This window comes from Hibiscus syriacus, unplaced genomic scaffold, assembly GCF_006381635.1.
Source record: "Hibiscus syriacus cultivar Baekdansim isolate YM2019G1 unplaced genomic scaffold, ASM638163v2 tig00110204_pilon, whole genome shotgun sequence".
Classification (NCBI taxonomy): domain Eukaryota; kingdom Viridiplantae; phylum Streptophyta; class Magnoliopsida; order Malvales; family Malvaceae; genus Hibiscus; species Hibiscus syriacus.
Genome location: NW_024062626.1, coordinates 180663 through 324841, shown reverse-complemented (window position 1 = coordinate 324841; position 144179 = coordinate 180663). Strand labels below are relative to the sequence as shown.

The window sequence follows — 144179 nt, the reverse complement described above, 5'->3', positions numbered from 1 at the left end:
TAGGCCTTTCAACTAATGTCCATACTTACTTCTCTCAAATTGATTTAATTCTTCTTGCATAGCCATAATTCAATGTTCATCTTTTAATGCTTCTTTGATGTTCTTAGGCTCTATGCATGAAATAAATGCAACATAATTACAAATATTTCTAATAGAAGATCGAGTAGTTACCCCTTTGAATGGATCACCTATAATTTCACCATCATTGACATAGTTGTACTCTCTTGGATAAGATACTTCCATTTCTTCAATGGTTGGATTCTCAAGAGGATCATGAGTTTCCTCATTTTCGTTCTTCTTCTGATGATGGTTCTCCAACATCATGTCTAACGTAATTTGTATTTATAACACCTACATCATCATTCACACAAGAATCCTTCCTCGGAAGGGGATTATCATCGAAACCAACATGTATAGACTCTTCTACAACTAAAGTTCTTTTCTTAAATACACGATAAGCTTTAGAATTTAAGGAATAACCTAGAAAAATTCCTTCATCACTTTTAGCATCAAATTTGCCAAGGTTTTCTTTACCGTTGTTTAAAACAAAACATTTACATCCAAAAGGATGAAAATAACTAATGTTAGGCTTTTTATTTTGAAAATTTCATATGGAGTTTTCTTAAAATTGGCCTAATCATTACTCGATTTACAACATAACAAGCGGTATTTGTGGCTTCCGCCTAAAAATATTTTGGCAAATTATTTTCACAAAGCATGGTTCTAGCCATTTCTTCTAAAGTTCAATTTTTCCTCTCAACAACTCAATTTTGTTGAGGGGTTCTAGGTGCTGAAAAATTATGGCTAATACCGTTAGAGTTACAAAATTCAGTAAATCCAAGATTTTCAAATTCAGTTCCATGATCACTCCTAACACTAGTTATAGAGTAATCTTTTCATTTTGGATAATTTTTGAAAATGTGATGAAATGTTCTAATGCTTCATCTTTTGTACTTAAGAATAGAACCCAAGCATATCTAGAATAGTCATCTACAAAGACAGATGCATATTATTTTCCACCCAAGCTAGTAGTTCTAGTTGGCCCAAAAAGATATAAATGGATCAATTGTAAAACTCTACTAGTTGATACATCATTAATGGATTTAAAAGAAACTCGCTTTTGTTTTCCTTTAGAACAAGCATCACAGATTTTATCATTATCAAATTTTAGTTTAGGCAACCCTCGAACCAATTCTCCTTGAACTAACCGTTGTAAAACACTCATACTAGCATGTCCTAGTCTCCTATGCCATAACCAACTATCATGCTCATCCTTAGCAACTAGGCATAAATTAGTCATATCAAAAGAATCTATATACACCATGTATATGTTTCCTATTCTATGACCAACAAGCATAATCCGATTAGATGCAATGTTAATGACTTTACAACCATTAATTTCAAATAAGACATTGAATCCTTTATCGCATATTTGAGTAATACTCAATAGATTATGCTTTAATCCATTCACATATAAAACATTTTTAATTTGTATGGAAGAGGTATTACCTATTGTATCAATACCTTCAATGTGACCTTTTGAATTGTCTCCAAAAGTCACTTCTCCTCCATTTTTTGCGTTAAGCTCAATGAACCGACTTTTGTCTCCGGTCATGTGTCTTGAGCATCCACTATCAAGGTACCATGAATTTGAATTTGTTTCCCGTGCCTTGTAGCAATGCTCCTTTCCTACAAACATAGATTAATTTTTGATTTTGGTACCCAATTCTTTGGGTCCATATTCATTAGTTTCCAAATCCTAGTCCCTTAGGTATCAATTTGTGTAGGATATTTTTATCTTTAGTAGTAATGAGTTCTTTAGGAACCACATACTTCTAACGATTTTTCCATTAGAGTTTCTTTGGGGACCTCTATGATTGTAGTTTCTAAATTTTTTTCTAACAAAGTTGGATTTTGAATTTCCACATATTTCAAAAGGTTTTGTTCCAACTTTATCAAAAGAAGTTTTAAGATCATCAATTTCTTTTGATGATCATCATTGATCTTTGAAAGTAAATTTTGCAAATCTAAAATTTCTTTTCAAACTTCTAGTTCGATTTGCAAATCTTTGATTTTACTTTCAAGATCATTGTTGGTTTTGGATATGAGTTTGTTTTCATTTTTCAATTTTGAAACATCATTTTTATATTTAAAAATATTTCTCTTAATCCGAAGCCAACCCATTATATTCCTAATAACTCATCATAGGATAAATCATCAAAATCGGATGAGTTAGAGGTTACCTTAGAATCTTCCCCGAATATCATCAAGCACAAGTTAGCTACTTCTGTTCCTCTTTATCGGAACTTTCTTCATCGCTCATGTAGCCACATGAGCCATGCTTATTCTTGTTGACCATTTTTCTTCAATTGTGGCAATCATATTTGACATGCCCTGGCTTTTTGCATTCATAGCAAATGATTGGGTCCTTCTCTTTCGGTTCATTTTGAGGCCTTCATTTCGTTTGAATTTCTCCCTCAAGGTCTCATTATTTTTCTGTACCGTTTGGCAAACAATGCCATTTCTCGTCATCATCATTGTCATTCGAATCACTCTCATCTTTTGTGGATTTGAGAGCAACTCCAATGTTTTTCTTCTTCTCCCTCCTTTGGTGTCTCGTCAATCTTGTCGAAGTCCACTCATCTCGAGCATCATTTCATGAGTGAGGAGTGACCCAATTAGCTCTTCAAGAGTTAAGGACGTTAAGTCCTTAGACTCGATGATTGCTGTCTTCTTTGATTACCACGATTTTGGGAGGGAGTAGACTAACTTCCTCACAAGCTTTTCATTTGAAATGATCTCTCCATATGATTGAGACCATTGACAATCGTTGAAAATCTATCCGTCATAGCTTTGATATCTTCATTTAGTTTCATCCTGAAATTTTCATAGCTATGCGTTAGAATAATAATTTTAGATTTCTTTACCTCATGGTACCTTCATGAGTGACTTGAAGTTTGTCCCATATTCTTTGGCGGTTGTACACGATTGAAAACTTTCCCTATTCACTGGTCCAAGAGCACAAAAAAAGATATGGATGGCTTGGAGTTGAGCTGGAACATTCTTGTCTCTCCTTCACTCCACAACCTTGGATGAGTAAGAGGTTTAATGTATCCTTCTCTACGGCATTCCATGCTCCATGTCACTTGCTTGAATGAAGTACATCATTAATTTCCAATAGGCATAGTTAGCTCCATTGAAGAAATGAGGCTTGTTGACGGGCATCGAATCGAGACCGGAGTCGAAGTTTGAAGCGGAGGCCATTGATGACTTTGATTATCGATAACTCTCCTGAATCGACTCAAGAGGCGATTAAACCTTCAAATGAGTTAGGCTCTGATGCCAATTGTTGAGTTAATCGATTGACTGAATCGGCAAGAGTCTACGTCCACTACCTTAGCTATCCACATAAGGATTTTCCAACAAATTCACTAATTTGTTCTTTCTTTTGAGGCCAAAGAGATAACCTTACAACTCCCTAAAGAATACCCCAATTCTTGAACACTCTTTTTTCCAAAGAGAAATACAAATTTGCAAACTTACAAGAAAAACCTCACAGGAAAATATGTTTGCACAATTCTAGAACAAAGAAAGAACACTCAGAATAAATCAATTGAGCACAAGTAGTGTTCTTGAAAGCAAAATGAATATTGAATGAAAAATAGGCTTGAAATGCTCAACTTGAGGTTGATTCTTTCTCTTTGATTCTCTCTTGATTCTAATTGCTTGATGTTTCTTGTTATTGATCAATGGCTTATAAGCTTGCTTAAATACACCTTGAATCACTTCTGAACGTTGGGGATGATTAGAGAAAATAATATAGCCGTTTTAGTGTGAAAACAATTAATAAAATAGTTTGGAGCGTGGGGGGAATCGGTACCCCCTATGGGGAATCGGTTCCCTAAGTGTAAAATTCAAATATTTCGACCGTTATACAAGGGGGAAATCGGTACCCCCTTGGGGGGGAATCGGTTCCCTCTGAGCATCTGGAATATAAGCTTGCTTAAATACTTGAATCACTTCTGAACGTTGGGGATGATTAGAGAAAATAATATAGCCGTTTAGTGTGAAACAATTAATAAAATAGTTTGGAGCGTGGGGGGAATCGGTACCCCCTATGGGGAATCGGTTCCCTAAGTGTAAATTCAAATATTTCGACCGTTATACAAGGGGGAAATCGGTACCCCCTTGGGGGGGAATCGGTTCCCTCTGAGCAATCTGGAATTTTTGGCTTTGAAATGGTTCAAAATACTTTGTAAAATTATTTTGAAATTATTTTAAGATTAAAACTTAAATTTACACTCGAGTAAGGATTAAAAATGATCTTTGAAAGATTTGGAGTAATGTTTTGATATTCGAATAATTCTATCGAATATACTTAGAAAATCATTTGGAAAATCTTAAAATTCATTTAACTTAATTTGATATATCGAAATATCAAAATGTTTTCAACAAGCTGGTAGTTATTGTGCACAAGTTTTATGGATAAAATAATAACTTTTTGATTATGGAATTGAAGTAAGTACCATTCCTATCAAGTGTGACAATACTAGTGCTATTTGTCTCACTAAAAATCCATCCAACACTCTAGAACTAAGCACATTGAATAAGACATCACTTCATTAGAGACCATGTCACTAAGGAAGATGTAGTTCTAGAATTTGTTGATACTTTGCATCAATTAGCGGATATCTTTAAAAAGCCTTTAGACAAGGAACATTTTTGGACACTTAGGAGAGAATTAGGTTTAACTAACCTATCTTCACTTAGTGCTTAAAATAATTTTAGCACTTTTAAGAATAAATGAAAAATACATACAATAGTAACTTTTGATTGCATTCATTGTTTTTAGTTAGGGGGAGTTTATGATTCTTGGTGAAAATTAACTTTATGTTCAAATAATTTTTAATGATAAATTTGGTTGATTGAACATGATTAATTTTCAATATATGAATTACCAATACCACTAGAGAAAATTAATTTAGCATTTTGAGTGTTTAAAAAAAACAGATTTTTAACATTTTGGTGCAGAGGGAATCAATACCCCCTAGGGGAACCGATTCCCCCTCTGAAGGGGAACTGATTCCCCCTTTAGGGGAATCGATACCCCCCACGGGTTCTGGTTTTAAACACCAGAAAACTCTTTTTCTTTACTCTCAAACCCTCTCTTCTCCTCTTCGCCGTTCTCCTCTTCTCTCTCCCCAAATCATCACTTTGATTAAAAAAAACAACGTTTCTTATCGGAATTACTTCAAATATCATCTCCTAAACCTGTTGAAATCATCAAACTAGTGCAAAAATCATCACATTCTCACAAAATCCGAAAATCTTCAAGGTATTTTTCTAAACTTCTATTTTATCAAATTTTGAACATATGACTAGTTTTAATTAGTTCTAGATTGAAATAGTGATCGGGCATTGATTGTTTAGTATTTAGAAACTAGATTTTACAACTAATTTCATCAAAATCTCACAATGTTTCATTTATTTTTATTTTCTATTTTTAAAAAAAAATATGATTCTTTCAAATTGTTTTGTTTTGATTTAATTATGTTGTTATTATAAAAAAATTATATGTATATTGACTTTCAAAATCTTATTTTTCAATAGTTTTTCAAAACTTTGTCCATTAGGATTGGTTTAGAGAACTTGAAATATTGAGGACCTTAATGAGTTTTGGGATGATTACATTGCATACATGTGTTTTATAATTGCAGGTTATTCATTCTATTCTGATTTTCTTAAACCATGTCAAATCCTAAACGTGCTAGGTCTTCATCTAGTCGTTCAAACCAACAACCAAATCCACCTCCAAATCCTCCTCCTATTCCTGAAATTCCTATTCCTAATCCCGTTGATCCTAATATGACTATCCAAAACTCGTGCTTCAATCAACCTGGTCCTAGAAATCATGGTTTTTGGTATTATCAGTATTTTGACTCTTACAAAATTAGAGAAGAACGTATCTCATCTCTTCAAGCTATGATATATATCAATTTTAGATATCTTCCTCTTTTACAAGAGTGGAAATCAGCTAATTTTTGACCTTGAACCTATAGTTTACCATCAACTTGTTTGTATCTTCTATTCTATTGCCGTTTGTATTAAAAACCGAGCTCAAACCAAAACCATAGGAGTTCGTTCCTATCTCCTAGGACAATTCTTCCATATTGACTTGGCTTACATAGCCAATGAATTAGGATTAGATAATGATGGTATATCTAATGAAAAACATATTTTAGGTTCTCGTTATAAAAGAAGGGATAGTGTGAGTGTCTTAGATCTTCATGATCGTTTTCTTCATCCAGAGGTCGTTACTCCACTCTTAGAGCCTTGGATCTTTGGTGGTTACATTGTTTCCAAAATAATATTAAAATAAACCTACCTTATATTATCTTTATTGAAATTGTTGAAACCGTAAATCTTGTTCCTAATAAGAAACTCTGTTCATCTCTAGTTTACGTTTGCATTCTGAGTAATCTATTTTCAAAAGCCGGGCTTAGAGTTGGTCTAGATGTCGTCTTTCCTCTCAAAAATCAAATTAATCTTCTTTCCTCAACGAGAGCGGGATGGATAAAGAATAAAGAAACCGTTGAATGGGTTCGATCCTCTGAGGATACTCCGGGAGCTAGTTCTTCACAAGCTCCACCAGAAGCTGACGACGATCCCGAGCTTGAACAATTAATGCAAGCTATTGACGAAGCGACGATGAGCTGAAGCAGCACGAAGAACTCAGCAAGAAGATCAAGTGCCTCCATATTTTCAACCATTTATGGAGACATTGATTTCCGTTATGCATCCTTGGATTCTCGCTTCACTTCCATAGAATCTCATTTCTCAACTATGGAAGCTCAACAATTGGAAATTCTCCGGGAGATGCGTGCAAACAATGAAGCAACCAACGCTCATATTAATGCACTCACTCATGAAATGAAAGCTATGTGAGCTCATTTCCCTCCTCTCGATCTTCCTACGGATGCTTGAACTTTGATCTTTGCTTTGCTTGTTTGGATTGAACTTAGATATTTGCATTATTGTTAAAATATTTTGAATGTTTTTGGATTGTTTTTACTTTGGTTGTTTATGAATGTTTGAACCTATACTTGATTTGAATTTTATGTTTCAGTTTAATGTTTATCAATTTTTGAATCATTATATATATATGACCAATTTCCATTGCATGTTTATGAATATTGATTATGGAACTAATGGCTAATGTTTCTCTTGATTATGATCTTAGTAGCTTAAACTATATATATTTATCATCAATTGGCTAAATGATTTCAAAACCTTGTTTAAAATCTCTTTTAAAAGTCTTTTTGATTTAACAAAAAGGGTGAAAAATGTTAAAGTGTTTAAAGGGGAGAAGTGTTAGAGTAAGGGGGAGTAATTTCAAAACTTGATTTCAAAATCTTAAAATTACTAAAATGTTTTGTTATATCAAAAAGGGGGAGATTGTTGAAAACATTTTGATATTTCGATATAACAAATTAAGATAAATAAATTTTAAGATTTTCCAAAAAGATTTTCTAAGTATATTCGATATAATTATTCGAATATCAAAATATTATTCCAAATCTTTCAAATGTCATTTTTAATCCTTACTCAAGTGTAAAATTAAGTTTTAAACTTAAAATAATTTCAAAACAATTTTACAGAACATTTCGAACTATTTCAAAGCTAAAAATTCCAGAATGTCTAGAGGGAACCGATTCCCCCCAAGGGGGTACCGATTCCCCCCTGTTTAACGGTCGAAATATTTGAATTTTACACTTAGGGAACCGATTCCCCATGAGGGGTACCGATTCCCCCCACGCTCCAAGCTGTTTTATTAATTGATTTCACACTAAAACGGCTCTATTGAATCCACTAATCATCCCCAACGTTCAGAATCATTTGAATGTGTATTTAAACAAGCTTAGAAGCCATTGATCAAAAACAAGAAACAACAATCAACTAGAATCAAGAGAGAATCAAAGAGAAAGCATCAAACCTCAAGTTTGAGCATTTCAAGCATATTTTTCATTCAATATTCATTTTGCTTTCAAGAACACTACTTGTACTCAATTTTATTCATTTTTGAGTGTTCTTTTCTTTGTTCTAGAATTGTGCAAACATTCTACCTTGTGAGGATTTCCTTGTAAGTTTGCAAATTTGTAATCTTCTCTTTGAGAAAGAGTGTTCTCAAGAATTGTGGTATATATTCTTGAGGGAGTTGTAAGGTTATCTCTTTGGCCTCAAAAGAAAGAACAAATTAGTGAATTTGTTGGAAAATCCTTAGTGTGGATAGCTAAGGTAGTGGACGTAGACTTTGATTGAGAAAGTCGAACCACTCTAAATCGTTGTGCAATTACTTTCAATTTTCTGAAAAAGCTTCCACTAAAATTTTAATTGTCAATTCACCCCTCTCTTGGCCGCTTCCATCGATCGATTAACTCAACATCCACTACAATTTTACCGTCACTTTCCACTATCAATATACCCTTAGCTGCCCAAATAGAGGAAAAGAAGAACTTAATGCCTTTTCCAATCGCCTTCAATTCAACCATCAGGGAGGACCAGGGTCGATGTGTTTTGAAAAGGAGTCTAGAGTGACACTATAATGGTATCTTAAAATGCCCCAATACCCCAGCCAACCAATCATTCCTTACTGTACCGTAAACATTCAGTTTGTAAAAATCCACCAATAGAGGGAGCCATATCTGCAGTGACCTACACTCAACCCCTTTAATCAGGAGCTTGTCTGCTAGAGAGGAGTCACCAATCAGCGAGTCCACCAAGATGGGAACTTGGCCAAAAACCACTTAGCCAATCTAAATCTAATAATATAAAGAAAAGAGAAACCCTATCTAGTTCCCGTTTATCGAAAACAATAGAGTTTATAAACTTTTAAATTGACCAAAGTAGCACACCCGAGATGAATTTCCATATGATTGATTTTCGCATCAAAATAGCCCAAGAAGCAAGATGGGTTGGAAGATCGAGGAAGTGCCGGAGAGACCTCCCAAAATAGTATAAACTTGTTCCAAAGTTCCCAAGCTACCATACACGATATAAACAAGTGTTGGACAAATTCTTCAGTCAGTTTGCAGAACGGACAAAGAAAGTCATTTGCTAAGGGAATCATCACCCTTTTTACCAACTCTGTTTTCACAACCATTTTTTTATGAGAATACATCTCCCCATGAAGGTGGTTATTAATCTAAATCTACATGTTTATAGTTAACACATGTTCCTGAGTCTATTTCTTGAGTGCATTCCTGATTCAATTATCGAGGAATAAAAATTGTTCTTATTGCTTACTAATTTTTTTTCCAAGTGCATTCACCTACTCTAGATCACTTACCTGAAACAACCTCTAAGCCAAACGACAAGCAAGTTGAACCGAACAAAAAGAACTCAGACATTGCAAACTTACCCATTGCCCTTAGGAAGGGTACAAGAACATGTACTAAACATCCGCTACACCTTTTCATCTCCTACCAAAGCTTATCTCAAAATAAAATTTTCTTAACCAATCTACATACTATACCCATGCAAAAAAATCTAAGGCATTAGGTAATAAGAGGTGGGATGAAGTTATGAAGGCACAAATGGCACCCCTTAAGAAGAAGGGGACATGAGAAATAATTGAACTACCAAGTGAGAAGAAACCAATGGGATGTAGATGGGCGTCCTCTATAAAATATAAGGCTCCCCAGCAAAAGTGAACCACAATAAGAATTATTTTCTTTGGTGACTAATTTTGAGTGGGATCTACAACAGTTCGATGCTAAGAATGCATTCCTTCATGGTGTGTAGGTTGAAGAAAGCTCTTTTCAAGGTTTTGCCGAGTCAATGATCTTATAGGATATGAGCAGAGTTAAGGTTCGATCCATAATTTGGGACTGCAGCAAGTGATCACTGTGGGTAAATATTCAAATACCAGTGATGCCAGAGTTTTAGGAAGATACCAGATTAAATTAATTCTTATAAAATTTAGTATCCTCTCTAATGAGTCTAAGGTCTAGGAATCCCTTTGACGAGTTCCACTTGTTCATCATAGGTCATTGGCAATGAAGATGTAGAAATTAAGGAAAAAGCTCTGCTAATACATACATTTCTCACAATCGTCCAGTAAGTCGACGATCGATCCATAATGTGGGACTGCAACAGGAACCTTCCCAGCAAGTGATCACTGTGGGTAAATATTCAAATAGTAGTGATGCTAGACTTTTCAATGCAGGATCATCACAGCTACTAGTGTGTATGAGAATGAGTAGGAAAAAGGAAACTACACGGATTTGAGCTCGTCAAATTATAAGGGTACCAAAATTCAATTTCAGCCACCAATCTCAGGGTACCAAATAGGCATATTTGATCTATTCAAATAATAAAACTAGAAAGAATTCTAGTATAACTCCAATTTTAAAAGAAACCTACATGCAACCAAAACAAAATGATGTTTTTATAATCCAAAGGGAAATCAATTTACCAATGCAAACAATCAAGAACACCAAAAATCAATTGTTTTTATAAATCAAAAAGGCAAATTCAATTTACAGATGCAAACAATCAAGACACCAAAAATTGATATTACGTACCTTAATTATTACATAATATCCAAGATAAAAATGAACCAATAAAACAAAGGAGTTAATGAATAAATAGCATTCATTACCTTCAGGATGAGAGCTGTCATTCATATCTGAATCAAATGAATCCTCAGTGTTATACTTGTTTGCATAAGCTCCTTCGTCAAGATCTTGCAAGCCTAAAGCATGTGCTGCAGCTCTGCTTCTCCCCATCTCCTGGACAACTCTAGCAGCAGCATGGAGTACTGGTCTAGAGAACTACGAAAAAGACTCTCCAACCTGATTAAAATGGAATGTGAAAACCATGAAATATGGATGCAACTGGGTTCAATATATGACTATTTGTGATTCAAATAGCAACATCTTTCAAATGATCCAACCCCATAATGATATTGGGTTCAACCATAGAATAGACGAAGGGGAAGGAACTTTACAAACCTTCTCATTCAATTTATGAGGGGTTGTGGGACGCCTTGTCTTTTGAGATTTGTCTTGGTATTGATGGTGCTTCTGGTAACTTCAGAATCTTCCTGGTTAATGGTAACACCCTGCAGCACGCTCTTCTTCCCTATAGTATGTAATGAAAGACCAGAACTTGTGAAAATGATGCATTTAACCAGTAGCAATAGCCATCTAAAAGAATGATGATTACAGACGAAAGAAAAATAAGACCAAGAGCATACTTTTGGACTTATCACGTTACCCCAATATACATAGAATTGCCTCAAAACAGACTCTTTCACTGGGGTCCAGCAGAAGTTGATAGAGCACAGAGTTGAACTGATTTAATGTCAGGCCGCTCTACTCAAACACAGTTGTGAAACCAGTCTCTAGAGCATTCAATAATGCAACAGGGACTATTCAAATGCACTTACCATCTAAAGAACGAGCTGTAGATATTGTACGGCACAACTTGGCCAGAGAAAACTCTAGCAAGCACATCATGCAAATGGAAAACATCCAGCAGTGCCCCTGATTCATGTTGTACCCAAAAAATTCACAGCATACCAAGAAAACATGATAAGCATGGACATAAATTAAAGGATTTGAAGAAAACTTAAAATGCTATGGCAATTTTTTTTCTCAATTCAAAATCTTACGTGCATACTTGCTAATGAACATACTTCCAGAATCCTAAACCCAAGCACATAGTTAAATAAACATGACAACAAAAAAATAAAGAAGAACCATAGTTCTATTCTCTTAGTAAAACCTATTACTTTCATGCGTAACTGTGCTTAGTGAAGATGTCTTCTTATCACCATCGAGTTACCATGCTTGATTCTACACAACCGAATGTTCTTTCGTTTGTTACTAGATAAATCAGGTCCTCATTGTAGTTCAGCTCGTTATTAATCCCGCAATTTGATGCCACCTTCAATTCAAAAAATATACAGGGAGGAACTATTGATTTTATTTCTAATTCTATTTTCTCTAAAAGTTATATAATTAATTATAATTTATTAACGGTTAATCGTTGGGCTCCTAATTTTTATATTTATAATTTGGGTTCTCAATTTCTATTATAATTGGGATCATTAATTTTCTATATTTATAGACTTCCTATTTTTTTAATTCCATTAGATTTTTAATTTTATCATCTTCTTCTATACTCTTATTAATTCATTCATTTGAATTAATTAATCATATTTTCTCTTTTTTAAAATCTCATTCTTCAATTTATCAAATATTATTTAACTTTTAGTCTTTTCCAATTCAATATAACGATAAATAATACACCATTCTTTATTTTTTTATTCAAAATTAAGCTTCATACTATACCTACATTTAATTTTTTATATTTATTCGATCGTAGTTGTATTTAAAATGTTTTCTTAACAAAAAAATAAAAATAATATATTTGACAATTTTTTTATTATAATTTATTAATGTAATATTGAAATAATTATTTAAAGTAATTGAATATACTTTCATTCTTCAGGGTCTATTTTAAGTTTTCCTATTTGAATTGAAATACAAATGTTTATGGAAAATGAAGTCTAGATAATATTGGATTGCAACAACAATACAACACTTCACTACGAATTTGAGCAACTTCGTTATTCAGATGCCATATTGTAGAAAGTAGAGTTCAAGACAAACAAGGATAAGTATCGAGTCGAGTCAAGTAAAAAAATTAAACTACTCAAATTGACAAGTTATATTTTATGATTAGAATTTTATTTATTTATTTATTCAAATCAAATTGTTTGAATTTCAATATGAATTTAATTTAATTAGTTATAATATTATGATACAAATTAATTCCATTTATCAACTTTCTATCCACAAATAATACATACATACATTTTCCTTCATATTCTTTTTCACATTGTATTATTAATTAATAAATCAAATATATCCAAATTATAAAATATATTTATATATTATTTTTAAAGAATGTATTTATGAATAAAATTGATTGGAGCATAAAAGAGTCAAAAGAATTGATGGGAAAAAAGAATTTGCAAAAAAAAACAATAAAATAAATTAAATAAATGTAAAGTTAAAGAACTAAATTGAAAAAAATTATATTAAAAAAGAAAAGATACATAGATATTCTATAACGATAGAGAAACATGTTAAAGAAATTAAAATCTAAATCTAAACAAAATAAGGTTAATTCCATCGCAAATATATATTTTTCATCTGTATGAGAAAGTAACTTTTCGACCAATTTAAAGCAATTTTGAATGGTTATCGCATAGAACACTAGTTGCCAAATTTCTAAGCTATCTAGTTTAGCACAGTTACTTCAAATGCTAAATTCATCAACTTGCCTGCGAATTTGAGATGATAATTCATATATCACAGATGACTATTGAAGACAGCAAAGGATCAGAGGCTCCACTAATAGTTGCACCTTTGTTTTAACAAGCAGCAGATAGTCCAGAGCTTTCTTTGTAATAGTTTCACATGGGATCATTACAGGTATACCTGGCGGATATGGACATATGAGTTCCCCACAAATTTTCCAAGACACTCTCCAATTGTCACTTTCCTTTTTCTTGCAAAGAAGGCTTCTCTTGGATTAAGACACATACTAATATCAATAAATGGTGCTGAACCACAATGGTCTACTTGCCTTTTATTTTTTGAAATGACAAAGATGCTTCCGATATATTCCTTATTCCAGATGCAAGCCTCTGGATATGGTCCCTACAAGTTCCAAGGTTAATGGCAAAAGTAATAGATTGAGTACCGACAAGTTCAGAGATCACCCCTTGATCCCTATATAGGTTTCATCCGCCTCAAAACCAGATAAACCAAGATGCCAGAACCCAAATGTAAGCCTCAACGGATCAATGACAGGGAATTAGAAAATCCGGGTGCACCAAGCATTGAAATTCCTGGAATATTTGCGATAAGGTTTTTAGTTTCAAAGGCCAACTCTAATGCATTATTGAAAATGCTGTCTGGGTTTTCACTTAGTTGAGCTCTGGCTGCATCTAGAGATGTCAAAAGCAGATAACTAGGGCTAGAGCTTTGAAGGATTTGAAGGCATCACAGATTCTTTCTGTACAATATTCCCAGACATATGTAACATCGATGACTGTGTGAGAGAGCAGAGGACTTTATGAGTAGATTGCACAGCCAGATCAGCTCCTTGCTGGAGGGCTGAGGAGGGTAGATTGGGATGAAATCCAAAGTGCGCTCCATGTGCCTCATCAACAATCACAGGGATTTCATAAGAATGGCATAGCTTTGAAATGTCAGACAAGTTGCTACATATACCATGGTAAGTGGCGAGGTGATGAAAACTGCAGCTACTTTTTGACCTTCCATATGCAATTCCTGGATTGCTTTCTCTATCTGTAAAAATATCTACTCTTAAGTTTTCTCAACCATTTCAACCGCATTAAGTAGAACGCTAGCTGCTACACACTTGGAGACTAACCTGTGATAAAGTAACACCACCAGTAATATCCCAATGGCAATCATACTCTGGGATAATATATTTGGGTATGACACCGGATAATACCATGGCAGAAAGGGATATATGAGAGTTGCGAGGTAGAATTAAATATTCTCCTGGGGCACGTTGCTATATTGCTGCTTGAATCCAGGTGGTACCTCCAACAAGAAACCATGTCTCAGATGATCCAAACAGCTCAGCCGCTTGCTTTTGTGCCTCTAAATTGGCCCCTCTGGAGAAAATAGGTTGTCAAGTTCCGGAAGCTCAGGCAAATCATGAATGAAAGGTTTCAAACCAATGAGTTGAACTAAGGATGATGGTGCAGCCCGACCCCTGTTATGTCCTGGAAAATGAAACTTGCAGCATTTTGGTCAGCAGAAGTTTTCAAGGCACTAACCAATGGAGGGATGCTACTCCGGTGAGTAATGGGAATACGGATACTATCCCTGGTGACTAACTTGGCAGTTTCCATGGCGTTTCCTTCATCTCGCTTCTTTCTTGGCTCTACGGTTCCTTTTTCCTGCAAGAATTTAAAGAATAAGCATATGCACATTCGAAATCTCCGAAATTCTACTTTAAAATAACAGTTATCCGATTGACGTCTTTTCCCCTTTTTGTTGTACATAAATTTTCTTTTCAGAGTGAATCTTGATCAAAACAAACTTCACTGAAGGTGCAAAACAGGTATACACCAAAGTAGGGTTTTATACTAAATGTAAATTCTTAAAATTCGCAGCATCCATCATGAAATTACAAGCCAAACACTCAAAAACGTATATGCGAGATTCCTAAATTCTAATATTTGGATTGTCTTTCAGACAGAAGAGTTAAAATAATTTGAAATCAGGTGCATTGCAGCACGCAAGATAAAAAGGGGGGAAGGGATTAAAGACATAAATGGCGATGTTGCCGAAACGAAGAATTAAGAAAAACCTTGGAAGAGAGAATTGTTGTTAATGAAGAAGCGGGCAGCAGCACACAATTCTGGAAAAGAGATTCAAGTGAGTTGGAGTTCGTATACATTCAATTCAACCAAGAAAAGAGATTTGAAGAAACCATTGAAAGAAACGGAAATTGGTGACCCAGTTGCTGCGGCTGCGGCTGTCTGAGTCTCAGATCGCATTATCTACTCTAAATTATCATTTTAATATTTATATACACAATTCTGTTAGTATATTTTATTATTTTGGTTTAATATTTATTTTGCTTTATCTTTTAAATGCTCATTTTTATTTTATTGGATAAATTATATGGGTGTTCCTTTTTATTTTTGTTTATTCGATTTTAGCCATCTGTTAAAAAAATAATTTTGATCCCTCACGACATCAATTAAATATATTTTGATCTCTCAATCATAACTCTCGCAATCCATTAACAAAAGTGTGACTTAACATTAAAAAAAGTTAGGCAGAAATTATTATAAAACATAATAGAATAATCTTTAATTTAATATTACGAAGGCTTACTTCTAACAAAATAAATAATACTTTTATTTTTTGGATAAGTTAACTTTTATTATCCAAATAGCAAAGTAGCAACGACAATCCAAAAGGGAGTAAAACCAATACTTACAGCAAAAAATGGTTAAACTATACCCCAATTATAGCATAAATTACAATTAACATTATCAAATCTATTTATATTTTTGCCTCTAAGTTGGATTCGGACAAGCTCTTTGATTGTAGACAGAATTTGTTAAGCATCTCTTGATTCTCGACGAAAAATTCTATTCCTCTCCTCCCATAACAGATAGATGGACGAGGTCCAAGCAAGTTTCAGTATAGTTGAAAGGAGTGATTTACCTTTCCAATTGTCTGAGCCCAATTAATCAATTCTCCCCAAGTCATGAGTTACTCTTAGGTGAGTAAGATTGAGAATGAGACTCCATAGGTGGCAAAGCTGCACTCAACAAAAAGGTGATCCCTTGTTTCAATGGTCTCATTACATAACACGCAGCTTTGATCAAGAACAAATCCCATCCGAGACAGTCTTTTCCGAGTTGGAAGTCTGTCTAGGATGGCCATCCAAGCAATCATACTGATTTTTGGAATGTGGGAAGGAAACCATATGATTTTATGCCAATGTACCTTGGTTCTTTTGTCCCTAACTGCTTCCCAAATCTCTTTAGTTTTGGCTCATGCACTAAGAATGATTTTATTGTATCAAGTAGAAATGAACACAAAATTTTATGTCATAGAGTAAACTTATTAAATTCTAGGGATGAAAACATATTATCAATAAAAATACAAATAAAATATCTAAAATACATGATAATTTAAAATTTTAAGGAAATAGATGTCTCGCCTTCTTCTTCTTCGATCTATCCTTATTATCAAGTCTGAAACACCTAATTAATGTGATCCAACCTTCTTATAAGGTTAATTGAAAAAATATTTACAATATTCCATTCACTTTATTTTCTTTCTTCTTTTTAATAAAAATTCTTTATATTTTTATTAATTTTAACTATATATTCTTTTAGTTTTCCTCTTTTCCGTCAAGCTATTCTTTTATTATGTTGACCTTAGGTTATTATTTGTAATGAAAGGTAATATCGGTGCATGTATTTTCAATGTCTTTACAGTTATCGGCTGGAGACAATTCCTTGGTATTCAACATTCAACTCGGTAACACAACGTACGTGTGTTATTGAAAGAGTAATGTTTGTTCATTCCCTTCCATATAAATATATATATAACCATTCTTTAGCTCTTACATTTTTATCTTTACATCTGAGATTAGTCTGTGTATGTATGATGGAAACGTGAATTGGAGAAGAGGTTGTTGTGAATTGAAGGATTATAAGGAAAATGGACTCGATTGAAAAAAGTTGATTTGGGCATGTATCCAGCCTCTCTCTCTCACGCACGCACATTTATACATTATTTCGTTTGGAGTTAAAAGAGCATAGCGATGAAGATGGTTAAATCTTGCCCATCCCTCGAGTCTGGTCTTGTCCTCTGCGTCTGTGAAAATTGCCAAGTTGAGTGGAATCGCGCTTAATCTCCTGTATATATGATATATGCCAATAACATCAGGCGTAACTATGGAATATATATTAGAAAATGATGTCAGATATATACCGTTTGCAAATGCTTGGTCCTGGCAAAACCAGTGGTCTCGCCTCGTAATTTTTGTTTTGCGGCATCCCTTTGGCTTTCATCGATGGAGATTGACTTTCGTGCATTCATTACTCTCTCCACCATCTTACTCCCTAAGATTTGTGTCCTTTGGCTTCCTTCTTTGCTTCTTCTACTCTCCGGCCCCTTGTGACACAAGAACACGACTGCCTTGGAGTAGTGGAACAAGAATTTTGATGAACTAGCCGCCCTCGGGAAACAGAAGAAGATCGTGTTTCGATTGGAATTGTTGATCTTGCCAATGGTGACGCACCTCTACTCCTGGGATTGGTCTTACTAGTGGGGTTTTTTTGGAAAGGTTTAAGGTAAAAAGTGGTTATCTTTCTGGTTGGCGGGTTTTGATGTTCGTTTACTTTTCAGGGATCGTAGTTGGTTGGTTGTTTGGTTTTAGGTACTAGTTGAGTTGATGGCCCATTATAAGTAGGAGGATTTAGCTTTAAGGAAGTTGGTTTTGGATTTGGCATGGAGTTGGCGGAGTCTTTATGGCCATGGCCTGCAAACTGCTCAAGTAATCACATATCCGTATAAATTAAAACGATTACACAGTCAGGGCATGGTATTTTTCAAAGTAATAATTTAGTTGAATTGAAACACACCCTTGAAAGAGGCTGAATGATTGGTAACTCCCGTTGTACGACAGGTTGCGCGGCTTTTGCTTCCATTTCAAGAGACGGGAAGAGAGGGGTTGCGGGTGGTGTTTTTAACCTATATATGCCATCCAAAAAGGATTGGAGTTTTTATATAATTACTGTTTCTCTTGTAATTTAAACAAGGGTGGTTAAGAAGCAAATTACCAATTATAATCATTTTTGTCATTATCAGAGAAAAACTGGTATCCACATCCTTTTTTCCCAGATGATATTCTATACAGTGCAAAATTTCCTGCAACATTATTAATTAATGCAAATTACTATGGCGTCGTGGACAAAATCTAAAACACAAGAAGATACCTTGAGTTGGTTCAAACTCGTCGGAAACAGGCTGAAGGAGGGTGGCGATTCTACTCTTTTCGCGTTTATGCAATTCCTGGAACAGCAGCAGATCTTCATCTCTCTCTAACATACCTCCACTCATCCTTAATTTCTATTCTGAAACTTAGGAATCTCAATCCATAATTGCCTATATATTATCTAACGTAGGCCGGCGGTATTATTAATATGCCAAATACCTAAGGTTAACTTGGTATCCAAAACAATAGATTCTTCAAACCTTACATTTGGCATCTCAATAACACTAATTTTTCACAAACACGCCGGTCACCCCAAACAAACTTGTTCAAACTATAGTTTTTATAACTTTTTCATATGATTTGTATTTATTTAATTTGAATAATCATGTTACTTTCTCAATAATTAAAAATATTTTAACTACTTGTTTAATATAAAACTTAAATTTCAATTAATAAATATATTTAAAATTATTTTGTTATGAACTCAGAGAAATTTAGGGATTTTAGATGAGAAAAGAAATAAAAGAGGGATTACATAAAAAAAATAATTTCATTCAACAAATCATAAGGTAATATGCCTCAACAGTACATGGTTTTATATATTTACAATAGTATTGAATCTAGTAAATGCCAGCTGGTTGTTCTGGCTAACTTCTAACGATCTTGTGCAGGTGCTATACACTTTGTTGGGTTGTTGGCTTGCAGGTCGGTTCTTCATTTCCCACTAAACAAGTAATGAGCTGCTCCAATATGGCATCTGTTTTAATTATCACATGCTTCTCATGTGCCTTCTTATATGCCTCCCCATCCCAATTTTCTCAATTGACTTGCTCCAAATCCCTATCTCTTCCTCGATTATTCCCAATTCTCTTCCCTCGCGTCTGACCTCTTCTTCTCTAACTGTGACAATACCACCTCCTCGACAGGATCCTTGTCCCCGAGGATCAAAAGTTGGAAACTGCGCCCGCGACACTGTGTAGTATTCCCAAGTATCGTGAGAGGCATTAAGGTTCACCCATCGCACCAGAAGTTGAGTAACCGGTTTATTGTATCTATTCATGATTTGTTTGCCCAGGATGGTTTGAGGATACACTCGTAACTAATCATCATCTTCTACTGCAGGTGGAGTCATGAAAGGAATGATCGAATCACGTATCTTTTGCTTTAGGAGACTGACATGAAACACGGGATGAAGGTGAGAAATTTCTGGTAAGTCCAATTTATATGCAACCTCACCAATTCTTTCTAGTATTTTATAAGGATCGTGGAACTTGGTAGCTAATTTGAGGTTTTTTCTGATGGCCAGAGATGTTTGGCGATATGGTTGCGATTTAAGGGAAACTTCATCTCCTACCTTAAATTGTCTCTCTGTGCGATACTTGTTAGATTTCTATTTCATTCTATTTTATGCTTGAATGAGTTGATCCTTCACAATCTTCCATAATTCTTCGTGTTCCTTTAACATGACATACATTGTGCACATTCGATTATGTATATCAAGATAGAATTAGGGGTTATAACCATAAAGGGCCTCAAAAGGGATTATTTTCAATGTTGCATGATAAGTGGTGTTGTACCACCATTCAACATGAGGTAACCAGTGAGCCCATTGTGTTGGTTTGAGGAAACAAAACCCCCTGAGGTATTGTTTTAAGCATTGGTTGACACGTTCAGTCTACCCATCAGTCTCAGGATAGTAAGCAGTGATGTAAACTGATTGAGTCCCTAATTGCTTCATTAGTTCCTTCCAAAACGTGCTAGTAAAGTTTTATCCCTATCTGAAATTTCCATTTATGGTTGGTCATGAGCTTAAAAACGTGATCCAAGTAAAGTTTAGCAACATCCATGTAACACCCCAACCCGTACCCGACCCGGATACGAGTCTGAGGTGTCACATTGACCTTTCAAACTTTGACTCTTGATAAAATTCAAAGAATTTTTAAAACATTTCATTAAAGTAAAAGAGGTTTAGTTACATAAACTGACCACAATAACCAAAATCAATCAGAGCATATTTAATTCAACCAATTAGTACATGCCAACTATACTCAAAATAACCAAAAACATTTAAATCCTCTATTTTCTGATCTGAAATTTTGTAAGGGAGGTGCTGACCTGTCTTACTCTTCTTCTCTTCTCTTCTTGCTTCTGTACCATACGTGTGAAACAATCACACGCTAAGTCGAAGACTTAGTGAGGCATAAAAAACATATTATCATATCACTTTATTAATATTATCTATTTAATAGCCCATGATACACATGTGAGAACTAAAGATATGCGAGTACATAGAGGTTGTGCACTAATGCTGTCACCACAACTCATATAATTGCACCGAAGTGCCACGTAGAATTGCACCGGAGTGCCGCGTAGAATTGCACCGTAGTGCCATATAATAATGTCCATAAGGACCACATATCATTCCTTAAGAATCATATACATATACTAGGGATCAAGTATGTGTCTCACCAGACTTCACACATGTTCCAAAGAATACATATATCCCGAAGGACCACATATCATTCCTTAAGAATCATATCATATGCCAAGGATCAAGTATGTGTCTCACCAGACTTCACACATGTTCCAAAGAATACATATATGTCCCGAAGGACCACATAGACCCTCGACTCTTGGCATGCCAACTATACCCTAGCTCTCATGACACATAACATGGGCATTGTCATTTATATCATTTCATGGGCATTGTCATTTATCATTCATATTCACACATGCATATTAACTATCTTTTATACATGTCTGATCTCTTATAATCATGTAATCACATAGCTCATGTCATTTCTTGTAAAATCACATATCATGTAATACATATATACACTTTCTCATATGTTCACATGGTTCATCACATGAATCATATCTTTTCATATAGTTTATGCTTTATTCTCTTATATTCCCATACATGTAAACCTATCAAGCATGGTTACACAACTCCTTGCGATATAACTTGCATGTACCTATATTCTTTTTCATATACTCACATAGTCATATAGTATAATATTTCATAACCTCATGAACAACTCACTGGATACATACTCAAATACTCATAGTTACATATCACTTAAATTATTCATATTTACCTAATCCATGGTCATATAGCTTTTATCACCAAGTCACTTATCTAATCTCTTATTCTCGTATGTTCATATTTATCGTATAACACATAAGTTTTATTGCATATTAGATCTCATTCCTACATCACTAATTCATAATATAATGTACATCATATCATCTACCTTATGTATTTCTTAGTATACACTTACATTACCTAACCTACATTATACTTATAAACCTGATATATTACTTCTATTATTTCTTTTATGTACAATTTAATCTATTTACTTAACTCAATTCCGTACAACTCTATAATCATTTCATATCACTCCATAGCTTCTATTATACAACTAATGTATCATAATTTTATTTAAGCATATGAATCTTTCTCCTCTATCTTATCTTATTGCTCATAGTATCACTGAAGTTCAAGTCTCTGGTTAATATATTATTTATGTAACTTTTTCTTACTTAGTTCATATCCTTTCTCAAAACTACTTTTACCATATTCTCATGTTATTACTTAAATTATCTCATAACATGTATTCACGTAGTAATTTCATTATATCAAGATCTTATCACATAACTTATCTTTTATATCATATAATTATTATCATATCATATGGTTTATATCATCATAACATATCACATATTCACATCAAACCATATAATACATATATACAATACATGTCAACACGTATGAATCATACACATAATACTTCTATTTATGATTCATGCATTTACTATGGAAAATAGACTTGTCGCAAGTCTTATTTCCATTTAACATCATATAATACTAATATGCACTCACCTGGCCTCATAGTCCATTCAATCTCTTATCTTTCCTTTTTATCGATCTTACTTGTCAATGATTCCGGAACTCGTTTAGGCTTTGAATCTATATAATTATCATTTTAAGACAATTATTATACTACACTTGTAATTTGATACTAGCAACTTAAACGAACTTATTAACCAATATTTACAATTTTCCTTTAGGGGGAATCGGTTCCCTACTAAGGGGTATCGATTCCCTCATGACATTCTGGAAATTTTTGTTCAAATTTAACTTCCAATTTCAGAAATGAACTTTATTCCAAGATTTTTTATAAACTCTAATCTTTAATCTCTCCTAACTCCCATCCTTTGCTTTTAAGATGATTTAGCTTTCCTTAAGCTTAGTATCATCTAATAATAATAAAACTCAACCTTAAAATCAACAATTCATTATAACAAATAAACTACCTTTGGCTCGCTTCCACGTGAAGAAGAAGAAGAAGAAAGAGAGAAGAGAACTCTGGAGAATTGTTTCCTTTAATAATACTAAATAACCTTCATCATATATCCAATAATCATTGAACTATTTCATTCTTATACTTTAGTCACCAAATTTGAAATTTTACAATTTGGTCACTAACCCGGTATTGCGGATGTTACAATCCAAGGCATTATCGGGATGAGAGAGAGCCAAAAAGTGGCATACTTAGGGAATTTGTCCACAATCACTAAGCTACAGTCCTTCTTCATTGGCTTAGGAAGCCCATCAATAAAATCCTTGTAATTACCTCCCATGTTCTGTTAGGAACTGGAAAAGGCTGAAGGAGACCTGGTTTAGCTATGTGTTGATCTTAGTGCACTGGAAGATGTCACACTGTGAATCTATACATTAACCATTCTTTTCAACTCTAACCAATAGAATTGAGGATGAATTCGTTGATAGGTAGTCTGAATACCAGAATGCCCTCCCTAAGGGAAATCACGTACGGCTTTAATAATTTGAATTCGAAGACTGCCAGTAGTGCCAATATAAACTCCATCTCTATACCTTATTATACATCTAGAAAACTTCCATTTAGCATCAACATTTGGATTGGGTGTGAGAGTTTTAATCTAATCTAATGCTAAAATATCATCTTTATAGATGTTTTCAACCTCATGCACCCAGTTAGGTATAGTAGTAATTGATGTCATTTTGTAGACAAGTGTGTTCATCTTCCAACTGTCTAGATAGAGCATCTGCAACAACATTTATTTTCCCTTTTCTATATTGGATGCTGTAATCCAAGCCCAACAACTTATTCAAACCATGTTTCTAAATTATTGTAGTCAATTTTTATTCCAAGAGAAATTCCAATTGCTCGTGGTATGTTTTTATGACAAATAGCCCCCTCCAAGTAATGACGCCATTTAGGCACATCAAACAAGATTGTTATGTATTCAGGTTCATAAATAGATAAGTCAGCATGTCTAAGACTTAAGACTTTGCTCAGAAATGCAATAGGTCTCCCTTCTTGGGATAGGACAACTCCCACCCCCTTCGAGCTAGCATCAGTTTCCAAATAAAAAAATTTGGAAAAATTTGGTAGTGCTAAAACTGGGGCAGAACACATCGATGCCTTGAGTTGATTAAAAGTTGTTATTCCCTCAGTTGTCCAATGAAAGCCCTCCTTTTTAAGCATCTGAGTCAATGGTTTACTAATTTCACCATAGTTTCGAACAAATCTCCTATAGTACCCAGTCAGCCTCAGAAAACCTCAAAGGGACTTAAGACTTTTAGGCAATGGCCAGTGTTGCATAGTAGATACTTTCGATGGATAAGTAGAAACACTATTTTTTGAAATAATATGCCCCAATTATTCCATTTGCCTTTGTCCAAAGAAACATTTAGACTTCTTGGAAAATAATTGATTAGCTTGTAATGTGTCCAAGACAATTTTGAAATGTTGTAAATGATCTTGTAGTGTGTGGCTATAAACCTGAATATCATAAAAATTATTAGGACAAGTTTTCTAAGAAATAGAGTAAATAGGGCATTCATTAAGGATTGAAAGGTAGAAGGTGCATTTGTAAGAACAAAGGGCATTACCTTAAATTCAAAGTGCCCATAATGAGTTCTAAATGATGTTTTATAGATGTCTTCGGGCTTGATTCTGATCTGCCAATATCCCGAACATAAATCAATCTTAGAAAAGTAAATTGCTCCATGCAAGTCATCTAACAAATCCTCTACCACATGAATATGAAATTTGTTTTTGATTGTTTGATTGTTTAGCTCCCTATAATTAACCCAGAATCTCCATGTTCCATAATTCTTCTTCACTAGGAGGCAGGGAGAGGCAAATGGGCTTTTAGTTGGTTGGATGATAGAGAAGGACAATATTGTAGCGATATGTTTTTCCACCTCAGCCTTTTGGTGGTGAGCAAAGCGATAAGGGCGCAAGTTCACTGGAGCAGCTCACAGTTTAAGAGTAATAACATGGTTATGTAATCTGCTATGTGGTAAACCAATGGGTTCCTCAAATTTTCTTTTAAATTCCAATAGTAGGGGTTGTAATTTAGTGGGAATTTCAGCAGCTGGAGTCTTCATACTCATCAAATATATGTCTTTCCAATCATGCTCCGCTGCAGTTATCTTATGGAATGTGGCAGATATGCTTTGAAGTAACTCAACACCTCTTTGCCCTTGAATAACAATTTGTTGAGAATCCTTATCAAAGGTGAGGGCCATATTATTGAAATCCATCAGGATTAGACTGAAATGTTTCATCTAATAAACCCCAATAACCATGTCACTACCCCCAAGATTTAAAATTCTGAAGTCATGAGAGAAGGAATGACCATTCATCATCCAAGTAACCTGATTTGACTTAGTTGAGCTGACTAGGTTTTGACCATTAGCAACAGTTATAGCTAAGGGATGGGTAGTCAATAGTTTAACTCCTTACTTGGCCCATCTAGGAGTGAGAAAACTATGTGTGTTGCCACTATCAATTAAGAGATGCTTAGTGGTTTACCCTTTATCATCACTTGAATACACAAAGTATTATACCTTATGTTGCCAATAAGGGCATTAATAGAAATTTCCAAGGATTCTTCTGGTTGTGTCTCTGAATTTTCCCCTTCAAGAATTTATGTATTATCTTCCTCAAGAGGAGGTTCCTCTTCCATTGAGTGTAACTGTCTAGGTTTACATTGGTGACCAAGTGAAAATTTATCACCACATTTGAAACATAAATTATTCAACCTCCTGTAATCCATGAGATTTTGCTTCTGTGGAGGAGTATGATTGATTTTTTGTTGTGTTGTTTGGAAAAATTGTTTGGGGTGAGATATGGTGGGCTTTTGACAGAAGATTTATACTTTCTATTTCATACTCAATGGACAGTTCATAGAGTTTAGCTTGCCTAGAGGCTTCTGTTAACTCCTTAGGATTGAGAGCCTTTACTATATGCTTGATATCCTCTTTTAGTCCACTTATGAAGACTGAAACAGAAAAGTCTTCACCTAAGGATGGGTTCTGCAGCAACATGTAGGGTCCAAGTTCTTCAAATTTATCTTGATATTTATCTACTGTCCCCTTTTGCATAAATTTATTGAACTCATCAATGATATCCGAAAAAGATTTATCAGTAAATCGATGGCAAATATCAGCCTCAAACTCATGCCACAACACTCTGTGTTTATGTAAAATATATTCATCAAATAATGTTTCAGCTTTGCCCACCAAATACATAACAACTAACTCAACCTTTTCTTCATTGGGAATTCCATAAAAGTGAAAAACAATTGTGACACTTTTGTATCCAGCTTCAAGGATTAGCATCATCAAAAACAAGAATTTCCACTCTAGGCCTTGGTATCATGGATCTCGAACTCATAGGTGATTTTCTTCCTTCCTTAGAAATCCCTTGTGATAATCTTGTACCACTGTTATCTCCCATTTGCATATATGTTTTCTGGTATTGCATATTTTTTGTGAACCCATCTGGCTTGAATTTAAGAATACTAGACTCATCTGGTTGGTATGAAAATCATGACTTTTCATTTATCACAATCACTATCATAATTTTTTCCATCAAGTTTAAAGGTTTCAGGGGTTTTTACCTGGTCTCTTTCTTGGCTCATTGGTTTGTTGTCATCCTCCCTCCCAATCAGAACTCATAAAATTTGTTCCACATGGAACTGGTTCGTAGTCATCATTGACTCCAAACTGCTAATCCAATTATCTTGCGTGTCCCACCACTTTGGAGGTTGGGTTTCATCATTTGTATGTTAGACCAATTTGGTGAGATCTTCAATTTGTTTTTGTATTGCTGTAAGGTTAACTGGGTCTGCCATGGTTTGAGTTTCTTTTGCTTACCCAACTTGTAATATGCCAGGATTGTAGGCTATGATACCAATTTGTTATGAACTTACAAAAATTTAGGGATTTCAGACATACATAAAAATGAATACTTTCATTAAGCAAAATCATAAGGTAATATGACTCAGAAGTACATGGTTATTTACAATAGTACTGAATCTAGTAAATATGTCGGCTGGTTGTCCTAGCTAACAACTTATAATTATCTTGTGCAGGAGCTATCCACTTTGTTGGGTTGTTGAGTTGTAGGTCAGTTCTTCTTTTCCCACTAAACAGGTAATGAGCTGCTCCAATGTGTCATTTGTTTTAATTATCACATGTTTCTCGTGTCTTCTTTTCTGCCTTCCCATCCCCAATTTCTCAATTGATTTAGTCCAAATCCCTAATCCTTTCTAGATTATTCCTAATTCTCCTCCCTTTCGTCTGACTCTTCTTCTCCAACCGCGACATATTTTTATTCAAATTTAAAAATTTACATGTCAACTATATAACTTATTTCAATAATTCATTTGTTAAAATATTAATAATATAAAAAATAATATGTCTTGTTTAAATTCAAAGACATTATCTTTGCGTGCAGGGACGGAGCCAGAATTAAATATTGGCAAGGATCGAAATATTAGATTATTTAAGAAAAATATAAAGACTTATTAGACATTTAAACTCGAAATTCAGCATGAACCAAGCGACCTTAGTGATTAAGGGATTGTTGTTATCCTCGAGGTCCCGAGTTCAAGCATGTATATAGGGGTATGAGCCTTCATTGTCAAATAGCTGAAAGTCTTTGTATAGATATTACCTTGTATTCACCCTAAATTAAAAAAAAATCAAAACTCAAAAGACTTCTAATTTGTCTAATATTTAAACTTACAATGACTTAAATTGTAATTAGACCAAAAATTTGAGAACATAGACTTATCATTCTTTAGACAACTTATAATTGTCTTGTGAAGGTGCTATCCACTTTGTTGGGTTGTGAGGTAGTTCTTCCTTTCCCACTAAACAGGTAATGGGCTGCTCCAATGTGTCATTTGTTTTAATTATCACATGTTTCTCACGTGTCTTATTTTTTGCCTTCCCATCCCCAATTTTCTCAATTGATTTGGTCCAAATCCCTAACCCTTTCTCGATTATTCCTAATTCTCCTCCCTTTCGTCTGACCTCTTCTTCTCCAACCGCGACATATTTTTATTCAAATTTAAAAATTTATACGTCAACTATATAACTTATTTCAATAATTCATTTTTTAAAATATTAATAATATAAAAAAATAATATGTCTTGTTTAAATTCAAAGACATTATCTTTGCGTGCAGGGACGGAGCCAGAATTAAATATTGGCAAGGACTGAAATATTAGATTATTTAAGAAAAATATAAAGACTTATTAGACATTTAAACTCGAAATTCAGCATGAACCAAGCGACCTTAGTGATTAGGGGATTGTTGTTATCCTCGAGATCCCGAGTTCAAGCATGTATGTAGGGGTATGAGCCTTCATTGTCAAATAGCTGAAAGTCTTTGTATAGATATTACTTTGTATTCACCCTAAATTAAAAAAAAATCAAAACTCAAGAGACTTCTAATTTGTTTAATATTTAAACTTACAATGACTTAAATTGTAATTAGACCAAAAATTTGAGAACATAGACTTATCATTCTTTAGTTCTACCCCTACTTGATTAAATATTTAATAAATATTTATATTTTTTAAATTTAAATATATTTTATATGAACTAAAATATTATTAAACTAAAATTATATCGAATATATAAATCTTAACAGGTGTCGGGGGCCCTTGGCCCTAAGGGAGCTCCGTACCTGTTGGTGTGTAGGAGTTTTATATATATATATATATATTATGATGAAACTACAACATAAAATGTTAAAACAAAATGTGTAAAATTAATTTAAATTTCAGCAAGTGTTATAAAAAGAGAATAGCATAGCGAAGCTAGTGGAATTTGGGATGACCAATGACATTATTTTGAGGTGGCTCGCAACTTGTAAGATCTTCAGGACCTTTATTTAGAGCTGTGCTATTATTCCTAACATTTTGGTTTCGTTTGCAGGAATTAATGATAAAGCCTTCACTTGTGTATTCAGTGGCTTGGCGTTAATTGATGCACAACTTCCTATAAGATGCATATAGAAGTTGTAGAGGGTAAGCGTTCATAATGATAAATTTTTGTGTGGATAAATTACAATTAAAGAAATGGAAAATTGAAAAAAAAATAGAACTAGGATGGCGAGATACAGCTCCTGTAGTTCGACAAACCAGTCTAACTGCACAAAGGATAGGGAACATTAAAAAGTAGGAGAAGAGGAAAGCTATCAACTAAAACAAGAGGTGTGGATGCTCACTTAAGATGATATATTTTAGTTTGAGCCGCTGGTTGAGCTATAACATCCATAATGCAGGAACTGAGGTTCATTAAATTATCCTTAGAAGCACATATATATTTATAGTATATTGTTTTGGCGGACTGAGAGATTTATAGCTTCACCTGCATCGAGGAGATGGAAACTTGGGTCTGATTTGGTGAAGCCCCTGCACTGCCACCAAGCGCGATAAAACTCATATTTGACTCAGCAAGATCTCAGTTTGTTAAGATGAGGCAACACAACCTTTCCAAGATCAGGTCTGTCCCTTCGTCTCATCTCCGAACATTTGAGGGCTAACTTGGCGAAGATCAAGGCCTCTTCCACTGGCCAGTCAATCACAGCAGGGTCTAGTATCTCAGCGAAAGTTCCATTCTCGATGGCATTCTCAACTTGATGAATCAAACCCATTGGTGGCTTAGCAGTTATTATTTGTAGAAGAATGATCCCAAGTGAGTAGACATCAGATTTTATCCCCAGCATTCCAGTTTGTTGATATTCTGGATCTATGTAACAAAATGTTCCGGCTGCTGATGTCATACGATACTGAGTTATAGAGTTAGCAAGTGATGGAGGAACAAGTCTAGCCAAGCCAACGTCACTAATTTTGCTCACATAATTGTGATCAATCAAATGTTGGCCGGTTTAAGGTCACGGTGCACAATTGGCTTTGGTTTCGTTTGGTGGAGGAAAAGAAGGCCTGTTGCAATCTCTGCGGCAATTCGAAATCTTACTTGCCATGGAATTACCGGAGTGTTTTTGTATCTAAACAGGCGATCTTCTAAGCTCCCATTAGTCATGTATTCATAGACTAGGCAGCCATACTCGGGGCAGGCTCCAAGGAGAAGAACCATGTTTGGATGCCGTATGCAGCTTAATACTTCAACCTGACATGAGTTGCCAAAAAGATATATATATATATATATATATATAGAGAGGAGGAGATGAATGAAATTTTAGCATTTTATGAGACATGGCATATCCATACTTCTTGCTGAAACTGTGACTGTCCCTGCGTTGCATCTGGACGTAGAATTTTTATTGCAACGGGGGTGTGGTCCATGTTGCAGTGGTACACTGGCCCATAACCTCCTTCTCCTATTTTGCGAGACGGTGAAAAATTCTGTGTTGCTGTTTCAATGTCTTCAATGGTATACTTGCGGTACCAGAGATGGTGCCCGAAACTATTTAATGTCGTGGTCATCTCATCATTGCTGCCTTTCATTTCTATATCCATTCTCTTTTGAGCTTCGAGTTGAGCAATCCGTTGAGCTGCTTGGGTTGCCTCAATGGCGGCCTTACACTTGGCTTTCTCCTTCTCTGCAAGTGACAGTGTGGCTTCCTCAGCTAAACCTGTCTCTTCTTTCTTTTGTTCTTCTTGCATTTTCCTGCTTTGGAGTTCTATTGCCTGTAATCAGAATATGCATATGGAACATGAGATTAGTTTTTAAAAATGGATTTTCAGCTTAAGGTACCATCTACCTTCTTCTTTACTGAGAGTGCTTCTCTGCAGGCTGCACTGTACATATCCCTGGTCTGTTTGAGCTCCTGTTTCAGTCTTCTAATCTCAGCTTCCGCGTCATCCTGTGGCATCTCAACAATTAGTTACATTTACATACGAAATAAAAGGTTTGGTTTTAGTTGATGAAAGAGTATTAGTGTTTGATTTACCATATTATGAGATGTCCTACCACTTTCCTCGGACCATGATGAGAAGCCGTGCTGTGAACTAAAATCCCCAGAGGATGATGACCCTATGCTTCCGTTTTCGTAATCCGAGATGCTGGAAAGCTGAGGGTTTCCGAAATCCACAATGTCAGATTGAGAAGAGAAGGTGGTGTCGCTACTACTCGGCCTTCCACTGCTTAGGAAAGATATGTCAGACTCGGGAGTTGAGGGCTCAAATTTGATAAGGTTTCGTCCTCGTGCGGAGGAGGGTGACCTGATTTCGGTCTCAACATGCAGGTTGCAATGTGGAGTAAGGACCTTTGAGGTGCTGATACACAAGGAATATCTATAGATCATGAGATGGATGTGATTGATGGGCGAACGAAAGAAATAAATAGTAGTATAGTGGAAGAAAACTAACCTCTGTATCTGTGGTTAACAGCGGGAGCAGGATGAGGAGATTGGGTGAGATGGGGAGGAGGAGGGGGAGGGGGAGCAGAAGCGGATCGCACAGATGAGATCTTGCCTTTGCCAATGACATAGACGGTGCAGTAATCGGGAGCCCCTTTTGAGACACTAGTTGTAACCTCAGCTGTCCTGAATTTTCTGCAGGAGGATGGATAATGTTAATATTACATCAAAAAATTTTGAACTTCTTGAGGGTGGAGTTGCAATTACCTAACAAACAAGCTTCTTGAGGGTGCGCCAAGTACTAAAGTCTCAATGGCAGCAGAGGAGACATAATCGATTAAGGCCTTAGCGATATCGGTATCCTCCAGCATGACTTCATTACATTTGATCTGTTAGGTTGCGAATTATCATAAGATAGAGGAATCCATTAATAATTTACAAGAAACTAAAGAAGAAAGAGTACGTACGTCCTTGCGTGAGCAGAAGCATCGGAAAGGTAGAAACACATCCTTGGCTTGGCTTTTTACGTGGCTCCCACCTGCATGCATGCATTTAAATAATGAATCCAACTCAAAGAGACAAAAAAATGAAAAAAGGAGTACATACTTGGGTTGGGGGTGGAAGAAGGATTAGTGTTAACATGGAGAAGAGTGATGGATTGACCCCTGGACATAAGATTATCCATAGCCCATTTCATCGCGTGTTGGCTTCCCTTCTCCCTGTGTATTGCCACTGCCACACTCTCGTTTCTCCTTTCTCCGTTTCTTCTGTTCATCTTCTTATTTCGACTCTAATTAACCCCTCCCCTCAATCGACCCACATATGTATTTAATTCCCTTGCTAATTTTAACTCGTGGAAAGTTTGCTAGTTATACGCAAATTAACAATCTAACCTAATTACCTAACCCTGTCCTTTAATTTGGCTTCTAACACTTTCATTTTCCTGCTCAATTTGTTGATTACGTTACATAAGTTGTTTGTTCTCCATCATTTACAAAGAATCTAACACATCAGATTCAGTCTCATGTATATTTTGATCAACTATATTCTTTTTTAAAGTTTGTTCAAAACCAACCACCCTAACCTTTGATTATATACCAATATTACCTTCCTATTTGGGCCACAGCTATTACTTTTTATTATATCTCCACGCTGGAAACTCTCTCAACTTGTTTTATTCTGTTCTCTGGTTTGCATTTAAGTAAATTTCAAGCTTAACATAAATTTAGAGATTTTTTTTGCATCACACGGCATTTTACCTTCCTATATGGGATTATCTTTTTCATCAAAGTATTTCTATACTTAGTTTTAAATTTGTGAAAATCTAATCTATACCAACGAGATTAGTTCAAGTGGTAAGCAACTTGATATTGTTTAAGTAGGTCTTAAGTTCGATGCATTGTGTATGCAGAAACTCTCCAGTGAGAGACTCACCCAACAAATCATGACGTGTGAATTACTCATGGTAAATGGTAAAGCCTTGGGAATCGGGACAAAAAATTATAATCTATAAATTTATTATTTATTATACATTAATTTTGTTTGATTTATGTTAACTTCCGATTTAAGAATTATGTTGCTTATAAAGAGTAATTTTCTAAAAATTATCTTACATTGTTTTAGAAGAGAAAGAAAATTTGCAAGAAAGTTGACATATTTTTCATTGATTAATAAATCATTTTTGTTAATTAAATTATTTTTTATGGAATAAATATTGAAAAAAAATTAAAAATGATCTTCTATGAAATAAACACTCTATTAAGTATAAAATAAAGGGGAGAGCTACTTTAGATATAACCTAAAACTTAAGTTTTTACTAGAATACAAATTAAAATATGAAGAGTTTATTTAAGTATAAACATAACAAATCAAATTTTAATAGTTCTTTAATAATTTTTTTATTTGATCAAATTTCTTTTTAAAGTTTCAAGGAAGAATTCGTGAAATATCTGATTTTTTTTAATAGGTTAACATTTAGGGATATATACATGAATTTTCATTAAATGTATAATATGATTTATAAACTTTAATTTTATATAATTATATACACATACAACAACAACAACAAAACCCTATTCTCATATGTAATGGGGTAAGGGGAGGTAGGGTAGTAGGTTACCCCCAACGCCTAGTTGAGAGCAGCTTCCGTGAAAGACCTCCAATAGTCAAAAAAGTAAAAATAAAGATAAAATGCAATGCATATATAAATAAATAAATAAATAAATACATAGTTGAACAGTCTTCATATGCTTTCTTCATATACGCGTTTGTAATGGAAGTAATCACTGCAAATAAATTCTTGCATAAAAAATCTCTGCATATAGACAGAAACGTAAGACCCGACTAAATTTAAAAAGAGGAAACATGAAGAGAAGGATATACAGAAGTCAATGATAGCAAGCTACGAGAAGGAATAAAGTCAAAATGGGTTAAAACCTAAACTAAGGCAACACTACTCCGCTACCCTAGTTTTAAGCCTTCATAATTTCCAATGATAGAAACGTATATGGAAATTACTACAAATGTATTAAAAGAAGATAGAGATGATACACCCTATGGATGTAACCCGCACTACTCGGCTACCCTGGTCTTAAGTCTCCATATTTTTCTATCAGAGGTCATGTCCTCGGTAAGGGCTAAATCCTTCAAATCAAATCTCAAGTAGTCTTCCCACTTCCGCCTTGGTCGTCCTCTCCTTCTGGCACCGTCGACTGTAATCGACTCTACCCTCCTGACCGTATCCGATAGTTGTCGCCTAAAGACATGCCCAAACCACCGTAGTCTTCCCTCCCTCAATTTTTCGAATACATGCACCACCCCCAAGGACATCCTAATAGCAGAGTTTGGTGTCATGTCCCACAGAGTCCTACCACATGTCCATCGAAGCATTCTCATTTCTGCGGTCTCCATCCTCCTTACGTGATTCTCCTTGTTTGCCCAACATTCTGATCCATACAGTAGCACTGGTCTTATTTCCATTCTATAAAATTTTCCCTTAAGTTTTAGAGGCACCTTCTTGTCACACAAAACTCCAGTAGCATCCCTCCACTTTAGCCATCCCGCCTTTATACGGTGTGTAACGTCATCATCCACACCCCCATCTTTATGTATTATAGACCCTAGGTACTTAAAACAATCCTTTGAGGGGAGAACATGTCCTTTTATGCATACTTCTACATCTTCATCGTTTTGGTTCCCACTGAAGTTTGAACATAAATACTCTGTCTTTTAAATATTGATCCTTAGACCTTTTTCTTCCAAAGCAGTCTTCCAGGTAGCCAGTCGACTATTCAGCTCAGTTTTTGTTTCAGCAACTAGGACAATGTCGTCAGCGAAAAACATACATCATGGAACACCGTCTGGTGTCGCACAATAGATGTCGTCCATAATCAAGGCAAAAATGTAAAAGCTAAGAGCCGACCCCTGGTAGAGTTCGATTTCCACAGGGAATGCCTCGGTGTTGCCAACTGTAGTCCTGAAGTATGTAGTAGATCTACATTACATATCACGAATCATCCAGATATAAGCAGTTGGGATCCGTATCATTTCCAAGGTCTTCCAGATCGTATCGGGGAACGCTATCATACGCCTTCTCAAGGTCAATGAACGACATGTGAAGATCTCTATTTTTTCCCTATATTTCTCCATAAGTCGTCGAAGTAGATGAATCACCTCTGTAGTATATCTGCCTGGCATAAACCCAAATTGGTTTTTCGAAACCCTATTAACTTGTCTCAACCTAACCTCCATCACCCTTTCCCATAGCATTATGGTATGGCTGAGTAGTTTAATACCTCTGTAGTTGCCACAGGGGATCTCCTTTATTCTTATAGATTGGTATCACCATAGACTCTCTCCACTCCTCTGGCATCTTGGCAGTCTCTAAAATAATATTAAAGATGTTGGTCAACCACTTAACTCCCTCTTCTTCTAGGGCCAACCACACAGTGATAGAAATTTGAACTAGACAAACATCTTTGTCTCTCCCCATCTTTCTAAGAGCCATTTTGACTTCCTCAAACTCAATCCTACTTGTAGGGCAGTCATTGGCCGTAGTATGATGGTCGGCTGACCCATCAACGGTACTATCTCTACATGGAGAAGCACCATCATTAAATAAGGCAAAGAAGTAACTACCCCAAACCCTCTTAATATCATGATTTTTTACTAAAAGAACATCATTGTTGTCCTTAATAAACCTAATGCTACCTAGATTCTTTTTCCTATTCTCCCTGGATTTTGCTAGCCTGAAGATGTCGTTTTGTCCTTCCTTGGTGTCTAATCTCTTGTACATTTCTTTGTATGCCATATCCTTTGCTTTAGCCACCGTTTTCTTGGCTTCCCGCTTTGCCTCCTTGTATCTTTGTTAGCTCTCGATCTTTCTTCATCGTCATTACATTATAGATACTCCTTGAAGCAAGTTTGCTTAGTCTTCACCTTAGTTTGGACTTCGTCGTTCCACCACCACGATTCTTTATGCTCATTGACCTTCCATGGCGACACCCCAAGGGTGTTTTTCCCACCTCTCTGATGGAATTTGCCATATTTTTCCATAACATATTTGCATTATTTGGGTTTGTAGTTCCAAAACTTGTATTAGACAAAACCTTACTCCTAAAGTCATTAGCTGTCGCTCCATGTAAGTTATTCTAAAGGATCTTAGGTTTACCAAGTTTAGCCCTCCTATGAGTGTCCCGCCCGTGGCGTACGCGGAACACCAAAACCAACAATCTGTGTTGTGACGCACATGCCTCTTCAGGAAATACCTTACAGTCAATGCAAGCCCATCTATCCCGATTTCGAACCAGGATGTAGTCGATTTTGGTACAATGTCCCCCGCTATGGAACGTAATCAAGTTCACATCTCTTGTTAAAGAAGGAGTTAGTGACCACCATATCATGTGCAGTAGCAAATTCAAGCAACATAAGCCCCTCCTCGTTCCTACTACCAAAACCGAAACCCCCATGAACACTGTCATACCCGTCGGTTGCACTACCTATATGGCCATTGAAGTCTCCCCCTATGAAAACTCTTTGGTCCTCCGGAATGCTCCTAAGTACATCATCTAACTGATCCAGAAGCAACGTTTCCCCCTCCCCTAGGCCAACGTGTGGGGCGTACACTGAAAAGACATTCACCACTTCCGCTTCTATAATAACCTTAATCATCATGATCCTATCTCGGTATCTACAAACTTCAACTACATTTTCCTTGAGCCTAGAGGATACCAAGATACCCACCCATTTCTAGCGTTATCTATGCCTGAATACCACAACTTGTACCCATTACACTCTCTGGCGCAAGCCCCTTTCCACCTAGTCTCCTGAATACATGCAAAATCTATTTTCCTATTACTAAGTACGTCGAATACCTCCAGCAGCCTAGCATTTAATGTGCCTACATTCAACGAACAAACTCTAAGTCTAGTCTCCTTGACACCATTCTGTCGAGCCTTCCCCCTATACGCCCTATAGGATCTAAAAGAAGGACATGACCTCAAGTAATCATCTACAACCGAAGCTATGAGGAACTATGAAAAAGGAATCCAAAGAAGACAGAAGATGCACCAATAAAACGCTAGAGATTTAAGGGGTACTAAGAAGCCTAGTTGGTTACTTAATAGGATTTTAAGACAAATAAACATTATCTTACTTAACTTAAGGCCAACAGCTAGAAACTAATGATTGGATTTATATCTTACTTAAATATCGATAATGATATAATATACTAGGAGTCTAGGACAATGAAAAAATACAGATCCAGTAAATCCTACTCAAAGAAAAGTACAAAAAATATAGATCCAGTAGATCCTACTCAAAATAAAATTGTTTTTCAAGTAAATAACAAATTCTATGAAAGGAGAACAAAATTTCAGTTAAACCCCATAAATAATCAAAAAAGAAAATGAATAAACCTTGGAAGTGGGCAAGGAATAAAAGCTTACTGAGATTCAATCAATAAAACGAATGAGTAAGTGTAGTTGTGATCTAAGAACAAGATACTGTGGGTTATCTTACCTAAATGAAGAACACAAAACGAAGCAAGGAGAAAAGCGGGAAGAGAGAATTTAGATCTTAAAGAATCTTTCCATAAACAACAAAGCAAAAATATCCTGAAACTAATGCAGCATAAGAATTTATAATTAATATGATTACAAAATTAGTAATAGCAGGAAGTAACGAGTAATGATCAGATCCGGAATGAGAATGAGACGGAATCACGGAAAGGTTACTGGATTGAGATCGGAAACGACACTGTTGATTAACGATGTTGGCAGATCTGGAAAGAGAGTGAACGAGATGAGTAGATCTGGAAAGAGAGAAACCAAATATTTTATGTATTTTATATACAAATATTCATATTCATTTGAAATAAAAATAATTAAACAGATGTACATGTTCAAAAAATAAATAAACATATGTATTTATTGTTCGAGATAAGTATAATTGAAACAAAATCAAATTTGTGTGTGTGCAATTCAATCATAATCATAGTTTCATATGTATAATTACACAAAATTAAAATTCATCTATCATATTACATTAATAAATATCAAAATTACATATCAACTTTAATCAAATGTGTAATAATATCAAAGTATTTAACATGTACATTGAGTATTTAAAGAAATAATTCAACTACTTATTTCTAAGGGGAAAAAGAATATATATATATATTAAAAGAAGTTAGTTATAGTGTCTCAATAATTAATTTGAGGTATTTAAATTAAAAAAAAGTGATTTAGGTAAAGTATGGGTACAATATGTATATATAGAGAAAGAAAAAGATAGAGAGAAAGAAAAAGGTAAGAGAGAAAATAGGTAAGAAACTGCTTGCAGGCTCCTCTCTCTCTCTATATATATATATATTAGTCCTAAGGAAATCTAGTAATGAGAAAGAAAGAAGAAAATAAAAACAAAATTAAAATGTTTTGAACATCAAATCTCAATTTCAGTTACGACGTGGCCTTGAAGGTTTAGTTCTTCGATTCTCCCAACAGCATCTTTGAAAACTAATCTCTTCTCCTCATCTTCTTCACAGCAGCTCAATCCTATCTTCAACAGCTCTTGCATCAATGCCCCATCACTGTCTTTTATTGTTCCCATCTCTTTGTCGAACACCTCCGTTTGTTGATCACCAACTACGGTTTTCACCCAATTCGCCATATCCTCCTGTTCATCACTCTCTTTACCCTTCAAGTTTGCAGGGAACACTCCCGTTAGTATCTCTAATATCAATATTCCGAGGGCCCATACGTCGCTCTTTCTTGAGATTTTCCCTTGTTGCGCGTATTCCGGTGACTTGTAAGCCACCATTAGCTTCTTGGCACTTTCCTTGTTGATTATGGGGATCAGACCGTAATCTGTGAGGAGGGGTTCGAAGGATTCGTTAAGGAGAACATTTGAGGATTTGAGGTGACCATGGGGTACAATCAAACTAGGTAACTCCTTGTGCAGGTATGCCAGGCCCTTGGCTACTCCTTTCACAATCTTCAATCGAGTTGGCCAATCCAGCGCCGGCTGCCCCAAGGATTTGTGACCTGAAAAGGAAGCAATGAATTGTTCATTAATTCTCTTTCTATTCTTCCATGTTTTATGTAAGAGTGTAGACAAGGAAAAACAAATCAACCATGAAGATGAACCGACAAGCTTCCGTTTTTAACGAAGTCGGAGACAAGTAGCTTCTCCTCCTTCCTATAGTAATAGGCGACGAGAGGAAGCAAGTTTGCATGCGTGAGCCTCCCTATCCTCCTCATATGCTCAAGGAACTCTTCTTTCCCAGCGTTGTTCATCTGCTTATACCTCTTCACCACCACCACTGGCCCAACTGATAGAGCAGCCTTAAATGATGAACCAAACGATCCACTTCCCAATACCTCTGCCGACGCTTTTAGCAAGTCTGGCAAATCAAACTTCTGCCTATCATCCCTCACGAAAGTAAGTTTAACATTCGTCTCTTGGGCCTTCTTTCCATTCCTTGAGTTTCCTGCGGACCCTTGTTCTTCTTCCTTGTTGTACCCTTTTGCTCCCACTTTTGCTAGTGGAGCCTCCACTGATGATGGAGATGCTGTTTTCTTCCCTCTGGGTTGTTGCATCATCATCACTGCACATATGCCCACAACTATCAACACCCCAACTACAACAAGGATCACACTTAACCAGAATGGGGGCTTCTTCGAGCTGGAGCTGGACCCTGAGCTGGAGTTGGAAGCAGCAGGGGTCTCACACGCCTCCAATTGTCCTCCACAGACAGCCTTATTGCCTACAGCAACCACGGAACTATCTTTATATATTTGAGCTCGTATATTACATTAGCACAAAAAGATGGGGTAAAAAAACAAGCTACTTAATATCAGTAGTAATAAAATGTAAAATAAATGAATTATAGAATTCAAAAGTAACATATAGACAAAATAAATAAAAATACGTGAGTCACCTTCAAACATCTTTTTGTCAATCTTACTAAGGCTTGGTGGTATAGGACCCTCCAATTGATTACCCGAGAGATCCAGCATGTGCGGGGGGTGTTTAAAGTCGGGGATAGGACCGGAAAAGCGGTTACGGTCAAGTTTAAGCTCCGTAAGCTTGGGCAAGGAGGCCAAGGAGGCCGGAATTGGACCCGTAAACTGATTTTGTGAGAGATGCAACTTCTTCATCTGAATCAAACCATCAAAGGCATTGGGAGGAATTTCTCCAGAAAATTTGTTGTTGGATAAATAAGCGGATCTCAATTCAGGAAGTTTGTTCAACTGGGGCATGGGACCATCGAAATTATTGTTCATAACGCTGATGGTGGTGAATTCGGGCAGGGTTTTTAAAGAATCAATGTCAATGGTGCCGGAGAGTCCCATATTCTCGAGCTTAAGACCCCAAATGGCACCCTTATTGCAAAGAATGCCGACCCAGTTGGCAGTTTGGCCAGTGCATGGAGGATTAGGATTGTCGTCCCAGCTTTGCAAAGCGTCGGCGTTGCGTAAGGAGGATTTGAATTTGAGAAGGGATTCGGAGTCGGGAGATGCATATGCATATGCATGAGAACGAGAATGAAAAACAAAAAGCAAGGAGGAGAGGAGGAGGTGAAAGGGAATGAGCATAGACATGGCGTCAATGACGATGGGGGGGAACGCGCACCGCTGTGCGCGCCCTTCACCAGGGGAGCAGCAGGAACTAGGGTGCGAAATATTAGAGAATTGGATCCTCCCTTGGAGGGGGGAAAGAGAGAGAAGAGGAGATGGGATGCCCTACAATTATGGAACTCTTCCATTTTAACTTTCTAACAATAGCTTCACCCGTTTGGCATGCCTTCCTTCACTGCGTCTTCCTCCTCCACCACATTTTTATTCCTTCCTACATACATTTTTTCTTAATTATTAAAACAACCCTTCCTCTAACAAAATTACTATATTTTAACCTGATCTCTTCATTTTCAATGATTTTCTACGCTCATCCTTTTCTTCATTTTATTTTTAGAGTCAAATAGGGGATGTTTTGTTCTTTTAGGTGTTCTCCTAAGACTTCCCTTAATAAAGTCTGTTTTATGGTTGATAATCATGCTAATAGCTTCCCTCTTATTTGATATTTAGATTTGGCTATACAATTTTATTGGTACTTTTATTTTTCTATTTAGTATTTACATTTTATTTTTTTATATATTTAAATATTTGAATATACTAATAAAAAACTATTTGAATTTAATTTTTGTTACATATTTAAAAAATATATTGATAATAATAAATTCAAATTTAGGACTTAAAATATGCGATAAAAATCAAATCAAATCACTAATTTAAACACAAAGATATAGACACCAACCAGTAACTAAGTTTACATACCAATTTAAACGACACAAAAGTACAAATTTAAACCATTAACTTAAGGTAAGATATAAAATAGTAAAAAATATTAGGAAAACATAGGTGTTTGAAAATTTAATTTAGGGCCTAGGTTATTTATTAAAGTATTTTTGAAACTTGTTATGCGCTCGTGACAAGTTTCATAAAATATAATAAATAATTAAAACTCGTCATAGTTTAATGATGAGTTTCATACAATTTTCATCAAGTCCACATAAAAAATTATATTTTTTAATATGTTTTATGAAATTCGTTATAAGGACATGACAATACAAAATTGCAGCTAATGAGTCATAAACTTCGTCAATTGTGCAAGAATCATGACTATACAAAATTGCAACTCTAAAGGTAGTACAAAAAAGGCAACAACAAAGCAAATTGAACCTAAATCATCTTTATTATACTTAACCTTTACAGTCATGGAATTCAAAGAAGATTTCTTTTTCTTTATATGTATTCTACCAAAGATGTATCTTCTATCAAACAACGATAATAAAGACGTTACTTCAGATACAACTTACTAGTTAGGATTTTCAACGTGTACAATTACTCCAACTTTAACTTCAACACAACAACAATTTTCTTTTTCAACACGTCTAGTAAAACTAAATTTGACAGATACAAATGTAATTGCAATTGAGTCTTTAGATTCTTATGTTGCTTTTCCTCAAATGCATCTTATGTAACTCCAAGAGGACATTGTCCAAATTTATTTGTATTAGAATTGTCTACATTTTCACTTGCCGCAACAGGAGTATGATGTTGCAATTGAACAATGAAATTTTATAATTCAAAAACGCTTTTACCGTGAGCGAACTAAACTTGAATACGCTTTGATACCAATTTGTTATATCATACGAAGATGATGACAGTAGAAACAAACATAAAATAAATAGAGAAAGAAAAATAAGACATCAAGATTTTACATGAAAAAACTCTTAAAAAACCAAATGTAAAGGTTGAGAAATCACTAATATGAAGGGAAAAAATATACAAATACAAGACTGAGGCTGTGTGTTGCTTAATCGACTTAACTTCTAATCTCAAGTATTTATTTACAAAGATAATAATTTGATTATAAAAGAAAATTGCATAGATGAAATTACCCAAACTAAAATTTTCTACTTTTAGTCGATCTCTAATAGTAAAAGTATGATTCAAATAGAATTATCATAAAAGTCTAACATGAAGCAAAGACGTCTAAAGTTGTGGCCAGCAGGGCAAATGCTCCTCCACTAACATCATATACTATATATGAACCTCTCTCAAAGGAAACATAAGATGTAAAAATAATGAGAAAGGCAGAAGAAGATGAATGAATTAAGGTTTTGGGCCTTTTGGTTGAGATACATTTAAGCACGTTCTTTGAATAACAAAATATGTAAGAAAGCCTCATGTACCCCAAAATTCTATAAGGCCAACATCCATTGAGGAAGGGGTTTATTTCATGCCAAATAAAGATTTAATGGCATTGATGGCATTCTCATTGATAAATGATTCATCGAACCTTTTAAGCAAAGGCTCGAACTGCTCTGAATTTTTTAAATTGGCCAGGTCAGGATCTGTCCGGATTCTCTGTTAACACAAAATTAATTACCACTTCAGTTGAGATCAACTCTGTTAATAATAGGCATCTGGTTGCAAAGCAATTGATTGTCACCTTAAAGTCTTCAAATCCTGCCTCCAACGCATCTTCAAGTGCTGACAGTCCAGCTTGAATCTGTAAACAATTCCAATGCCTTGGATCACAAACTCAATCTCTAAACTTTTAATTATGTTGGAACAGAAAGGCTTTTGATGATGGTTCTATTTGAATAGCTAGCTACTTTAAATTCCAATCTCGCATGCCCACCTGGTTAAGCTTTGAATAACAGCAAGCAACATTGTAACTTGCTACGGCTGCTTCATCAGGATCTGGCTTTGATCCCAGAACAGACTCGAATTTCTCCAGAGCTTGCTCGTATTCTCCACTCCTTCCCCATACAAAGCAAAAAAGGATGGAAAATATGAGTTGGACAGAAACTAAGTGGGAAAAAAAGAGAGTAAAAGTATGTGAGATTACCTGTATAGTTGCAAACCTTCACGGAGATCCCTTTCTCTGCCTTGTTTTCTTCCCTTTTCCTTATATAGTTTTGCATCTGAGATTGCAGAGGCATGCGTTATAATACAGAAAAGTTTCTTAATATAGAGTTGAGATAGGACTCACTTGGATCTCCCTCACTCTGTTACTGATTACTCCTGAATTCCTCTCAGCTCTAATGATCTCCTTCTCTGTTAACTCACCTCCTTCGTCAACTTGCCCTGGTAAACGCTTAATATTCTTCAGATAGCCAAGAAAACTTACGCAAAGGATAATTAAGTATATAAACGTATATTCAGACTTCAACTATTATAAAGCCTGGGTGGCGGATGGAAATAATTACCGTATCTCTTCTGCATTTTCATAAGCAATGGACCAATCCTCTGGCGGATGGTGTACATTGTCCTCCCATATTCGGCAGCAGGCCATATTTCTGTTCCGAACACAGCACTGTATTCCCATCAAGAGTTCATAAGTCACCTTATAATTTTAATGGGAACTGGAAAATTAACCATATTTGATCCATGGAGAATGGAATCATCGCATAGACATGATTGACTGTGGCAATTAATCCAAGGCTAAGCACAGTTTGTTAGGCAAGGCAGCTGACTAGTACGTAGGATAACAAAGTAAGTAATCAATTGGAATAGTAAGAGGTAAAAAATGGAAGAAAAAAAGAAAACCTAGTGGCAAGGACTCTGTCCCCAACGGTGAAAACCCCAGCCTTGTCAGCTGCTCCACCGGGCAGAATAGCATCAATGTAAGTGCCACCGTCTCTGCCTTTCCTGAATTTGAGGCCATAAGGTTGCTCGATCTCCACTTCATACTCCTCCTCTTCCTGGTTTGTGGTTTGGGTTTGGGACTCACTCTCCGATGCTTTGACTACCAAAACACAGGGCTTTAGCTCCTTGGCCTTCCCACTGAACAAAGGCCAGCACTTGTTGCGGAATCGAACCCCAACATGCATGCTCGGGGAGAGGAGAGGTTGGATGGCTCTGGGTGATGGTGGGTATGAGTTAGAGCAGAGATGGGGATAAGTGGTGGGAACCAAAGCCATGGTTGATTCAAGCACCCACTAGATTTGTGCTGCTAATACCCTGATACTTTTGTACTTCTAACAAACGCCATGGTATTCCCATCACAGATATGATTGGTCAGAGACCAGCTGTGGATTGCGCTCCTTAATTTTCAACTGGACCAAATGGCAACACGTGTTCTTCAGTGGGGATTTTATTTTCAACTTCAGGAATTTCCATTATTATTATTATTCTAAGATTAAAAAAAGTATAGTATAATTAAAAGCCATACACATATGAAATTGTAATTTAAAAATAAATTAATCTCTTAACTGTAAAAATTCGAATCGAATGGTTTTTACCTTATCATATCTTACTATTACCATTAGGAATCGTTGGATAAGATCTTTTTAAGAAATTGAAATGTGATTCTAGTGTTTGACATTTAAAAATTTGTTTACTTTCCTTCTAATCTAACGTTTCCTTGGAAGTTACTTTTTCACCATCAATAGGAGTATAAAAAAAACTGAAATTTATATTTCTCTAATCAAGCTGTCGAATAAAAAATTCTCAATTCAGCTGAATTTTATGAATGAAATAGAATGTTGGAAGATCTCGTTAGAATACTAATATGCCTAAAAAAACACTTCGGGTGAATACTGCTTTGCCTACTAGAAACACAAACACGAGATGGATATTGAATTATAGAACGGAAAAGGATTTTACAACTTGGATTAAACTCAATCATTGAAATTCACAAGCAACTACCGGTGTGTTATCATATGATTTATCAAGTTGTTCGTAATTTAATAAGTAAATTTGTTACATATGCCCACAATTAGAATATAAAAGAAAGTTATAAATACTAATATCCAAACTTTTAATTAAGACTTGAATATAATATATGATATTTGACATAAAGGCCGACAGAAGTTAAAAAAAATCCACATTTAACTGGACCAAACCTATGTCTAAAGAACCAAAAATAAATTTTCAGCCCAAAAATGAAAGAATAATCAAAAGGCCCCTTCATACATGTATAGTTGTATGACTAAGTTCCTCTTATATATCATATGAAGTCTAAGGAAAGACAACCTAATATAAGGCTAAGAAAATACAACCTAATATAAGACTAAGAAAATACGTTATCGAAAATATTAATATTTTTTTAACATTTCAAGTAAAGTACTACCTAAAATGTTATAATTTTTCTACCGGAAATGCTAATATCAGAAATATTCATTTTAGGTAACGAAATTAACATTTCCTGTTGAAAAAAATAACATTTTAAGTAACGTTCTACCGAAAATGTTAAAAAAATATTAACATTTTTGATAACGTCTTTCTTTAACCTTATATTAGACTGGCCTACACCAGAAGTACCCCATATCTTATACAAATAAAATGTCATATGACTTTAAATTTAGTCCAGCATACCACCCAGCAAACATGAACAAAATAGTCAGAGAGATATTCGATACGGTCCGAGTCTCACTGATCATAATTGCTATTTCTTGACAGACTGGCCTTTTCTACCTTGCTAACATGCTTGCTTAGGTACATCTGTTCTGGTGGGGTTCTCCTAGCCTGCTTAGCAGGCCGATTAGGTGAATAAGAAACAGAGGCCTCAGCAGTAGGAGGTGGAAGCGCTAGGTGTCCCTGCTCCACTTCTGTATCATCTGGACCAGCCCAAACTAGCAGATTCACTGTAGAGAAGAAAACAAAATACTTTTATCAGCCAAAAGCATAACTCGCAGGAGAATGCAGAAAAAGATTCCCCATCCTTATATCTGTCTCAAATTATTATAAGTGGTACAGAATCAACACACTGGTGAATGTCTTAAAATACAGATATAGGGAACAGAAGACAATCTCATTTACCATCTCCTTATCAATTATTTCAATTCAAACTTGCAGCCATGTTTATCAATTCTGGTAGAAAAAGGAGTACATGAAAAATAGAATCCAAGACATATAAGGAAACTAAGTCATCCAATGGAGAGTCCAGAAAAGAAAGCATGAAATGCAAATCATGAAGTATGGTACAATCATCCAAACAAAAAGCACTGAAGAGCAAACATAAGATTTCTATTAAACAAACATATTGTAGAAGAACCATCTTCGAAATATAAATGGGGAAAGCCGGGGTTACAGAATCAACCAAAACCATTCCATATCCTGTTACAGAGAATATGAACCATCTTCGAAATATAAATGGGGAAGGCCGGGTTACAGAATCAACCAAAACCATATCCTGTTACAGAGAATATGAAGTGGAATAGTATTCATGATTTTATGAAAAAAGTCCCACCAGATAAAAGTGATGATCCGGTCTATGTAAACAGATGATCAAGTGAAAAACGTTTCCAAGCTGTGCTTCTTCTAAATGGGTTGCAAACAGAATTTTGCTTGCTGTTACTTATTTAAACCAAGGAAGGGAAATAGAGATAGCAGAAATCTTGTGTGAAATTAGAGATACAAGCAATCAAGGAGAAACGAAGGAAATCTAGGGGGGGAAAAGAAAACAATGGAATCAATAAATCCCTAAATAATACAAAATAACCCAAAAATAGAATATAGTCCTAGATAACTCAATCTCTCAAACAATCATTCACAAATAATCCTTTTGTCAGTCCGTAAAGAGAGCATATTTGTGCCTTCATCGTACCTTCATTACCATGTGAGGCTGTCTGACGGGCAGGGCGCTTTCTCACATAGTCTTCCTGTAAAGGCTTGGGGATCTGAAATGAAAATCGAGACAAGTTTACTCCTGTTGCATACTCGGGATGTTCAATCAAGTACCTGTAAATCAGGAAACAGTGTTAACAGAATTATCAACAGAAAATTCAGGGCCTGGGAGAGGCATGAGCAGGGTTTTAAAAAACGGTCCGTGACCGCGATTTCTGCCTCGATATAGCGGTTTCGCCGCCGTCCGAGTTACCCGCGACGGCCGCAATCACAGTAAATCCGAAATAACCAAAAACGCGACCGCGATTTGAAACCCTGGGCATGAATAGTATGTATGGTCACTGCGGACTACTTATCCAGTGGACAATGGTACCCAATGGGAGAAAACTAATTTAAAAAAAATCAAAAGCCCAAGTAAACATTATGTACTTCTGCACCTCCACCATTGACCGCAGTCTCTTTCCTGTTGGTGCTTGATAGTAGCTAAAATAAAATAAAAAAAAAAGAATAAATTACAACTGCACCATTCTAAAATCAAGTTTAGATTCACTGCTTACTCTTCGAAAAAAAGCATACATATTGATCATGTCATGAGTTGTAACCAGAGTAACAATTAGGTTACATTAACCAAGACCTAAACATCACCATAACCCTTACCTCTTGATTGAAGAAACAAACGGTAATACTTGAAAAAATAATGAAAAAAAAAGAAATAAAGATATGGTTTAAGAGAAAATAAGTGTTGAAGCTGATTTAATTCTGCTTATGATAATGTGAGAAACCTAAGCAATCAAATATTAATCGGTTGAAATAAAGCCCATAATAGTGTAGGAATGCTCTGAGGAGGCTAAAAACACATTTGCATGCAGATAATGAAGATATTAATATACCAAAAAAATAGAATAACAACAGGAGAAAAAGAGACAAAAATGAATCATAGATGAAAAGTTAAAGATTGCCTCAATATAGAGGTGCACCTACATGTCTGCAAATTTGGTACTTCCTTCACCTCTAATTCGTAGAAGCCTTTGCCAGCCTGGAGGAGGTTGAGCGATGTTTGGTTTATCAATTGCCCAAAGCCGGCTACCATCTTGAGAGATATCCGTTGGATCATCACACGAGATATCAGGCCGCCATTCACGAGCTGTCACACAAACAAAGGGATTTTCTAAAATATGTTCTCGTATTTCTTCATACTTCTCCTTTGTTGGTATAAGCCTCCATTTAAAACAACGGTCACACTGGACAGTGAAAGCCCCAACAGACGGCAATAGTCTAGATGAAGAAAACCTTGGACCTGCAGAAGGTCGGCACTGGATAGGTCCAGGAGGCGTGCAACCAACACTACTACAGACAGCAGGAGCATAGAGCACTAACTGTTTAGAAGCATCCCCATTATATAGATCATCTTCATTTTGTGTCACCTGAGGGTCATCGTCTTCAGATGATGAAGCAGAAGAAGCAGCATCTGGGAAAGTATTATCCATGTGACTTGTAAAACTTGACCCAACCAAGTCGGTAGCTTCCCTTTTCAACATAACAAAAGCTTTTTCAGGAGTTGACTGCATTTGAATATCTCCAAAGCCTATTATAGGAATATAATACATTACTGAGCTAATCAAATGTTGAAAACATCATTAACTTCTACTAGCAATAAATTTATATGAGGAAGAAAAAAATATTTCACTAAACCTGCTTCTATTACAAGCTTGCGCATTTAATAAAAATATATCCAAAACCTTTTCTTTGCTTTAACAGATATGCTGAAGTAAACAGTGCTTGTTTAGCTCAATAGATTCAAAACCAGCTAGCACAATGTTCTTTTTTGTTGCTTTGACACTTACGATCTAGAGTAATTTGCATTTTAACTTATTGCTGAGTCTAGCTTTTGCTTAAACAGAAAACTTGTAAAGATAATATTGAATTGTATAGGAAGAAAATACTTTCGCTTAATGCTGAGACTTACCACAACAATAGCAAAAATAAATGACTTTCCAGTAAGCAAAAGTCTACGTCTACTTCATTTCAACTTTTGAATCAGGCTACTTCAGAGAGAGGGTAAACTAAGATTTCATTCTCTTTTCAAAAAACAATACAATTTTTTTTAATATAAGTCAATCTATGTCAAGTATCTTTTTTTGCGGGGAAGTGAATCCTCAATACGGCAAGAGAAAAAGTACTACATTTCTTCCTTCACTTATGTTCTCCTGTTATACACATTTTAAAACTTAAAGAAAAAGATATGTTTGCAGCCTAAAATAGTAGCAACTAAAACAACAGCTACAAAAAACAATGATTTTTCCGTAGTATAGACTACCCAATATATTAATGGTATTGATGTGTCATGCTCTATGAAGACTGTCATCAAAAAGGTTCTATTTTATAGTCTCCAACATATACTCTCTTTAATCCAAAAAAAAAACATACACTCTCTTGAAACAACTCTTCTTCATTAAATCATGCCTGTCTAGAAAAAGGAAAATTCTTTCAAACATTATTTATCCCAGTTTTTAACTTCAGAGAAAGAAAAATTCATCCATCATTGATAAGAATCAACACTAGAATGCAATTCAAAACCTACTTCACATAAGAATAATAGTGTCTTAAAAAATATTAGGTTAATCATGTAATATATATTCACATTTCAGAGTTACTGACATCATAAACTTCCACTGACCTTGTGAAGCAAAACACAGATTATGTATCAGTTGAGGCAATAATATGAGGTTTTGGAAGCCAGGCACACACAACCTAGCTATTCTGCCATCGGCATAGTTTTCCCATTGTAATATTGCTCAATTCAAGAAACCTACTACATTATTTGAAGAAACAAGAAATTGGAATTTAAATCCAAGATAAAAAGATGCAAAAGTAAATAAATAAATAAAAACGATACTTTACGAAACGAATCGAGCTGGAAAATGAAGAAAAAAATTAGAAAAAATAATATTAAAAATCCAATAGTCCATCAGGTTATCTTTTTTAATAACTTCAATCAGGTTAACGAGGAAACAGCTACAGAAGATTTCAGCACATATTTCCTTACTAGTATCAGGATGCAAGATCTAGAACAACGTTTGAAATAACAAATTTCAACAACAGAAATCAAAACCCATAATAAAATCAAACCTTGAAATTACTATAAAAAAAAACAAATGCCTGAGTTCAGACGTCATTCGACGCCATTCCTCCAAGAACAAAGTAAAAAAATAAAAGAAAATACATCATACTTCTCTCGCTCTCATGAAAACATCAAAGGCTAATTTTGTTGATGCATTATGACAAACAAATAGCACGACCGATCCGATCAACGAAAATACGATATATCCAGAAGAAGCCGAAAGTTTTAGGGATAAATTAAGTGCTTTTTAAAAACCTAAATGTCAAAATGATTTCGTTTTGCATTTAAACGATTTCAATATTTACTCGCTTAAGTTAAAATTTTTATTTTCATTCTCCTAAATAAGAGCTGTTAAAAAGATTATTCAAATATCAAAACGATTTTGTTTTACATTTAAACGATAAACAGTTTGTAATTGATTTAATTTAGATTTATGATATTATAATTTTTTTTCTTTTTCTGATTCTTGAAACGTTACGTTTCATTGAGGTAATAAACAAAATTAATATTAAAAATTAAATTAGATTAGATTAAATGATATTTTGAATTTTAAAATTATATTTTATTATTGTTTTATATTTAAAAGTTTATTTATTAAGAGTAGTTTCTTGAATTTCAATTATTATACGTTTTACTTAAATTTATTTATTTATTATTTTAAAAAATCATATGATATTAATAATGAGTTACATGAGATAAAATATATATTAAATTTTATATATAAAAAATAAAAATATTTATTTTATGATCTTTTACCTCTTTTTGAATTTCTTTTTCTAATTTTAATTTTCTTTTCAAAAAAAACTTGAATATTTTTTATAATTTTTTAACTAACATTTTTTTAAGTTTTAGAAATTTAATATATATATATATATATATATTATGCATGTCATAAATCATGAAATTTTAAATATATATATATATATATGGGAAAATTGATCATTTTAAAAAACATATATTCTTTTTTTAAAATTGAAATTTATTATTTTTATATTTTTTTACAAACAATAGAAGAAGAAAAAACTTTAAATATTTTTAAAAATGAGGATTATGGATTTTTTAAAGAATTTTACTCTTTATAAGTAGGGAAGTGTATTTTTGGATAACAAATATTATCCGATCCAAAAATTTAGATCATTGAAATTTTGATTTGTATCAAATCTGATTTTGGACATTTTTTATTGAAATTTGAGTTCAAAAGGGACGAGATGGGTTATATAACGATAAAATCGGGATTAAGACGAGATCATGTTTAAAGTGAAAAATCATCAACCGACCTGATATAATTTATTAAATTATCCTTTTACATATATAATCTCTTCAAGATTTTAAGGATTTTTTTCCCTTTTTTAAATTGAGGAGCGAGGTCAAATGTCAATAGATCAATTTCTTATGTGTTTATAAGGATTTTTTTATAGTGTTAGAATATGATTCTTTGATGGTTAACATTATAATAAAATATTATAAGAAATATTATATTAATTATTTAAAATATACAAATGATTAATAATATGTTTTGAAGTATAACATAAAAATCAGGACGAAATCAAGGTGGGAGAAAGGCTAGCAATCTTCGACATGGGTAAAGTCGGGTTGAAACAATACATTTTCAGGTTGGGGTCGGGCGGTAAAAAAAAACATGCTCACCCAGCCCCGTGCTCATTATTATACACAATATTATATATTAAATATGAAAATAAATACAAATATTTAATTATTTGAAATTTAGACATTGTTTGGTATGTTAATTATATTGATATATTAAATATAAATGTTTTTTAAAAAAGATAGTTAGTATGAAAGATTTTAAAATATACATTATCTTATAATCATATTAAATTATTTGAAAATTTTATTACAAATATATATTACGATGAAAATTTTATAAAATTTATTTCTAAATAGTTTTATATTTTTTTACGAAAGAATGAAGATACTCTTAATGTTAATTACATAAGTACAAAAAATAAAATAAAATAAAGCAAACAATATATTATAATATTAATTTTGTTATTTTATCAACTCTGTGGCAAGTCTCCCACAGATGTGATCATAAATCATGGTACGGTGATTGCTGAAGCAAAATCCCCCAATTTTGTCTCACTGGTATTCCGTTCCTCCTCTCTTCAAGTGGGCTGACCAGTGGAGCCCCAATTACTAACCTGAGGTCAGGCCACAGATATAATTGAGTTATTCTTTCTAAGTAAGTTGAATTTATTGAGTGATTTCACTGATAAAATAAAATATTATTTCTTTTAAAATATCTAAATTTAAATAGATATATTTATAGAGTGCATATATGTTATCATAAGTTTAAAAAAATTATAATTGATATTATGTTATAATTTACTATAGACTACTAAAATTGTCCTTTTGAGTCAGGTTAAAAATTCATAGAATCCCCTAAAAAAACCATCCCTAACAAGGATTGCTCAAACATCACTGTTGGACTTTCATAGTTTTTAAAGATGTTTCCATTTTTTTTATAGTTCTTTTATCGTATTTTTGTGGTAGTTTTCAATTTTGTTTTTTTTTATTGTTGAAACAATATTAGATATGTTAAATGAAACTGAAATTTATCAAAGTTTAGTGTGTACTTTCGCTTGAATGAATCTGAAATATGATAATTTTAGATTATATATATACATAGATAGATTAAGGGAATAGTTTTTATATATATAAAAAAAATTCATTAAGAGACACATCCACTAAAATTAAGTGTATAACAAAGATCTGTCCGGATTAATAAGACAAAGGATTAAGAACTTAAATGACAACCAAATAATAATAATAAAAAAATTACCACCAATGATAGCTATTAACGGCGTTTGCTTGATTGCTTCAGATAGAGCAGTAAAAAAAATTCAACAGTTATCATTTATTAAGTTATACTTTTAAATAAGTTTTCGGCGATCTGTATTATAAGATTTCAAATTGTTTTAAATGAAATATTTTAGATGATTAAAATTTTTAAATCATGTTTGAGAAAATGTCGTGCGATGTGATCAAGAAGGTTCACATGCTCTGAGCTTTTAAATATGTGTCCCCAAGATCCCATAAATGACCGATTAACATGCAATGAATTATAAGCTGTTCTTTTCTTACAACCCTTCCTTGGATTTAAAAAAGAAACTCAAGTTTCGAGTAATCCTTGCATCCTTTTGTAGTCAAACCCATACCTAAATTCATTTATTTATTATTTAAAGACTTGCTCTTAAACTTTCAATTAAAAATCAAACGTACAACATGAAGTTTACACAATGTAAAAGGGATACATTCTTTCAAATGTAGTGATCAGATTCAGCTGGTTACTTAATTTTACGTCTTTTATATTAATGCTCGCACCTCTTGATTTGTGCATTAATGTTGTAACATTATGTATTAAGATTTGTATCACATGAATTATTGAAACTTATATATATATATATATGACACTTTAAAGATATAAGAAGTTGCATGAATATGTTATAAAAATGGCTAATAGCTTGCATTAACTTGAAAACTAAGCTTGAATTATAAGCAGTGTGAGTGTAATATGAACTCTCTAACGGGTCAAGTAGAAGAAAAGTCAAGAAAGAAAATAGTAAATTAAACTCATGTGATCGGAACGCATCTCTAGAAGACTAAATTAATAGAAAAGTCACATGCAATTCATTATACAATTGCTGTATTTGTTGTTCACTGAATCCGATGGCATATTTTTCAGTCCAGTTGTCCATCCAAGCAATCCGATTGTGTTTTTCATTTGCTTTCCTTGCTGTTTGTTTCCCCAGAAATTACAGTCCCAGAAGCACATAATAGAGTATTGTAATGGGCAGAGCAATCAGCATTCCGAAAATAACCCTGCAAAACATTTTTGTACCGACTCGGTATTAGTTTCACTATTACTATATTAACCGAGTAAAATCAACAGAAGAAAATAAAAGTTTGTAATTATTTTAGAACAGATCATTCCATGAATTAAAGGGCAAGTTAGTATAAGAAATAAGGGATATGAACAAAACTTACGCAGTGCTAAGGATGTCGGGATGAACGTTATACTCCTTGGCAAACACAAATGGAACTATTCCTTGTGGAAGAGCGGCCTTCAATAAGTATAACCATAACATTAGTGGAGAGTAATTCTCAAACTAGAACTAGAAGTAGAAAGTTTATGAATGAATATTACCTGAACGATTGCGACATGCAAAAGAACGCCACGAAGACCAATGGCGATGGAGGTTGCAGCAATGACTGCGGGACCAGTCAAGAACCTGACAGCCATGGAAAATGTTGCTACTGATTTTCCGCAAGCTATGATCTTTGGTTGTAGTGCCATGAATAAGCCTGTTTTTCATTTCAATATCAATCAAACAAAATGTTGTTGTTTCCATATGTACATGTAGGTAGTGAGTGAAATACCTAGACTAAACATTGCCATTCCTAGACCAGCATCGGATAATATTGCTATCGACCCACTTACAATTGTTGGCATTTGAATGTTCCACCTGCACATCATTTAAATACCAAATCAAAACCACTTGCCTTGTCAATGCAATTCCACTTAAGCAAGTAGAGTAGTGATGGACCTGAAAGATACGAGGGACCAAATCAAGCCTATAAGACTGGAATATGTGTTAGGGTTCCTTATCAGCTTCCTCCAAACCATGATAAGAATAAGCCTTGTCATCACACTTGCAGGAGGCATTTGCTGCTTCTTTGCCACATCGACTTCTTCCTTTTTCTGACAACTCAAGGGAGAGGATCCCTCCTCCAATATCTCCACATCCTTGTCCCCATCACCGGTCTTGCCGGCCGTGTTCATATTTTCAATTAGCTCTTGCATTGCTGTACGAAATCAATATGTATGGACGAAGATGAGAGATATATATTTTACAGGTTGAACTGATGTTTGAACAGTATTATACTACCTCTTGAAGCAGCGTTTTCTTGTTGATGGGTTGCTTTAGAAGATTCAAAGTCTGTAGAGGCTGCTCTATTTACTGCATGCCTCAGATTCCCTTCAGATACAGGAGAAGCACTGGAGCTCCAAACAAACATGTGAAGCTCCTTGTTCGGCATCGCTCCACTTTCCTTCTTCTTTGACCCACCGCTGGTAGACCCTGAAAATATGGGATTCGGCGGTGGATAGCCGTTATACAACTCGCCGCTCATGCTCCTTCCTCCTCTTCTCTTGGCAAGCTTCAGCATCTCCTCGTCGAAGTTTGAAGTTCTTGGTGTCGCTCCTTTTGAAGATTGCAGCGAATAAACATCGCCAATTGCCCCCTGGGCCTGGAAGCTATTTGTGTATCCATGCTTGGGACTCGGAGCCTTGCTTGCAAACATGGCATAGAAATCATTTTGGTTAAAGCTTGAAGCCCTGGGAGTGGGTTCTCTGGATGACTGAACGGAGTAGATTTCGACCCCGGTCAGGTTTGATGCTCTGGGCGTCATGGAGGTTAATGAATTCAATCCATGTGATTTGTTGAACGACGACACCATCGATGTCGCGCTTGATCTTCTCACCACAACATGGAGTTTACCATCATCACCGATCTCAGCGTCAGCTTGTAAAGGCTCGCGGCCGTTAAGTGAAACAACATCCGACTCTACTCGGAAAGAGGTAATGGATCCAGCAGTCTCGGGGAATTGGTCGTTGATGAGAAGCTTTGCTCCCCTATATTCAAACATGAAGAGCATGAGAGTGTACCAAATTACACTCTGTAAAACTACAATTTGAACCATAAGGTTCCCCGAGAAATCCCCGTACATGGCTTTTAGAAGGGGGATCCCCATGACAAGAGTGTTGGGGAGAGTGGATAGAGAGAAGAGAGTAATCATCCACTCCAGGCTGCCGTGTTTGGAAAAGGCTTGCCATAGGAAAAGGGCAGCAAGAATAACCACCTTCTGGAGAGAATCAGCAGCTATGAAGCGGTAGTTCATGGCATAGGGATCGTTTGAGGAGATGAAATGAAATGAAAGTAGTGGAACTGCAAAAACTGCAACGAAACGGTTGATGCCGGAACATTGATCTGGGGTAAAAATTTTCCACCACTTCACCGACCCATATGCCAGTATCATAGCAACATACAGGGGCACAATAGCTGCAAGAACATCGTAGATATCCTTTCCGGTGATCATGGTTAACGACTTATGTCTAGTGATTGATCTCAGAGGAGAGGTCTAGAACAACAAGGAAATAAGCATAACTAAAGAAGATTGAAAGAAACAAATCAAGAGGAGAGGAAGTACAAAATGCCGTGTTATCCTGCTTTATACTTGAAAATACATTTATTTAATTTTGAAAATTCAGTCGCCTTAAGACATCAAGAATCCTTCCTGTCTAAGTAGGTGGTAAAAAATTGAAAATGAAAAATAAAAAACATGGGATGTTTGGGTTAAGCTAAACACTAGTGCAATATAAATATTGCATGTAAAGCTTAGATATCGGCAGAGCAGTCGTTTATGCACATGAGCCAGACAACGTTTAGCGATCTGCGGTAGTAGTAAAGATCTGTCTGCATGCGGTATATAATTAATATATTGAGGTTTCCGGAACTCGAGCTTTCTTTTCTTTATGCAAATCAAACCCATGTAAGCACTGATGTAAGCAATTTGCTAACCCAAATCCATCAATTTTGAGTCCACATATTAATTCTTACAGATATCATGTCCGCCAAGACCCATTTCTTGACTTGTAAACTTGGGCAACCAAGCATGACCCACTTCTCCGTTGGGCTTTATTTAAAAACCGGCTAGTTTCTTCTCTTTGTTCCAACCACATGCAGTAGCGGTGAAACTCACCTCTATTTAACGGAGAAACAGTTTCAAAAGTTTAAATTTATTGTGGATTATTTTAAAAATAAATAAATTCAATAGAGATCAAATAATATTTTATTTGTTTAATTTTAAAATAATAATTTTTAACTTGTTTGATTTTTAAATTTTATAAAATGATAAAAGTATAAAATCACCATCAAAATAATATTTAGTGTAGTTTTAAATAAAAATAATTTATTAATCTTCTATTAAATTGATGTATTGAACTTAATTATGCTTGCAATCCTATTGAGTGCTCAAAGTTACGAGGATTAGGAGTGGTGTTGGATACATTTATTTTTGATTTTGCGATTTTTCTCTCTCTTATTATTGAGCATTTGTTGTGACCCTGAGTTGGGAAGAACCTTTGCACTGTTTTCAGCTTTAGGAATATTAAGTTTATGCACTCTTTTACTTTGTTACGTTGTATTGATTAAACTTTAATCAAATTAAGAAAAATATTTAATGAACCGACGTTAATCCAAAGAATTCGTGACCTTCTTCAACATAGTTGGATAATAGAAATCTCCTTCATTTATCAGGAAGCTAATGACGTTGCTGATGCGTATATCCGGGGCGGTCGCATGAGGCCAGCGAGTCTGTTTGAGTTACAAACCCCGTCTGCTGATGTTCAAATGCTTCTCCAGCTAGATAAGCAGGCTTGGAGAAGAACCCCTAGCAACTGTTAATGCAGTAGCTCTCCTTCTTGGCTAAACTCTCGAGATAACGTTCTTGAATAAATTAATTCACGAGATAATGCACTCCTCAGATTAATTGCTCAAACAGGGTGAAATCTACATTGTTGGTCGTAGGTCGCCATGCCATCCGGGCGACCTACTAGGTCGCCATGTCTTCCCGGCGAGCTATGAGAGAGATTGCATGTGTCATGCACGTTCCAACACGTTGGGCATCCGAAGCCATCCGACCGAGGGCATCCGACCGAGTGCATCCGACCGAGGCCATTCGAGCGAGCTATGCGAGGGCATCCGAGGGCAAGAGGAATCACGCGAGGAGCAGGAGGAGTGCATGGCGACCTACAAGGTCGCCAGGAGTGCATGGCGACCTACAAGGTCGCCCGGAGTGCATGGCGACCTATGCTGGGAAGCTGCCACGCCGTAGGTCGCCCGGAAGGCATGGCGACCTACGGCCAACACTGTGCAATTCGCCCTATTTGAACAATTAATCTTGGGAGTACGTTATATCGTTAAATAAAAAATTCGAGAACATTATCTCGAAAATTTTGCCCTCCTTCTTTGTAACAGAAATAATAATAATAATAATAATAATACAATAAATACATATATGTCAACATTATCCTTTTAACTTAATTAATTTCAGGATCTGATTCATTTTATTAGTGTTGTTATTTTTTCATTTCCATCCTTCCTCTATTAAAAATACCTTTATAAAATCAGTACATTTGACCAGTGATTAAAATGTTCATCTTACCCTTTTTCTTTAGGTAAAACTAAAATTAAATTTAAAATTTATTAAAAAAATATCTTTGTCCTTTTCTATAAAGAAGATTTTAATTTATTTTTAAAAAAAAAAACTTTCACTACATATTTTTAATATTCAAATGTTTTATGAGTTAAAATTTAAATCAATTTAAATATAAAATATATAAATTTAAATACTAACATTAAAGCATGTGTTAACATTGTATAGTTTTTTATGACTTAATTGCATTATATGTCCTTAAAGTATGATCCTTATTTTAAATTAATTCTTAAAATTTTAAATGTTCTAGTTTCGTCCCAAAATTATGATTTTCTTTCTAAATTGGTCCCTAAATTTTTGAAAATTTCAATTTCATCCCCAAATATCACCTTCATTCTCAAATTAGTCCTCAAAATTTTTTAACATTCCAATTTCATCTCAAACTATACGTATATACTAATCGCATCTCTTATTAATAAAATCATTAGACCAAGTTATATTATTACATGTTTGAAAGAAAAAAAAACAAACAAACTTTAGGTTAAACTATGATTGAAACTATTTACATATTTGGATTAATTTGAGGATGAAATTATAATATTCAAAAGTTTGGGGATCAATTTTGAAATAAGATCATAGTTTAGAGATGAAATTAGAATGTTCAAAAGTTTAAGGACTAATGTATAATGAGAGTCGTAATTTGAGAATAAAATTGAAATATTCAAAGTTTAAGGACCAATTTAAAATGATAGTTATAGTTTATAGTCAATTAACTCATTTTTATTAATTATTGATATTTGATTTATTGATCAATTATTCTAGATCAAATATTAGAGAAATTCATTATAAGAAAAATATTTCTAATTTAATTTACTCTATTCACATTATGAAAAATTAAATCTCTAATGTCACTTAAGAAATTTAATGTGCCACTCATTAAATCAATTGATTGTGTAAATAATATGATATAATTTATTTATTGATGTATAATTTATACACCGATAATATAATATATATATAAATCTTTATTTTAATAATAATTTTTTAATAGTATGATGTGATTATAACATAATATTTGTTCAAAAAAAAATTAACCGTTGATAACACACATACACCATACAAATGTAATTGTTTAAACTCGAAATCTGTAAAAATAACAATACTCCATTCAACTATTAAGGTTGTTTGATGAGTTCAATAACAATTCGTTTATCCTAAATAACATTTTAATAATTAATTTGTCCAAAGAAATTAAAAAATTACTGAGTTTGAAAATAACATAACTTGAGAAGTAGACACATATTTACCTCTCTGGTAGTGCCGAAGGATTGTATTTAAATAAAAAAAATAGACTTAATATAAAAAATAGGTGTTAAAATTATTGTTAAAGTTAATTTTAGGTGTAAAAATATTTTTTTTTTAAATAAGTGAACATTTTTCTTGTTACACTTTTAGGTGTTTAATATTTCTGAAGTTATATTCTTGGGTGTCTGAACAATAACGGTTACTAAATTCGATCATTAGTGACACGTGTCAATTTTATAAAATTTTATAAAATTTAAAAAAATTTATTTAAAAAACTCATTTTTTCTGAAATTATAAAAAACCCCCCAAACTTCCTTAAAAATCTAATTTCAATCCCTTTTGCCATTGTTTATCGTCGCCAACCAGTCGAAATTCTAACGGTGTGAGACCGACCAGACATTCAATGATCGAAATCCTTGCTTCAACCTCTAATTATAGTGACCAATTGCAGCGTGGATCTCGAAATCTTGTTTTACAAGTTCATTGGGTGTTTGGCCGTAACAAAAATAATAGATATTAAAAGAACAAAATAGTAATTTTGAGAAATAAACAAAATGAAAAAAAATATTAAATATAAAGTTGGTCCATTAGGAGATACGTCTTATCCAATAGTGGGGACTGGGAAAGGGGGGAAGTGGTTAAGCAATAATTTCAGGCAATTTATGTTGCTATTTTCCTTTGAATTTTGGGTTCAACAGCAAATCAATCAAATTCCTAAGGAATGAAAGTTTTGAATGCTCAAGGCACATTTTGTTTGAACACCATCTACTTAACAATTAAAAAGAAAGGCTTTCTGTAGCGTAATAATCTCAGAAAACAAAAAAGTGTAGTCTAACAAGTTAAAATAGGAAGAGAAGTGAGTGGGGAAATGCAAGCAGAGAAGAAAATGGAATCTCAGATCTGTGACGAAGGCAACAGTAAAGAAAGCAAAGTAAAGATGCAAATGAGCTAGTAATATAAGACCAAACGTGTAGAACATAAGGTGCAGCGATATCTTCTCTTAATGGTGAAGCAAATGGGCAAGAAACAGCAGCATCTCCACCGCCTTTCTACATCCACCGCTTCCACTTTGCCCCCGCACTTGGGACAACACCCAGCCGCTTCCCGTCTTCCCAATTCTCTCTCTTCTTCATCACACATTATTCTCTCTGCCTTTTTGATCTCTAAACCAAGCCTCAATGCACACCTCTTCTCTTTTAATTTTCTCAGAATCGGTCTTTATAACCCCCCCCCCCACCTGGGACTTATACAATACACCTTTTTCATCTTTCTTTTTTGCTTTTTAATCACCCTTTTATTATTACATTTACAATACCAAAAATATATCTTTTTAATATACGAAAAGAAGGAAAAACATTTCTGGTTACATTTTAATTGTAAAATAAATAATAGAGACATGAACTTTCTTATCATTATTCCTTTTTTATTTTACATTTGTCTATTTGATTTTGAAGTGATAAAAAAATATAGTTGTTTTCTTCTTCATTTCATGCATATCACGTGAAGAGAGATTGCCCTTCTCAACATTTTTCTTTTTACTACCTATCTTTTTGCTGTTTTAGTGTCAATAATTCATGGTCCCCTTAATTAATACATATAAACGTTACTTAAGAATATAAAACAATAAATGTTAATTAAGATTATTCAATAAAGGGAGTGTTGTTTTGCAATAATTGTAAGCCACGCTGTCTATACATTTGTTATTTTTATTGAATTCAAAATTTATTATAATTTTCACATAGTATTTGGATATTATCAAAATTTTCAAATATGTATTTTATACAATTATGATGTATTTTGGACTTTTTTTAAATGAAATATATATTATTAAATATGCTTCGAACTTGATATCTCATAAAATGATGTCTAGAAGATTGCTAAGAAATATAGCTCAATTACATAAATAAAAATATATTTAAAATCTGGAGTTGTAAATATTAAATATCTAAAAAAAATTCAATATCAAATAAATAAAAAAGTAGAAAAATATTTTAAAATTATTGTAAAGCTAAATTATTAAATTTAATTTAGTGACCCTTTTTAATTTTTAAAGTAATTATAGAAAAATAAAAATGATAACTCTCAATCAGCTGATAACGAATGTTCACACCCATGATATTCACGATGCTCGAACCCATGATCTTAAAAAATTATATAAATTCATTTACCATCGAGATCACTTGATTCGTACGTAGTTATATGTATTCTAACGTAGACTTACTATGTAATTTGAAGTATAAATATTGTATGAATATGGTGTGAGGAGTTGAAAACATTGGGCAAGGCAAGGGAAGAAACGTGTGAGGCAACAACATAAGTTGTCTTGTTCTTCAACAAACGCCAAAGTCTGTTACGTTTCAATTTCAACATTTTTGTTTTTGTCTATTTATTTTATGTACCACTACCACTCGATATTTTGGTTTTGGCACGTCCCGGTTTCTGAATCCACCTTCCACGTTTTCTTAAATTAATATGCATGTCTTGTTTCCCTAGAATATATACATCAACCGGAAGACATTCAATCAGCAATAAGAGAAAAGTAGTCATAAACAGTGGAACTAGCAAGGCACCCCATGATAATTTCTTATTTTCTAAATTTTAAGACTAAATATTTATTTCTATTGTATAATCTTGATTTCATCCTCACGTAAACAAGATCTGTCGCCTCTATGGATAATTATGTTATGCGGCATTTAATATAAGGATAATTTACGGCTCGACCGGTTCAACAAATGATCGGTAGAAAATCATGTTAATCTTCTTCTTTCATTTTATTTAAACTTATTGGGAAAATATTTTAATTTCCTCAAATCACAAGTAAATCTTAAATAGAACTAAAAGTTAGTTTTTTTTATTTGTCAACGTCAACTATCAAATCAACTTAAAACCAAATTATATTAATCTTCTAGCTAAATAGATCATTTTTATTGTTGGATTTAATTAATGACTACTTTATTCGTCGAAAATTTAACCTGTGGCATTGGAAATTTTGTGACCTTGAGATTTTTTCAAGGAATAAGAATTTATGTGCCACGTTAAAAACTTTTAACGATTGTGAAAAGTGAAGGTAAATTATATAGTTTATTATTTAACTATTTTCTCACTTATATTTTAATTATTAAAATTTAAATTTTTTAATTTATCAACTAAACTTTCAAATTATTCTTATTTAAGTTACTCTACGATGACATGAATTGTATTATTATTATTTTTTATTCTTACATGACAAATTTATTAATACTTAATGTCTAAAGAATAGAATAAAAATAATTTAAAATTTTAATTTTAATCCCTAAATCCCAGCCCAACCCTAATCCAACTTCCGATTCCACGACCACACACGCTGCTGCTGCACTTCGATGGACGAAGCCCCCCGGGGTGCTTAAGGTGAACGTTGATGGTGCACTCCGTTCTGTTACGCATACTGCTTCGGTGGGTGTTCTTGCACACGACCATACAAGTTTGATCATTTTCTGGGCAGGAAATTCCTCTCCATGGCCTTAGCGACCCAACTTTGGTTGAAGCTCGGGCCATCCACCTATGGTATTCGTCTTGTTTCTGAGTTACAGTGTGCACGTGTTGTGATTGTGAATGATGCTTCCAACATGGTTTCGCATCTCCTTTCTCACAATGGTGACTTGTTTGTGGTTCATTTTTATGTCGCCGAACCTCGCCAACTACTACAATCCCATCCTCATAACATGGTTCGTGCCATATGCCGTACTAACAACGAAGCGGCTCATGCGTTAGCAGCGTGGGCTGTTTCTCTTGTGAACCTTATTATTTTGAGTAGGATTGTTCGGAGTGCATTGATATATACTGTTTTTTTAAACGATGCCTGTTTTGGCTTATGTAATATAATTCCTATTTCAGAAAAAAAATGAAATAAAGATTTGTGACATGCGTGAAAATTGATGTTAAGATGGAGGAGTCGGATCGTAAATTATGTAATCTGTCCATTCCTTTTGCTCACCACCTTCAAATCTGTGAGGCTAGCTTTCCGATCCAACTGCATGCATGCAGGCATGCTCTCTCTCAATATGTATACACACACAATTACATACAAATTTAACCCTAGCCTAACTAGCTAGCTAAGTGGTTCATTGTTGAATTGAGATTTGGTAGTATTGTTTTGTTTTTAGTATTAAAAACAAAAAAGTACCTGATGTTGAATAGCGCAGCAGTTCCAAGGCTAACAAGTACTACAACTTGGGAGTACGGCAAGCGATTTGTTCCAAATCCCTTACATAACTAATCGGACTGGTGAATTATATCATGTCTCTAACAATTTTAACAATCTTAGACAATGGCGGATCATGGATCAAGTAATTGCAGCGTTTTGTTATTACCAGAACATAGATGTTTTGTTACGCTGAAAAAAATATGTCTGGGAATACAATATAAATCAAGGGGAAAAAATGCTATGGTTTACGAAAAGCTCGTCCAGCAACTAAAGCTGCCTCCATGACAACAGTGACGACATCAATGACGTCACCCACTCGGCATTTGTTTCCCATGAAAGTCCTCCCTCCTGCCCTCTGGAAATTCCTCATGCAGTTTAGGAAGCTTTGGCTGCACTCTTGACTCAAATAGTCATCTGCACCCCCAATTCATCAGCTCGATAAATACTATTTTAATATATTCACCAACTCTTGAGTCGGTGTACTGCTGCCCCCATCTAAGATTTGCATGCAAACGGCAAACCAAAACAGATTTAAAAATAATACTATTTTATTTTGATCCTAAGGTGGCATTTGGTTCGCTGAATGTTTCTGAGGGAATTGGAATATGTGAGGAAATTGGAATCTGTCAGGAATTGGAATCCAATTCCATATTCTGTTTGGTTCGCAGACATGTCAGATGAATTTGATTTCAGTAATGTAAAATGACAGGATTGTCCTTGTTTTTTTTTGCTTAATTTTAGTTTATTTTATAAATCACATGTAGCAATATATTATAAAAATTTAAAAATATTAAATTTTAATTTTATTGATTGATTATTCATTTCAATAAATTATAAAAATTATGTTAATAAACATCATAAGTTAAAATCATCCCAATTAGGGATGGCCATAGGTCGGGTTTTTGGTCCACCCGACCCAACCCGAGAACAAGGGAACCTCCATCTGAGACCCGACCCGACCAAAATAATGTTTCACCCGACCCGACCCGACCCGAATATATGAATTAGAAACCCGACTCTAAATAATAAAAAATTATTTTTATTCAATAAAAACAGTGACTTAATTGAAAAAAGTATATATAGAGGGGTATTATTGTAATTATTCCTAAATATATAAGGTAAAATTATATATTTTTTGGGTCGGGTATTTATCACCCTAAACCTGGACCCGACCCGAATATCACAATTAAAAAAACTAACCCGACCGGACCAAAATAAAGTTTCACCCGACCTGACCTGAATATATGAATTAGAAACCCGACCCGACCCGAAATAATAAAAAATTATTTTTATTCAATAAAACAGTGACTTAATTGAAAAAAAAAATATATATAGAGGGGTATTATTGTAATTATTCCTAAATATATAAGGTAAAATTATATATATTTTTGGGTCGGGCCGAGTCGGGTATTTTTCACTCTAAACCCGAATATCACACTTAAAAAAACGACCCGACCCAACCCGAATATATGAATTAGAAACCCAACCTGAAATAATAAAAAAATATTTTTATTCAATATATTAATAAGTTACTAAAAGATTGATGAGGGTAGTATGGTCAAATTTTAATTCCCTCCAACAAGGGAATTGAATTTCATCATAAAATAGATGAAATTCACTTTTCCTCATTTGATGGAAAGTTAAATTCATGAGGGACTCCAATTCCCTTTGAAAACTTGAACCAAACATGAGAAAATGATGGAATTAGATTCCAATTCCCCCTAATTCTAAGGGATTCCTGCGAACCAAATGCCACCTAAGTTGATTTGCATAAATGCTACAACATTTTTTATTTGTTACCATGTATGGTATAAAATATTAATGACATGTCACTAATTTTATTTTATATATCACACAAGTAATAACAACAAATTTATTTGAATAATTAAAAATACAAAAAAATTAAATTTTATTTTATTATTTCGAAAATAAATGATATTTTTTATACTTTTAAGTTTTTAATTTATTACTGAAAAATACCGGAAAAATATTATTGTGACGTACCATCCCCTTAATAATAAGGGCGTGGTGCACATTTTATAACAAAATCAAAATTTTAATATCCATTTTGTAATTTTTGAATATTCAATAATTAAAAAAATTGTTTTGAAATAATTTAGTAATGATTTGTAAATTTTACCCTTTTATTTAATAAAAAATTAAATATTTTTATAAATTATGTATATTCAAAAAAATTAATTAAATAAATATATAAGATAAAAAAATGTAATTTCAATAACATTTGACAATAATGAGAGTTTGTATTCAATAGAATGAAATGAATGAGTGAAATGGAAGAAGGTAGAGAAATGCATACTGTTCTTAGCTCCAACGCAGGCGTCGTGCTTCATACAGCAAGCATCAAGTCCGTCGCAAGGTCTCTCTCCAGGGCATCCACTGTACAATAAGCCGCAATACTTTCCATATCTCAGAAATGGAGGCACTGCATTATTTATCTCACTCTTCTTAATCCCACCCATGACCCAACTCTTTTTATTATTAACACCAAGAAACACCTAGAACATACCTGTACAGAACTGTGACTCACATATTCTACTGCATTCTCTGCTCTGCAAATAATGCCGAACCTAGCTTAAGCGAAATGATGGTTATATAAATGGAAAAAACAAGAACTGGACTCACCACGGTGACGGATGAACCAGCCACCTGAATTCCAATATTAAGGGCTTCAACTGGAACAGAGGAGAAGAAAGGGAAGCAAAAGAGAGCTAAACCCAAAAGCTGATGCCTCAGCATTTCCACAAAATAGCACTGAAATCGGAATAAGCTTAAAGGAACCAAACAGCGATTTGTTAATTACAAAAAAGAGAGAGAGAGAGAGAGAGAGAGAAAATGAGGTGGCGGGGATTGTCTTGTAATGTAATGGCTCGTGATCCCTTTCTTGGACTGTTGCTTCAACTTTACAAGTTACTTTGAGATGTCTAAATATATTTAAGGGTAGGTGTCGTAGAAAAAGGCCTTTCACCCAATTCATCTATCCTATTAATTATGGGTCTTTGAACGAATCCCACGTGACCCCATCCGAGTATGGCATGAAGCCCTACACAACCTCCATGAATTCCGCACTTCTAAAGAACCGCTCTCAACTTTATCAAAATCATCATTCCACTCGAACAACAACATTGCCGCTTTTATTACCCCACCTAATGCATTTGTTTTACTTTTTTCCCGATCACCTCCTGCTCGGTGCTTGCTATGGTATTTGTTTAATGCTGTTGCTGATGACATTCATTCATTCATTTTTTTTTCTTGCCGACTTGAAGAGTTCAAAGCTTTAATAAAAATACGAATCAACGCAGGGGTAGGTATCAGTATCAAATCAGTGTAAGGTATATTGGAGTGGATTGGCAAGGGAATGGTCTAGGTTTTAGTACGAACAAGCTTCGATAATGGACCGAAAATAGGTTGACTTTTGGAAGAAAGAACATTCAACTGGATTTTGAAATTTAGATTAATTCAGGAACAGATTTGTTCAGATGAATGGAGTTTTAAGTTAGAGCGATCACCTTGGCTCAATTGGCTGGCTGAAGCTTCCGATGTTCTTCCTTCACAAAGTTTGTTGCTTCTACCAATGCAACACAGCAACCCCTGAATCCAGCGGAGCCCTCATATAATTGAATCAGTGGCTCACACCCTTCACAACCATTACAGTAAATAGGCTCAAACTGGAAAACATCTAATTGTTTTCGTGGTTTAAACTGTTGGAATTTTAGAGGCGTGGCAAAGCAACTAAGAAACAGACAAGGTCGCATTCATAGTTCTTAATTGAACTTATACCAGAAGCTGTCCAAAACCTCTCAGTTCTCCAGAAGTCCGAGCCTCTAACTTAACCACACACTTAATCAACTAATGAAAAAAAATGTTTGTTACAGAGCATGGACAGAAAGGGGATTGTGTCAGGAATCACTTTGTGAAGAGCGAGTCCAGGGTTGCATAAGCTTCCCTAGGATTAATCACATACAATTATAGTCAACTGACGCAGGTGGAAGTGAGAAACAGTTCCGCATGCTTTGAAATTTGAAAACAACCCTTCACCTATAGGAACACCTAACGTTGATTCAATGATGTTTGCAGTGCACTTTTCAAAATAAAAAGTTATAATGTTTAACTTTCCATTTTCCCTAGCATACTGTGTGTACTTGATGTTATCATGCTTTTGTTTGGGGACTGTATTTGACAACTTAACAAACATTGTGGATATGTTTGTTGTAAACAATGTAGAGTCATGGTTACATTAAAAGTGGTTAGAAGAAGAGTAAAGAGAAAGGAAAAATCGGTGATTAAAAACAGCTGTGTTATGGTAATTTTTTGATTGATTGAACTGGGATGCGAGCGTTGCTTATTTTCTTTCATAAAATTATGGTAATTTGTGGGTGGGCTAAATACAAAGCCCTTTCCTTGGTCTAAAACATGAGCTTTTAGCTATTAGCAATAAATAGTCTTTTGAGAACATATAGATTCACGGTAGTGTAAATTGTACTGTGACTTCAAGCATTTGTGTCTTATTAGGTACAAGAAGGGGCCTATATAAATAATAGGTTTTCAGTTCCTGTAAAAATGTAGAATAGAGGAGAGTGAAATTAAGTAATCGTTTAGATTTCAGGTCGAATCATGTCAGATCAAATCAAATCAAATCGGGTTATGTTAAGTTAATTCAATGGTTCAACTCAGATTAGGTGGGTTAATTTCAGGTTGATTTAAATCAGATCCATTTTGGGTTCTGGTCTGGTTAATTTCAGGTCGAGTCAATTAGTTTAGGTCAAAACGGTTTGGATCTAAATTAGTTAAATTTAAGGTTAATTCAGGTTCGGATGAATTTTTGGGTCGGGTCACCTTCATATTAGGTCACATCATTGACAAATAAAATTCATCTCGGGTAATATTAGTTTCGAGTACACTTCAAGTCGGGTCATTTTCGAGTGAACTTCAAGTTGGGCCATTTTCGGGTGAATTATTTTATGCCTTCCATGCACGTCTAATTGTACTTGTATATGTTGGAGTAAATTACAAAAAAATAGAAATAATAATGGGCAGTTTATGATAAAAATAAAATTTTAAGGATTAAGTTAAACAAACATGAAATTACAAACTAAAATTTAAATAAATTAAACAATTGTAAAATGTAAAGTTGAAATTAATATAAAATTGATTAAATATGTAAGGATCGAATTGAACAATTGTAAAATGTAAAGTTTGAAATTAATATAAAAATTGATTAAATTACATTCATTATAAAGTTAATGAACAAAATTAATAGGTTGAAATTATGATATAATTTATAGGGTTTGAAATGGAGTTTATGATGTGATTTTTAGGATTTGGAGTAAATTACCAAAAAAATAAAAATAATTATAAGTCAATTTAGAATAAAAATATAGTTTTAAGGATTAAATTAGAATAAAAATATAGTTTAAGGATTAAATTGAACAAAGATAAAATTACCAATTAAAAAATTAAATAAATTAAACAACAACAAAATTAAAATGAAATAATTTAGAAAGTTAAAATTAATATCAAAATGGATTGAAACCTATGCCTTAGGTTTTATTCATAACCTACAAGGTCTAAAGACGCAACGACTTGAGTCTCGGACTTAAATGTAGAAATATTTACCTGCTATTACTGTTCATCATCATGTACATTTAAAGCTGTTTGGATAATATGTTGTGTAAGTGGGCCTTTAGAATTGAAAGTTTCATGGTTATCTACACCTAGTTGACTTGCAACACCTACGTGTATTATGAGTTGTGTTGTTGCATTCTTGGAATCAGATTGCTCAAACAATGCAAATACCATTTTCCTACGCCGATCATAACCCTGCAAGAGAGTAGGATGAAGTTAAAGGCAGCTCAACACAGGTTCAGTTGGCTCAACAGCTGATTCAGGTACAAGGCTTTGTGTGATGATGTTTTTGTTAGTTTAGACTTTAGACGCAAGAAAAGAGAATTATTGGGGCTAATGGCCTGTTTTGTGTTTCTCTTAAAGGGGGTTGATATCTATGTCTGCAATGGCGTCATCTGTGTATGGATTAGATTTACATATTTTTGGGTTCATTCAGGAGTTGATGAGCAGTCACAGGCAGCAGCAGCTGGAGATATAGGTCATCTGAGAATTTTTCTTCACTATCCATGGGGGATGTTCTTCAAGTGTGGGTAACTACTCTACTTCTGGGCTTTAAGGTATCATTTCCTTAACTTGGGAGGCTCTTCTATCTGGGTGCTTTGTTGTTGGGTTTCGGAGATCAAACTGTAATTCCTAAAATTATCCATCTTCCCGCTTTCTTCGTTTTAAGTAATGCCCATTGTATCAGCACTTTAAGCTTCATTCCTATTGGAATGTTGGTTTCTCTACTCGGTCATAATTTGGTCTATGTTCCTTTATGAAAGCTCTACATTAGTCCACTGTTTTTAATTCATTGCACTCTGATTTCTAATAATTCCTCGTAAAAGTTAGTGATTTAATGATACAATTTCTTAGTGTTATGAGTTGAACTGAAATGACGGATTTTTATAACATGTGAGGATCATATTTTGGCAAATAAAATAGAGTGATTAGTGATGAAATTCATTGTTATCACACCTTTTATTTCAACAGGGGATGTTTGGATTATCTTAAAATTCCCGGGTTTCTCACATCTTTTCAACGCTTTTTTTGGTGTAAAGGCTTTGAATTATTTGAATAATGTAATCATAATTATTCTTATTTAGATTATCTTAAAATTGCTGGGTAAATACAAGTCAATATATGTTTAAAAACTCTCAACCATTTAAAAATGAATGCTCATACCCCTCAAACATGGTGCTCGATCGGAACATCAAGTGATAACAACAAATATATTACATTTATATATTATAATATTAAAACATTAAATATCATTTGAATTGGATTATTTGTAGTCTAAAATAAATATTTATCTTTTAAAGATATTTCTAAAATAATATTAAATTTTAAATTATATTAAATATTAACAAATAATAGTAAATATAAAATATTTGATAAAAATCAGCATCAATTAGTTTGAAAAACATACTTTTCACTCATTTATCAAGTAGCGTAGTCCACCAGCATGTGAAGGTTGGGCTGGGAGTAAACGTCCCCATAACTTGCAGATACATTCAAATTTCACCCATGTTTGGATATATAAAGATCTGAATTGAGATTTAGTAAAACTGTCGCATTAAATGCTTAACTTGTTCAGTTTAAATAAATATCAAAGGAAAGACAGCCGACAGGATATCATGTACTACTAACTCTTTATTTTAACACTAAATAATTTTACTTGGGTTTTTAAATTGTGTTTGAAAATTTTGATTTTTCAAGTAAATTACGAAATCGTATTCAAAGTTTGTGTTAAAAATTTGAAAATGTTAAAAACAACCCGGCAGCCGGCATGATTCTTATCCAGAGCGAAGGGTTGAAGTTAAGATGGCATTCTCCACCTCGTCCTTTGCTTTGTACACTACACCACGTGATAAGGGTATTTTCAAATTCACCTTTGTGGACATAAGATAACACACAAATTATCAACATAAGTGTCTTGCAGCCTGCTTTTCCACGCTCAAAATGTTCATGTATTATGAACTCAAAATAATAATAAAAAATTACTATATTTTATCTGAGACTTTAAATATCCCGTTGGTTTCTTTTTCATTTTAAGAAAAAGAAAATAAGAATATAGCGAACTGAATTTCTTATACGTGCAAAATTTATGGATTTTAATAAAATATCTTAGAATAAAAAGGGGAAATTTGACTTTGACCCTCTAGAAAGCACAAGCTATATGTCATGATAAACTCCGCCCAGGTTTTAATTTTCCCTTTTCTTTAGGGGAAAATGACAACTCTTTTATTATAAAATATTATTTCTTGCTTGTAATTTTATGAGCAACTAGTTAGAAGTGAGTGTAAGCATTGTATTCAATGGGCTGAGATAAAAAAAAAAGAGAGACTTGGGCGTTTTCGAGTTTGGTTGATATAATCACAACGTTTTGCTTAGCATCTGCCACACGAAAGCCGGCAAAAGACACCAAAAAGCCTCAATCAATGATTGATTACTTTTTATACACAACAAAACCCTACCCCTTACCTCGATATACTGAACACCATCCCTCACCACGTGCCCTAAAAAAATGGAGCCGCCAATCAGAGGATGCCATCTCAGCAGATAAGAACCCTTTCTGGAACAAGTATGGGTGGCTTAATCCCTGCCCATCACTGGGATTACTCCTTTAATCCTTTTCTTTCTAAATTTGGGGTACATAATCCAAATTCTGTGCAGAATTAGATTAGGAACTGGCATAGGGTATGATGAGCAGAACTAAAGAAAGAGTGGTCCAAGCATTGTCTTCTCCGGTGCAAGTAAATAGGATTGATTCTCATTTCATCATCTAATTAATATAATAATAATATTAGACATTTGGTGATGTACGTACAAGGGTAAGTCCACACAAGAGGCAGGCCTGCCTATATATTAACATCACACCAACGGATCTTTCCTTTTATCCTCTGCTCTGTGCACTGTGCTCTAATTATTTATTTTTTAAAAATATCTCCTCTCCTCAGTCGTCGGCTCAAATTCTAGTATTTCCCCAGCTGGAATTTCTTTTTTCATTCTTTGCGACACACAGCTAGGCCGCCCTGCATATCGGGGTTTGTTTATTGGTGAAACGCAGTATTAAAGGAGGTAAGAGGAATTCCTCTGCCTTTATCATTTCTTCCTTGGTGTTTCTTTTAATACTAGGCTCAGTGTTGTGTATCATTTTATTCTTAAAAAGGTTTTGGCATTTTATAATCCAACAGCTTTTTCACTCGTCTACTTTTAGTTTCACAACCAGGGTTTAGGGTTTGCATATTTGCTTTGAGCTTTTCTTGGAAAATTGAGATTTGGATGTGAAAAGGAATGGGATAGATTTAACCTACCCTAGTTGCTAATACAAATGTTGGCAGGTATGGTGTTTTGCAGGTGAAGAGCACGATTATCTTTAGAATTAGATGAGTTCGTGTATAAGCAGAGGCGGGAGGGCCTATGGTTTAGAGCTAGAAATAATAAAAGCTACTTCTTCAACTTCAAGCAGAAGTTGTCAGTCTTCACCTTCTTCTAGCAATGGAATTCCCCACTTGCAATCTCCACTCGAAAACCCCGAAGCCCTCGCAAACGCCCCAACCAAACCTACAATGAAGCTGCGCCCTCCTTCCACCGCCTATCCCTGTCTGTTTTCCCCCCAAAACTTTACCAAACCCCCTAAATTCACCAAGCCTCATCACTACTCTTTCTTCCATGATTCTTCCGAACTCTTGTTGTTTCCTTTCCGGGTTATCACGACTCTGTTTCTGCTCCACAATCAGCCGAAACCCTAGAGTCAAAAGTGGAGAACGTTTGTAACAGTGGTCCTGGGCCAGCGATACTAGTAGTGGAGAAGTGAATTCCCATGGAGGAGAGATTCCATGGAAAGGGAAATGGAATTCCAAGATGATTTCGATGCGGAATCGATTCTGGCGGAAGGTAGAGGCATTGATAGCATAATGGGAAGCTTAGTGTGAAGCAGGAGGAGACATGGGAGGAGGAATCAATGGGTAGAAGCAACCTACTCGGTAGTTCATGGTATAAGAATGGTACGGGATTGAGGAAGGGAGTAGGAGCATTGAGACATGTGGATCAGCAAACCAATTGGTGGAATTTCTCGACCGTAGACTTGCAGCAAATCTCACCCAAAACCAACACCACCAGAGCTGAGAAGAAGAAAAGAAAAACAACCCAAATCCAGGGCTGAAGCTCAAATTGAAATTGAATTACGAGGAGGTGAATGCCTGGTCTGAGTCCGACGGTGGCTCCCCTTTTTCACACGAACCTCCCGGAAACGATGTCTATGTATGTTCTTTTTTTTTTAATAGGTCTATCTTTGTATAAAAATATTTTATGTCCACGTGTCCTAAACAAATACGAAAAGGATTGGATTAAAATAGTTTGGATGAAATGGGCGCAGATGAATTTATTGAGTGAGGCGGAAGGCGGAGTGAGGGAGGCAAGCATGCTCCGATACAAACAAAAGCGGCATACGCGCCTCTTCTCTACCAAAATCAGGTACCAAGTCCGTAAACTTAATGCTGATCGACGCCCCAGAATCAAGGTCCCTTTTCCCCTCCTCCTCTCTTCTCTTTTTTTTATTAGTATAATATTAGTAGTACTGATGCATCATCATCATCATTTGCAGGGTCGGTTTGTAAGAAGGCCTAATTCTTGTACCTCAACCGATGAAGGTGACAATTACGTACATGAACAAGACTATACAAGTCAACAACTTTTTCTTTTTGCCTTGTAATGCCTTCCCCATTATTTCCCATTCCTTCCCCCCCCCCCTCCAAAGAGCAAGGTTTTGTTGGATTAAATTTACCCAATTTTATAAATAAACATCATCGTTTCCATTATTTATATTCAGTCACAAACTGTTGGATAAATATTGAATGAATGCGTGGTAAACAAGCATTTTAGCATCAAAACCAATTGAATTCATGTTACAATTGTTTCTTTTTTTTTCTATAATCACGTTTGTCCTACGCCAAACTTATTCATGTTTCTCCAAACTGAATCACGTAATACGAATCTCAATATTATATGGGGTAGAATTGTTTAGGAGTAAAATCTCTTTCTTCTCTGTCTAGATAAGAATGTTTAAAAAGTTAAAATAAAAAATAATATAATATATGTTAACACTAATTCTGATTTTAATTTTTTCGTATTGCCTTTTTTTATTAAGTTAAAGGTGACTATAAATAATATATATTTTATATACTTAATTATTTGACATAAACATCTAATCTTTCTTACAATTATGGTGTTCGAATCCGTAATCTCTAAAAACAAAAACGATTCTTTTAATCCTTTTCTTTCTTATTACCTTAAATAGAAAAACTGTCGAAGATTTAAGTCAACTGTATCTTAATCAAATCCAGTTGTTACTGTTTCTTTTTGTTTCTTTTGGTCGGTGACAACAATTATTTATATACATAATCAAATAATGTAACGAGAATTTTGAATTCACAAAAAATTATCATAAATCCTTTCTACCATTTAAGATACGGATGCAATCAATAGAAATAATACATATCATTAAAAACAATTAAATTATCTCTTATTGTAAGTAAATCTTTCATATTTTAAACATCTTGTTCGTCTTGCAATAGTCACAACATGGTATTCGATTCTTCTTCCTCCAGTACCTTGCTATATCTTTTATTCTTCTTATTCAAGCAAAGAAATGATCATCCAACTCAGTGGTAGAACACAAGGTTCTAACTTCGAGGTGTGGGATCGAATCCCCGGAGGACATTTCATAATTCGGAAGTCTCTTACGAAACTGCTCTCACCTGATGTTGGGGGTAGTCTACTATCTTACCTCCCCTTACCCATACTATAGGAAAAAGGGACAAATCTTATTCAAGCAAACTTGGTAATACAATCACAAAAATAAGGAAAAATCTCAAGAAAATATATTATGAGTATTATAATCGAGATTAATATTTCTCTTTCCAGAACATTTAAACAGTGTTGTTGTCTTCCATTGTTTCTTTCAAATTGCTCAACCAATGCAGTAAAAAACAAATCTTCCATCAAAACTGCATGCATATATAAACCATAAATACGTCCTCCTAAAAAAGACAGCCATGGCATTTTTATAGTTGAGCTCTAGGAAGGGACTGCAATATAATTTCTCATCAAAAAAAAAATGACAAATAAAAAACAAGAATCATATCAATCTCATTGCAACTTTAGGAAACAAAATCCTGCAGCAGTAGTGAAGTTAGTTTGTAAACACAATCAAGCTTCTCCTTCAGCTCTGCAATGGGAATATAGATAACGGATCCTGGCGTAGCCTCCTTTATTCAACTGCTAGCTTCCTAGTTTCTAATCTTAATAATGTTTGCTTCATATTCTCAAGCCTAACCTTAGCCCTACAAAGTCTTTCCATTTCTAACTCAAATGCTTGTAGTCCGCCCCCAACAAAAATGTTCTTCTTCTTCCTCTTCTTCTTTTTCACGTTAAAAGCTTCTTCAATATCACATCGTCACTCAACTCCTTACTGACCTGAAAAAAAAGGTTCAATTATTAGAATGAAACATTTATGCTCTTTATTACCATTTTAGTCTAAGGCCATTTCATTGTTAGTTTATTGTTGAATCCAAGTAGGAACTCCATTAGGCCAGGCAAAGCTTGTTAAATTTCATTCTACATCACACTCTGCAGCGTGTGAACCCAACTCAATGAAATGCCCTGCATAACTCTCGAACATCCAATCCTAATTTTAAAAGCCATTGCAGAGCAACTCAGACTTCTTAGGGAAAATGTTGCAAAATTTCCCTTGAAAATTGATCAAACTAAATCCTAATTGAACTGAAACGTCAGCAGAAAAACTACCCCAACTCTCAAACGATTTTTAAATTGAAACTTGATGCTCCAGTTCAAAAGAGTTGTCTTATTCAGCATAAGAACTACTTCATAATAGATTTGGGATAAGAGGGGCAGATGGATTATGCAATTCCTCGAGGGGAAGGAAAGAAAGGGGCTGGTAAAAACTTTGTTGGGTTAATACTATAGTGCTCCATTCATTTTACAAGCATGCCATTTTCAAATCAATAAGGAAGCTCAATCAGGGTAATTCTATCAGAATAATATAAACCATTTAATGAGGAATCTTTAATCACTATGACAAATCATGCTAGAGAACAAACGAGAAGGGGAAAGGAAAAGGGAGTCAAGTTAGAACCAAATCTTATCCAAATTACCTTGTTGCTGTTCGATTTTGAACTCTTTCTCAGTTCTTTTTCAATCTCTTGGGTGAACGTAACAAGCTGTTTCTGACATATCTTCCAATGCTGTGATATCAGGATCGTTCGTCTTTGGAGCTTCTAGTCCAGGTTCCTTGGTGACTCTAGGAGAAGAGCTCTGAAGGTGATCTGCTTTCTCTACCTGACCACACAAGAAACTGTGAGAAAGACTAAAGCTGCAACCGAAAAACCTTGGTCAAAAATTCTTCTAGCTCTCACCAGTTCCATAATAAATGCTATTGCATAGTAAAGTTAGTAATTAATAACTTCTAAGAGGAACAGCTATATATATCATCTAAGAAATCAGCCAAGGTTTGAGCAGCACCAAAAACTTATAATGTATTTTTATTTTCAAGGATCGAAGGGTTTACCATCATCAGAAAGTTTTGAGAAAGAGAAGAATCAGTGGAGTCTGAATACATTATAAGATTTGAGCTCAAATTGATACATTACAAGATAAGGAAAAAAAATGCATGGCAGAAATGAACATATGCAACTACAGCAGTGTGCATGGAGTGCAAACATACCTTTCTACTTTTTAATGCCAAGTAGCGGCATTCTTGAACCATTTATTTACCTGAACATTAAAGTCAGTGATAAGAACCGGAAGGTGTAAGGAACAGAGAGTTAACAACTTATAAAATGTAAACTCTGGGGAGGACATAACACTATTCCTCTAATTCTCTATTGCTACTTTGAACTTGCTATCAAATCGACGTTCCATAATGATCATTGCTTTATCTTTTTGATGACAGTGATACTAACTCACACAGGTTCATGCCAGTAGATGCCATAGATGTAGAATATTACCCTCTATTATACTGACATCAAGGTACACTCAAGCAATCATATCAGAAAGAATGGTTTCAATAGGATGAATTAACAATCATGAAGCAATTGTAATGGTTAGTCTGTCACTCTGATTTCCCGAGAAATATTTGCAACTATGGGAACCAAAATGCATCATCAATTTGTAGCCATCTGTCTTTGAAATTTCAGTATTTTGCAAAACTTAGCGCTACCTTTTCAGGCTCAAGGCCCAATTCCTTTGAAAGGTTCTCCCTCATGACTCTAGATGGAAGTTCATTCTCAGCAAACACCTGTCGGAGTTTCTGGAAGGGCATGGAAAATAAAGAGAGCAGAAAATAATCATGTCCATAAAATTAGCAGACTCCAATCATACACTTTTATGGGGAACTCGAGCATTTCTACCTCTACTTAGTGTGAGGAATTCTGAAAAAAGGTCGCCTGCTCTTCAGGTCCAAGGTAGCTGTCTTTTCATTTCTGTCGTTTCAATGTTTAAAATTTTTGTCTCACTTTCATACAAAGTCATAAGTGTGCTGGCAGCATCTGACTCTTTTTCTCTATGCTTTTTTTACCTGGACCCCAATCTTCATCTTCACTTACTTGCTCATATTGAGGAGCATCCTTTCCAAACATTTCCTACCCAGAGGGGAGAAACATGGTACGAAAAAGGTGTTAAGTAGTGAGCAACAACATGCAAAAATTCCACATTATTGTTTACCCTGATATAAAAGTTCTGTTGCTTATGCAATACTATGATGGCAAACCATGAGCATGCATTCGAAAATTGTCTAACATTTGTGATGTACATCCATACATTGTAAATTCTAGCTACAAAAGCAATGACGTATCACAAAGCTTTCTTCAAATACTCCTATTCTTCACCCTAACCAATTCCACAACTCCCAAAAGTGTTGCTTTTTCCTTTATTTCCTCATTTCGTGCCCCTACCATTTCTTTCCCCTACTTAAAAGTTAATAATAGGCAACAGAAATTCTTCAAATACTCACATATAGTTTCTTGTAATCGACTGCTCTTCGCCTCCTACGGCCACAAACAATTTCCCCATCACTGGTTTCATAAGAATCGGCACCACTGTCAAATGGATGGTTTTCACACCTTCCAAATCCAGAAAGATCTTCACTATCCACAGACCAACTTAAACTGGTTGAACTGTCTGCATCATCCGATTCAACACCATCAGTGGCCGTGTCACTGATCCTGCAGCTGTTTTCCCGCCTCCCTGGATCATAATCATCATCATCAGAATCATCTGAAGGCCATTTGTCCTCTGGATTTAGTGATGTAATCGCATCATCTGGGAGAGCAGCTTCATCTTTGAAAATATCCTAACCCATTAAGAATGACATCATTGCTATTTGATTGATAGAACAGTGAAATCCAATTTAGGTACAAAGAGCAGCAGAGGTTATCAACACTTGATAAAGACTGTCATAATACCTGCCAATGGCTGTCAACAGAGAAATGGGTTCCAATATGTGCATTCATTGCTTCTATAATTGCCATCTTACAATCACAAAACTTGCAGAACCAGCCCTGATCTCCTGGAGGTACTGTCCATTGATTTGAAAACATCTTATCGTGAAGCCATTTAATTTATAATTTGGATCAACTTATTTACACAACTGGAACTTACTATTTTCAGTGTCCAGTGGAGGATCCAGGCACTTTTGGTGGAAGGCCCGGTTGCATGTTCCATCACAAAGTACTATATCATTATCTGGAAAAGCCTCACGTAACTTGCACTTTGCACAAAATATCTATAGGAAATGAATCAATGATAACAGAAGATGAGAAAATAGAAATTGATTATAGAAATCTTGCAAATCATGATTTATAGTTTGATATAAACAACTATGGAAGTTACATGTTCATGGTAAACAGATCCATCTGGAGCAATAGCAGAGCCTTCGATGCTTCCTACTGAACTGAGCGAATCCAACAGGCGAATAGCCTCACGTATCCCAAGTTTGCACTTCAATATTTGTTTCATGGCCCTTTGCAGTTCCTTTTCTGGCTTAATCTTTTCTCGACTGTGATAAAACAAGATAATCTGAGTAAATGGATAATAGAAGGAAAACGAATAGTTCCTACAACAATAAGTAAATGAATATTTGTATAGCCAATAGTAACAGTTTATTTCTATTCAATGTTTGAACAAGGTAGAGCTCAAATTCTTTTATCACGTCATTTCACCAGTATATGTGATAGCTGGTCATCTCCAATTGCTATATTAGGATAAATATGAGGGGGGGTTTATATTTTATCTTACAGTAATTGAAGAGCATTTTGCTGTCTACTTAAGATTTGAGCGGGCAAGAAAGAATTGAACAAGATAGAGCTCAAATTCTTTTATCACGTCATTTCACCATATATGATGCTGGTCATCTCCAATTGCTATTAGGATAAATATGAGGGGGGGTTTTATATTCTTACAGTAATTGAAGAGCATTTTGCTGTCTACTTAAAGATTTGAGCGGGCAAGAAAGAAAGCTTTGTACCTTTGACCTTTCCAGCCTTCCCCAGAGTAAGCATCAATAAGATTCTGTTCCAGCTTCATTTTAATCAGAAGGTACCTCGTTCTCCTCTGCAACCGAGATGCTTCATCCAGCTCCACCTTATTCTTTTGCCCCTTCTTTGATTTCTTGGTTAGTTTTTTAATTCTAACATCCGCATTAGCCTTTTTGCCACTCTCCTCCAAACTATGATGAGTAGCATTTTTACCTTGAAGCTTTGATGAACCCAACTTCTTAGAAGACCCTTTCTTGTTTGCTTTGTGCAGGTTTGTCTTACAACCCACTTTACTGCTGGAACAGACATCATTCCCCGGCCCCTTGGTAACAGAGGCAGTAACTTTCCTCTTCAACAAGGATGAACCAACTTTCTTCACATGATGTTTGGGCTTGCGTACTCTGCCATGGGAAATTTTGCATCGATTTTTAAGTTTTAGTGTTGCAATTAGCTTAGACCCAGCTTCTCTTTTAGAAGAATAGGATTTGGCAGATCCATGATCAGTTAGTTTGTTTCCAGTACCATGCATACCGATCTGCGCTGTACAAAAATGAAAAACATTTGGGCAATGCCAATAAGTAACGATTTCTCTATAGAACACCTAGAAATTAACTATGAAAGGAACCTAATCAATCTACTCCAAGAAATTGTTTCATTTTTAATATTTCTTTTTATGAATGAAAGCGAGAAAAGGAAGTAAATTAAGAGAAGAAGTAAAAATCAGGTATGGTCATTCACAACTGACCTGCTCAAACTGTTTCCTGCTCGGCTTATAGAAAGAAACAAAGAAGGGCATCAAAATGAAATTGATTGATTTCGATATAAATAAAAGGAAAACCAACGATGAAATTGGAATCTCCCCAATCGCCACCACCGACGGTCGCCTCCCTCTTTAGACCACGACTCTGCACTTCTTTTCTCTTTTTCCCAAGATTTCTTTTTAACTTTTGATTTCTACCTCCACATTGACTCTCTCTCTCTCTCTCTCTCTCTCTCCCCCCTTGTTAAAATCAACTGTGGTAATTTCACTCGACGGGCTCCTTTTCTTCGATTACTGAATTATAATTGCGTTTTCATTTTGATTATTAAATAAAAAATCTATTAAATTTTTAACATTAAGAAATTCGATTAGTCAAATCCTCCGCAGTTGAATTATTTACATGATAATTTTTAAATTAAATTAATAGTAGGTAAGGACATGAGTTTTTTTTATCATTTAAAAAACTTAATTGATTCTTGAATTATTTTTATATTTAATGTGATCCCTAAATTTATAAAACAAATCAATATAATCATTTGATCAACAGTTCTTATCGTTGACTGTTATAATATTGACGTAACACTTTACAATACTGGTGTGACGATCTACGATATTAACATATCAATTCATGGTGACTGATGATATGTTGATAATGTGATCGATGGGTTAAATTTAATTTTTATTAAGTTCGAGGGCTAGATTGATTTTTTAGGGGTTTAATTTTTTGAAAAATATTTTACATTTAAAATTAAAATTAAAAAAAATTAATTAAATTATTATAATATAATTATATATCTATATATATATATACATTAACCAAGGTGAATGAAAATGTTGTTTAAATGATTCATTAAATTTAAGGTAAATTTTAATTTGATTTTTATTTTATTTTTTAGTAGTATAATTATATTGTTATGTTCAAACATGTCAATTTTAATGTGGAACTTAATATATTTTTTTTGTAGATACGAATATGTTATTCCTTGAAAAAAATAAAAAATATAACGGATTGAAGAAAACAATTCAAGCACATAGAGTATATATCCATATTAATTTTTTAGAGTTGTATCTAACATAAATTGATGGATACGTCAATTTTCCTTTTTTTTTCCTTTTTTTAGCAAAACTTATTATTTTTTTTAAATAAAAAATAATTTGAGGTGATTATAAGATAATTTTTATTTTTATTTTTTAATTATTGATAGTGCATAAATACATATCTACTAGAACTTGAGACTTCTCCTTTTATTACCTTTTAATGTTTTGATTTTTTTTTTCATTATTCTACAATGTTTTTTGAATTGGTTTTTTTTTTCATTATTGATAGTATTTGTTTTGAGGCGATTATTGTTTTTTCATTATTTTAGAATATTTTAAAATTCTGTTATTTTGAATTATGAATTATACTGATTAATTCTATTTAAGAGATTCGAGCACATTATCTCTATAATTATCAACATCTTTCTAATTTTTGAAAAAACATGAATATGAATATGAATATAAATAGTTAAAATTATTTTTGGTTATATAAACAGGAAGATTTAAAACTTGTGATGGAAGTTACAACCAAAGATTGAATGTCAAAAATATCGAAATGAGTTGTTTCTTCTTATTCCATCCATTAGAGAGAGGTGTCTGTTTTGATTTTGATTTTTTTTAGAAGCAACAAAATTCTTGTTACAGGGGGAAACATATATAAAATGAAAACAGGATTTACCAATATCGTTTGCAAAAGCATCATTGTTCTTGTTGACAAAAGAGAAAGATGGGAACGTTTAAGAGTTTGAGACAGGCTTATGATGCCCTCAAAGACTCTACCAAGGTCGGCCTTGCAAAGGTCAATAGTGATTTTACGGTATACACACGAGCCTCTTCTTGATCTCATCCTTATATTTCATCTCTTCCTTCGATATCATTTGTTTCATCTCTTCTAGGATTTAGACGTTGCCATAGTTAAAGCCACCAGCCATTCTGAATCTCCTCCAAAAGAACGTCACGTCAGAAGTAAGGTTTTCAAGAGAAATATTATTTCCCAAAATTTATTTTAAACATAATTATATTATCGTTTTTTTTTCATATTGACAGAAATATTTAGCCACATCTGCATACGACCACGAGCAGATACAGCCTACTGCATTCATGCTTTGGCCAAGAGATTATACAAAACTCGGAGTTGGATCGTAATATTTTTCATTTTTTTCAAATATTTTAATGGTTTTCCCCATATCTGGATTAGACTTTGTGGAATACAGATTTTCAAAAACAAAACAAATTTTTGGAAATTTTCTTCTAATTATTTTGATTTTCACGTTACAACAGGTTGCTATAAAGGTCTTAATAGTTATTCATAGAACATTAAGGGAAGGTGATCCTACTTTCAGAGAAGAACTTATGAGCTGCTCACACAGAGCACATATTCTCCATATATCAAACTTTAAAGATGATTCAAGTCCACTTGGTATTTACACTACATATTTTTTCCCAAAAATGTTATTTAGCATAATATTTTTTAATTCTGTAACTAAATAAACTTTTTTTATGCAGCATGGGATTGCTCTGCATGGGTTAGAACGTATGCACTCTTTTTAGAGGAAAGACTTGAATGCTTTAGAATATTAAAATATGATATTGAAACAGAAGGGTTGATTAAATCATCACCTACCACCAAGGTTTTAATTTATTCTTGTACAACTAGTTTTTACATTTTATTCAAAGTCAGTTTGCAAGCTGAAATTTTAATGTCTATGTCCTCTCAGTCACATAGCAGAACAAGGGTTTCAGGTAGTAATGAATTAATTGAGCAATTACCTGTACTGCAGCAACTTCTTTTTCGTCTTATTGGCTGTCAGGTATTTATTTCTACAATCCAACTTTTTTGGTTGTAAAAATATATTATTTCAATCGAATGAAACAATATATAATACAAATATACTTAAATTTTAGGTTATTTTAATACATTTAAAGGATGATAACTTATATATAAACGTTTTATGAGAATGCAATCATCATGATATTATTATAATAGGTTGTTTTTAATACTTCATATTTTGCAGCCAGAAGGAGCAGCTTGTACCAATTACCTTGTCCAATATGCTTTGGCTTTGGTACGAACTATACATGATCTGCTTCGTGGTTTATTCATTATTTAAATGATTTTTTTAATGCATTCAGGTATTGAAAGAGAGTTTTAAAATATTGTGGTGTAAATGATGGAATTATCAACCTTGTGGATATGGTATGTTACCTCTACATTAAAATGGAAATGCGTTATAAAGAGAAAGCATTGCATTTCATTGCATCTTACATTTTAATTGTTTACATGCAGTTCTTTGATATGCCAAAACATGAAGCCATCAAAGCTCTTAATATATACAAAGAGGTCAACAGGTTCACAAATATTCCTTTTAAATTATTATCATATTTATAAAATAAATTAATTTTGTTTTACTACATTCACAGGCAGATAATCTTGCTGAATTTTATGAATATTGCAAAGCATTAGATCTGGCTCGGAACTTTCAGTTTCCAACATTAAGACAGGTTGTTTCTTTGTTAATTACGAAATTTATAAAAGTAATAATGAATTCAAATGAGTAGTTTGTGACACATGATGCAATGGACAGCCACCACCATCATTTCTGGCGACTATGGAAGAAATATGTAAGAGAAGCTCCACAAATACGCTCCGTCCAACATAGGCTAGTGAGTTGAACCTCTTTCACTCGGATCAATGTGTCAAAGCTCCATAATTTACATTTAATGAGTTGTAATTATGATGGTGTTAAAGGAGTATGAACAAAAAGAGCAATCACCTCCACCCCAGAACAAGAAGAAGTAGTCGAAGAAAAAGAAAAAGAAATAGCATTGGCAGATGAAGAAGAGACACAGCTAAAGGAGGAACCCAAAGAAATTGAACAACTTGTGCCGGTTGATGACAGTACAGGAGATTTGTTGGTAAATTTTACACTTTTAAATTTTCTTAACAAAACAATCCATTGATGAATTTTATTAATTATTATTATTGGTGAAGGGCTTGAATGAAATTAACCCAAGAGCTTTAGAACTAGAGGAAAGCAATGCATTGGCTCTTGCAATACTTCCAGCAGGTACTGCGAATATACCAATTACCCATTCCTAGTGTTGTTTTAATTAATTTTAATATATGCTTATTTTGTCTTATAATAATCAAGGCAATGTTTCAACACCAAATCGTGGTTTAAGTGAAATTGGTGGAACGGGATGGGAACTAGCACTTGTTACAGCACCTAGCAACCATACAACTCCACCCAGGGAAAGCAAATTGGTTACTTTTCTCCACTTTTTATTATTATTATTATTATAGATTTATCAGTTTTCTGTGATTTTATTTAGTACAGATTGTTTACTTATGTTATTGTATTTTGATAGGCGGGAGGATTTGACAAATTATTACTGGATAGTTTGTATGAAGATGATGCTGCTAGAAAGCACATACGGTTAAAAAATGCAGGATATAGATACGAAGATATGAAGGTTGAACAAAATTTATTCCAACATGATCCATTTACAATGTCCAATAATATTGCACCCCCAACAAATGTACAAATGGCCTTACTAGCTCAACAACAACAACAAATGATGCTGATGCCTTATCAACACACGACTTCTTCTAACCCATTTGGAGATCCATTTTTTAACCTCCCATCAACCTCTACATCTCAATCAGCAAATCATACGTTACTTTAACCCATTCTAATTTTTAACCTACTTATAACTTTAGTTGTTTGAAATAGAGCATGTATTGTTTGCTTCGATATTAAATATACTTGACCATTTATACTTTATAGTTGTATACCCTATATACAAAAAAGAAGGTTATTACTTTTTCAAACTTGTCTTTTACTATGACAAAAGGTGAAATGTATAATTGAATTCAGAAGTAAGCTCAACTATTAGTTGGTGTAGCAGTAACGAAGAAAGAAAGAAAGAAAGAAAGAAAGAGAGAGATTCTGGTCGTCGTCTTTGCCTGATGCATTCCTTCATTTGCTGGACCATTAGCAGCAAAGCTTTCTTTTATTTTTTCAGCAATAGGCTTTGTTTTGTTATAGCAGGAAAACGCACTGTGGATAGTAAATTGGATGGTGAGCATTTAATGTTTTGAGAGATATTTTATAACACAATTTAAAGACTTGTTCCCAAATTAAGTGATAGAATAATTTAAATATGGGAAAACTAAATCTACATCAGTTCAGCTTGCTCCATGTGCTGTCCTATTTGGTAAGTGTTAATTCTCAGTTGAGAACTTTTTTTTTCCTTTGAACAAGAGAAATTAGAAAATGCTTCCCTTTGGATGAGTGATGTGTGGATCCTGTTCATCACAAGAGATATTTACTAGATTATCTGGATGCTCAAGTTCTTCGAGATGGGGATCAATCCTTTGATTATTTCTGTTAGTTGGTTACTTGGTTGCATAAGGCCTGCCTAGTACACAAACTGCTCTGTCTAATTTCTATCCTTTGTTTCTTCTTTCTTCATATGCTTCATCCAGACTTTCACAACATAGAGGAGTAGATCAATACTGACTCACCTTCTGAAAAAGCAGGCAGATTTACCTTCCGAGACTTTTCCTTAGTAGAAATGATAAAGATAAGGAAACTGATATTATTATAGGGTTTAGGGTTTTCCCGCCCTGAAACAAATACAATGATTCTTGTTGCCTGCCAACTCAACCATGACCAAATGTTTTTCATTCTTCACCATTTAAACAAGCATTTATGTAGCCATTGGCTCAAAATAAGTAAACCAATGAAGACAACAGGTTTTTTTAGCCTTGACTTGAGATCAGTCATGAAAGAAGGATGAATGGAGAGGAAGCATACATGTGATCTAAGTTGAGAAATTGAAAATTTTCAAGTGATGTTAAGCTCTGCATCCATCAGAAATGATACAAAGACTTGGTTAAATGATATACCTTTATGTCAAAAAAATAAGTTGTCCTGTAAAAAGTCAAAAGCGAAATGAAGAAAAGACTAAGTCGTCCTATGATGGAGAGAAATTCTGTCTCCTTGCAGAGCTAAAGTTGTGAGGGCGTCTAACATGTCATCAATCCTTGAGTGAGAGAAATCCCCAACTGTGAAATTTTCATAACCACCCTTTACTTGAACCATGCTATAACCAGCTTCCTTCTTCAGTCCACTCCCCTTCATCTTCTTTCTGCCCTCTGCAACACCATCCCACATCTCATCTGAAGCATACAAGTTTGACAATAGAAATAAGGTGATGTGTCCCTGCTTCAAGTTTCAGAAGCTGTTTAGCTAACCGTTCCCCCATCATCACATCTCCATGCAGCCTGCGCAGACAGCAGGCTCCCTAACACCACCTCATCTTCCCCAAAGCAAATCTCCCCGTGTAATCTTCTGCCTTATTTAATCGGCCAGCTCGTCCAAGCATATCAATAAGACACGAAAAATGCTCTATATCAGGAGCAATGCCATAGGTTTCTTGCATGCAATCGAAAACAAGAAGGCCTTCATCCACCATTCCAGCATGATTGCATGCCATCAGAAGCCCCACAAATGTCACACAGTCTGGCTCCAATCCGTCTGCCCTCAGCTGCTCAAAATGCTCCAGGGCTCTGCTTCCAAGCCCATGGTTCCCAAATGCAGCAATGATGGTATTCCATGTCACAAGATTACGACAGGGCATCCTGTTAAATACATTATATGCATATGCAATGGAACCACATTTTGCATACATGTTGGTGAGGGCATTATCAACTCCCACATCTGGGTTCAGCCTTGTTTTATCAGATGAGCATGAATCTGCTTGCCGTAAGGCATTGAAGCAAGCGCAGCAGAGGCAGAAAGGGCAGTAGCAAAAGTGAAATCATCTGGTCTCATGTGATATGCATTAAACATCTCCCCAAAAGCTTTTAAACTTTTCATGATTTTCACAATGATAGCAGGCAGCTATGAAAGTGTTCCAGGAAATGACATCCTTTTCCTGGACTAATTAAAGGCTTTTTCTACGTCTTCCATCAAACTAAACTTTGAGTACATTGTCATTATCACGTTACCTATAAAAGTGCTGGAGTCAAGCCTGTGTTTGATTGTCCGACAATGCAATGTCATTCCTCTGTGTAAAGCATTTGAGTCGGCACAACTCCTGAGTAGTCCAACGAAAGTAAAGTGATCTGCACAAAGCTTTCTTGATGCATATGCTTAAAAACTTGAAAACCCTTTTCAGGTTGCTGGTTTTCTATGAATCCCGTAATTATAGCATTATAAGACACGGCGTTTTGGTTCTAAAGCCTCAGAATAGACTGACAAGGCATCATTAGAATGACCATTTCATGTACATTGAGATAAGGGAGTTTGAAACAAATGATACAGATGCGTATCCGGACTTGAATGATTGAGCATGAATTTTCCGTCCTTCCCCTAACAACATCAGGTTGGAGCAAGCAGTAATGGCACTGGAAAATGTACTCATTGGGCGGAAGGCGCATTTGGGAAAACAAATCAAGTGCAATAAGGGACCCCAGCCTGGTCATAACCAGAGATCATGGCAGACCATGAAACAAGGTTTCTTTCAGACATTTCGTCAAATACCTGCCGTGCAGAGTTGATGCGGCCACACTTTGCATACATGTTAAGGACGGTTGGAAACAATGACATCGGCCTGCATACCAACCTTGAAAATGGCAGCATGAAGTGAAAGACCAGAACGAAATGCCTTAGTTTTGGAGCAAGGTGCAACAGCGAGCCGATAGTTTCAGGAACCATTCAATCTTGACACCATATACAACACGTACCAATCCCGTCTCCTTTAACATCCAGCACGAAAGCCTTGTTATTATGCAAAAGCCAAGTGGATGAGAACAGTAGTTTATTGAAAGGGTAAATTTGGTTATTTAAACCAATCTGTTTTTTCTTTTTGTATTTTCATCTTAAACCAACGCATTAACTGGCAAAGTTTTTGCAAGCTTTATTGGAAAATTTACATTAATTTGCAAAGTTGTTGATGAATTGGAGACTAAAGAAGCAAAAGTATTTGCCTAAAAAGGGTGAGACGTCTATGATTTTGTGTTTCCGAATTAGCCAAGACACGAACAGGCCTGTGAGAACGAGAGAGGAAAGCAGATGCCTGGTTCAGAATAAATGTTACCGTTGTAGTAATTCTATATAAGATTATATATATCATTGCAATTTACAGTAAATGATAACATAACCAAAGACATTCTATTAATGATAATGTCCATTTCTTTTTACTCCACAATATTACTTTTGAGTCACAAATTCCTGGATCATTTGATTCTACAACCCCACACATTTGAAGATCCTAGTTCCTATACAAGTTAAACATCTCTATTCGGAGATGATTTCCGTTAAGCCAGTTCTATAATGTCCATGTTTACCACAACATTCTTTCATATAGCTCTTGCAACAACCACCAAATTCTCTCTTCTCCACACTCGTACAACCATGCCTACTCTCATGCATTGGAATCTATGGTAGTGTGAGGTGGCTCACTATTATCTGTAAAACTCTTGTTTGAATATAGAACACCCTCTGGGTTTGGGGCCTCCAAACAACAATGCTCTACCAAGTTTCCTAATGCTTTAAAGTCAGTATGGTTTTCGCCACAAGTGGAGTGACAATGATCATCTTTTGTCTCTTCCTGGTTAGACGAATGATGTAAATCCCCCTGGTTTTCCCCGCGGAGATCATTCGATTCTAAACACAAACCTGAACAACAGTTGCTGGGGTTGTTGCCCTCAATCTCGTGATTGACAGTGTTACAACTTCCCTGGTCACAATGCTTTGCTTCATGACTATGACAAGTATCACGTGTCCCTGCACATTTACCGCTCCCAGATGAATTTGAAGATGAATGTGACATGGAAGTGCTAGATTGACATCTTGAGGCACAACTAGAAGAGGAACACTGTTGGGGCTCACATGCCTTTCGGACCTTTTTGTTTACGTTACCATGTTGATGGTTATGAGATGAATGGCAACGGCTGGTTTTACACCCATGTTTGTCCATATGTGATTTAGCTGAAGAGTTGCAACATTTTCCTGCATGTTTGTGTGTTCCTTGTAAAAGGAGCATGCTATTGAAGATCACCAACAAGCATGTACCGACATCAGCAAGAACCGCTGCCCACACAAGTGGATGACCAGCAAATGCCAATGCCAGAATAGCCACCTTAGTACTGATCGACAAAATTACATTCTGAATCACTTTACTGTGAGCCTTTCTCGCCAGTTGGATAGCTTTTGGTATCTTTCTGATGTCATTTGACATGAGAATCACATGTCCTGTCTCTGTTGCAAGTGCAGAACCCGAAATGCCCATTGAGATACCAATATCAGCTGTAGCAAGTGCAGGTGCATCATTGATGCCATCTCCAATCATTGCTGTTGGCCCTTCTTTCTTAAAATCTTTGATTATTCTTCCCTTGTCTTCGGGAAAAAGTTCTGCATAGATCACATCTAGACCATTCCCCAGCAAGTAGCATAAATTTAAGATCAATCATTTCTCATCAACTCGGATTTAAACCTTCCATCTTAAGCTAAATAGAACATCAACAATTAGAACAGCAGTTGAACACAATTTCTGCACAGAGTTTCTAGTGTCATCATTACTATTTGGATTGTGTGAAAACATTTGTAGCATTTCAGGCAAAAAGTTCAAGACCTGGTTTATCATGAGTTATAGGAAGTGCACCTGTTCTTGTACGTGTATGGCTGTTGCTTGATTGTCTCCTGTTTAGCAAAGCAGTTTTGATCCCCATTGACTTCAGCTCATTTACTGCCTCTGCAGCACCAGTTCGACAAGCGTCTGAGAGACAGAAGATACCAGCTGGGGTTGCTCAGAAAATACATATCCAATTGTCTTGCCTTCCATCATATTGCCTTGTAGAATTGGAGCTATATACATGATACTCGATTTAGAATATGAAATCAGAATGCTTAACAGTTCGGTTCTGCAATTGATCGCATTAATAATAATATTCTGAACTGAGGTCTACTAAATAAGCTGAGGAAAAGAAGCAAAAGCTTTCACCTGTTCCATGGGCTCTCTCTGATATTTTTTTGCTTCCGATGTAAATATCTCTTCCATCAATTCTCCCATAAATACCTTCTCCAGGGAAATTTTGATAATCCCCACAGTTTCAGGCTTTGGTTCAATTGAATGTGATCTTCCGTATTCTATAAGTGCAGCTGCCATTGGATGACTTGACTTACTCTCAATGCTTGAAACCCTTTAAAAATATTGTAACAAATATTAACATCCAGTAGCAGATTTCTGCTTGCTTGGGTAAATAAAATCATATTATCCGGAAAAAAAAAGGGAAACATGCCAGTACTGCTACAGCTGATAATATAAATTCAATTGCTTGATTCCTTCAATTTTCTAATCAAGTAACGCACAAATCATATAAAAGTTTGAAAGCCCACACCAGTAAAGCAATGTGTTGAAGCTTGTATCTTCACACAGAGATCGGAAATCGGTCACAACAAATTCGCCCCTGGTAAGTGTGCCAGTTTTGTCGAAAGCTGTGATGTTAATCTTAGAAAGAGTTTCGAGATAGTCGCCCCTCTTAACCAGAAGTCCTGATGTTGCTGCTTTTGTAAGTGCACAAAAGGTGGCAACAGGAGTGGAAAGGATAAGCGCGCATGGACATGCACTCACCAACACAACCAATGCCAAGTGAAACCAGTAGTGAAGGTTATGCACTCTCAATGCAGCTGGAATCACGGCAATGCTGGCTGATACAACTATAATTGCTGCAAATAAGATAAGTAGTATTAGTATGTTTGCACTTGTTGAAGAAAACCAAAAGCAAGCAATTTCACTATTTCAGTGATGTTGTTTCCTTTCCTAGCTAATTTAGTCTCCATTAATGTAGAATGGTGGTAGTTAAGAAAAGACTTGTTAATGTCACGTGTAGGTGAAATAAACTAACCTGGGGTGTAGAACTGAGCACATTTGTCTATAAATCTTTGGGTGGTAGATTTGCTGTTTTGAGCTTCCTCCACGAGCTTTGCCATTTTAGCCACTACACAGTCTTCAGCCACGGCAGTGGTTTCACGCTAATGTAACCTATATTATAGAAATTAGGAGGAGCGCAGTGAGCACCAAAATTCCATGAGTTTAAAACAAAATAAAGTGATGTTACCATTTAGATTTATGGTGCCAGCCCAGACAGTTGAATCCTTTTGTTTGGGAAGGAAGTGGGTTCTCCAGTGAGGGTTTTCTCATCCACTTCACATTTCCCATCTACAACGATTCCATCAATGGGTATAACTTCACCGGCTTTGACTGCCAAGACAGTGTTCAATTTCACTTCATCCGCATCCACTTCTTCTCCACTCTCTGCTATCACTGCTTTTTGAGGACTTATACTCATCAATGAAGACATTACAGCAGTAGCCTGACATAATTATGCTTAAAGTTAACCATGTTCACTTTTTTTTTTATTTAAAGATAGGAATGACTTGGGTTGAAATTTGTATTAGGTACATAATGAGAGGTGGCAATTAAAAATATAGCAAACCTTATGGCTTGCTCTTGACTCGAGCCATTCCGCAGTGGTGAAGAGGAAGACTATAGTGGCGGCTTCAGTGTCTTTCATTGCAAGGCTCCCCATCACTGCAACAAACAAATAACAGATACGGTTCAAGACCAAGTTATCAATACTACTCATCAACTGTCCACTACGCATTCCAACTATTGGATACCATACTTCAATTTCTTTTTTCTTCCATATTAACAATTTAAACACATTTCTTTGTTATACTACTCAACTTCTGTATGCTTTGATATTATATAACTTTTATTTACAATGAATTGGGCCAGTTCCACTAAAGCCTTCTCCCTTTTTTCTTTTAAAAATTAATTAAAATAATTTTTTACTATTAAAGTAAATACAATTTTATTTTTAATATTATTTAAATTAAACTAACTCAGCCCAGTTATATTATCAAAAATCATCTCAAATACGTGTATTTAAAAGTTCTCACGCCAATATAAGTGTGTGCGTATTAAAATAAGGTTAAGTTTATAAAAAAATAATTTTCTAATGATTCATATTCGATCATGATTCAAATAAACTGGGAAACTCCCTTACTAATAATGATCATCTATTTTTGGATTAATGAAGGCTGATTATGAATACTTGTTGCAGATCAGGCTTTATACGTGTTGTGGATACATGGACCGGAAATGACCCAAAGATTGCATACGTCGTCTTGACTGCTTTTAGATTTATTGGGAAAATATACTAAAGTTTAATGAATTAGATTAAAATGATTATATTCCAAGTTTAATAAATGCAGCATGTGATCCAAACAAAAAACAAGACCTGATTGGATTCCACTAGAATAAGGATGTTAGAGATACGGGATTAGCAGTTGAGGTGTTAGACTGGGACAGCCACATATAGCTTAAAAAAGGATGGGCAGAGAGCAGAAAGAAATAAAGTTGAAAGGGAAAACAACTAGTAATGGCAATGAGAAATCTTAAGGGACCCAATTCTTTTGTTTTCCTTTTTTTTCTCTTACGGTCATCGTAAAAGGAAAGCTACGAGTGGACGCTACCCAAATCCGGCCATCGGTAGTTGCCTTTTATGGGCAATTCCATTTCTGCCAAATGCTATGCTAAACCCTGTTTCCACCTAAATAAATTCTTACTGGAAGAACCCAGGATTCATTATATTGTCTTCTTTTTTAAAAGACAATTATATATATATCGAGTAGATTTAAGCATTTGTTATTGTATACTAATGGATATCACAAAGTGGCTTTTCTTTTTTGGTAAGTTGATCATCAAATTATAGAACTCAACCCGACAAAAAAAGATAGAAACTATGGAGGTTCTAAAGAACGTAATCAAATACCTCAGAACCAATCAAATGAATATATATATATATATATCTTTATCTCCAAAATGAAAAAGAAGCGTTCCCTCCTGCTAAGCATTATTGTCACGACAGAGAACCATTACGAGTTTCAAGGGTTGGACTCCCACCAAAAGTTGTACTAAAAAAAAAAAATAAAAGAACCCGGCAAATAACAACAGTAAATATACAAAGGCACTGATAAACCACAGAGTTTTGATTGTTCTGCATAATTTCACTTAAGCCCAAGTAAGTCCAGAAGGAAAACATTTTATAAAAGCTTTGTTCCACATTAATTTTCAAATCTAAGGTACCCTTTCCCTTAAAAAGAAAAACCCTCACTCCTCTAAAATTCTTTAACACGAACGTTTGAAAAGAAAATAAAATAAAAGGGTAAGCTAAGGACAGTTCTTTCTAATATAAATTTAATAATTATGTACGAAAATTTTAAAATAAAAAGAAGCTGCCATGACTTTCAATCAATAAAAGGTTGACAAGTAGCCCTAGGTGCCACGACAAAATCACGTAATTGTCACATCAACAAAAATAAAAGATAAAAACTAAAAAAAAATTCCACTACAAAATCATTGTTTTTTTCTTTAAAGAGAGAAAGGTTGTTGGCCCGTGATGAATTTTGCTTGCACTAATCAGATCAGCGATTAGTGTGAGCAAGTAAATGTTTAAAGGGGAGAAAAGGAAAAGAAAAAGGGCAGTCAGCCTACTTTAGGACTCCTTCCTCCCCTCTCCATCTTTGCCTCATATTTTTTCGTTCTTTAGGGTAACTATTTTGTGCTTGATTTTTTTTATAGGCAAAGTCAAAAATTTTGATATAGTCTTAATAAACCAAATAATGAGGCAATAACAATGATTTTCTTTTTATATTGGTGCAGCAATAACAATAATAAAGCGATGTACTGTTGATTGAAAAGGTTATATATCAGTTGATTACCGGTGTTAATCATCATTATAGTAATCTGAAGTTGAAATATTTAATTTAGTTTTTATCCTGAGTTGTATAGTTAGTTAATATATGAAATAAATATGTCATGGAAAAGATGTCCAGAATTTATAATTTGTTTTTTGTCAACAAGAAATGCATGCATCCAAGTAACTAAAGCATGCACCGTCAACTCATCCAAGAAAATAAAGATTTGTTGATTACCCGCTATCAGCATGAGGATGTTTGATATCCAGCCTGAAATTGGTGATGGCCGCATAGCCCTTCAAAAGGACGGGGCCGATGCCAACAAGCACCGCTGCCACAGCTACCCATTGCAAAGGATGGTACACATACGAAAAGGGATATCAAAAGCAGCAACCCACAAGCTATTGCAAAAGGACTTGGCCATTTCTTTTGGTACGTTATCTCCCCATGTGCTCTCACATTTGCTTCCAGCCTTGCTTGGTTTAGAGCCTTTACTGTTCAAAAGTAACATCTAATTTCGTAATAAATTCCAAACACAAAACATTTGGTGCTTCCCAATCATTTCGTAATATAATGGCCTGCCCAACTATCAATATCACTGTACCGTCAAACCAAACATGCTTCTCCTCTCATAATAAAGCTGCCCAATTATATCATTCCTAATTTAATAAAATGAGATTTTAAACATGTTTTTGTATAAATAAATACTTCTCGAAAATAATGTCAGTTTTTTTTCAAAAAAAATATCACGTCATTCTCACTAACGTATCAAAATATTTTTAAAAAAATACAAAATCAAATTGTATACTATTTCTTTTTCCTTTATAACAGGAACTTCTGGTATAAGCTTAAAAGCCGTTTCTCTCTCTCTCTCTCTCTCTCTTTGGGGGGAGGGTGTCCAAAGCCGTTTCGAGAACAACAGATTACCATCTAATGTTAAAGAAGAAGAAAAAGAATAATTAAAGAGGAGGTTTACCGATTTGAAGCTGAGAAACAAGGAGATCATCATGAAGAACAATGACGGTTCTGGTAGGAACAATCACAGATACTTCTTTCACCCCTTCAACTGATTTCAATATGTTTTCTATCAGCGGAACCTCAGAGGAACAGCATAGTCCCAACACATCAAAGTAGCTCTTCTGCAGTTTTTTATCATTTGCACCCATTTGTTCCCAATTGCTGCAAAGAAGGAAAATTAAAATTTAAAAGCGGATCCACTTTGAGGTTTCTCAATTGACTGGAAGCTGGAATTCCATTGAAAGACAAAAACAAATCATGAAAGTTTGAAGATGTTTCCGGTTGTATTTTGAATTATAAAATAGCTGTGATGATCCCCCAAAAAAAGAAGATTTGGAGTTAGAGTTACCTTTGTAATTAAAGGAGAGGAGATATAGAGTTGGTTCAGAGTCAGCTAGGAAGGGTTTATGTAGAGATGATTGGCAGAACTGCTCACTGAGACGACATAATTAAGAAAAGGAAAAAAAAAGAACAAAATAAGTGAATGAGAATTCTTAAAGAAATATCTAATGAATCCTTTTGTGCGTGATCTTGGATGGGACTGTGGAATATAATGGACTTATCTCTCTCACCTTTCTCACCCAAATAATGCAGAATGAAGGTTTGCAATGGAATCCACCTATGAATCCACGTTTCCCCCCCGGAATTTTATTTATTTTTAGCCAAATTTTCGTTAGTTTTTCAGAATATTGTTTCGTCCATAAGTAATAAAAAATAAATATAAATATAAAATTTCAAAAATTAAAGTAATATATAACATTTGTTTTTAATAAAACATTTGAAAAATATATAATTTCAAAATGGGAAAATAAAAAATATATTTTTAAATAACAAAAATTAAAACAAATAACACATATTATAAAAATAAAAAATAATAAATGTCTTCTTTGTACAAATCTAGACAATTTGAGTATGTCATATTTCTCAAATATATTTTAATTATGAATCAAATTGAAACTTTTTGACATAATTTAGTCCTCAAATTTAATTAGAAGCAAACAACATATCAATGATACTGATTTGAGTTTCTCCATAATTAGTTAGTCGATTATGAATTTTCTTTTGTTGTGTCATTGAATAAATTAATAAGAAATTGAGTTTTACAATGGAGAAATCGAACTTGTGTCATGTTTATATCAATTACGTCATCAAAAATTAAAATTTGATCAAATTAAAACTCATGAATATCACTTCAGTGAAAACTATGTTCTATTATTTTTAAATTGCATGAAAAAACCATTAATTATCACGTTAGCAATTAACACCATTAATTATCATATCATTGCACTACTAATCGATAATGATTTTTATTAAACAAAGAGTTAATTAATACATTTTCAAATTTTAAAAAAAAAAATTAAATACAATATTAAGGGATTTAATTTTTTTTCAAATAATAGGATCAAAATACCCTTAGGCCTTAAGCAATAATATATCTTTAGCTAAAACAAAGGCAGCGACGAATTCCCAATTCTTTAATAAAGAACATCTATTTCTTTTCTTTTCTCCCTCTCGGTTCCTAATATTTCGTCATGACTAATCCAAATCGACTCAGGTCGTACACCTGATTTAGGCGGATGAGTCTCCCAACGGAGATTTTCTACATATATAAAGACTCGAACTTCGAAACATACTTAAGCGATATCAAAATACTTACTACTTAAACCAAACTCCATCGGTAAATGACATCTATTTCCATCCAACTCAATTATTGCGTTGTGTAGTTTCATACGTAGCCCAAGCTTTTCTCTTCCTCTTTCTGGCCGATGTTGCTTGTCTAACTGAAAATATAAAACCTTTATGCTGCTTATCTGATTGAAAATAAATATAAATTATATTTCTTTATTTTTATTTTCTTCTTTTATATATAAATCAAATCAATTATCTTTATAAATATAATTTTTCTTTTTCATTTACCTTAAAACCAAGATCGAGTTAAACTATTAATTCTGTATCGAGTTTTAATCAAATTCTGAGTAGCGACATTTGAATATAGCTTCTCATTACAATAAATAATTCTTCTAGTTTAAAAGAGCATGTAACACTCGCAGTTACATTAAATTTAACTTTCAAAGTTCACTATACTACCTTAAAAATCATATGTATGCTACCAAAAAAAATCATCATACGTAAAAAAAAATAGATTTTACCATTTTTTCTGATATATTAATTTTCGTCTTATACATGCTCACGTATAACTCATGTCCTGCTTTTCTTTTTGTCGTCAGTGGGTGGTTGAGAAATACATGCAACGTTCCATAAGCATGACCCGTGTACAACTTAGACCTGACGCGATGCCTTTACCTTTTTTTTCTTTCTAAAAATGAATGTGGATTTTAATTTACTCTCTCTGTGTTACAGCGGAATTCGGTGAAAGAATTTAGAGGATTTAATTGAAAAATTTTAAATGTTAAAAGTTTAAATTACTTTATAAAAAAACGTAAAGGGTGATTGCTGGCATAAAGTAGTACTATGCTTGAAGCCACGTTTGAAACGGTTCTCTATATTAAGGCGTGTTTGGTTGGGTAAATGTAGGATTTTTATGGGAATGAAATTCATATTCTCCCGTTTGGTTAGTCGGAAATCTCATTTTCAGTAATATAAGATTACCAATAGTGGATTTTTTGGGGTATATTATCGGGAATGTCATTATCTCTCTTTCCTTAGGTATTGTTGGATTACCGGTGTTTTGGACTAAAAAGCCCTTAATTTTTTTTTCAAAAATATCATTCTTCTAACATTGAATAATAAAAATTATACGAAACTAAAATTACAAATTTATCCTTAAATTATTTTAGATTTACAAAAAAATCTATAATTAAAATTTTATATGAAGTTCATGGGTTAAAATAAAATTTCACCCTTTCATTAAACCTTTTTTTATTTTCAATTTTGTAAAAAAAATTATATAAATTTTATGAATTTAAATTTTTTAAAGAAAATATATAAATATTTTTCAACTTGTTAAAAAAATAAATATGTAATAAGGACAATTTGATCAAATATACATTCCAATAATCTTTATTCCTTTAACCAACACGGTAATCTTACATTCCTGCTAAACCAACCAAACACAAAATACAACATTCTCAGTAATCATATTCTCTGGTAATCTTACATTTCCACTAGTAATCTTACATTCCGTGAACCAAACACACCCTAAGAGTTTTACATTGCTATAAGAGCTAATTAGGATAATCCCTTCTTGTCGTATTTGTTTATCGGCTTAAAGAATAAAAAAAGTTATTTAATTATCTTGAAAAAATAATTATATTTTATACATAATAGTTCCCTTGACTATAGGATGCTACTTTGTTGAGTCCTTAAATTATCAAAAGTTATAAATGATCATTCAACCATAGGATGTTACTTTGTTGAGTCATTCGACTACTAAAAGTTACAAAATGGTCACTTTACTATACATATGTTTCAAACTCATCATTTTTTGTTAAAAAATTGGCGGTTGTCTGAACTGAATATTAATATGTTGAATGGGGTATAATAAAGTTTTATCCCATAATTGTTTGAATTGTATTTTGTGGACCGACTCTTTGTATATATTATGTCATCGAGTCAATGCTTGAAACATTATATCATCTTGACAGTGCTTGAAAGCAACAATGGTTCCACTAGACATCATTAAAATATGATTTTATTATATTTCAATCAGCATATTAACATCCAACTCAGATGATCGTCAATTTTTTTTATCGAAAAATGATGAGTTAGGAACATATGAATAGTCGGGTGACAATTTTGTAACTTTTAATAGTCGGGGGACTCAACAAAACAATGTCCTATAGTTGTGGGATCATTTTGTAATTTTTAATAGTAGAGGGACTCAACAATATAACACCCTATAGTTGAGGGATCATTTGTGTACTTTACCCTTTTACATTTAATTAGATGATTTTTGTGTTAGAAGAAGGAGAATATGGTTTCGAAAAATGTTAATCGAGAGTCAGCTAATTAATTCGATCCAAAGAGTTTGTGGATGATATGATGAATATTTAGGTGTAGGTATTCTTCATGGGAGGTCTTCTAATAGACATTGAAGGAGGTGGAGCAGCTTTTATTCTTAATTAATTTTTAGTTGACGCCAATTATCTTCCGTTAAGCTTGTCAAAACAAAGCTAATTAGCCCAAAATCTGCCAAACAAATTTATAATTAAGCGCTAAAAAATTATAAAATGATTTAACATGAGCAGTTAAAATTTGATATTCCTTTATAATAATATTTCAGGTCGGCTACATGCCTACATATAAATCAATTTATGAGTTAAGTTCCAAACAATAATTTTAAATATATATATATATATATATTATAATGGGTTGAATATGGATATTGATTGGATTTGTATATAAACTTTTAAATGTATCATTTAAAATCAAATTAAGAATTTATTATTAATAACATAATTCTTTTTAATTGGTAAAATTTTAAAACTTATTCTATATTGTATTGTTGATTCGAATCTTAATATTTACTTTGAAAATTCAACATATTCACTTAATTAAAATTTTTTGAAAATAAATAAATAAAAGCATTCACTTTTATTAATAGTTGGGTTCCTAATGTTTACTCTTTTGTCAATTCTGGGTGGGCCAAAATTCTAACATAAATTCTATTCCATTCTGATTTCTGAAGCCCATGAAAGGTATCAGCCAATGTCAACGGCATTATCGCCATCTCTATCTAAATATTTTTTTTTATTATCGTCGTAAAAAATGCTAGTTTATTTTATGCTCTTTTATTGCATCCAAGTATTATGATCCAAACCTTAATGTCTCTTTCTATTAATAGTTTAACTAGGTATCCAATAAAACATATCCACGTGAACGTCAAATTCTCAAAAGGATATAATGTACGTTTTTTTATTATTATTAGCGAAGAGACATTAAAGTTTGAGCATATTACACACATGCGTCGGAAATATGGTAATCCCATTCGCATCCTCAGATAAGATATAATTTTTAAAATAAAAGGTTAAAAGTTTTCAATTTACACGTCATTTTTTCCTTAGATTATAAGCTTAATATTTATTAAGAATAAAAGTCTTCTTCCTCTCCTCTAGATAAAAAAATGATCTTAAAAAAACTCCATTAGTTTCAATAAAAAAATATAGCCTTCTCCATGAAAAATTTTACTATGCAACCTAATTTAAGTTTTAAAAAACGGCAATATTAGGGAACAACAAAAAATGAATTATCAAAGATTCCGTTTCTACCAAACTGAGGGGGTTAATATTAATATGTCTGATAGTATCAATATTTCTCTATGTAATTATTAGAGTATTGATTAACCGATCTTTTGTCTTGTAAGTATGGTGTACATATGATTTTTGTGATCGGTTATTTTTGTAGCAGTTCTTGATTCGTTAGGTAATAAAATTGAATTATCCAAAAAAATGAGATAAAAATCATAATACTTTTATTAACATTTACGGTTACAAAAAAATGTTACGGAGAATGTAATATTTTTTTGTTGAATTGAATATATTTTTACCAACCCAACCTAAAATGTTATGATTTTTATTATATTTTTTATTACACGTAAAATTATCATTTTTTAACCTTAAATTAAATTGTCGCTTCTTAGACTTCCTCTTTCTCTACGCTTAACTTGTCATAATTAGATCATGAAGTAAGTGGCTTTCGTGATAAATAAATTATTGTTATTCTTTGAGGATATGGGTTTGAGTATCATAAATATTAGAAATTTGAGCATTCAATATCGAGAAATTGAGAGTTATCTTTAAATATATAGTGTATTGTACTTATTATATATTATTAATAATAATAAAACCTTATCATAAAATCGGCCGTCCTGTTACCTTCTCCACGTGTATGCTATATGTTCACTTCCAATTCATTCTCCACCCATCGTTTGGTGAGTGCACTCGAATCCTGCTTTGTAGCGTTGGATTTTTATCACCACTAAAATGTTGAAGTGTAGGGGAATGATAAGTTTGTATTTAATTTCATTAAAAATATTATAAAAAGTAACTAATGCGTTCTTTATATTATTATACGGAATTTAGAATAGCATCCATAGAATAACTAAAAAAGAAAAGGAATCTTTACTTAATTGATCCAATTGTTGTAGGGATGGCCAAGTTGGGTTTGCTAGGATTGTCTTTCCACGACAAAAATATATATTACTTATATTATATACTTTTAAAAGGATACTTTTGTTGTACAACAGTTTTAATATATGATTAATTGATATTATCAAAAATATTAATATTTTTTAACATTTCCTATAAATTGATACTTAAAACATTATTTTTTTTATTGTAAATTACAGAATTTTGATGAAAGTGAAAATTGAGAGAATCTTTCAAAATTTCATAATATATAAAAAGAGTAACTATATATTGATCACGTAACCATTAATTTTTTATTTTAGTCACTTAATTTCAAAACCTTACAAAATGACCACTAAAATTAGATTCCATTTACATTTTAATCACTTAAATTGTAAATTCCGTTAGTGTGACACACCCCAAATTTCTATCCGATCTAATAACATACATTATTAATCAACCGACCTGTAGGAAATAATGATTGATTTGACGTGGGCAATTATAGCATAAGCATCTAATTTAAATGGAGTCATCAACTTTGAAGATGCCCCAATTCCAATGTCCTTTTCATATCGCCTACGCTCAATGGCTCTTCACACCATCCAAATTCCATTGGTGGCTTGAACATATAAATAATTTAAATGTTTCATGTATTGGGACAAATAATGTAACTTATATTTGTTCCAACACCTGTTTCCATTTGTGCGACATAAAATGGATATTTAGTTCACTCGCGCAACATAATATGTTTGTTTTCAAGTCCTGTTATAGTAAGTCTGGCATAATTGGAAGTTTCCTTGTATATCATTCTAGATTCTACTTCACAAATCAAAACCGTGTGGGGTTACTCGTTTTCTAAATCTTCTTGCAACTACAGAAGGAAGGTATGCATGGATGATATGTATCCGATTTGTTTAAAAATATGGATGGTGGGGTAACAGATTGGGGGTGAAGTTGGATGCGAATCACGGTTGTCCTAGTGGAATGAAGATGGTGGCCACTTGGATATCATTACTCCTTTCTTCCAAAAACAGAAGATATCATTATTCCTACTCCACGTTTCGGAAATATGTTGGGCATATTCTTGTTATGATGCCAAATATGAAGAATATTCATTGCCACAATCATGTGTAGTGGGTTTCCCACCCCTTTGTTAATACCCTAATCAAAACCCATTGCAAGATCTCCCCCTCTCATTTTCGCCCATCATTTCCGAATATTTATCCCCTAACTTGTTAGCAACTCGAGTGATAAGATTTAAACGATAATAATAAAGAAATTTACTCACTTAACTTTATTCTCTCTCTTATTCCACTCACCGTACTTTTATTTTTTTTTTCAATTTACTTACTAAACTTTGAAATGGTGGTGGGGTGTGTTGGTTCCCGGAGCCGGTGACGAGGCCAATGATGGGCCCAGAGCCATGACATTCTAGATTGGGAGGACGGGCAGAGATCGAGTGGAGACTTCTACGAAGTGATATTGTGTTTTCCGACAGCTTCTTTAAGGGTCTGTAACAGCAAAGCTTTCTGCACCAACTTGACAAGTTTAGTGTAATGCGAGTCCAACAAAAAATGAATCAACCCGCTTGTTTCTTTTCTCTATTGATAGTTTAGATTCTCGGTTGAACATTATGAATTTGGGATTGTAATTTGTGGTTAGGATTTAGGAGATTTAAATTTTTTATTTTATTTTAAAAATTACATGAATAATTAAATTTAATAAATATACATATAACCATTATATATTAATAAAATAAGCCACATCATCCGACTGTTAAAGAAAAAACGGTCGAGTGACCTTAAAAATTCAATCTATAAAATTCAATGAGTAAATTGAAAAAAAAATTAAAATACGATAAATGAAATAAGAAAAGAGTAGAGTTGTATAAGTAAATTTGTAATCTACCCAAACAATAATCACAAGCATGCTCCTTTGTATGTAAAATGGCCTGTAAAATCATTTCAAGGTAATTCACAGAAGAGGAAGAAGAAGTAGAAGACGCGTATCATATTCCTTGTCTATCAGGAGTAGGGTTCTTTTCTTGATAAGCAATGAGTAGAGAAAAATATAGGAAGAACATCGCAAGCATCCAAAATCTCACGTGAAATGATCAATGATAAACTACCGGACCAAAATAAAAATAAAAATTTAAACCACAAATCTTATAATGGTGGGGTCCATTCCACAACCATTGTCTGTATAGGTAAATGAATGGAAAAGGCATATTTCTAGCAATATTTACTGAGTGGACAACGTGTCAGCACTCCATCCTTTTACGTTATACTACAAATCTACATGGTTAGGGTGTTTTGTTCACCATATAAAATTTGCTTTTTACAATTAATATTATTAAAATGTAACTTGAAATTTTAATTTATTTCATTTTGCACCCTCTAAATTGATGTCATGGTTTCTTTCCCGACATAAATATAGATTACAATATTTGATTCTAATAATATAAAATTATTTAAGTATATTTTACCAAATTATCTTTACATTATATAAACCAACGTTTATAAGAGGTCAATACATAAATTACTATGAGAGGAACAAGGAGAAGAATCTCTTTTTTAGAATTTCCCAACTCTTTCACTCTCTATCTAATAATCTTTCTTCATCTCATCTACATCACAATCGTCATCTAATGGTTAAAAATCTATCGACAGTGAATCTCCTCTCTAACTAGGTGTGAAATGTCAACAGTCAACAAACCCCATTTATTTTATCAATGTTTTTTTCTTAAAAAAAATACATGTCGTATTAACGCCCAACCCGAATATGTCACTGCTTCATCTGCAAACTTTAGGTGCACCAAGACAGTTAAGAGCCTACGTCTGCAATCAAAGAATATAACAGAGTCGCCATATGAAAGCACTTGCAGTTCCATATGAGCATAACAGCCTTATTAGGACTTTAATCGTGTGTAGGATTAATCCATCCTCAAAATAATACAGGTTGTGAGTCTGTGACTGTAAGTGGATGACTATTTTGCCATTTTCATACAAGACATTCACATCGGCATCACTTCTTCCAACACATTGCAGCAGAGCAGAGTAATCCCATTCTGCATGTTGTATTTCTACAGCAGCTTACAAGTTGCAATTGACATGATAACCAGATTCTCTGGGTGTCTTTTCCATTCTAAGAAAGGTATTACTTTCTTCAACAGCCTCTTCTCATCAAACTTTACCTCCCTCATCCTCCTTTACTAACATGGCTTCAATCTTCCAATACCAGCAGGAAAGCTTCACCCTTTAGGTCTTGCATCTATTAAAGCCTAAGCCCATTTTGCTCATTTCCAAAACCATAACTATTTTTTCTACTTGCACCCTAGTACTAACAAGAGCTTTATCTACCTCCAGCGCACACTGCTACTGTACACTTCTTTTATGGGCCGAATAAGTCTTATCAAATGTTAATAATTTATTTATCTACGGTTTATATATAAAAACTTAAAATAAAGTTCGAAACGTGGAGACGACATTATCCAAGTTTTATTGATTAGAGAGAGCTGTCTAACATAAACCTAAACCAGAAGCAAATCCTAACTGGCAAGAAGGAACGATTATTTGTAGCTGAAACCTGGAAGGATCTCGTTTCTTAATTACTTGACTAACCAGAAAGAAATGTTGAAATGAACCTGGCTGCATTACAAGAATCAGGATAACTGAACCCTGCAAATAAAAAATTTATATTTTATTCCAATTAGTTGTACACCTTTAAAATTGTGTTTGTAACAATTTAATAACTACGACTTATACCTTTTTAAATAAAATATTTTCATTTAATTATATTGTAAATATAATAAAACCTGATATATTTTATATAAAATCCTTTCATCCACGTGGCTAAAGATCTAATGTCGTTTATGTTTATTTGCTTAGAAGAAACTACACAATTTTACCACACCACCAGACATGGTTGCTCATTTTGTTATAGTTGATCCTAATGACTTGCTCATTTATGTTTATTGTACATATGAATATATACTTTAGAGATAAACCAATCTTTTTTTTTTAGTTTTACTGTCCTTCCACTTAGTCAAGACCATATTAGTCAGTCATTTGCAAACTCAATAAATTCTAAAGTAATTTTTTTTATATATGAAAAAATATGTTTATTTAAATCTTCAAATTTAAAATCTAAAACCATTATCTTAAAACCCCAAATATTAAAATTTAAACTCTATATCTAAACCTTTAAATTCTAAATCCTAAAACCTAAACATAAACTTAAAACTCCATGCAAGACAGATGCCGCTAAAATAAATAGATTTGTGTAAATTAAAATAGATAAAAGGCATTGATAATTTGGTGTTCCACGTTTAAAGAGAAAAAAAAAGTTATTCTCCTCTTTCTCTTTCCTAACCGAAATCTTCTCTCTATAAAAAAAGTGGAAGAAATGAAGAGTACTAGCAATCAGTAGTAAAACTAGGAAAGTATCAAATATAGTTAAAAATGCAAACGAAATAGTAAGAATCCAAAAGAAGCTAACGATGAGACAATACCAGTCACCGGCCACCTTAGCAAAGGTCATAATTTAAGCTTTACTTGATTCATATGTATATGGTAATTGATTGTTCACTTTCCCAAAAGAAAAAAAGCGATACCACGCCTATCGGCTACTCCATTTTGCTGCATTTCATGTATCATTCTATCTCTTCTTATCACCTCGGTGTCTTCTATCCCTGTCGTGATCATCATCACTTTCTGTTCTCCGGTGCCTATCCATCCGTTCTTCCCTCCTATCTTTATAGCCATGGTCATTTGCACCACTTCTTCTGTGACTCGACTCATTCCTGTCTCCTCTGTTACTGACTGCATTTTTCTTAGAATAATCTCTTTCGTCCTTCTTGTCTCCATAGATATTATCATCCTCACTCCTCCTGGGATCATCATGTCTCCTATTTGGACTATCGTTGTCATCATATCTCTTTCTGCCACCTGCATCACCTCTCTGGTCATCACGACAATATCTGAACTACTCTTTCCGTGACTGCGCTCATCTCTTCCTCTTTGTCTGTCTACATGCCTTTCTCCATCAATTTGATCTCTAAGATGTTTTTCATCTCTCCTCCCACCAGATCGACTCATATCTGCTCTGTGATCTCTACTTCGGCTTCTCTGCTTATCCCTATCATTGAATTCTTTCCCCTCCATGGCATCAGAAGTATTCCTGTTTGTTTTGTATCTGCGTTCATTGCTATCAAAATCATGGGCACGATGCCTTTTTCCTCCCCGGGGACTCTCTGGAGTGTCTCCATCAAATACCATCTCATACCTATTACAATCATGGCATTGTCAATGGAAAGGAAAGAAAGAAATAGGGTCTAGAAGGAATGCACATAAAAGCATCCAAATTCGCAAAACCTTGAGCTATTATCTCCACCATGCTGAGGATTTTCATCCTTCAAAATATATTTAGAAGGCTGGGTTGCTGGTCCCCCAGTACAATCCTTAGCAACGTGATCAAGAGCGCCACATTTAAAACAACCTCCTCCTACGCCCAAAATATACAAAACATGTTAATGTGCTAAGAGCTACTGCAAAAATTAAATGCATAAAAGAACATGATATCCAGAAACAGAGATTCAGATGAAGGAACTAGAAAACATGAAAGAAGCAGCAATGAACCTAACTTCTAAGAGATGTGCATACTTACAAATGTTCTGTAATCAAATATCAACTATCATTTATGTAACTCTTGTTTATTAATGGTTATTAAGGCACTCTTTTCCATTCCTAGATCAGCTAATGTTGAGGCTGACAGCTTAGCTAAGGCCGGTATCGGTTAGTTCTCGTGTGTATGGATTCTTTCAGCATTTGGGTTTATTATTGTAAGGGAGAGTTCTGTTGTTAAACATTATGTAACTCTTGTTTATTAATGGTTATTAAGGCACTCTTTTCCTCCTTCCGCTGACTAAGGAACATTTTTTTGTTCCATTAATCATGAAGGGGTTTTTTAACGAGGCCTATCTTCTTATCAAAAAAAAAAAATATCAACTATCATTAAACAAATAATGGAAACAATCTTCAGCCCAATCTTTAGAGGATTTCTCAAAAGAAAACAAACAGAATCAGACAATGGCAGCAGAAATACCCCCACCCAGCTTATCTTTTACAAGTTTCCTATCCTTCCATATTCATCACTGCAAGATTCTTTTTTCTGACTTTTTCCCTTCAGTTTCAAGCCGAAAAGATTTCTATAAGTGCGAGTTGAGAACCTATATGCACTGATTCATGCAGTTTAAGTCCAGTTACAGTTACTTTCGGGCAACTAAAAGTTAATTCAGACTGAATTCCCATACGGATTTAAGCTCTTAATATTAATAATTGTTACATATTATTGTCAAAGACAAAAAACTGTTTTTTTCCCCAATAAGCTTGAAGCCTAAGAGGGGAGAGAGAGAGACTTCAATGATGAGCTTTTCTTGCGAGTTACTTTCATTGGGAACTATTATCGTAACTCGAGACCTTTGATTTTGTTGGCAGCAGAAGCAACTATACTAAAGAGAGGAGAGAAACAGAAGACAGCAGAGGCAAAGAAGAAGAACAAATAAGAAGTGTCAGTGGAGAAGCAAAGGTGGTCAAATAATTTTTCACTTTCTTTTTGATCTACTAGATATATTTTATTTATGTTTCCATTAATTATTGTTGATTAGGAAATTAGGCACTGATTAGCTTAAATATTTTTCAGTTTAATTATCCAAAATGTTCGATGCTTTCCAACTTGCAAGTATGTTGTCTCATCAAGCAAGGACCCACTTTTAACCACTCAAATGCCAGCAGACAAGACTAAACAAAGATGTCAATTTCCATTTGTTTCAATTAGTTCAGCCTAACACACGGTGGGATCAATTGAATCAAATCAGAGGATAAAGGCTTAGCTGCATATGCTGCAAATATTTTAAGGATTTTTCTGTTTGGTTTCAAGTCTACCAGTTCAAGGTAATTAAGCACTTTTCTGATGCCATCTTTTGCATTCAACCTTCCCATCCTCCATGAATCAATAGAATCCATCCATTTAAGAACTTGATCATCAAAGTTGCAATATTTTCCATATACTGACTCTAAACAAACTAAGAAGTCAGGTTGTACTCTGTACCAGAGCCACTCAAACAGGTTCTAACTTTCCATAACAAATATTATATCTGTGCATCAAATCACAAGATGGGTGCCAAGCATTGACGATGGGAAGGATAGTTCAAAAGGTATGACTAGGATCTCAAGCACGTAACCTTACACCACTGCGAGCAACATGTCTATTTTAGCAGTAAAATTACCTTTACCCTTTTGTTGATCTTGCGCCTGTATTGAGACCAAAGTTTTGAAACACTTTGACTAAAATCCACATGTATCCTTCTGTCGTCGATCAATGCATTATCCATCTACAATAAAAAATTCAGTCAACAACAAACTTACCATGCCCATATCAAAGAAAAGTGAAGAAAAAATAAATATTTGATTCACACACACATATGTTCTCTATTTGAAAGTGCACCAGCCATTTTAGAATCTTGATTTCTAAAAGAACTTGCTTGCAAGTTTTCCAAAGAGATAAAGTGTGCATTTTATATACTTTTGGCATATAAGTTAATATCATATTAATTTTGTATTTTTAGCATGTATGACGTAACCCTTACGTTTGATAAATTAAGAAAGTAGATCTGAGTATTGAGACTTTCCATTTTGTTCTCTCTTCTCCCTTACTATATTTCTGACCTTTCCTTCTATACCCTCTATGTCCGTCTAAACTCCCATCAGTGTTTCTCAATTCTCTTTTTTCTCTCATCCTCTTTCATGTGCCACATCTGCGCATCAAAAAGCTAAGGCTATCTTTTCTTGGAACTAAAGTAGTCCTTTTAGTCCAAAAGAAAGAATAATTGATAGTTAACCACATCATATTAATAAATTATTTGTAATCTAAGAGTTTTTTTTTTTTGATAAGAATTACAGGCCTCGTTAAAAACCCCCTTCTTGATTAAAGGATCTTTTAGAGAAGCTCCTTAATCAGCGGAAGAAGGAAAAGAGTGCCTTGGGATTTTATTGATCATAACCAAAGTACATAAGATACAACCATAAGACGAGCAAACAAAACCTTAAAAATAACAGAACGAAAAAAAACAAATTCCCCTATACGACCAGCCCTCCCATACCCAACAACGAAACTATCACAGCCCCCAACAATCTCAATAAACCAACAACCCTACTAAAAATCTCTAAGGCTATTTAAAATATTCATCCAATCCCCTGCTTAGCTAAGGTGTCAGCCTCACAATTACAACTCCTCGGAATATGTCTAACAATGATCTCCCTGTCCAAAATTAAGGAAACAATTTTCTGAACCAACGAACTAACAAAACGAGGAGATGATGTCGGCAGCAAGATCCAATCCACCACTGATTTACAATCACTTTCTATAATTAACCTTCCTTTCATCGCCCATTCCGACGAGAGAAAAAAGTCAATTCCTTTCTCAATGGCTTTCAACTCTACAGTGGGAGGAAGACCGGACCAACGGCGTACGAAAGACCCAAGAATTTTACTTTCTGAGTCTCTTAAAATACCCCCAATTCCCCCCAGCATCCCGTCCCCTCTAACTGCCCCATCAACGTTGACTTTAAAGAAATGAAGAGGAAGAGGAAGCAGCCCTGAACCTTCTTCCTTTTCGGTTCACTAGTATAATGCTTATCAGCAAGTGTAGGACCCCTACTAGTGAATCAACCGGAATAATAACGTTCTGGTTTTTAGCTAAGAACCATTAGCCAATCTAAATCTGCATATGAAGAAAAGCGAAGGAATGTCCAATTCCAATCATCAAAACCACCGAGTTTCTTGCCTTCCAAACAGACCATAGAACTACCCCGGTATAAAGCTCCAAATAATTGACTTCGGCCTCATGTCCGACCAAGAACACAGCACAGATGGGTCTTTAGGCAAGACTGACGAAATTCCCATAACCTCCAGAAACTGCTCCATAGATCCCAAACAACCAAACACGATATGAACAAATGCTGAATTGTTTCCTCCTGTTTAGCACAAAACGAACAAGCGACCTCCTCCAAATTCACACCTCTTCTTATTAACTCTGTTTTAACTGCCAATCTTTGATGAGAAACCTGCCAGAGAAAATTTTCAACTCTTGGTGGAGCCAAACCTGCCCAAACGAACCTTTTCCAAATGGGACTACCCCTTGAATTAGACTACAAGCTTTAGCAGTGAACAGTCCATCTCCCTTCCCCGACCACGCCAGAAAATCATCACCCCGAATCAGACAGGCCAACATTTTCCAATAATGACATCAATCGAATCCAGAAATCCAACTCCCAATCACACAAACTTCTTCTCGTTTGAATGTTCCAAATCCATCTATTACTCAAGACACTGCCAAACTCTGTAACTTTTCCCCACTTGTTAGACAGAGCATAAATCCTTGGGAATTGATTCTTTAAAGAATCCTCATTTAGCCACACATCATGCCAAAATACAATCGACTTTCCATTGCCTACTTGAATCTTCGAGTGGAATCTTAAACCATTTCCAATTGCGTCGTCTGTCAAGTAATTCTTTGTAATACCCTTCCATATCCAAGAATCCGAAGGAGATACTACCTTTCTAATGTCTAAAGACAGCATACTCACATTATGTTTACTGCAAATCATATTCTTCCACAGTGAGTCTTTTTCATTTGCGAACTTCCATACCCATTTACCTAGAAGCACTCTGTTAGCAAAATTCAAATCCAAGATTCCCAGCCCTCCCTCCTCTAAGGGTTGACAGACCCTTTTCCAATTCACCCAGTGAATCCGACTTTTTGAAGAACTTTCCCCCCACAAAAAGTTTGCCATAATAGAGTTCAACTTCCTATAAACCTTACTCGGAATTCTAAAAATAGTTGTAATCTAAGAGTTGAGAGTTATTTTGGTAATATAAGCCTAGTTAGAGAAACCTCGAGTCCAATTAGATTACATCTTTGGTCTAGCAGCCACTAGAATATCTAAACCTAATATAAAACAGGTTTTATTACGCAAGTATAATAATTTTCACACGATGTAAATATTCTTTATACTCAATTCTTGCTTAGGTCATTGAAATTTAACACATGCTAGGTTACACAATGATGACAAGATGCCCATATTAGCATCCATGAAAGCATGTAACCCCCTCCCACCCCAAAAAATCCATCTAATACAAGATTTAATTTTAGACCTCAGAATTGAAGTCTCAAGTCCAATCAATAGGGTGTACTCTTGAGACAACATATAAACCCTTATTGACAAAAAGGAAGTTGAAACAAAATAAAATTAGTTTTCCTTCACAATTAAATTCCAGAAACCTGGATTTTTCAATGAAAAAACAACAATAATACTTATAATTCCTTAGGGAACCCTTGTCTTCTATAGATATTAGATTGATCAACAATAAGAAAATAGTTAATTGTGCGATAAATTCATATAATCTTTGAACATCAAGTAAGAAACATGCAATCCCGAAGAAAGGAAAGATCAATTTTAGGGTTATACCTTGAAATATGCTTGCTCAGAAGCCTCGTTGGTCTCAAATTCTGAAATGATAAAATACCATTGACAATATTATTTACCCAAGATAACAAAACATAAGTAATAGTAAGTGCTGATCAAAACAAAAAAAAGAGAGGAAGTTTTAATGGACTGCCTATGGTTTGACAAATCAAACACATCACGACCCATTGTTATCAGATAAAATATACTTCTAAAAGAGAATTTAACCTCGCCGTTCTTTGAGAATTGGGATACGTTTCTTTAACTATAATAACCTTAGGGAGTGGGAGAAAAAGGTGAGTATGACAGAAAAAGCAAAAAATAGACACAAGACCACATGAAAATAAAATTGAGGATAATTTTCTGCTTGCTGATTATGCAATGGAATTATATGAGACATTCTTGAAGCAGTCTAGGGCATTAGAAGAGTGCAATTTGGAGTTCAATAATTTCTTAATAAGAGTTAGGTTAAATAAGACAGATGAACAAACGACCTCCCAGTATCTTGCTAGTTTAAACCAATTTATTAGGGATGAGATGGGAGTAATTTTTCCGTCTAACCTGGAAGATAGTAAACAATATGCATTGATGGAAGAAAAAAAGGGCGTCACATTATGGTGCTAGGAGGCCTATGATTGGCAGAACCAGTGGCACTTCACAAAGCACTATTGATACTGCTTGGGGTCATCGAGTGATCAAACAGCCCTGATAAGTGGGGCAGCTCACAAGGCGATAAAGAGGGGGATGCAGCTCAGCTTGAAAGAAATGACAAGGGAAAAAGTGTTGTCAGATTTGGACAGTGAAAAGTACTGGATTGAGTGCTCCAAAATTAGGCAATGGGTCACAGAGAGGGCATAGTTTATCAATGTCCACTCAGAAGAATTAATCCTACTGAAGAAGGAGATTAGGTGCTACAGCCAATGAAAGGTATAACTTATCCTTCAATTGCTCAATTACTCAAAATAAAAATCTTAACAGCCCCTGTGTTTTAAAAGGCGTGAGGTGCTCCAAGGCGATTAGCTACCCGAGAGCCTCAATTTTTTGAGGCGCTTTGAGGCGAGAGATTCACGTACGCGAGGCGCTTAATTTTACAAAACATTTGTAAATATTTTATAACCATATCTCAAACACAAAACAACTTAATAAGCAAAAACACCAAGTAGCATAGGTATACTATATTTCCTCCCCGGATCAATTGCATCATCAGCGGAACCGGTAGCATCGTCGGTGGCCATTTTAGAAAAACAATCTAACTATCTAAATAAACATAGCAGCAATCTATAAAAACATAAAATACAATACATAGCAAAAAATACATAACAACAAAATGTATCGAAACAGAAAACTAACAAATTATATATTTATAAACAGAATTTATATGAAGAAAGGTCTCATCTGAGAGTGAGGCTGAAGAAGAAAGTTTAAGGTTGGTTGAACCGGTTACAACTAATTTAGGAAACATCTCAAGGGGGAGACAGTTGCACCGTTCTAGAAGAAAGGTCTCATCTGAGAGTGAGGTGCTGGAACTAGAAGTTGAGCAGTTGCAAAAGGTCTATAGCAGGTCGAGGGAAAGAGATATTGGTATGGAGATTTGTTGAACTTTACGAATGAATAGATGGCACCAAGGTTGGAAGAGGAAGTTGGATGTGGACTCCAGCACTGCAAAACAGATTTGTTTTTTCAACAGAGCTCATTGCTGATGGAGTCTTCTTCCTAGCTTTGTTAATGGTCTTGGGGATGGGACCGTAGAGCGGGAGATTGAAGGTTACTGTTCTGAAGGTGAATGCTTAAGACCCAAATCTGGTTTGTTAATTAGAAGGAAGAGGAGGGAGGTTAGTAAGCTTTTGGGAGTATCTTTTAAGGAAGGGAAAGAAGCATTTTTGGAAAAAATCATAGCTCTAGAGAAAGGCTTGATTGGGATTAATCAAGGTTTGGTTGATTGAGGGTTTTGTTTGTACCTTGTTCCCTTTATGAAGATGTCAAAGTTAGTATATGTTCATGGAATGTTAGGGTCTGGGGAAAAATGAAAAAAAGAGGGCTGTTCAGAATTTAGTCACTAGCTTAAATCCTACTTTCCTTTGGTTGCAAGAAACTAAGACTGAAAAATTTAAGAGGTCTTTCTTTAGGAGAAGTGGGATTAATAAGCTTAAAGGAGTTTTGGAATCTCCTTCAGTTGGATCAGCGGGGGGCCTGTTGTGTTGTTGGGATGACAATATCTTTGAGTTGGAGAGTCAGTTTATTAGTAGGAGATTATAGCTACCTTTGGAAAATTCCGGAATAAAAACTTCAGTTGTGTTTCATCAATGTATACGGTCCAGCAGTGGAGGAAGAGAAAGCTGGTTTTTTTGAAGAATTAAGCAGTTTTCTTAGTGGACAGTTGGAGCAGAATCAGTTCGAGCAGGAATTTTCAGAGGAGGAAGTTTGGGATGTTGTGAAGTCTTGTGGAAGTAATAAAGCTCCGGGTCCTGATGGCTTTAATAGGGTTTTTTCAAGAGGTTTTGGCAGGTCCTTAAGGAAGATATTATGATTTTTTAGAAGTTTACTTGGGGAGGATGGGACATGAATAAATCACACTTTCTCATCTTATTCCGAAAATTTCAAACATTGGCGGTTTGGACGATTTTAGACCTATTAGCTAGTTGGTGGTTTGTACAAGATCCTCTCTAAATGTCTGTCAAGGAGACTTAGCTGCATTTCAGATTTGATCAGTCCATGTCAATTTGCTTTTATTCCCGGTCGACAAATCTTGGATTGTTCCTTATAGCCAATGAAGGATTGACTTTTGGAAGAAGAATGGTTTAAAGGATGTGTTTTTAAAGCTGATTTCAAGAAGGCATATGATACTCTTGACTGCCTATTTGTTCAGAATTATGAGGAAATGGGATTTGGTTCTAGATGGATAGGTGGATTTCGAAGTGCACTTCAGCAACTGTTTCAGTCTTGGTGAATGGGGGTTCCAACTGAGGAAATCCCAATGGCTAAGGGTCTTCGTCAGGCTGTTCTTTGTCTCGTTGTTGTTAATATAGTTGGGGAACTATTGAATTATTGATACTTAAAGCTGTTTCAGGGGTCGCTTTTCGAGTTTGATGATTAGAAATGAGGAAGAATTTTAATTTAACACGTCTACAATTTGCTGACGACCTTATAATTTTCTGTGGCGTCGAAAAAACAGATCTTGAATGTGAGAGGGGTGCTTCGAGTGTTGAGATATTTCTGGACTTCAGTTGAAGAAGTGCAAATTGTTGGGGTGAATTTAAGGGAAGAGGAAATTAAGGATTGGGCAGCTACGATTGGATGTTCAGTGGGTTATTTTCCCTCTGAATATTTGGGACTCCCTCTTGGTCCACACAGGAACTCTAACATTCTGTGGGATCCAGTGGTTCAAAGCTTCAATAAGAGGTTAGCAGGCTGGAAAGGCTCTTCTTTGTCACTGCGGGCAGGCTGGTTTTGATTAAATCAGTCCTATGTTCACTTCCTATATACTATTGTCATATTTAAGGTTCCAGCTTCAGTATACAAGACCCTAAACTCTATTATGTCAAATTTTTTATGGGGTGGAGGAGGTGGGAGGAAGAAAATCCATTGGGTAAGCTGGTCCAGCGTTTGTAAACCAAAAATTGAAGGAGGCTTGGGAGTTCCTAATATAAATACGATGAATAGGGCTTTATTGGAAAAGTGGGCTTGGAGGTTTGCTATTGAGAGGAAGGCGATTTGGAGGGAAATGATTTGCACTAAATACAAAATGGATTCTTCATTGATGCAGCTTGATAGTAAGGTTTCTCCTAAATTTTCTTGGATATGGAGATCTTTGGTGATAATCATTTTAAAGCTGATTCGATGGGCTGTAGTATCAGGAGCAATTATAGCTACAAAATTGGCAATGGGAAGAATATTCGGTTTTGGCAAGACAATTGGGCATTGGATCATCCTTTGATGGTCATGTTCCCTAGACTATTCTCTATTGCAGTGAACAAAACTGGAAGATTATTTCAGTTTGGGGATTACAGTTCTGGGGGCTGGTTTTGGAACGTCCAGTTGAGAAGGGAGTTGAATGACTGGGAATTGAACAATGGTCAACTTGATGGCTGTTATTTCAGATTTTTCTGTTTCTACTGATGCTGTTGATGGACTGTTGTGGAAGGGGAATGGAGAAGGGGTTTTCAATGTTAAATCATGTGACAATCTATATTATTGGGTATTTCTGATTTGGAGGAAGCTAATTTTGGAAATCTATTGTTTGGAGGGGCTTGCTGCCTCCAAGAGTAGAGACTTTTCTTTGGCAAGTTATCTTAAAGAAGCTGGCAGTGAAGAGCTCTGGTTAAGAGAGGTGTTCAGGGCATAAATGATTCTATGTGTCCTTTTTGTAATCTAGAAGAGAGTCTTCATCTCATCTATTTTTTTCCTGTTCGGTTGTTTGGCCAATATGGACTAAATTCATGGGTTACTGGAATTTTCAGTCTGTTTTTCATGAAGATGCAAAAAAATTCTAGTAGCATGGACTAACTTAAAGACCACTCTCTGATGTGGTCATTTATCCCTGGAGTGGTCTTATGGACAATATGGAAAACTAGGAATTATATAGTGTTTGAAGGAGGGAAGTTTGATCGAGCAGAAATATTCTATCTAGCTAGGTGCAGGCTTGCTTCATGGTTTCTAGCTAGGGAAACTCAGATTTCTATTTCAAGGATGCTTATTGCCGACCCGTCCTTAGTGGATTCTTGCTCGTCTCATACTAATCGGATTTCAACTAAGGTTCCTTGGTCCCCTCCTCCAAAGGGTTTTATTAAACTTAATGTGGATGCGGCTACTTTTAGTGATTGGAAGAGGAGTGGTTTAGGTGGTGTTCTGAAAGATAGTTCTGGTTCGATTCTTGGCTCCTTCAAAGACCCTGCTGGTCCGGGACCTCCAACTTTGATGGAATTGAAAGCTATCCTAAAGGGGTTATTTTAGTATGAATCTATTCGCCACAGATTTAAAGAGAGATTGATTATCGAGAGTGATAGTAAGGTGGCAATTGGTTGGGTCAAGGATGTTGGTTCTTGTCTGTCGTTATGTTCAAGTTGTTAAGGAAATTATTCAAAAGCTTAGTGTTTATGAAGGTCTTATTAGATGGGTTAGTAGAACAGCCAATATAGAGGCGGATGTTCTAGCTAAGGCTGGTATTGGTTGAGTATTATGTTCTGTTAAGGGCTGGTTCTTTTTGGCTTTTTATCTCTGGAGGGAGATTAGACTTTGTATTACTTTGTAATGTTTTTAAGATTAATGAACTCCTAGGGCACTCTTTTCCTCCTTCCGCTGATTAAGGAACTATTTTCAAGTTCCGTTAATCATGAAGGGGGTTTTTAGTGAGGCCTACTATTCCTATCAAAAAAAAAAGTGTATGAAGTAAAAACATATTAGCAATAGACTGAAAACAGAAAACTAACAGATTATATATCTATAAACTAACAGATTAGCAATATAAACAGTAAGCTTTTTTTTTTGGAAAAGCATAAAAAACAGATTATAACTAACAAATTAGCAATAAAAACAGAGTAAACTAACATATTATAACTAACAGATTAAAAACAGAAAACTATAAACAGAATCTATAAATTAAACAGAATGCATATTGAGCAGGATTATCTATAAACAAATTACATATTTACATTGTGCTTAAAAGCCTAAAATGAGTAAATTCTATATTTCTATGAACAGATTATCTAAACAAATACCTTAATGGCGAAAACCTTAATGATTATATATCTAAATTCTAAACAGATTACCTAACAATTAAACATATTATAGATAAACAATTAAACAGATTACCTTAACAAAATAACAAGTAAGCAGATCACCTTAACAATGAAGCGGATTATATATATACAGCCGTGATAACCGATAAAGAAAGCTTGTGTCTTCCAATATATAAACAATTAAACAAATTACATTGAAGATGAAGCAATTAAACAAATTACAGTGAAGTAAATTAACCATGTAGGAGTGGAGGGGAAAAGAAAAGCAGATTGTACATACACTACAGTGATACAAATTTTAAAATTAAGACTTACCTTAATGGAGAAAATCGAGAAAGGAGATAGGAGAAACTGAGAAAGGAGTCTGCTTTCAACTTCAACGTAGAACAATCGTTGAATTAAGCATGAATGGAGGAGGGAGAGAAAATTTTAGGAGGGAAAAGAAGCTCCAGGGTATGCATCGGAGAAACTAGAGAGCTTGGATCATGATTTATGGACATACAGTAATTAAAAAATTGGACGTTAGAAGGTCAAGAGACAATTCAAAGTTCCAGGAATACATTAATGTAAGTAATTGGAATTTAAAAGGTCTGACTGTTGGAAGAAAATCGAGCCCAGACCCAAAATTTAAAAATGGGTCATTGTACGTGAATCGCTAAAAGCATCGCCTCGCCGCCTCCGACGACTGAATCGCCGCCTCATGTACTCGCCGCCGCCTTGGTGGTCGGAGGCTTTTTTCTAAACGCCTCGCCTAGCGCCTCAGGCGCGCTTTTTAAAACACAGAACAGCCCATTAACAGCAGGGACTAGTATGGGAATTTGATCGCAGTATGAGAATCAAATGTCAGTAAGTATCCAAATTTCTTACACATCAATTGCCTTAAGAAAGAACAACATGGTATAAAAGGGTCCAAAGGAAGGATATTGCTACCAAGTAGACAATTTATAATAATATTGGGAACAATCTTATACCATTAAGTGTATACCAAGTCTTAAATATATTATTTACACTCTCATTTTCCCCTTAAAAACCTAAGGGTATAAAAGTCTAAAAATAGTTTTATTTCAATTCTCAGACCTAACTATCTTCTCTATCAAAGAGGACCAATCTTTGCAATTGAATAAAATAAGACATTTAAGCCTTTTTATAATCTTCTTCCACTTTTATCTCACTTGATCTCAATGGCAACCACACATAAGAAGGCACAAGGCTGAGCTCTGCTTATATTATGAACTAGCAACTCAAAGATAGGTGGATGTTTAATCATGGAAATTTGCTAAGAAACCTAAGTGTTTGAGTTAAACACACATTATTTTCTCTATTGAAACATCGAAGAGTTAACCACTATTAATAAATTATCCAATGAGACTAAATAACCAAAATCCAAACTAACTACTTGGATCTGGCTTAATGTACTCTATTTTGCCATCTTATTCTATCTAGGTTCATCTTCAGTCTTCAAAACAGCATTGTCAACCAAAACAAAATCCACCTTCCACTCAAGTTTAGGACTAGAGATAGAGAACAAGCTTCCAAAAGCAATCTGTAAGAGTTTTCTTCAACAATATTTTAAGTTTTAAGTTGAGCAGAACTAAAAAGACTGTAGAGATAGAATATTATCTTAAAAACAAGATGAAGTCAAGCTTCTCATATAATAGGTTATAGATATTCTTGGATTAAAATAACAAAATTTTCAAGATTCCACTCACCAATGAAAGCATAGCATAAGCTGTCTCCAGTCTTGTAATCACGGATTACCTCGGCCCTGGCATATAATTGCAGTGAGAAACACATTGAAAACCACAAGAATCCCAATATTTCCAGCTATTAAGAATATTATACTCACGATACTACAGTTCCAAACCGCGAAAATATAGTATGCAAGTCCTCATCCTGCAGGTAAAAAAAAGGCAATCAAATGTACCTTGCATGAATCTGGTTTAAGCTCTATCTTGCGGGAAGGAAAGTTGTCAAAATTGATTAGAAAAGAGGTTTTTTCCTCTGATTAAAGCAAAGGAGCAAGCACGATAGGGTGCAAGGAGTAAAACAGCTGTAAAAATGAAAGCACCCTATTGTTCTCAGCCAACTTATCCTTCCTCGTCAGTCCTCTCTGATAAACTTCACCAATCAAAGTCTGGGCATTGTTCCTCTGAAGGGTTTCCGAGACTATTTGCATTATCGAATAACAAAAGGGGTAAAGTGGCAGATTTCAGGATGCACAGTAACTCAGGATGGGTGTGGGATATACAAGTAAGAAGGAATTTGGTGGATTGGGAGGTTGAGCAATGGTTGCAGCTATTAAGAAGGCACAATGTTTTATGACCAGGAGGGTAATGAGGGAGAGGAGGGTAATTGGGAGAGGCATGTTTGGGCAGGGGTTGCTCCTCCACGTGTAGAAGTTTTTTTTTGGCAAGTTGCACATCAAAGTGTAGCATTGAAGGAGGAGCTGTCGAAGAGAGGAGTGGCTGGGATTGAGGACCTTTTATGCCCGATGTGTGGGAAGGGGGAGGAGTCGTTCTCACATCTGTTTTTGCATTGTGAGGTGGTTTGGGCTTTGTGGTCTAGATTTTTGAGGGGCTGGAATGTTTCTTTTGTGGTTCCTAAGAAGGTAATTGACTTCTTAATTTTGTGGGATGAGTTAATTCCGAGATCTACTATTTGGAAATTCATTCCAAGGGCGGTGTTGTGGTCGGTTTGGAAATGTAGGAACGAGATTATTTTCCAGAAAGGGAAAGTGGATTTTGCACTGCTGTTCTTTCTTGCTAGATTTAGAACTGCTTCTTGGTTTGGGGCGAGATTCAAGGATATTAATATTCCTTTCGACTCTCTAGTTGGGGATTTAAAATTGGCAGACTCGATTGGAAGACAGAATCATAGGTGCGTTCCTACTTCTAGGTGGGTACCTCCGCCAGAAGGCTTCATTAAACTTAATGTTGATGGGGCAATGGTTAAGGGATGGGACAAAGGAATTGGAGGTCTGATTAGGGATGACAGAGGTTTGAAACTAGGAACATTCTCTGAAAAAATTGGAGGAGGTCCTCCTATTCTTGCAGAGTCGTTGGCGATCAAAAGAGGTTTTACTCTCATCGAGGAGTTGGGATCTTTTCCAACTCAGAGGATTATTTTGGAGTCAGACTCGACCACGGCCCTGAAGTGGATTAAAAATCCAGACTTACGTACCCCGTTGTTTCAGTCATTGGTAAGAGGCGTAGCTAATTATGTGGAAGGAAAGGGCATCATTTTAAGACATATTGTGAGAGCTGCTAACTGGGAAGCGGATGAGTTAGCAAAAGCTGGTATAGGATGATCTGTGGTTATGAGTTATTGTTTTTAGGCTGTGGTGTCCATTCAGTTTTTTAAGGAGTATGGTTTTAGTGCTGCAGTTTGTGTTTAGGTTGTTAAGTCTTATGTTTTAAGCAGACTATGGTTATGGATTGGTTGTATGTTATGTTCCAGATTAATATAATTCAGAGGCGCTCTTTTCCTCCTTCCTATGTCCTTCATGTTACTTATATAACATGTAGGATATGAAGGGGTTTTTTAATGAGGCCTATATTCTATCAAAATAATAATAATGAATTAAAAGAATGAATATATACACACATATGTTGCCCACAATGCATACAAAACAAGCACTCACTTCAGTAGCTGGATTCAATTTACAAACAAATAGAACATTGTCAGGAGGCTTAATTTCAGCATCAGGAATATCTCCTATCTGCAATGGAGATAAAGACAGTAATAAGATAAGGTCACATTCAAACAAAAAATAACACAATCATCATGCACGCAGGAACTTACACTTTCAAGTACAACTGCACTTGAATGGGCATCCTTTGCCCGAAGAACCTCCTCAAGTTCTGCAGCACCTAGTTGTTCATCCATGGGAACCCAATCATCTTCAAGCCGAACTTCATCATCAACCTAGATGCAAGTATATGACATGAAATTTGGCCCCTGATTATTTCTTAATACACAACATTAATTCAGAAACTCTAGTATCCATTAGAGCTCAGCAATGGACCAATGAGATCAGACATCCCCATCCCTCTACAGTCAAAATCTGGAGCCTCTTAGAGATGCATAATAATGCAGCAACCACAAAGTACCAACTTCAGCGTTCTCCCTTATTTACAGAAAATATACATATGTATAAAGGAATATACTAAAATCAAGAAAGGATATTTCAAAGGCTAAGTCATCTAAGGACAAGCAAAACTCTTAATTGAAGATACAAATACTCAGCCAAAACAGCTTAATCCCACAAACATTTGAAGAAGAAAAAAATACTGAATCAAGAAAGGATCTAGGGATAAGCAAAGCTGCAAAACTCTTAATCTCCTACATAGTTTTTTAATTTCTTCTCAAACCACAGGTGTTCTCTTAATGAACTTTGAATTGTTGGGGGGGGGGGGGAATCGATGCTCCTAAAGCAACTTACTCCTGAAATACTCGCTAAAAAGTTAGCAAATTCCTCGGCAATCTGAGACTGTTCAATTTCAGTGTATGATGTATCCCATATGCTTATAGTACTTTTCTACAACGTATAAAGTTAGAGACATTTTCCCTTCTTCAAATGATTAAAGATAAAGACATCTCACGGGAAACTGCATGTAACATAATTACTAGAGAAAATGGGTAAGCATCACAGAAAAAGAACTGACAATCTCAAAAGTGATATGCAGATCACTTGCCTGCTGAACATTTTAAAATACAAATAACATCTGAAAGAGTCCTTACCTCATCCTTTGGTTTTCCTTCAGGGGAAGCATCAGGAATCAACTCGGACAACTGGGAAGGATCATCAAAAGGATCCTCTAATATATGTGTTTTATTCTGTTCAATGTTCAATAGAGACAACTAATAAAAATGTTACAGAAAAAATTGAAACAAACTAACAAAATAGAACGAGACAGATGATCTGCAGCGCAGAATTTTTTATATGGAACAAGGTTATACCGGATATTTTTATATGGCCTGTTCTTGTCATCTACATAATCATTGATCCTGGTCAAAGTTTCAAATCCTTCAGCAACCTCCCCAAAGACCTGCAATGATAACTTTCTTTCAGGAATTGTAGGACAAACAAAAAAGTGAACTTACAATGTCAAAACAATAAGCTCTACAAAATAAACGATAAAAATTAATGATCGTATGCCTTGCACCATAAAAAACCTTATCACTCGTGACAAAAATGGCTCACATATTTCCTTTAGCAATTCACCATCAATGAGCAATGATATATGTTGCTAAGAAACAAGCGTGAAACAAGCTTATGTAGATGACATATGTTGCAATGTCTTAAACAGCCACATTAATATTTTTACAAGTATTTCCATGTATTTGGAGGGTCAGGACCACATATCAAAGTCCAATTTGAAGTGTTGGTTGTATGTTTGACATAAGTACACTAAAAGTTGAAGCAATAAAAAATAAGCAATCCAAAATAAATCACCAGGAACTCAAAAAAAAAGGAGAAAAAACTAAAGTACCAAAAACATGTCAGCATAACTCTTACAATCATAAAAATGGGGGATATGCAGGAATATTCCAGCTAGAAACCATAGAATATTCTAGTTGAAACTTGCAAATTGCACAGGAAAATAAATAGGTTTCATATTCTTCTGGTTATCATTTAAAGTTTCTAATAAACAAGCATCTGTTGCACAGGAAGCAATAGGAAATTCACATTCAACTCCTTCAGGCACATATCTCAAAACCGTACCTACAACTTAACCTAACTGTATAAACAAAGTAATAATTCTTACTGGGCTCTCGACTAAAATTGTTAAAAGATTGGAACGAAGAAAAATTCATAAACAGCAGTTTCACGAGTATATTTTAGAATAGCATCGAACCACAATAAGTAAAGTGGAGAAGGACACGAAATACTAAAAGCAGAGGATGTAACAAGAAACTTACTGTGTGCTTCCCGTCAAGATAGTCTAAATCATCACGAAGTGTAAAATAGAACTGGAAAACAGAAAAAGAAAAAAAAAAGATTTATAAGAAGAAACACAAGTGGTTTTCACAATGCCTAGAGCAGTAGAGCTACAAATAAACTAAGACCTGGCCTTATTCTCTGTAGAACATGAACAAGTTTTCTATCATAATAAGTTGATAACCGTAGAGCTACAAATAAACTAAGACCTGGCCTTATTCTCTGTAGAACATGAACAAGTTTTCTATCATAATAAGTTGATAACCTAAATAAAAGAGAATTGAGTAATTATTAATCAAGCAAAAGAACCCCACACCTGGGAAGCATTAAGATTCTCCCCAGCGCTAGCCATTGCAACAGTTCCTGTCTTGGAATGCTTTAAATCAAGATGAATCTCGTCACCGAAAAATCGAGCCTGATCACCATAAAGGAATCTGAAAGAATGAGCAAACAAGAAAAGAGTCAGTAATCTCAATGGTTACCACTCAACTAGAGAACCTAAATAGTCGGAAGATGTGGAAATACAATATTATAAAGAAACTAAACAGGAAATTGTGGCAAATTCAAGCTAAATCAGAAAGAATAGTAAAGAGCATATGTTTCATCTGCTTCTTACTTATACACAGAATCTCCACTGAGCCTGTCCCAGTAGGGTCCCCTGTTTGGGCAGTAAAATCCTTCTGCACCGTGTGAAATAGACACCCATTGTAATACTTAATCCTGCGCCCAAAAGAATTTAAATTTAGTTAAATGAAGAACCAGAGAATTATTATGGATTACAATGAAATTTGGAGAAATGAAAAAAAGTTACTTGCAAAGCTTCAAAAAGTTTTTGCTGGTCAAAGGACATTTGTCTGTGAACAAATCCACGACAATATCACCCAAGCTCGTCACTATTAAAATAGACATGGATCTAACACGTATTTACCAAGGATGAAGGAATATGGTGGAAAGGGGGCAAGGAAAGAACAGAAGCAAAGGAAACCTTCGACTTTGAGAGATCTCTAGTGTTTGAGGGGACAGAGCGGAGAGGAAATCGGCCTAGGCAATATATCTACTTTGAACTGGAGTCTGTAGCTGTCAAGACCCAAGCCTGCAGGCTCGGCCCGTATTCACTAGGGTCGGGTTTAATAAAGTTTTTTTAAAATTTTTATATTAAAAGTATACTTCATAAATAATTAGATTAGTTTATAGAAATAACGAACAAATAAACAGCTTTTTAAAAAAATTGGAGGTACAATGAAAATCACCTCGCCTGGGCTCCAATCACTGACTCGGTCCTGTGAGATTAAACACCCACTTCCTAATGGGTTTCCCCACAAAACCAAACAAAATAAAAATAAAAACCGAGATTATCATCAAATTCATAAAAATTAAATAAATCTAAAAATTACATGTAAACATGATAAAAATCTAAACCACTTCCAATGGGATGATTTTTTTCCTTCAAAATAGTGGGTTCCGTGACGGAGCGAGATAATTATTAAAACCTTGTCATTTTTAAACAGTTAGATACTTGGGTTGAGTTGCTCCAACTGCTTCTTTTTCTGGAAAGGTTAACTTCTTGATATAAAACTAGTTATCAGTTAATTTTAAAAGATTAAAGTGTTTTGATCTGAATTAGATTGTGCTATATTATTGTTTCTCCTTCCATTTTCATCTTTCGTTTTCTTTTGACTCCTGCATGCCACTAAGTTGGTATCGCCAATTTCAATCTGTATTGTCTGACTTGTGACACAACAACATATTTAGAAATATATCCAGTTGCCTAGAAGAAATCCATGCACTCAGCTCCTACGTCATTGTGTTCCTGAAGAGGATGCTTAAACTGAAAGAAAACACTGGAGCAACTATTACACCTTGTGCTCATTTGTTTGGGACATTGTTCACTTTTCTTATGCTCAGTATTCATCCCCTATCCGCCAAATTTGATGCAGACTCGACGCATGAATTCCTTCTCTGACAGTGATATTAATCCTCAGTCTTTACTGGTTTTCAGTGGAAATCATAATGTACATGGTTTGTGTGATAATTTGTTATCGGCTATACGTGAGTTACTTCCGTTAATAAAAGGAAAATTGTTTGGTAAACTGATCATAAATTTTAAGATTTGTAATGTTGAAAAGGATGGTACTTCCCTTTTATCTAGCATCGACATACCCGTTGCCAATATGTCACTGACATTACTAGAAATAACATTTTAGTTCCATTTTATCCTTTGCTGGTTATAAATTTCATCTAGTGGCCTTCATTATAAGCATTCATTCAAATCAATGTTCATAAATCCCCCTTGGATTATCAAGAAAACAAAGCCAAAAGGATCGAGATTCAACCTTCAAGCAGAACGCCATCATTATCAGTTTAAACTATCAAGCATTAATCAGGTGCTTGCTATGGGCAATTAGCATATTGGGAAGTTGGGGACAAACTATACTTCACTTTGAATGCAATGCTTAATTGCACCATTTGTTTTCCTGGCTAGAAAGAAAATGATAACACTTGCCAGTGTGATTCTACATTTCTCAAGCTAAGGTTTTCTCCTTGATCATTTCCCTATCTAATCAAGGTATATGCTCCTAAAAGACTATACTAAGCCTTAGCTTAGATGTATGATTTAAGACCAAAAACTGCATTTTATTTAACCAAAATGACGGGTGGTTTTTCTTCATTTCACTGCTTGTACCCAACAGAAGACAAACCACAAAATCAATGACATGACACATTACACATAAAGCGTAAGGCAATTCAACCGCAATAAAACTAAAAATACCAAAAAAGCATATTCATAACACCGTCAAAATCACCATGAAAACACCATGTCCAAACTAGGAGAAGTCTAATTCACGCATGAAAGAAAAATTAAATGTGAAAGTAACTAGAAGGATCCAGACAGTTAAGAGAGCAGTAAAGGCACTTAATCAAACAGGGAGAATCCCATATCATCGTCGCTCTCCTCTTTCTCTTCCTTTTTCTCCTCGGCAGCAGGGGCCTCTGCTTCCGCGGCACCTCCAGCAGGGGCGGCAGCAGCGGCTCCACCTCCTATGAAGCCTCCGCCTCCACCACCTCCAATAATAACCTATTATCATATGATATCAGAATCAGCGCGGTAATAAAGCATATCTAATAGAAGTACCAAATTGAACAAAAGATTAATGACCTTTAGTCTTTGCCGCTATGATTTTATTATTTCGTCTTTTTCAACAGATCTCATAATAAATCGAGAATATGATGTAAACAAATAAATAGGTAAAGAAACAAAAGGGGAATACCTGGAAAACAGCAGAACTAGGGGTAATAACAGAGAATTATTTGCCGTTATGATTTTATTATTTCGTCTTTTCAACAGATCTCATAATAACGAGAAGATGATTAACAAATAAATAGGTAAAGAAACAAAAGGGGAATACCTGGAAAACAGCAGAACTAGGGGTAATAACAGAGAAAGACGAGGTAACACCGCCGGGAGTCACATGCGGTGGCGGCATGGACAAGTTTCCGCTGGAGTTCGTAAGTGGAAGCAGCAGAGCTCTCAATCTCACCCTCCAATTGCTGGCAGACCACTCACCACCGGTGCTCCTGCACACAAATGTAAAAACACCCATTCTTTTCTCTTTTCCTTTCCTCTTCAACTCACGGAGAAACAAGGTAAATTAGGGCTGCTCAGAGGCCTTTAATCCTTATTTATAGTCATTATATAGTGAAGAACCCTAGACTTCACAATTTACCAAATGTCTATTTTCTCCCTCCATTGTTTCACTAATACCTATCACGTCCTCCTTCCATACATTGAATTTATCAATCATGTTTAAGACTTTTAAAACTTACTAATCACTCCTTTCACAAGGAGTGAAATTCCTGTTCTAAAATTTGCAAGTAGAGAAATGTACGTTGAAAGAGTTTTCACGTGAATAAAATCTAACTAGATTCAAATTAAATTCCAAATGAGTTTTAAAAAAACAGATATATAATCCAATGCATCCACATTGAAATTGAGTTATTTTTCTTTATTACTTTCTTTCATTTTCTTTGTTCATCAAATTTTGTTTATTTCAAATGATTGATGTGAATTTTTTTTTTGATTGATCTCTTCATCAATGATGGAGAAGACGAATATTTATAAATAAATTTGAAATAAAGAAAATTAAATATCTTTTTGAATATTGTTTTGTAAATTCCTTCCTAACCTCCATCATGATAAACTTTCAATCCATGAGAGCTACATTAATAGAAGTGATGATGGAATGAGATATTTCATTAAGGGCAGTGTGACGCCAGGCAATGCAAATAACCATATAGAGGTATCATAAGTGTATAAACATAGAATTTTACCATTATAATAATTAAACATGGAGAGTGCGATAATGAATCACCAGCCAAGCAGAAAAGCTAAAACTGTAGATCATCACACATTTTATGAACATGAGGCCCAAAAAAACAACCAATTTATCATTGTAATGGATTTATCAGCCATAAATTGCAACAAAGGCAAGTAATGAAGGGATTCCAATAATCCCTTAATATCATGATTCTAATAAATCTTATGCATTTTCTACTTTTGTTATAGCTCATGACAGTTAGTCATTGGCTCCCTCTGGGAAGTTTTATCGCCATCAGTCGGTCTTCAATGGCCAACTATGAATACATATAACTTATTCAGCAAAAAACGAAAACCCCCTTCTCGGATTTTATCATTCTTTTGGCAGGCGCAGACCCAACAATCCTCTCGAGCTGCCATGAAGGAAGCATAAGAAAATAAAATTTTACTGTCAGCAAAACTGACCATTAAGATAGAAAAGAAACATGGAATACTGATGTTCAGAGTCATAGATGTAAATAACGTGAAAAACGAAAAAGATAAACAAAACAAAGAAAAATATGCATCCTTTCATTTCTGCATAATCCTTATTATCTATTACTGCATTTTGATCTTTCTTTTAAGTTGCAATTTTTAACCTTTTTCAAGGATCTTGAGAGGTTTGCTGTTTCTTCTAAGTACTACCTCAAAACACTTTCAGCAAATACTAAAACCGAACCAATCCTATCATAGCAAATAAAGTGCTTTTAGCAGAGTGAATGCCAGAAACCCCTACACAATTGAACGGTCGACCTTTGATACCCATCACAATACCACAAAAACTGACTGATAAAATCATAAAACATTACCTGGAGCTTATCAAACAGAGAAAATAAGACAGTGCATGCCAAATCGTCTGACCCTTCAAGCATATTGACAATCTGGAACAAAAGAGGAAACAGTAATTTAATTTAGAATGAAAGCTGCACAAAATAGGACAGGGTTGTCAAGTTTGTGTGGTGTGACGACACTCACCTCATAGTAAACTCCTTCCTCTCAGGGAGAGAATAAATGATCAAATTCCGAATACCACGGATCTAGGCACAAGAATAAGAGGGGGGGCATTAAAATCATGTATTAAAATTACAATTTACAGACTGTTACAAAAAGGCAATGAGCATGAATAAGGAAATGCCAATTGCTATGAATTCCAACAGAGAAGTTTAAGGAACCTTGTATCTGCGATAAAGTGAATTCTTTCAGTGTAGAGCATGATCTTTCGCTTCCCTTCAAAAAACCAAACCCGTGCCCGAGATATATCTTCTGATCGGTGTAGCTATAGCGTAAAGAATATATATGACTAACAAGTAGTGGAAAATTAAAGTTCTCAACCAGACACAAGGTTATCTGAGCATAAAGCATACAATGAATTGAGAAAAAACACCGAATTAGAGAAGAAAGAGCATCTTACTCTCCAAGTAAACAAATGATGCATTCTGAGACTTCAAGAAATTTCGAAGTCGAACAAATTCAAAGTAAGAGCTAGCAAACAGCATAATCCCACCCTGAAAAGGATATCAACGAATAAAATATAATAAGACCTTAAAAGTAACATTAGTCCTAGTAATTTTTCAAAGAATGCTCAATCATAGTACCTGTTCACAATCTTTTATTTTAGGAAACACCTGGATCAGGAAAATTAATGTATGAGTCGATATTTGACAATATCAGATAAAAGCAAGTTGTATCAGTAGATATCAAGCCCAACCATTTTGCTGTGTTTTCATTGAGGTGATGTATACACATACGAATGTCCAAACAGAACAAGATCCATACCAAGTTTGTTGGGTTCTTATCCTATGGGGTTATACAATATAACTGATACATCCATGCAAGTTTCAGTGAGTATATTGGATGCCACTACCCAAATATTAAGCTAGCTTGTAGGATAGAGCCAAAAGCATATTAATGTCCCAAGAAACATCAATTTCCAAAACAAACAATTTATGATAGCAGAACCGATATCCTACTAAGCTATTCCGGCACAAGGTGTTAGACATAGCAGATATATAAAAAAAAAAGTCACCACATGATTCATTGACAAGGAAATGTAGAGAAAGAAAATAAGTCTTCCTCCAGGTTTTCTATAAAATGGTTGTAAGAGAACAAGTAGTTTCCTAAATGATCACATGTATCAATGCCAGGCAAGAATTGAGTCATATTAACAGAAAAAGGCTCTGATAAAGTCCAATCTGGCCTACAAAAAAAAATTCAGATAGGGATTCAGAATCCACAACCAAGCTTACCGGAACCTAGAAGACTATATTTAATACAAGTAACCAAAGAAAGTAAACCTTCTTAGCATATATAATGAAAAATAATTGTACGAACCAATCCAGGCTTGGTTGGCCCTCACACTCTTAGCCCAAACCCAGTCTTTAGATTTCATCAACCTTAACTTGTTTTCACCAGGTCAGGCATAATATGAACAGAAAATGAAGGCTTAGGTGAGTCATCCAAGCCATGGACACTGCTAACGATTCAGCCCTTCAAATCCCATCCCATTTTTAAGTGAAAATACAAAGTAAAATGTATATAGCATACTTACAAGTTTCCTGTAACCATTTAATTAGAATAAAGGGAGCCTTATGTTCAGTTTTCTTGTCTCTGCATCCCAGATTTAATGTATTAGGCACATGTCAAAAATAGGAAAACTGGGCTGCCTATGTGGTTTAGCATCCCACAATCAACATCAGCGAATAACCACGTTGATGACATAAATGATATAATTTTAGCTTCTTCTGAAATATTGCCATCACACACCACCTCCCTTAAAATAAAATCTAAACGGATGTAGTGTATCTGTACCAATTGCATGCAACTCTAAATTACTTGACATTACTATCAAGTAATGGATCATATTTCAGATCATGCAGAGTTGAGGGAAGTAAGAAAGATATAGCACTTCATATATTTGCCATGTTAGTGTAAATTATCATGACCTGCCAACTTACGTTACGAATTTTACTTCAAATTTTGCAATGTCATGTACTTAGGATGTTGGTAGTCCAATGTATTGCCAAGAAGAGAGAAAATTAAGATTTTATTGTTTAATTTAGACCATCAAAGAAATCTATACAGATCTATACTTTGAACCCTATGTTGTTGTTCCTTTCACCTTAAGGAAATATAAGGTCATCTTATGAATAGGCACCAATAATGAGTGCAATCTAAAATTAACAAGACAAGATCCCAAAAGACACATTGAAGCAAAAATAGGCTTTGAGAAAATGAACCTTCTTAGCAAATATTCCAGACGAGCATCATCAGCATCAGCTATTGTCTTTGCATCAAATCTTTCATAGATCTGTCAAAAATGAAGAGTAGAAACTAGATCAGTATAATGTAAAATCTAATACCCTATCTGTTTTTTTATTGCTAGATTCAGGTTATCTAAATGGTTTCTAGCCAAGTATCCTAAGTGTCCTATTCAGGAGGATGTGCTGATTGGTGATCCATCTCTTGCAGATGGTATTAAAGCTCTCAACATTTACAATTTTCAGGTTTCTCGCTGGATTCCACCCCCTATGGATTTTTTGAAGATGAATGTCGATGGAGCTGTTAGACTTGATGGCTCAAATGGAGGTATAGGAGGTATTTTGAGAGATTGGAATAGCAACTCCCTTCTGACTTTTTCAGAAAATGTAGGTCAGGGTCCCCCGCCGGTTGCTGAGTTAAAGGCTATTAAGAGAGGCATTGAAATCTATATGTCTTCTTGTTGGGTTAAGGTTGGAAGGTTGATTGTGGAAAGTGACTGTAAGTCGGCTGTGGAATGGGTCCATACACCAGCTATGGCCCCAGTTTTTATCCTCCCATTAGTTAAAGAGATTTCATCTTTTATCACGGACAGGGTGCACTCTATTAGACTGATTCCAAGGGTGTGTAATGGGGAGGCTGATAGTTTAGCAAAGATGGGAATTGGTTGATGTTTAGTCGTTTCCAGTGCGTTTTATCGTTTGAGTTTAGGTTTTCGGTTATGTTGAGTAGCTTAGTCTGTTGTGTTTTTTCAGTATGGTGTCTACGTTAAATCTTATGTAATTTCGGAGGAGTAATAAAGTTTCTAAGGCACTCTTTTCCTCCTTCTTTGATCAAGAAGGAGGTTTTTAAGGAGGCCTGTCATTCTTATCAAAAAAAAATAAATGAGACAAATTCACAAATCAGGGGACATAGTGATAGATATTAATGACATCTTAACAACAGAGTATCAGGCATTGTGCAATTTAATAAGGAAGCAAATCTAGTGAAGGCTTACCTGCCGCACTTGGGATAGGACTTTAGGAAGAACTCCTTTATGCTCACGCACAGACTTCACCTGTAGAGACAACTAGTTAACTTCAAAGCATTCTCTACAATTTAAAAAGGTCGCATAACAAAGGCATGCTTCAGGCACTGCACTCAGATCTGGTCAGTGGGTCACCTAAGGGGGAAAACAAAAATTTTGAAAGGAAGGTCTGGGGAATAGCTATCCAAACCGATGAATGAAATTTCTACACTCTAATCATCCCATAGATTTTCAGTCTCCCTATCAAATTGAAACAAAGAGAACAAATGTATGCCTTTCAAACCGAGTCATCATTTGTATTTCTTATGGTTTGAGCCAAGTTTTAAGTATTTAAAAGAATAAAAGTATTTCCCTATGTAATGTGAGAAATATAAGGGGGGGAAAGAGAGAAAAAAAGGAGGTAGATGATAAACATACCTTTCCTTGATAGTTAACACAATGGTGATTGAAAAGAGCATTCATGTCTGGAGTAAATGGTAAAAAGAGATTAGAAACATTTATTCACAGGAGTGATAATCATAAGACACTTACAGGGCTCCTATTTTGTTCTAAACTTGTACATACATCACAGATGTTTAAATCATACTAAAATCACATATAAAAAGCAAAGGCACAATAGACATGAAGGTTTATGATTTAAAATTATTTAAAATCCTTATTTATATGTAACACACCGATTCTTTATGAAAGAGTTGTATTAGTAAAAAAGGTCTTCTGAAATCCCAATAATTCCAATAAAGAGAGAAAAAACAGTCATGCCCACATTGATGGGGGGGGCGAATTTGGATCTAGCAAACTATTAATCTACTGTTTTAAAAATTTCCAGGTAAACAGCTCAGCAAATAGTATGAAAAGATGAGGAACAGAGGTAATATGGTGGAACTGAGAAGCGGGCAAACATAGGCATAGTTCATCAAGATCAGAAACTCCATACCTGGGTTTAGATAATAACCTAAAATAATTGTCTGCCGATAAAATCGAGCAAATCCATCCAAGTACCTAAAGAAGAAAGAAACTATTTGGAGTAAATTATCTCCATATAGAAAGAGAAAGAATAATACAAAAGAGTATCATTTGAGATTTAATTGGAACATACCACTGTCTGATGCGCATAACATTAGTGCCATGCTGCTTTGAAGGTATATGGTTCAGACGCTCAACAACAGAAGTCAGGAAACTCCAATTCTACATTCAGTCATAGTGAAAAAGGTTGGGGGATTAGGCATATTACTTGATCATAATAAAGAGGAGAGCGAAGCCCAAAAACATAAATTCGGTCACACAAAGTACCTGCATTGATATTACATCCGCATGATCAATAATAACAACCTGTTCATACAGTATAACTTGCTCATTCTTTATTAAATACGGACCAAATCATTTAAATCAATAAATACAGGGGATGCAAAGAAGAAATGCACAAAGAAGAAAATACCTCTATAGAAGACAAATAGTCAGTGTCCAGCTCCTTATTTTTTTCTGCCTTCCCGAATTTCTAACAAATTTTAAATGTTATCAACTGACTGCTTAAAAAGTTATGCATACAAGCATGCAGTGCATCAAAATGCTTCAAATCAAATTGAAAATGATGAACAGAAAGCATATTAAGGCATTTATTATAAATATACAATTATAACATCGACAAAGAGAAGATACAATAAATGTAAATTAACATGAAAATCTGCAGCTTTATCTTACTTAAGTTCCATACTATTTCATTTCCTTTGTGCAATAACACGAGTGAAGAGAACTATTGCCCATATTTAACAATGGTCTAGCCAGAAACAAAGACAACCAAATTTTCTTTAACCAAAACAAAAAAGGCATAATGCTTACTGTCATTAATTCAGAGGAGAAGCAACAATAATGTCAGAGGAATAGAAATCACCATAAAGCTTTAAAGAGACGATACAATAAATGTAATTAACATGAAAATCTGCAGCTTTATCTTACTTAAGTTTCCATACTATTTCATTTCCTTTGTGCAATAACACGAGTGAAGAGACTATTGCCCATATTTACAATGGCTAGCCAGAACAAAGACAACCAAATTTTCTTTAACCCAAAACAAAAAGGCATAATGCTTACTGTCATTAATTCAGAGGAGAAGCAACAATAATGTCAGAGGAATAGAATCACCATAAAGCTTATGGTCTTCCTGCAGAAAGTAAAAAAAAAAAAACGATATTAGAAGAAGCATATATTAAACTGCCTAGCAAGAATGGACGACGGAAAGAAGTTAACTTGAAAATAATGTTAGAATCAAAATATAAAGAAAAAAGGTTATTGTAGTGAACAACTGATAGTCCGTACTACTTTACCTAGTAAATTAATGCCTATCATGAAGTCATCCCTTGTATCACCCTTAAAAGTGATTGATGATCAGAAGGTTTGGGAGGCTTATTAGGCTTGTATTCTTTGATTGCTCCTCTATTTCCTCATCATCTTCAACCTTTTCAGATCCAAAGTCTTGATAAAAACGGTCATGTGCTCCACATTAGCCTGGAAAGAATAAACATCAAAGATATGGACAATAAAACCAACAAACACTATATTCAAACACAGCCAAATACAAATACTTTTATGAGAAACCTAATCGCAAGTATTAATAAAGAATGGGCCACCAACTCATCTATATATTTAACGGTGATCCATGGTTTTAATTCACTGAAATAATTTCAGTTCTTGCTTTAATTGGCCACATGAAACATATCCAAATAAAAGAAATCATACATGAAGTACCTTTGAGGTGCTTTTCTAACTCAACAAGTTATATTGAATAAACTATTCAAAACTCAAGGTTGAGGCTCCCTATTAAAAAATCATTTTCGTTTAATGATCCTAATAAGAGATATGCAAAAGTGACGGAGCTTAGTTATGTATTTTGGATTCCCCTTTTTCTAACAAGGGCATTTAGGATTAAATCTAAAATATGGGTTCAAGGGAAAAAATGGCTCGCAAAGAACTAATCAAAGAACAAGCACCTTTGAAGTTGCGGGAGTTAGTTGTATTAACCTCTCGATGACACGAAGGGCAATGCTCCTCAGAGGTAAAGATCAAAACCTGCATAATTTGAACGCATAATGTGATTGCTTAAAGCACAATCGAGAGTTTTCACAGCAAAAATGTTTTAGATGATATTGAACATGATCCATAATTAATAATAAATACTTGACAAGTTTAAAGAAGAACACTAGTCAGCCGCGAATGGAATGAAACATTCAGGTTAGCAATTGGCCAAGATTAATGGTTTAGATATATGATCCAAATCAACAGAATTGGATTTTAGGAGGTCATTTCTCAGCCATAATAATCAATTATCAAGGTTTGCATATGAAAAATACAGCTTCACATGGGATATATTTGAAATGCCTTAGCATTTTTCAGAATTAATCTTTTGGGATATTTATGAATTTTACTATTGCCAAAGTTTCTCTTCCACAACAATTCCCAAGGTTTAAGAGGTATGGTAGTCAAACTAACAGGGAGAAATTTGGAATAAGATTCACTTTTTCAGAATTTCTGTTTCCTTGTATGTATAGGACCGGTTCCAAATACACAAGCATGTTCCAAAGCTTATAATCAAATGTTGACCAATTGAGCAATGTTCTATTCATATAAAGGCTAAGTACACATTAGGTACCCAACATATTGTCAATCTGGTTAAAATTTAAAAATACAGAATTAGGTAGTCAACTTCTTCTGTCCATCAATTATGCATGCCAGCCAACACTGTCCTATAAAATAGATGGCACATTTAGATGCCATGATTTACAATTGTATTGTATTTTTGGACATTTCAGCATTTCACAAACAATTTTAGTCTCATTTCCAAGCTGATGGATAACAGCAGAGTTTGAGTACCAAATTGAGAACTTTTTAAACTTTAGTATCAAATTGAGAGTTTACTATAGTTAGGGTTTCAATCAGCAATTACTTAAACAAATTATACATTCACCAAACAGATGCTGGAAAATATACCTTGGGGCGTGTGAACCCTTGATCAAGAAATCCTCACCTGAAAGCATCTCCTCTCCCCTCATCTGATGCTTGCTGATTTTAGCATCATTCTTTCTCACAATAGCTCTTGTTTTAATGTGATTGAGCTGTATGATATAATATTTTAAACACCAAAAGGAACAACTTACTCAAAAATCAACTTGAAGGAAAAAAATACTAATAGAAATAAAGCACACAAAAGGGCAACACAAGTACTCACAGAATGCATAAGATAGGCATCCGCAACATTTGAGTCTTCTTCGTGGCCTTTTTGATAGAAGGTTTCTTCTCACAGTGCAATATATCCTGATAACTATTGCCTGGGAAACCAAGTTAGACTAGAATCACAACCAAACTAAACTTTTTATTACTGATAAAAACTGGAAGAACAAATATAAAGTATAAGTGCATGAAATTAATCTTACATTGGAACAGGACAGTAAGCACAATTAAGAACAAGCATGTAACGCTTATTCTGTTTTAAAACAGTACACAATACAGTTACATCATGTGTAAAAAATGTGAGATTTTCTGGAAATTTTTCGTTCTATAAACATCTGTAACAGTTCAGGGTTTAGAGTTGAATTAAACTTAGACTGGCCAACATCTAATATTTCAAGCTTACAACTCAAAAAATATAGTGTTAACAATGGCAGAAAAAATAAAATAATGAATGCATCGAAGCAGAAGGTCTATACAATTTAAATTCCTAGATGCTACAATGATATGTGTCGAGAATTACGGAAAATTCAAACTACAAGCATAGCTATTATTGCAACACATTTTCTCAATAGACATATGAAGTCAACACAAATCTAGGTCATTGTAAATGCACGTTAAAGGAAGGCTATCAGTTAATGACAAAAATCCAAAAAAAATAACGTGAACAAGAAGTTGCAAATTCTCTTGGCTATTAAATCAATCGGTAATTGATGGACAGAAGAAGCACACTCACAAAGAGAAGAACCATCTCTGCTTAGATGAATGGAAGTCATTGCCTCCAGATGTCTTGTAGATGTCCAACCAGTTTTTATACAACTTTTGCTTCAGATCATAATTGGGGATTCAAGTCACCATCCTGCAAAATTAAAATTGAAATAACTAAAATATATCAAATCCCTTATTGATACAATAGGCGTTAAGATGTAGTTGAATAAAAGGCAAAAGTTATATTCTACTGTACAGATCAACGTTGACCTAGAAAATTGCTTTGGGTAGATAAAGCAACCTAACTAAGCAGACAAATAGAACAATACTTGCATCTCACTCCTAGGTTTACTGTAATAAACCTTCAGTACAAGTTAGCTAAGCAGAAAAGGCTTCTTCAATCAGTTCGAAGAATGACAATCTATCTATTACCTAAGGGGGCGTTTGGATGGGGGAATGTGGATTCCCATAGAATGGAATCCACATTCCCCCGTTTGGTTAGCCCGTCTCATACCCGGTAATGTAAGATTATCAATAGTGGATTTTTTGGGTATATTACCGGGAATGTCTTTATCTCCTTTTCCTTAGGTATTGTTGGATTACCGGCGTTTTGGACTAAAACGCCCTTAAAATTTTTTCAAAAATATCATTCTTCCTTGATAATAAAAATTCTATAAGATTCAATTACAAATTTATCCTTAAACTATTTTAGATTTACAAAAAAATCTAATTAAAATTTTATATGAAGTTCAGGGTTAAAATAAAATTTTCCCTTTCATTAAACCTTTTATATTTTCAATTTGTAAAAAAATATAAATTTTATGATTTTAAATTTTTTAAAGAAAATATATAATATTTTCCAACTTGTTAAAAAACAAATATATAATAAAGACATTTGGTCAAATATACATTCCAATAATCTTTTATTCCTTTAACCAAACACGGTAATCTTACATTCCTGCTAAACCAACCAAACCAAAATACAATATTCTCAAGAATCCTATTCCCTGGTAATCTTACATTCCCACTGTAATCTTACATTCCGTGAACCAAACACACTCTAAGGTAAGCTGATTATCAGCATAAAAATCTAGAATATCGGTAAATTAGAAGCAATATCCTATTTCGTTCAAACCAAGCATGATGGTAACAATCATATATTTGACAGGAATAGAACAAAAGGCCAATTAAAAATCAGTGATATACAAAATCATCTAAAGGAAAATCATGCTCTTTTCTTCTTTTTTCACTTTTTCGAATTCAAATTTAAAAGCAATAAAAAGCAAATTGTATGTACCCCAATTTCATTTTGGAATCCAGTGAAGGATCTCATCCCAAAATAAAACAAGTACATATGTAAAACAATAGTCAAATGCACACCAAACAGTGCACCTCAATCAAAGACAACTTAGATGTTAACATTTAAACCTACAACAGGGAGATAGATTAAACTGTGCAGATAATTTTGTTAGATGATTGGTTAACAATATTAGGAAGGGAAAAGAAGAGTTAAAATGTACATGAAGATGCAGATATACCTTTAGAAAACACTCCCCTGTTCCAACCCACTTGCAGTTCGATATGTCAGCAGCAGGCAACTCCCATGCATACTTCCATTTCTTCTTGGACAAATCATCAGCCTCTACTTTTGACAACTTGTACTCAACATGTTTAGTAAAAACTGCACATAAAATAAAATTGATATGCAGACTTCAAAATGACAAGCCATAAATACCTTCCTTAAGTCCTCGGGAAATTAAACTTAAGTATGAAACTCACTCAAACACCAAAATTTTAAGATGAAAAATAGTTGAAATTACAAAAAAAATGAGACAGCATTCAATTAAACCTGTGGCAACAGTAGGACTACGGAGAATCAAATCGTCATCTTCATCTGTGTCAGAGGTCTCCAGGTTATCTTCAGTCTGTTTTTCAGTACCAGCAACGGCAGGCTCTTGCAATCCAAGTGAATCACTATCAGTTTCTATGCGGAAAAAAACATTGATCAGAAAAAAAAAACCTTCATTTTCAAATTGTTATGGGAAAGAAAAGTGATAAAGACACAGAGACAAATGAAAACAACATCTGCGTACACAAGAAAATCTATTAATTTGATGAGAAGAATAAAGATCTTTAAAGATACCATTCTCAACCACAAAATAATAATTGTAGGAAGAAATAAAAATGGTGTCACTTACCCTCAAAACCCTTCTCCTCTTCTGACACTAAGTGATTCAGAGCCATCAGTTACATCATCCTCAGCAACTTGTCTTTGTTCATGACAGAATATTATCAAACTGTTAGGCTTCATTTCATTACATGCAGAAGAAAAACTTGTAGAACAAAAAGAATAGAACAAGAGATTTAAAAACCCAGCATCAATATGAAATCTCGCTGAATAATAATAGGAGAAGAAAAACCTCTTTTGATAGGCATCAGAATAGGTCGGTTACTTGAACTGAGTTTTGACAACAACTTATCATAAGCTGTCAGCTCCTTATAATTAAGTTCCTCTGAAGCGCCACCACTAGATTCTTCCCCAGATAATTCCCCTGCTTTGGATAATGTAACAAAATTTAAATCATCAATTCCGATTAAAAAGTTTCGAAATTATAATCACTAATTCTCATCAGCCAGATATAGAGTTGAAGGGCCAAATCCCTAAGTCAAAATTTAAATTTGAATTTCAGAAACCGGGATTGTTACAATTTAAAAACATAAAGTAAGGGACATTGTTTTTCTAAAAAAATCTACAATAGTCCCGTTAGCATATCAATTAGATTAGGAAATAAGTAGTCCAGCAACCATAAATTTGAAAAAAAAACTTGCAATAAAGCAGCCCAATTATCACATGCCTGATAAGATAGGTGCGGAGGAACTATGGTCAACCTCATCTTCAACACGCCTCCTGTTTCTTGCCGGAGCCCTTGCCTCAAACTTATCCGGTGTCGTGTGCCTTTTCAGTCCTGCTATAAATTCAACCATAATCTAGCAGCTAATTATCTTCATCACGTCACAAAATATAAGAAAGAAAATAAGGAGAGAATGGAGCGGCTTGATTAACAAAGAAAGAAGAGAAAACCTCTTTTTCCACCGAATCGCTTCCCCATGGCAATGGGTTGAATGTTTGGCTTCTAAGATCTTTGACCAAACTTTTTTGTTCAGGTGAGAGATAAACCCTATTTCAGGTTTTATGGGTTTAACTTTGAGAGATGTAATTAAAAAAAACGGAGTAAACTGAGGGAATGACCGAATGACCATATTGTCCCCTTTTACTTTAATGAGTATTTGGTTCAAGGATTATGAGATTCCATGGGATGAGAATCTCATATCCCATGTTGGTTGGACGGAATCTCATTCCGGTAATATTTTATTACTAATAGTATATTTTTTTGGGTATATTACCGGGAATGTCATTACTTCCCTTCCCTTAGGTATTGTAACATTATCGCGTTTTGGACTAAAATGCCTTTAAATTTTATTTTTATTTTCAAAATATCATTCTTCTGTCATTGAATAAAAAATTCTACGAAGGTTAAATTACAAATTTATCCTTAAATTATTTTAGATTTACAAAAAAATCTATAATTAAAATTTTATATGAGTTCAGGGTTAAATTTTTTTTTACCCTTTCATTAAACCTTTTTATATTTTTAATTTTGTAAAAAATATATATTAATATTATGAATTTAATTTTTTTAAAGAAAATATAAATATTTTACAATTTGTAATATTACAAATATATAATAAGGACAATTTGCTCAAATATACATTCCAATAATCTTTTATTCCTTTAACCAAACACGGTAATCTTACATTCCTGCTAAATCAACCAAACACAAATACAACATTCTCAGTAAGTTATTCACTGGTAATCTTTTATTCCCACTGGTAATCTTACATTCCGTGAACCAGACGCACCCTAAGGGAAATATGACCGTTAACAAAATTATTAAATTATTAAAAGAGCATGTTTTATTTTTTAATTTAATTATTAATTAATATAATTAATTATGTGGCATAAAAAATTATATATATAATCATTAAATTAAAATATGAAGAAAAATATTTAATTTAAATATTTATAAATTTTAAATTTAATTTTTCTTAATCTTGTATAAATTACTCTTTAAATATATATATATAATCTATCCAGCTATTATATAAATGTAAGATTTATTTCGGTTGTTTAATGCTCTAAACTTCTTATTTAATCTAGGTTTAAATCCATTTCCTTTTCTTTTTCCAAAATTAACGGTTAATGATCAATTTATAACTATCGATAATTTGAATGATTATTTACTAACTTTTCATAGTCTACAGATATGACTAAAAACCAAAACTATTTTTATCGCATTTTAAATGATTACATGCAATCTTTAAATGGAATTTATGCAAGATATAAACAGAAAAAAAAAACTCAATTTTTAATTCAAAAGCAAATAAGAATCCTTTGGCTTTTATCTTTAGTTAGAAGTTGAATTCTTAATTTATGAAGAACCCTATCTTATCATACTTTCAACTTTCATAAATATTTGATTCACAGAGGGTAAAAGTAAATCACTTATTTATATTGAAATTTTAAACTACAATGACATGAATGTCTACAAATCTTCAAGTTTAGGTTTCATCTTCATCTTAAGGTTAACTATTTTTGTTTCGAATTTCATCTCCACCTAATTTAAGGTTTGAAAAATTCTACAACATTTGACGAGCACCATTGAACATCAAAATAGGTCTTTTTACCCTAAAATGAAATATGAAGAGTCAAAATACTATAAAAGAATAAGGTTAAGGTGATTATTCAATCAAATTAAAACGTAAAATGAAATGTTATGAAGTAAAATTTCAAAAAAGAGTCAAATTAATAAACATTTGAGGTTAATTTTGACATTGTGCCTAAAAGGATTACATCATAAAATAAAGTTATGAGACACTGTGTTATAACTAAACCTTAAAGGATGAGTCTGTCACGCTCTCGATCGTCGCTGAGCACCACTAACATGAGCATCATAAATTTAATTTATAAAAATTTAAAATTCTAAATGATTCAATGTATAATTATAAATTAGTTAAAATTTGAAAGATAAGTATTTAAAATAAAATATTAATTACATTATTTTTATAATATTTTTTAACAATAATTTGGTCAATATCAAACTCCTAAATTAAAAAAACACTAAATATTTTTCTTGTCATCAAAGTCGCCACTGTCGTTAGCCTCTTTCACCGATGGCCACATAGGGAGGAAGGAACGGCAGCGACTACCTCGCGATAGAAGAAATATTGGGGTTTTATAATTTAGGGGTTAGTATTTGATCCAATTATTTTTTTAAAAATATGGAAAATAATGTAATTAATATTTTATTTTAAATAATTTACCTTTCGATTTTTAACTAATTTATAATTATACGTGAGTCCTTTATAATTTTATTTTTTATAAATTAAATTAATGGTGCTCATCGGTGCTCATCGAGCGTGGCAGACTTATCATTTAAGGTTTACATCTATTGTGCGACACCGGTTGGTGTACCATGGTGTATGATTTTCGCTGACGACATTGTCCTAGTTACTGAAACAAAATCTGAGTTAAATAGTAAACTGGCTATTTGGAATACTTCTTTGGAAGAAAAAGGTCTAAGGATCAATATTGAAAAGACAGTGTATTTGTGTTCAAACTTCAGTGGGGACCAAAACGATGAAGATGTAGAAGTATGCATAGAAGGATACGTTCTTCCCTCAAAGGATTGTTTCAAGTACCTAGGGTCTATGATACATAAAGATGGGGGGTAGATGATGATGTTACACACCGTATAAGGCGGATGGCTAAAGTGGAGAGTCGCTACTGGAGTTTTGTGTGACAAGAAGGTGCCTCTAAAATTAAAGGGAAAATTTAATAAAATGGCAATAAGACCAGCACTGTTGTATGGATCAGAATGTTGGGCAACTAAGAAGGATCACGTAAGGAGGATAGAGGCCGCAGAAATAAGAATGCTTCGATGGACATGCAGTAGGACTCTGTGGGATATGACAACAAATTCTGCTATTAGGATGTCCTTGGGTGGTGTCTGTTTCCAAAAAATTGAGGGAGGAAAGACTATAGTGGTTTGGGCATGTCCTTAGGTGACTACCGTCGGATGAGGTCATGAGGGTAGAGTAGATTATAGTCGACGGTGTCAGAAGGAGAGGACGACCAAGGTGGAAGTGGGAAGACTGCTTGAGATCTGATTTGATGGATTTAGCCCTTTCCGAGGACATGACCTCTGATAGGAAAGTATGGAGACTTAAGACTAGGTAGTCGAGTAGTGTGGGGCACATATTTAGGTGTATCATCTCTGTCTTCTTTTAATGTCTTTGTAGTAATTTCAATGACTTATACTTTTTATACGTTTCTGTTATTGGTATTTATGAAGGCTTAGAATTAGGGCTTGCTACCGTTGACTTCTGTGTACCATTCTCTTCACTTTTAAATTTAGTTGGGTCTTACGTTTCTGTCTATATGCAGAGATTTTTTCGCAGGGATTTATTGGCAGGGATTACTTCCCATTACAGACGCCCAGGTGATATTAATGACTGCATATGAATACTGTTCAACTATGTATTTATGTATTTATTTATACATGCATTGCATTTTATCTATATTTTTAATTTTCTGACTGCCGGAGGTCTTCCACGGAAGCTACTCTCAACCTGGCGTTGGGGGCAGCCTACTACCCTACCTCCCCCTGACCCCATTGCATATGGGAATTGGGTTTTGTTGTTATTGTTGTTGTTTACATATAACACCAGAATATCTGTAACAACCCGGATATTTTAAAAATATATTTAA

At 34.5% G+C, this 144179-nt stretch overlaps 10 protein-coding genes, 1 long non-coding RNA gene and 7 pseudogenes across 20 annotated transcripts; 3 read left to right on the top strand and 15 right to left on the bottom strand.

Annotated features, from left to right (window-relative positions):
* Window positions 1-13253: 13253 nt before the first annotated feature.
* Window positions 13254-15600, bottom strand: LOC120219084 (annotated as a pseudogene).
* Window positions 15601-29286: 13686 nt separating this feature from the next.
* LOC120219170 lies at window positions 29287-32028 on the bottom strand (annotated as a pseudogene).
* A 6149-nt stretch (window positions 32029-38177) lies between these two features.
* Window positions 38178-40484, bottom strand: LOC120219076 (pollen receptor-like kinase 2). Its single transcript, XM_039215918.1, has 3 exons — window positions 39691-40484; window positions 38884-39516; window positions 38178-38794 (listed from the first exon to the last, which is right to left on the bottom strand). The coding sequence occupies exons 1-3, from the start codon at window positions 40352-40354 to the stop codon at window positions 38193-38195; spliced, it is 1899 nt and encodes a 632-aa protein (XP_039071849.1). The 5' UTR covers window positions 40355-40484; the 3' UTR covers window positions 38178-38192.
* A 1935-nt stretch (window positions 40485-42419) lies between these two features.
* Window positions 42420-44292, bottom strand: LOC120219080 (protein MET1, chloroplastic). Its single transcript, XM_039215929.1, is given in 8 exon segments — window positions 42420-42682; window positions 42768-42827; window positions 42960-43080; window positions 43170-43218; window positions 43221-43245; window positions 43314-43408; window positions 43531-43637; window positions 43871-44292. Coding segments are annotated over 8 exon segments (966 nt in total). The 5' UTR covers window positions 44245-44292; the 3' UTR covers window positions 42420-42547.
* Window positions 44293-45178: 886 nt separating this feature from the next.
* LOC120219078 (methyl-CpG-binding domain-containing protein 2-like) lies at window positions 45179-68091 on the bottom strand. 9 transcript variants are annotated; one of them, XM_039215927.1, is made up of 10 exons: window positions 68082-68091; window positions 66837-66838; window positions 50122-50255; window positions 49569-49700; window positions 48316-48479; window positions 47873-48204; window positions 47329-47374; window positions 46872-46944; window positions 45587-45909; window positions 45179-45262 (listed from the first exon to the last, which is right to left on the bottom strand). In XM_039215927.1, the coding sequence occupies exons 5-9, from the start codon at window positions 48457-48459 to the stop codon at window positions 45695-45697; spliced, it is 810 nt and encodes a 269-aa protein (XP_039071858.1). In that variant the 5' UTR covers window positions 48460-48479; window positions 49569-49700; window positions 50122-50255; window positions 66837-66838; window positions 68082-68091; the 3' UTR covers window positions 45179-45262; window positions 45587-45694. The 9 variants fall into 9 exon arrangements, with proteins under 9 accessions (XP_039071858.1, XP_039071857.1, XP_039071856.1 ...); XM_039215926.1 differs by having other exon boundaries at window positions 46872-47005; window positions 47901-48204; XM_039215925.1 differs by lacking the exons at window positions 66837-66838; window positions 68082-68091 and having other exon boundaries at window positions 46872-47005; window positions 47321-47374.
* LOC120219083 lies at window positions 47025-47385 on the top strand. Its single transcript, XR_005525280.1, has 2 exons — window positions 47025-47076; window positions 47252-47385. It is a non-coding gene; the product is annotated as an uncharacterized LOC120219083 (long non-coding RNA).
* Window positions 53735-56173, bottom strand: LOC120219077 (auxin efflux carrier component 2). Its single transcript, XM_039215919.1, has 6 exons — window positions 54923-56173; window positions 54581-54839; window positions 54414-54499; window positions 54181-54338; window positions 54021-54097; window positions 53735-53855 (listed from the first exon to the last, which is right to left on the bottom strand). The coding sequence occupies exons 1-6, from the start codon at window positions 56130-56132 to the stop codon at window positions 53789-53791; spliced, it is 1857 nt and encodes a 618-aa protein (XP_039071850.1). The 5' UTR covers window positions 56133-56173; the 3' UTR covers window positions 53735-53788.
* Window positions 60390-60754, bottom strand: LOC120219082. Its single transcript, XM_039215933.1, has one exon. The coding sequence runs from the start codon at window positions 60693-60695 to the stop codon at window positions 60504-60506; it is 192 nt and encodes a 63-aa protein (XP_039071864.1). The 5' UTR covers window positions 60696-60754; the 3' UTR covers window positions 60390-60503.
* Window positions 63977-66549, bottom strand: LOC120219081 (phospholipase A2-alpha-like). 2 transcript variants are annotated; one of them, XM_039215931.1, is made up of 4 exons: window positions 66382-66549; window positions 66266-66308; window positions 66056-66181; window positions 63977-64152 (listed from the first exon to the last, which is right to left on the bottom strand). In XM_039215931.1, the coding sequence occupies exons 1-4, from the start codon at window positions 66493-66495 to the stop codon at window positions 63977-63979; spliced, it is 459 nt and encodes a 152-aa protein (XP_039071862.1). In that variant the 5' UTR covers window positions 66496-66549. The 2 variants fall into 2 exon arrangements, with proteins under 2 accessions (XP_039071862.1, XP_039071863.1); XM_039215932.1 differs by having other exon boundaries at window positions 66385-66549.
* A 4190-nt stretch (window positions 68092-72281) lies between the features above and the next one.
* On the top strand, window positions 72282-74107 carry LOC120219075 (annotated as a pseudogene).
* A 1682-nt stretch (window positions 74108-75789) lies between these two features.
* On the bottom strand, window positions 75790-80712 carry LOC120219169 (annotated as a pseudogene).
* A 1722-nt stretch (window positions 80713-82434) lies between these two features.
* LOC120219060 (putative clathrin assembly protein At5g57200) lies at window positions 82435-85401 on the top strand. Its single transcript, XM_039215906.1, is given in 18 exon segments — window positions 82435-82531; window positions 82611-82680; window positions 82762-82856; window positions 82996-83134; window positions 83221-83345; window positions 83433-83525; window positions 83730-83780; window positions 83848-83867; window positions 83869-83911; window positions 84002-84055; window positions 84136-84216; window positions 84300-84332; window positions 84334-84378; window positions 84464-84491; window positions 84494-84630; window positions 84707-84782; window positions 84867-84979; window positions 85084-85401. Coding segments are annotated over 18 exon segments (1611 nt in total). The 5' UTR covers window positions 82435-82441.
* Window positions 85402-86684: 1283 nt separating this feature from the next.
* On the bottom strand, window positions 86685-88439 carry LOC120219168 (annotated as a pseudogene).
* A 501-nt stretch (window positions 88440-88940) lies between these two features.
* LOC120219073 lies at window positions 88941-92316 on the bottom strand (annotated as a pseudogene).
* Window positions 92317-94730: 2414 nt separating this feature from the next.
* Window positions 94731-95948, bottom strand: LOC120219167 (cadmium/zinc-transporting ATPase HMA2-like). The gene is made up of 3 exons (XM_039216037.1): window positions 95854-95948; window positions 95464-95666; window positions 94731-94981 (listed from the first exon to the last, which is right to left on the bottom strand). The coding sequence occupies exons 2-3, from the start codon at window positions 95651-95653 to the stop codon at window positions 94731-94733; spliced, it is 441 nt and encodes a 146-aa protein (XP_039071968.1). The 5' UTR covers window positions 95654-95666; window positions 95854-95948.
* A 10226-nt stretch (window positions 95949-106174) lies between these two features.
* On the bottom strand, window positions 106175-124821 carry LOC120219074 (peptidyl-prolyl cis-trans isomerase CYP59-like). Its single transcript, XM_039215917.1, is given in 17 exon segments — window positions 106175-106566; window positions 106569-106873; window positions 106963-107092; window positions 108876-108899; window positions 108902-108980; window positions 112116-112156; window positions 119557-119612; window positions 119694-119740; window positions 121488-121565; window positions 121649-121771; window positions 122588-122683; window positions 122797-122895; window positions 123770-123820; window positions 124105-124222; window positions 124405-124423; window positions 124426-124508; window positions 124600-124821. Coding segments are annotated over 17 exon segments (1767 nt in total). The 5' UTR covers window positions 124698-124821; the 3' UTR covers window positions 106175-106246.
* Window positions 124822-126596: 1775 nt separating this feature from the next.
* Window positions 126597-127416, bottom strand: LOC120219072 (annotated as a pseudogene).
* A 1010-nt stretch (window positions 127417-128426) lies between these two features.
* LOC120219165 (U3 small nucleolar RNA-associated protein 25) lies at window positions 128427-140528 on the bottom strand. Its single transcript, XM_039216036.1, is given in 36 exon segments — window positions 128427-128516; window positions 128952-129023; window positions 129114-129179; window positions 129315-129331; window positions 129334-129405; window positions 129554-129647; window positions 129738-129767; window positions 131261-131312; window positions 131379-131449; window positions 132395-132454; window positions 132842-132888; window positions 133359-133423; window positions 133521-133609; window positions 133715-133753; window positions 133860-133919; window positions 134261-134274; window positions 134277-134328; window positions 134741-134796; window positions 134799-134837; window positions 134840-134911; window positions 134914-134926; window positions 135409-135487; window positions 136383-136440; window positions 136443-136530; window positions 136644-136702; window positions 136705-136743; window positions 137362-137485; window positions 137487-137501; window positions 138889-139029; window positions 139195-139334; window positions 139549-139577; window positions 139579-139620; window positions 139771-139789; window positions 139792-139902; window positions 140206-140316; window positions 140433-140528. Coding segments are annotated over 36 exon segments (2238 nt in total). The 5' UTR covers window positions 140461-140528; the 3' UTR covers window positions 128427-128441.
* Window positions 140529-144179: the final 3651 nt, after the last annotated feature.

Excerpts from the sequence above, each read along its gene's own strand:
- LOC120219167 (XM_039216037.1), bottom strand. The coding sequence starts at position 95,653 with ATGGGTGCAAATGATAAAAAACTGCAGAAGAGCTACTTTGATGTGTTG. Across the intron at positions 94,982-95,463 it reads TGTTTCTCAGCTTCAAATCG|TAAAGGCTCTAAACCAAGCA; the intron begins GTAAACCTCCTC and ends ACTTTTGAACAG.
- LOC120219082 (XM_039215933.1), bottom strand. The coding sequence starts at position 60,695 with ATGTGTGATGAAGAAGAGAGAGAATTGGGAAGACGGGAAGCGGCTGGG.
- LOC120219081 (XM_039215931.1), bottom strand. The coding sequence starts at position 66,495 with ATGCTGAGGCATCAGCTTTTGGGTTTAGCTCTCTTTTGCTTCCCTTTC. Across the intron at positions 66,309-66,381 it reads CTGGTTCATCCGTCACCGTG|AGCAGAGAATGCAGTAGAAT; the intron begins GTGAGTCCAGTT and ends CATTATTTGCAG. Across the intron at positions 66,182-66,265 it reads TGAGTCACAGTTCTGTACAG|TGCCTCCATTTCTGAGATAT; the intron begins GTATGTTCTAGG and ends TAAATAATGCAG.
- LOC120219078 (XM_039215923.1), bottom strand. The coding sequence starts at position 48,459 with ATGCAGTCAACTCCTGAAAAAGCTTTTGTTATGTTGAAAAGGGAAGCT. Across the intron at positions 47,375-47,872 it reads AGTACCAAATTTGCAGACAT|CTACTATCAAGCACCAACAG; the intron begins GTAGGTGCACCT and ends ATTTTATTTTAG. Across the intron at positions 45,910-46,871 it reads AGCCTCACATGGTAATGAAG|TGAATCTGCTAGTTTGGGCT; the intron begins GTACGATGAAGG and ends TCTTCTCTACAG.
- LOC120219076 (XM_039215918.1), bottom strand. The coding sequence starts at position 40,354 with ATGTCTATGCTCATTCCCTTTCACCTCCTCCTCTCCTCCTTGCTTTTT. Across the intron at positions 39,517-39,690 it reads TGACAAAAAGATGTTTGAAG|GCAATAAGGCTGTCTGTGGA; the intron begins GTGACTCACGTA and ends TGGTTGCTGTAG. Across the intron at positions 38,795-38,883 it reads CTTGTCGGTTCATCTTCATG|GTCACAAATCCTTGGGGCAG; the intron begins GTTGATTTGTTT and ends CTTCCTTTTCAG.
- LOC120219077 (XM_039215919.1), bottom strand. The coding sequence starts at position 56,132 with ATGATCACCGGAAAGGATATCTACGATGTTCTTGCAGCTATTGTGCCC. Across the intron at positions 54,500-54,580 it reads TGGTCCCTCGTATCTTTCAG|GTGGAACATTCAAATGCCAA; the intron begins GTCCATCACTAC and ends AATGATGTGCAG. Across the intron at positions 54,098-54,180 it reads TGCATGTCGCAATCGTTCAG|GCCGCTCTTCCACAAGGAAT; the intron begins GTAATATTCATT and ends TACTTATTGAAG.